General features: G+C 35.7%; 2 protein-coding genes across 5 annotated transcripts; one reads left to right on the forward strand and one right to left on the reverse strand.

Moving 5' to 3' along the window:
- Nucleotides 1-3,950: 3,950 nt before the first annotated feature.
- Nucleotides 3,951-88,291, forward strand: LOC123529723 (uncharacterized). 4 transcript variants are annotated; one of them, XM_045310225.2, is made up of 52 exons: nucleotides 3,951-3,984; nucleotides 8,995-9,234; nucleotides 9,960-10,032; nucleotides 21,778-21,888; nucleotides 22,357-22,481; nucleotides 23,867-24,050; nucleotides 26,360-26,428; nucleotides 26,876-27,089; nucleotides 28,247-28,359; nucleotides 29,012-29,137; nucleotides 32,157-32,183; nucleotides 33,372-33,566; nucleotides 34,928-35,079; nucleotides 37,845-37,987; nucleotides 39,968-40,074; nucleotides 40,622-40,719; nucleotides 41,581-41,682; nucleotides 41,921-42,058; nucleotides 44,281-44,392; nucleotides 44,810-44,932; nucleotides 45,212-45,280; nucleotides 45,900-46,031; nucleotides 46,390-46,496; nucleotides 48,367-48,457; nucleotides 49,147-49,284; nucleotides 49,625-49,774; nucleotides 50,980-51,039; nucleotides 51,444-51,598; nucleotides 51,921-52,014; nucleotides 52,888-53,021; nucleotides 54,252-54,420; nucleotides 54,769-54,866; nucleotides 55,488-55,610; nucleotides 57,413-57,493; nucleotides 58,032-58,312; nucleotides 60,219-60,397; nucleotides 63,986-64,137; nucleotides 64,670-64,759; nucleotides 68,535-68,734; nucleotides 69,344-69,512; nucleotides 71,737-71,887; nucleotides 72,418-72,558; nucleotides 73,022-73,264; nucleotides 73,624-73,723; nucleotides 75,097-75,354; nucleotides 75,840-75,988; nucleotides 77,242-77,412; nucleotides 77,948-78,043; nucleotides 80,535-80,723; nucleotides 82,370-82,427; nucleotides 85,061-85,239; nucleotides 85,512-88,291. In XM_045310225.2, exons 2-52 carry the CDS (start codon nucleotides 9,086-9,088, stop codon nucleotides 85,638-85,640), a joined length of 6,897 nt encoding a protein of 2,298 aa, XP_045166160.2. In that variant the 5' UTR covers nucleotides 3,951-3,984; nucleotides 8,995-9,085; the 3' UTR covers nucleotides 85,641-88,291. The 4 variants fall into 4 exon arrangements, with proteins under 4 accessions (XP_045166160.2, XP_053377208.1, XP_053377210.1 ...); XM_053521233.1 differs by lacking the exon at nucleotides 32,157-32,183; XM_053521234.1 differs by lacking the exons at nucleotides 3,951-3,984; nucleotides 8,995-9,234; nucleotides 9,960-10,032; ... (5 more) ...; nucleotides 28,247-28,359; nucleotides 29,012-29,137 and adding an exon at nucleotides 29,923-29,982.
- A 12,739-nt stretch (nucleotides 88,292-101,030) lies between these two features.
- On the reverse strand, nucleotides 101,031-102,631 carry LOC128547670 (beta-1,4-mannosyltransferase egh-like). Its single transcript, XM_053520741.1, has 2 exons — nucleotides 102,589-102,631; nucleotides 101,031-102,424 (listed from the first exon to the last, which is right to left on the reverse strand). Exons 1-2 carry the CDS (start codon nucleotides 102,629-102,631, stop codon nucleotides 101,031-101,033), a joined length of 1,437 nt encoding a protein of 478 aa, XP_053376716.1.
- Nucleotides 102,632-144,179: the final 41,548 nt, after the last annotated feature.

Genomic DNA, 144,179 nt, shown 5'->3' on the forward strand with positions numbered 1-144,179 from the left:
CAATACTAAGCTATTTTGGTTTAAACATATTTTATTAGCGAAATACATAGTTTACAAATTGTGAACAATGTAACTAATTCAGAAATACGCTTAGGATAGGATCGAAAGCCAATGGCATATATAGACCTTTTCCTGTAGTAAACAATTACACATTCAGGCTGGTATTAAAGATTACTAAAGTAAAGTTTACATAAATATCATGCAATACAATTATTGATTATAAATGTAGAAAAGTGAAAATTAGAAGAGTGATATACAAAGACTTGACGAGAATGGGCAGATTGTTAATATCAAGTATTATTCAAAACGTTTAGAAGACTCAATGAACATATAGACTAATATAAATATTTTTGTGTTCCTTATGATGTGTTAGGTAGGGATTGCTAAAGAGTAATAAATCAGTAGTGATATCAATATCCGAAGCAGCTGAATTTACCCAATCCAGTAGAATATTGCTTTCATTGATGTAAAACGGACATGAGAAAAGGTAATGAAAACTCATAGCAAACAAATGCGCATTCAATACGTTTCATTCAGTACGCAAGCGGGTATGTAGAATATGAAGTTTTCTTGGTCGAGTAAAAAGTAAGAGGGGACTTTTGGTGGCTGATTCATATTGCTTAAAAGGTTCTTGAATATAAATAAGCCGGAACATTTCTTGATTCGCCAGGTAATGAGTTCCAGGCTCTGATGGTAGATGGAAAGAAAGATTTGTAATACAATGAAGTTTTTATTTGTTATGGTGGGGATGCAATCTGGATTACGTAAGTTATATCTGGGTTACTAATTCTCATAGGGATAAGCGAGGTTAGGTAGTCAGGGACCAGAGAATGCTGAATCTTGTAGAACAATGTTAATTTATGAATGTAACGTTTATTTTCGAGAGTTTGCCAGCTTGTTTCGTAATAAAGTTTTTCAAGTGAAAGTAATTTGAATTATTGCAATCATATAAATAACAGTTATCAAATACAACATCACTATATTCCATAAGAGACCTTATGAAAGAAAAGTAAATTGTTTCTAATGATTTTCTATCAAATTTGAATCTGAGTGACCTCATAACATTTACTCTACCCCATGCTTTGTCCAAGATATAACTAAAATGTGAGCGCCATGTACAATCATTAGAAAGAATAGTTACTTCAGCAATTTGCTGATCTTTCATGACTATCGGTGGATGAAATGGTTTGTTATTTTTCCTAGATATAATCATAGAATTTGTCTTTTGAGCATTAAAAGTAACAAGCCACGTTTCAGCCCACAATTCAATTTAATGTAAATCACTATTAAGAATATTTGCTACTTGAATAGGATTGTTCACCAGTATCGAGAGGCTTGCATCATCAGCAAAAAGTCATATTTGCTTGAATAACGCGTACATTAATTGTCATTAATATAGATTAAAAATAGCAAAGGACCTAAAATAGAACCCTGATCGAGGAACTCCTGCTTCAATTTTCGCCGACCTTGATGATTTACTATTAAATTGCACTTGCTGATATCTATTCGGAAAATGATTTTCAAACCAGGAAAGAACTTTATTTGACAGTGACTCCAATAGCCGTAAGTTTTAGAAGTAGTCCCTTGTGCCATACTTTATCAAAGGCTTTGCTGATATCACAGAATACAACGCGTAGTTCAGCTTCACAAAATTTATGATATAAGTATGTCAACTCGTTTTTGTCAAATCGCGAGGTAAGAATCCAGACAAGTACTCTGTAAGGATACTATTGTCTACTAGATGGTTAAAAACATGTATATATATAACTCACTCAAAAACTTTACTCACGGTACAAAAAAGGGAAAATGGCCTATAATTTGAAAAGAGAGATGGGTCATCCTTTTTATAAACAGGACATACATTGGCTAATTTCCACTGAGTAAGAAATATCTGAAGCGGTAGTCTAGTGGATAAGTTGTCGGCCGCTCAATCCAGGGGTCGTGGGTTCGAACCCCAATGGAATCGTGACGTACTATGACTTCTCATACGATACCAGTACTGTTTCTTTCCAGGAAGCGGACTCGAGAGTGGTCCCAATTAGCTTGAAGCTTTCATCACAATCGAGCTAAAACAAATAAGTATAAATTAAACTGTAAACTAAGAAAAATATACCTTCCTCGAGTGACATATTAAAAATGCAGCTTAAAGGAACACTTAACTTCAGCTCCTAGCTTCTCTTAAAATACGATTATTTATAAGGTCAGAGCCAATAGCTTTTCCAAGTGGTAGCGACTGTAAAATTGGAACAATTTCATCAGGTTCGAAGTGTATATTAGATAAAAGCATTGGAGACTGATACTAGATATGGCCATGGAATAGATACTGGGCTTTGATGATAGTTTTGCTAGCATGTACCTTTGTCGCAAGGTGAGCGCCGGATATATCGCTCTCGGTGCATCGTCACCCGCAAACCCGGCTTTAGAAAGGCTTGAACCGTTGTCGTTATACTCCATGCCATTGTTAAGATCTTCTTGGGGGATTTTGCAGTCGTCGAATGAATAGAAGCAGACTACAGTATTGTTGGCGAAGCGCCCGACTTTGATTTGATTGAGGATGGCATATTATTTATATAAATCATAAAGTACAGAGGACCAAGGACAGATCTCCAGCCTTGCGAAGCACCAGATACTATACAGGTGCTACATTTGAATCGTCATCCTCAAAAGACCACTGATTGACTTTTGTTGAGTAGAAATATAACTTCAGTTTACTTTGTTAAAATAGTCGATTAAAATGTGAACATAGTACCATGTCTTAGGCTATCTATTTAAATTTAAACTTAACTTGTCTTATCCGAGGATATATCTTAAATTTATACACTGTCTAAAACTCACCTTGTGCGTATTAAGGTATTAGGCCCCTAATAGTCATTTTTAAAAAAAGGCATTTGCTTGGTATATTCTTTCAACTGACCGTGCTTCGCACTTTGTTGCAAATTTTTAAAAAAATTTACCGTGCCGTTGTTTTTAAATTTGAATGGAACACACCATCTAATAGCAACCACTTACAACACCAACTGGTGTGAACAAAAACAAAATTGGTAATATTCTGTATAAATAAATGACTTACATTTATCTGTATAATGAAATATTTTTCTAAAACTACTGGGGAAGAGGGTGTTTTTACGCATGCTCACTGTCAACACATAAAGGCCTGACATTGGGTCATTTTTGAATGACTGTTGCACACTATGGGGAAAATTTTGTAAATGACAAAGTGGTCGAATTTATCAACGTTCGTAATTTCCCCATTTTACATACCACTTTCCGGCCCTCACTTCGTGTGAGTTAAAATTTGCTTACTAAAAATAAATTTGAATTACGTAAAGTTTTCAGCAAATGTTAAGCATTATTTTGATACCAATAAATGATAACAATTTGCAGAAATAAAAACAGTGACAGGTAAAAAATCCCTCGTTATCTGTCCGGGTTTATGCAACAGTTTCGATTATGTCGTGTTGAGCGACCTGTGAAATTTCCACTTTTCTCTATTTTATCATCAGTACCAGTATGGGTGCATTTTGGGACTAGATTATGTGCACCCAAATATCACTATTATCTTTAACTCATGAACACTATTTTCCATTGTCTGTCTAGTCTTGACAAATTTGAAAAAATGATTAGATCTATGTTCATTTAAACAAAACTTTTTTAAAACATTTTCCTTTGTTATTTTTTATAACAATAGCAAAACCATCAGGCTTACTGTCAAAACTGAAAGCCAAACAGAAAATATCAGAAAGAAAGATTTATGCAGAAAAAGAGAAAGAATCCGTATCACTATGACTAGGTTTTCCCGTCAGATAGGCAGCGCCTAATTTCATATTAAAAGATATGTTATTGGCAGAAATAGGCAACCATAACCCTGTCAAACTCAGTATCTGGTAAAATCCCGCATACCGGGTACCGACTTTTAGAGAATATTTCGGTTTTAATTACCTCCCTTGCTCAGTTGCTAGCGACTCATCGCACTTGTTTGTGCAGGTAAATATCCTAAATTTTACCATTTTTTCATTCATGCTTATTTTCTATTCTTTTTCATTGTTCTGTCAGTATTTATTGATTACTGAAAAAATATAAAAAATGTCGATTTAAACTCTATAATTAATGAAATCCTTAGAATTTTAGTGCGTATTGAGTGGTATATTTCGGATATAATTATTTTGGATGATATATATATATATATATATAACCTAATATGCATGCGCCTTCGTACAAGGAAATTGTGCAAAACTAATCATGTTACCAATTTGAACACCTTCGACACTTACTGAAGTAAAGAATCATATACCCATACAATTTGGCAGTGGCTACGATTACGGTACCGTAATCCTAGCCTCCGGTTCTAGGATTACGGAAGTTCCGTATTCCTAGACAACCCTATGAGGATAGGCTAGGATTACGGAAGTATTTAAGAGACATCAAAAATATGTTAGGAAATGCATAAATGATGTTATAAACTTTTTATTTCACTTTATTAAAATAGCGATTTTTGATGCCTGCCTTATATTGTTATCTATCCGCCATTTTGGGTTAGTATAATCTTAAACGCTATATTAATGGCGGCCCGCGGAAATATTATAGAAATATGAGGGAAAAAGTTAGGTTTAAAAAAATATTCTATACTTTGATTTTTTTGTTTATAACCATATTGTATGTTATTAAAGACCATTTGTGTTGATTTGATGACAAAAATTGCAGGTATATATGAAACATAGATAATTATATATAATATTTCCCCGAGCCACCATTAAGATTATACTAACCCAAAACAGCGGGTTGATAGCACGAAATAATAGTGAAATTAGTAATTTTACAACGTCATTTATGCATGTCCTAACATATATTTGATGCCTCTTAAATACTTCCGTAATCCTAGCCTATCCTCATAGGGTTGTCTAGGACTACGGAACTTCCGTAATCCTAGAACCAGAGGCTAGTATTACGGTACCGTAATCGTAGCCACTGCCATACAATTTACTGAGCCTTCCTCAATTCCCAGATTATTAGCCTGTTTGATGCTATTTTGGCAGTACTAAGGGATAAAGAAATAGAAGAAAGAAAATGAAATAACTTCACTTTTATTTCCTACTTACTTGATAATCTTTTCTTTGCAAATATTATTTCAGACATAAAAGACATTACTTATTGTATCCAAAGAGCTATAAAAATAAATAGATCGGCAACTTGAAAGGCATATAGAGCAAATCTCGCCAACATCCCGTGATAACTGAATGAGATCTTGTTTACCGGAAGTGACGCTTTCTCAACACGCCATTTTGTATTCGAAAGCAATTATTCATCGGTAAATTTATTATCACCGTATGACCATGCTTCTTTTGATGGTAAGAAACATGTACTTTGTGTCTTAAGACTATTTCACATTAAACTAATGTTGTTTTAGAAGGTAACATGTATTTCAAATGTAGTTTTAAAGGTACAAATTGTAACTCCATGCTCGCCGATGTTTGTTTTTACTAAGATAACGCTGATTCACGCTATGACACGAGATCACACGAGATTACAGCCAGTTGCCATTCTGTGTATTTTATACTTCTTTGTTGTATCACACCATTGTTCTCACAAGAATCAAATTCAGCAAGACCAAACTGGAATGTGACAGTTACAACATGTACAAAAATGTAGTATTTTAGCAGCAGTGTGTCAGTGGGAGAAAAAGTTAATAAATTATTGACAAAAGTCATCAAAAGTGAAAGAAATTAAAAGATGATAGCACATCATCAGATGAGCTAAAAGGCTAAGCACAATTAGGGTTGATGCAGTTAACCACAGTGCTGGCTGTTGGCAGGGTACACTTTTTGCTTCCTAGCACTACCCCAGTCAGTCCAGCTTACCCTGACTTGAGCCAGCCTTGCAAGACGGGCTTTATAGCGCAGGTCATGTATGCACGGAGGGGCACCTGGGGTCTTCCTCCATCATCAAAGCTGAAAAGTGGCTGTATGACCTATAATTGTGTTGGTGCGATGTTAAACCCAATAACAACAACAACAACAAAAATTCGGAATTTCGATAAATATTTGGAAATTAGTAGTTTTGTAGTGCTCACTTTCTACATGTAAAAATTCATGTACTTGTTGGTAACAGACCACAAAAGAAATTTGTAACAAATTATAATTTTTAGCTCGACTATACGAAATTAAGTATATGGAGAGCTATCCTACTCAAACCGGCATCTGCATCCTTCCGTGTCCCCACCTTGGTTCAAGTTTTTTTACACTTTATCTTTTTTCTACTTATCTTTGTAATTACTTGATGGATTTGTTCAAACTTAAAATAGTTATTCCTCATCATCACCTACATCAAATGGCACAAGGGCCATAACTCCCACACCAATATTTATATTTGTTTGGATGGAAACAACAAGGAACTATCATGTGTGATTAATAACAGTTAAATGTAAATTTTATTCCTTGTAAACAGTTCTGTAACTAAAACTTTAATAAATTATATTGAAAAATTGATTTGTAGAATTTCAAAAATTTATGATTAAGTGCATTAACTATATTTATGCCCCCAGCATCTACTGATGAGGGAGGCATATAATGATTGTCCTGTTTGTCCATCCGTCTGTTCATCCGTTCGTACGAGGTTAACCAAATGGGACCGTTTCGTCTCTAACTAGAATTATTTGATACTAATACAGATGTTACATTGTAACCTGTGACCATTCCTCATCTTCAGACGTCACCTGACCTCAGTTAGACCTTGACCTTGAACTTGACCTCGTTTTGGACTTAGGTTGCTTTGTATCGACAAGGGTGCCACCGGGGGCATCAAGCGTTTATTGAACGCAGCTACTTGTTTTATTTTTTCTTGCAGGTATGATCTGTATAAAAATGTATCAGATTTGTCTGTGTTGAGAAGATAGCAACCTGGTTAAATCCTTCCGTGTCCCCACCTTGGTTAAAGTTTTTTTACACTTTATCTTTTTTCTACTTATCTCTGTAATTACTTGATGGATTTGTTCAAACTTAAAATAGTTATTCCTCATCATCACCTACATCATATGGCACAAGAGCCATAACTCCCACACCAATATTTCATGAATTATCCCCCCTTTTTACATAGAATTTCAGGTTAAAGTTTTGATGCACTTTCACTCTTAATTATTACTAAATGGATTTGATTCAAACTGAAAGTAGTTGTTCCACATCATCTCCCATATCATATGACACAAGGTCCATAACTCTGGTATCAATATTTAATGAATTATCTCCCCTTTCCTAGAATTTCAGGTTAAAGTTTTGATGCACTTTCACTCTATCTCAGTTGTTACTAAATGGATTTGATTCAGACTTAAGATAGTTGTTCAACATCATCACTCACATCATATGACACAAGAGCCATAACTCTTGCACCAATATTTGATGAATTATCTCCCCTTTTTACTTAGAATTTTAGGTTAAAGTTTTGGTGCACTTTCACTCTATCTCAGTTATTACTAAATGGATTTGATTCAAACTTAAAATAGTTGTTCCACCTTATCACCCATGTCATATGACACAAGGTGCATAACTCTGGCACCAATTTTTCATGAATTATGCCACCTTTTACTTAGAATTTAAAATTAATTTTGATGTATTTTCACTTTATCTTAGTAATTACTAAATGGATTTGATTCAAACTTGAAAGTAGTTGTTCCACATCATCACCCACATCATATGACACAAGATGTATAACTCTTGCAGCAATATTTTATGAATTATGCCCCCTTTTTGCTTAGAATTGTACTTATTTAGTGTTTTGATTTGATACACTTTATCTTTATCTCTCTTATAACTTAATATTTCTGACACAGGCTCAAGCTATTGTGCAATATCTTCATCCACCATTGGAGTCATTAAACACTCCAGTGACAGCTCCAGCTTCGAAGCTGCTCATTAAAAAAAAAAACATTGATATTTTTTTCTTGCTGCTTACATAAGGCGTATCCCAGGTTGGATGAAAAAAAAAAGACCCATGATTTTTGTTTATGTTGTATGTTATTATTTCTGTTGAAGAATATATATATATAGTGAGCGATTTGTCTTGACTATTTTTGTCTAGATACAGACTGGAGTAACACTGATCTGTCTTCAGTGATTTGCAGTATCCTTTCATTGATTTAGTGAATGATCTGTTTTAGTTTAATTCCTATGCTATTGTTTTGTAAATGTGTGTTTTAACATGAAAAAAACAACATATATCTATCTTTCTTCTAAGGCTAAAATATTTCAGAACAATATAATTATATCCAATGTTGCCTAGATATTTGTCCCTTAAACTTATGTCAGACATGTTCTCCATGACGATTTGATAAAAGACATTGCCTCTGATTTCATTCTTCTTCCACCTCTTTTCTGATTCATGCGGGGAAGTTGGCAGTTACTTGTGGAGAACAGGTTTGTACTGGTACAGAATCCAGGAACACAGGTTAGGTTAATTGCCCGCTGTTACTTAATAACCTAAATCCAACTTCATTTCAGCATCACTTTAATTTATATTTGTTTGGATGGAAACAACAAGGAACTATCATGTGTGATTAATAACAGTTAAATGTAAATTTCATTCCTTGTAAACAGTTCTATAACTAAAACTTTAATAAATTATATTGAAAAATTGATTTGTAGAATTTCAAAAATTTATGATTAAGTGCATTAACTATATTTATGCCCCCAGCATCTACTGATGAGGGAGGCATATAGTGATTGTCCTGTTCGTCCATCAGTCTGTTCATCCGTTCGTACGAGGTTAACCAAATGGGACCGTTTCGTCTAGCATCACTACCTCTAACTAGAATTATTTGATACTAATACAGATGTTACATTGTAACCTGTGACCATTCCTCATCTTCAGACGTCACCTGACCTCAGTTAGACCTTGACCTTGAACTTGACCTCGTTTTGGACTAAGGTTGCTTTGTAGCGACAAGGCTGCCACCGGGGGCATCAAGCGTTTATTGAACGCAGCTACTTGTTTTATTTTTTCTTGCAGGTATGATCTGTATAAAAATGTATCAGATTTGTCTGTGTTGAGAAGATAGCAACCTGGTTAAATCAAGAGGGGAAAATTAGAAATTTGTACAATGGCTCTCCATCTCTCTGATCTGTACCATGCCTCGAGCACTGAGAAAGTGCTTGACATGGAGAAAGACCTGAAACAAGAACTTGAGGAACTTAAACAGGAAATAGATGAAAATGACACTGTCCTTGAAATGCCATCAAAAGCTGTCAGGTAATAGAAAATATAGTTCTTTGGGTTTTTTTTTCTTATTCCAGTTCAGTGAATTGGTATTTTTTGGGAGGCAAAATTCAGCTAATTCTCTCCACCCATTTTTGACAAAAAAAAATTTTTTTTAAATTATAGAAGGAAACAAAAGTTTACACATATCAAAACTATTAGTAGATCTGTGCGCTTTTATAGTCATTATCTTTCCAAAAGAAATGTTTTTAAGACATTGTTTTTATAGATATGCAATTTTTCCCTGTTTAAGTTTTTACACCACTGTTTTCTCCTCCTAATGGACCCTGCAACCATTACTACAAAACTGGGGAAAACAGTCTGCAGTTTATAGATTATTTTAGCTGTTCTGATAGTGGTCCTGTATTGTATTGATTTTGAAGGTTTAAAATATGTGTACTAGTCATATGCTTGATGTTACTAAAGTTTGACATTGGTAACTACAGAATTTGATGCTTATATCAGCTTTCAGTCAAACAGAGAAAAAATAAGAAATTGATGTAGTCAGTGTACAGTGTTGTCATTTAACAGACATGCTCCACTTATCTGTAATACCCACATGACTTCACAAAGAAAAAATCGCAGATTTTGTAGCTTTCAATTTCATCTGCTTTGAGAAGTTACTATTAAACAAAAGGAAAATTGTCTCGAAAACTTGAATACAGATGTAAGCGGTTATGGTTCCATATGTGATGATGAAATTTTTGTCCTTTTTTCAGTTCTGTACCTTTACCAAAAGATGTGTCCCACTACAGGGCAGAAAGAAAAATCATTGTTGACCGAGCAATGGAAGTAAGTTTAAAAGACTTACATTTTCTGTGTATGTCAGTAATATAAGATAAGATTTATTCCATATTACTCGACATAAAATAAGAACATGTACCATTCTTTGTCTTTTATTTATCTCATTGTTATACTGTTAAATGTTTTAAGATCAGATAACACATTATGACGAACAAATGACTTAAAATACTTGATTTCTAAATTAATATATTCTACATCTGCTAAGGTAAATGCATCAATAGATCTGAGAAAAACATTGAAAAGTTAAGTTGGCATGTTTTTGGCCGCTCTATCTTCAAGCGAGAGGAGACCAGGCGCAAGCATGAGACAACACGCGATGCGATGACCCCTAAAAACCGCAGACGGCACCCAGCACACGGACCACACCCGAATGTATGACAGCAGACCTCAGCTCACCACGGCTCCGCACCAAAACGATGCCACGAAGCAAGTCAAGAGCTGCTACCAAACACTCAGTGCTAGAAAGCTGTCTGATATATGTCTGTGCTAAAACAAGAACGACAATATTGACATTATTGTCCACGAAAACGGCACGCGTTAAATATTCATGAGACAGCCCATTTCTTCAGCTAGTAAAACTAAAATACGGACTGACCGGGCCTACCACACAAAACATCAACTGATGCACCCAGACACACTTCACCTTGCAAGAAGCAACGCAACATAAGCACCACACAACATTATAGTGAAGCATTACAGACAACGGAATGCAAACAGGGCCTCACCAGTACCATTGTGATGCATTACAGACACTTCATATCGCAAGAAACAACGCAACATAGGCATTACCAACACTATAGTGAAGCACTACGGACAACGGAATGCAACTTGGGCCTCACCAGTACCATAGTGATACATTACAGACACAACCTAGGTTTCGCCAATACTGTAATTATTCACTATAGAAGCTTCACTACGCAAAAAAGCAAGCAACCTAAGCATCACCAGAACCTATAGTGGTGCACTACAACCACTTCACAAGCAAGCAACGCAACGAAAACGCAATGCAATCTAGGACTCGCCAGTACTATAAGGACGAAATCCTAGTGACCCGAAGCAACTTCAGGTCAACCAACCTTAAATAGCAAGGTGCATCTTTTGCAATGAACAAACCTTTGGTGCACTGTTTAAGACAATAATGCCCTTGTGATAGGCCCGGTAAAGGCAAACATAGCTTCACCAAACTGAGCGGACCGTGTCCATAACTGACAGACGACAACGCAAATTACACTGAACTGTTCCGAATAAAATTCATCACACCAAACGCATAGATATATCTCTAGTTCGGCGTCTACCGTATAAATCGCCACAAAACAAACACCCAACCGGTTATTTTTTTAGCAATCTAATTAACTTGATATCTCGCCTGATCCCCTCCATTCAACATTATTTGAGCGACAGTCCTAACATTTAAGGTATAATTACCGATTCATTAAAATTACAAAACACATAAATAACTGCCAGTGAGCCTTATCTTTTATCTAGAAGCTAAGATATAAATGAAAATACCTAAGCCAAAGTAATACACAAGTTCATGTAATTTCTTTCCTATATATTCTTTTACAGAAATGTCTTAAACATTAATTTAATTTCCGATATCCTAAAAAAGCAGACAGTTCCAGTTAAAAACATTCTAACGAATGCTGTTATTTATCAACACCAATACACCTGAATTCCATAAATCGGGAACTATCCAAAAGTTAATTCCCAGGAAGTATCTACGGTACTTTGAAGTTCCTTCAACTTGGCTTCTATCACAGAACATTCATTCGTAACTTCTTTGAGTATGATTATAATTGGGATATCGGAGACTTGACAGTGTACGTTGCACTAACAGCTCACTGACATCTTCAATAAACGCCATATAAGAAATCTGTACCCTGAAAGTATAATACAAAACGCAGCAAATCTGACACAAATTTCTCCAGAATGTCAGGTCTTTCACAAAAAAAAAAAAAAAACTAAGTTAACCATAAAAAACTACTGCATTAGCAACTTTAGGGGTTTGTGGCGGGAGGTAAGTTTATCTTTACTGAACGACATGTAGAAGACCTGTAGATTCTGTCAGTCAGTGTATAATAAACGGTTTTATTCGCCCTTTCAGACGCAATGTGAGAAATCCGCACGGGCTTTTTGCTTTTATATCGAACAACTGGCTGTGTTCTCGGCTCGCTGAACATGCACATCAGTACTGTATTGATAAAACGAGAACCAGTTCAACTGAATAATAAAGGCCGATTAATCCTGAATCCTTACCAACTAACAAACATTTTAAGTCTCGAGGAATAAATGAAATTATTTTAAAGAAATAATTTATATTATTCCATATTACTCGACATAAAATAAGAACATGTACCATTCTTTGTCTTTTATTTATCTCATTGTTATACTGTTAAATGTTTTAAAGATCAGATAAACACATTATGACGAACAAATGACTTAAAATACTTGATTCTAAATTAATATATTCTACATCTGCTAAGGTAAATGCATCAATAGATCTGAGAAAAACATTGAAAAGTTAAGTTGGCATGTTTTTGGCCGCTCTATCTTCAAGCGAGAGGAGACCAGGCGCAAGCATGAGACAACACGCGATGCGATGACCCCTAAAAACCGCAGACGGCACCCAGCACACGGACCACACCCGAATGTATGACAGCAGACCTCAGCTCACCACGGCTCCGCACCAAAACGATGCCACGAAGCAAGTCAAGAGCTGCTACCAAACACTCAGTGCTAGAAAGCTGTTTAACAAACACCATGCGTCCCGTCTCCTCTCGATTTATTGATTTTTTCCGCCACAATAAATTTTGCAAAAATTTATCCCCCAAAAAATCAACAAAAAGAAAAATTAGACATTTACAATTTTCTATTAAAGCATCTCTGTGACCGCGGCAAATCTCAAGTAAAATGCAATGAATCCGCGCGAAAGAAATTATAGCGAACGCATAAAATATAGGTAAACATTCAATCCACACGGCCAGCCAACTGCTGGAGTCGAAAATATCATGCGGTGTTACCGAAAGATACTGTAATATTTCTAATACGAATGATCAGTACGTACAGGGCAAACTAATTAAGCGTATTGATGCACTTATCCCTAATAGCATAATCTGAACAACATTTTACCGGGAAAAAAGTTGCTGTGGCATAACACATTATAGTGTGATTTGGTTTAACCGTAAAAATCTTGGGCAAACTAATCTTAACAAAATAATTCGATGTTAGGTTATTTGTGACGTCAGAACTTCTGAATCACAGTAAGTAGTCATGAAAAGTTATTTGTTTTATTTGCGTGTATACATGGTAAAAGTACATACATAGTTTCAAATCACCAAAAATTTGTAATTACGGATATTGTTTAATAGTTTACCTAAATCAATGAAGAATTGTATCAACTTTTGGCACACACAAGTTTTATTTGAATTTGTGTCCAAAATTGTGAAAAATTGTCATAAATTTAAACCTCTAGCATGTAAAGCGTCGGTAGCGATGAACATTTTCTCAGAAATTGCTTGAACTATTTGGTCTTTTGAATGTTTGACTCGGGGGATATTGCCCATAAGAAAATAGTATCTTAATATTTCATAGAATCGCGTTAAATTAATTGAATTATGGGCAAGCTACACTGGTTTCGTTTTGTATTTTCAACAAAATAAAATCCCCTTTCTGATTTGTCTTAGAATTTATTAAACGTATAACCAAATACTGTTCGTAAAAGACAGGTCAGCCTCTTCTCTAAATACCGGATCCCACCGACGCTTGAATCTACCAGTACACTTAATTAATCTGAATAGGTGGCCTGCCAAAATAGGCTAATATGAAAACAACTGTAAACATCCTTTATTCGTAGTTATAATAAATCTGCAATAAAACAGGTTTATATCTACCGCCGCAAAAAATGAATTTGATTCCGTATGACAACCCTGTAATAGATTACTTAAAACACTCTCATATAAAAACTAATGAAAAATAATGCTCGTAAGGTATGATAAACTTTGATGAGAACCTTACACTAAACCATACGTCATGAATAAACATGATGACGTATTCACTAAGTATAGGCTATACTTTTACCGGTTATAATTGTCGAAATATTTCAAATGCTTTTAAAAGCAGTGCTACACATTATCAGAGAATCGGTAGAGATTTCCGACCAATAAAATAAAATGTGTATTTATACTTCTTTGTTCTAAATAAAGAATGTCTTGAATTTTTCAATTCGAAGGCGAAGCAGGCCATTTCAAATGCCATTAAAACGACCAGGCACGTGATTGGTTTTGAATAAAATATTATATGAAGGCACCCAAACATAATCGCCACTGAATTTGATTTCTTTATTCGACAAGTCGGTACCCCAGATAAATGGGGAATAATATAATAGTTCTAGAACAATTCTATCGGAAGTTATGCCACATTTATGCCACGTGTCAGGCAACAGTTTGCGTGACACCAATGACATTTAATCCAAACCTTCACCCCAAGCATTTGCAGAAAAAACAACTGTTTACCCTGATTGGTAATCCAAAAATAGTCCTAAAAAAAAAAACAAACGGATATACCGACTGTAATATCGCAAGAATCCTAGTATTGTTAAATCTAAACAAATCTCAACCCTTATGTGGTGATAGGCTTGCTAAATCAACAGAATGAGCCGGATGAAGCAGAGACGAAACAATCCACATACATCTGCAGTCCTGAATAAAAATTATTCTGTGAAACAATCGTTTTTTTTTTGTTTTTTTTTTAATTTACTTTCTGAAGTGTAGTGGTCAGAATTCGGATCACCATCTGTAGGTCTACAAATCAAGCTCTGAACCCCAAAATTTCAATCATTATTGCTTTGTTTTTTCGTTTGCCAACTGCTATCAAATCCTAAAATACATTTAAAGCCGCAAAACCACCTCCAGTAAAATCGTCTAGATAGTTCTGCTGTTTGCCTGATTTCATGTTTGATTTCAACACAAAATTCTTAAATGCCCACCACGACCTAGTAACCTTTTCTTTTTAACCACGGAAACTTCATGAAAATCATTCTTAAATTACAAGTAATATACAGCCATGATGGATAATCAAGGCCTTTCCTAAAATAAATGAGTTTTACAGCTTCATATGCAAAAACTTATTCAATCAATCTCTTATCATCATAGTTTTAAGAGCATAGCATAGAATGACTACTTTACATTGAAGAAACCAAATGTGTTCGAAATTTAACTTAATACACTAATTTCTGTACATATTGTTACATTGATTAAATATAGTATTAAGTCATTAAACACCTTGTTTTGGCCTAATCTATGTCACCGTCAACTTGTTACTAAATACTTGTATATTTCAATCTTTTCATGCAAATTATGTAAAACTACCGTCATGGAAATACAAAAGAATACAGGTATTTTGTGGCGTATCTTTAAATCCTAGCAAATTTTTGCAATGATATCCATTCCTCAAAAGGAAGTGTTGTATCAAAATAAAAACTTTCTGTGTCAGTCCAGTGTTTGTGTTAGCAGAGAAGACTATTAAACGTACTAGACGGTATGTGTTTTGCGTTTTTTGATGACAAGTCCCTTGACCTAGATCTTGACCTATTTTAGAAATTTAACAGCTGTTATTTTGGGTCGATATAGTCTACTTTGACCGGTGAATTTGCTAAGTTAACTATATCGATATTTTTTTTTTTTTTTTTTTTTTTTTTTGAGCTCTGAGACGAAATTTCATTTGAACTTCATCTCCGGGCGTGACCCCAATCTTGACCCCTAAAATGTCTCTGAAATGTTCTACTTGCAAATTATCCCGGGATGTGGGTTTTGATACTTCACTGAAAAGTTATACTGACTGCAGGACACTCCCGAATGTGGAGCGGAGTATGTGCTTTTTTATGGAAAATTTGAATATTAATGAAGTAATTGCACATGCAGTGACGTGTACTCGCCCGAACCGTTTCCGCTGCGTCATTAACCTGCACACATCGCCACCACAAGTCTGTTATGTTTTAAGACCAGAAACGGGCGATATCACCCGACGCAGCTGAAACTGCCCACCGTGCACACGCCATGCTAAAACTTGTACATGTAACAAAGCATTTTCTGAACTTTATCACTGATTGGTTAGATATGTCGCCACATAAATAATGAACGCTTTCGACCACTGCATATAGAATTAATCTTGCCCGAGTGTTTTCAGCCTGACCGTCAGTAGACAGTCTAAAATGTCTTTCTTACAAAAAACGTTTTGATAACTAAATGCCCCCTTTGACCGGCAATAATGCCAAATTGATATATTCGTCTCTGAAAATCTGTTCAAGGGAGGAAAGCAGATGTGCTGCCAATAAGACACTGGTAAGACTAACAGAAGGTATGATTTAATTTGCGCATCTTCCCACAGACTGTAACTTTTTGTTCAATATTGGACATGCTGACCATACAGACGAGCCTAGTATAGATGACCTATACACTTACACCGCCACACCCTCCTTGAAATTTTACCTCTAACCATGACATAGTCTTGTGAAATACACGAACCATGTAAAAATACTTAAAAATCAATAATATTATAAATACACCCACCAGCATTATCTTGTAACTGTCTGTTTCTTCCTTCTCGATATCGTTTGTACAATTACCGGTCCCTCGTGCTCCAAGGTCATGTGGAGGTATCTGATTCCGCACCTCGTTCCTGGCCGGCCTTTTGTTTCTCTCCTCTCGTCCTATGGTGATATTCCTGTTGTTGACGATTTTGCTCTTACATTTTGCCTGTGACCTTCGTCCTTCCTTTCCCGGCCTTGTCGTTTAGGTCTAACACGTTCATGCGGCATCTCAATTTAAGATTACTTTAAGTTTATCTTTACTGAACGACATGTAGAAGAACAGTAGATTCTGTCAGTCAGTGTATAATAACGGTCTATTCGCCCTTTCAGACGCAATGTGAGAAATCTGCACGGGCTTTTTGCTTTTATATCGAACAACTGGCTGTGTTCTCGGCTCGCTGAACATGCACATCAGTACTGTATTGATAAAACGAGAACCAGTTCAACTGAATAATAAAGGCCGATTAATCCCGAATCCTTACCAACTAACAAACATTTTAAGTCTCGAGGAATAAATGAAATTATTTTAAAGAAATAATTTATATTATTTTGAGTCGGCAGTGATAAACAAATCCCTTACAGAAGAAAAAGGCCTGCTGCGTACTCTTGCTGTGTACATACAGCGTATATGATGCGTACATGATGTGTACTGAAATCAAGGGCTTTAAATAGTACGCAGGATATACACCGCACATACACCGATAGTACGTTTGTAGTACACTTTTGACATGCAGATGAGCTCTGCCGCATACTACTTGCTGCGTACATGCTGTGGACTACATAGTACACAGGATGTACGCTGGAGGAATTTAGTATGCGGGAAATAGTACACAGCATGTACGCGGCACATACACTTTTCACATGCAAATGAGCCTGCGGTGTACTACCCCTGCGGCGTACATGCTGTGTACTCTTGTGGCATACATGCTGTGTACTCCTGCGGCGTAATGTGGTTGTACTCCTGGCCCGAGTCCTGCGGCGTACATGCTGTGTACTCCTGCTGCATACATGCTGTGTACTCTTGTGGCGAAACTGTGATAATGTAAATTCCTTACCCCCACCAACTTTCGTATGCAAATGCTGATCATTTGGACAGAAAAAAACAGAAAAAAGATAAGTGACATGCATCAATAAGTATTTACCCTTACCAAAATAATGTAGATTGATGTTATCAAATAAATTAGTATGCTTTTCTTCATCTACTTTTCAATGAAATAAATCAATTTTTGTAGCATGAAATTTGGTAAACATTTGAAGAAAATGGCGTAACTGCATCAAGGGGAAACAACTTTAATGCAACTAAATATAAGTGTTTTTGATTTATTATAGACGATGTGTGCGTAGTATGTATTTATTTGATTAAAATCCATCTGAGAACAATCTAGGACTGGAATTATATATAAGCATTTATACACTTTTACGTCCGTAAAAAGTAGCGCACCAAAAAAATTTGGATTGATTTTTTCCAATGGGGCGAGCGCAATTAGCCAAAAACGTTCTGAAAATATACGAGCGGCAAAATCCGATGAACAACTTTTTAATTTGGTGAGGCCTTAATGAGTTAACATAATGAGCATTAAAGCCTTTATAAAACATGATAGAATGGTGTTTTGCTTAAGAGTATTCAAATAACAGTGAGAGCTATTAATTCTTCTCATTCGGGCGCTGTTGAGGCATTATCTTGGTAATTATTTCATGTATTACAAAATGTAATGCAACGAAGTTCAAATAAGGCTTTTCAATTATCCAAGTTAGAAAGCTCCAGGATTAATTCAAATGAAAAAGAAAATATATTTTTTACACTGCATGCAAGGTGCAGCTCAGAAATCACCAAGATGTAAGCTTCACAAATGAACATTGCAAATAGTTTGGCAAATTTTCATTGTTCAGAATACCAGTAATCTGAACTATTCTATGCTATTAAGATAAAAGTTACTCGGAAATCAAGTTCTTGCTTCCAAAAAAAAAAAAAATGTACAAGTCCTTCCTGCATGAAGTGTACTTCAGACTTTTACCTAAAAAAATTCAAAGTATAAACACCAAAAAAAAATTAACAAGTCCCTCCCGCGTATATGAAGTTTACTTCAGACTTTAACTTATAAAAAAACTAAGTATAAATGCCAAAGGAAATTGTACAAGTCTTTCACGTGTATATGAAGTGTACTGCACAAATTTCAAAGTATCTGCGGTGTACATGCAGTGTACTATTTTCTTATACAAGTCCCTCCTGCGTACATGCAGTGTACTCCTTAAATTTTCAGAGTCTTTGCTGCGTACTTGAAGTGTACTAGTGACCTCCTGCGTACATGCTGTGTACTCGTCGAAATAGTACGCGGCATGTACGCGGCATGCGGTGTATGTAAAATGTACTCCTCTAGCGTACTACTGTGTTCGCGGCATATACACAGCAAATACGCACCATGTACGCCACAGAGGCTTGCTTCTGTAAGGGATATCATAAACTCTGAAGAGCTTCTTAACAGAATATGTATCAAGTGTATGTTAAAAAAATGTAAAGTGGTGTTAATTTTCAGCATAAAGTCAATAAGAAACATGATAATCCTTCTAGTTGTGGTTTAAAACTGATTAAAAGAAGAGATAGTTACAAGATGACCTGGAGTATGTTGCGATCGTGCCATAGTTAAAAAAATACCTTAAAAATCACTATATCACTCAAATTAGATTTAAAATGACCTGAGAAGAATTTTTTCTCTCATCAGAAATACGTTAAAGGTCATCTAACCATTGTTTACAACAAAAATGTTACTGGACCCAGTAGAAAGAAAAACAGGTTGTTGTTTCAGAGCCAGTTATATTTTAGGTTTCTATGCTTCCAGTCATTTACACAGTACTATTCCAGTGTCTTTTCCATGTATTCAAATGTTTTGCATGTAAACAGGTTTCTCAAAAACTACTGGGCCAAATGCTTTAAAACTCCTCACATGCCTTCAGCACCAAGAAATTGACTTGTCAGGACAAGGAACATATTTGCTAAAACTATGCTCCCTTTTAACTCAGATTTTTGTACCCTGCGACAACAAAGTTGTAAGTGGGGGTATACTGGTTTCAGGTTGTCTGTCTGTCTGTCTGTCTGTCTGTCTGTCCGTAGACACAATTTTGTGTGCACCAACTCTCCTCATCCCCTTGACACAATTTAATGAAACTTCACAAAAGTGATCAGTAACAACAGTAGTTGTGCATGATGCATGTTAGGTTCTTTCAGAATTTTTTTTGCAGAGTTATGGGACTTTGTTTTTTGTTAGTATACTATATACATAGACACAATCTTGTGCGCACCAACTCTCCTCATCCCCTTGACACAATTTAATGAAACTTCACACAAGTGATCAGTAACAACTGTAGTTGTGCATGGTGCATGTTAGGTACTTTCAGGAAAAAAATTCTGCACAGTTATGGGACTTTGTGTTTTTTTGTTAATATACTATATACATAGAGTCTGCATATGCAATCTTGTGCGCGCCTAATCTTCCGAACCCTTGCACACAATTTAATGAAACTTCACACAAGTGATCAGTACCAACCCTACTTGTGCATGGTGCATGTAACATTCTTTTAGATAAATTTTCTGCAGAGTTACGGGACTTTGTTTTTTGTTACTATACTATATACATAGAGTCTTTATACTTGCAGTCTTGAGTGCGTCAAATTGCAATGTACTGTGTCAGTGCATGAGGGGTACATTCATCACCTTCAGTGATAGCTGTAGTTTATTAGAGTTTTACATTTAAGCCATTTTCTCAGAAACTAATGGGCCAAATGCTTTTCAAACTCCGCACTAGTCTTTGGCATCGTAAGAGCAAATCAGATATCTCAGGATTTTAGTTTGTGGAAATTAGGCCCATTTTAACATAAAAAAATTGTTAACATTTTGCATACAGGCCTGTTTCTCAGAAATTACTGGACCGAATGTTTTACACTCATCTTTGGCTTCAGGAAATTACCTCAGACAACAAGTTCCATGATGCTGACTTGCTTTTTATCATTTTTTTGCCCCTTTTAACTAAGATATTTCAGTGAAAGTTTTTCATGTAAGCTGGAACTATTAAACTATTAAATTGAATGCTTTTATTGTCTTCATAAATATTCAGTGTCATGAAGTGCCCACTCTGAGCCAGGTTCTATAACTAAGAGTTATGCACCTTTATATGCCCCCGAAGGTGATCATATTAAAATCACACTGTCCGTGTGTGCGTCCACCCGTGCATGCGTCCGGTAAATTCTTGTCCCGGCTGTAACTCTTCCATCTATAAAGGGATTTTGAAATAACTTGGCATAAATGTTCACTATAATGAGATGAAGTGTCTGCGCAAGACCCAGACCCCTAGCTCAAAGGTCAAGATCACACTTGGAGGTCAAAGGTTAACATGGTCTGTTTCGTGTCTGGTCCATAACTCAGCCATCCATGAAGGAATTTTGAAAGAACTTGGCATAAATGTTCACCATAATGAGACGACGTGTCATGCACAAGACCCAGACCCCTAGCTCCAATGTCAAGGTCACACTTACAAGTCAAAGGTTAACAGTGTATGTTTCGTGTCCGGTCCATAACTCTGCCATTCATTAAGGGATTTTGAAATTACCTGGCATAAATGTTCACCATAATGAGACGACGTGTCATGAGCAAGACCCAAGGTCAAGGTCACATTTAGAGGTCAAAGGTTAACATGGTCTGTTTCTTGTCCGGTCCATAACTCTGCCATTGATGAAGGGATTTTGAAATTACTTGGCATAAATGTTCCCTATACTGAAATGAGGTGTCATGTGCAAGACCCAGACCCCTAGCTCCAAGGTCAAGGTCACACTTAAAAGTCAAAGGTGTTTCTTGTCTGGTCCATAACTCTGCCATTTATCGAGGGATTTGAAAATAATTTGACACAAATGTTAACCATATTGAGAAGATGTGTCACTGAGGCCTCATAGGTCAAGGTCAGAAAATGATATGTGATTTTTTGTGAATGCAACTGTGGCATTCTTGGGCCTACTTTGGGGGCACCAATAGTGACAGCTCTTGTTCAACTTAGAAAGTTTTTGTAAAGCATTTGTATGTTAGTTATATTTTGTCAAACGGTTTCAAATAGTTGAGCACTATTAGAAAACAGGTCTTGTTTAATTGTTATGATTGACAGGTGAGTCAAGCACAGCCACTGGTTGTACAAGCTGATGTCATGAAAGAGGAAATGCTGAATGCTGAAAGTTTGGAGTACACTTCCGTTAGTTTGCCAATGTTGATTCACCAGGTAATATAGATTTCATTGTTCAGAGTTTATCTACACTCAAGTAAAATATCTTTCAGTGTAAGATGCCAAATAAACAGAATTATTTCATGGCTTAGCCTTAGAATGTCATATTTTAGTTCCACATGAACCTTGAGAAAATCTGGAATTGGACTTTGCATTTTTCAAAATCTGTATTTTTTAATTTCATAATAATAATACATTTGCTGTAATACCTTATTGTATATTTTTGCTTTTTGTGTACAAGGCAGAATTGCTGATATATGTATTTACAGTAAAGTTAGTGGCCAAAAGATATGCTTTTTTAGATTTAAAATTTGTTTGAAAAGAATGATTTATATAATATTGTTTAGTCTGTTGTAAAAGAATACTGCAAAAACAAGTGGGAAGGACAGAAGTGTGAAAGTTAGAAATTAATGTTAAACTTTAAAAATTATATTAGAAATAGCATGTAACTTTTTGACTTTTTAGCATTTTGTGGACAGAATTCACCACATCATACAATGCAAATATCTTCATTTACTACGATGGAAAAGATTTTGTCAGAACACAGCTGCCATGGAAACATTACATCCTCTGTATCAGAAGAGAATGAGGTATGGCTGAAATATACATAAATCTGGATTGATTAATATTGTTTTCAAATTTGCTTTGTTATTATGTAAGATGATTTGGGTACATTATTTGTGTCATTTTAAAATTACTTATTTTATTCTTATTAACCTATATGCATTGATGATTTTTTTTTTAGATTGTGAATGGGATTGGTTCCAGAAAAATTGTGAAAATAAGTGTAGTTTTTCTCAAAATTGTGAAGTTTCCCCCCTTAATTGTGAATTTTTTTAATACTTCATGAATCAAAATTATGAAGTAACGTTTCGTACCCAAACACATTATGTATTAACTAGGGCTGTCATTGATTGGGTCTTAGGCGTATCGACGATACCGATATATCAGAAGACAAATATCGACGGTACATTGATATATTGATTATTAAGTTAGATTAACGACCTATTTGTTCATATAATACTATGTACCTTCCTGTAAATGCTATTTTAAGTTTTATTGCCTACTTTCCATATTTCTGTTTGATTGTGTTGTATTTGTATTTATGAAATAAAAGAAATACATAAAAATTAATAACATCTTTCATTTTTATTTTGCCTTCACTCCTTTTTTGCATTCATCCAAATTTACAACTTTGTGAACTTCAGTTGTTTTTTAGGGTCTGAGTGTTTATTTGGGTAGTTTTTTCTCCCTGTAAAATATCGATTTTTGAAAATGGGAATCGATAATTGATCGACAAAAAAAAATCGTTGATACATCGATATTGTTTCTATCGATGACAGCCCTAGTATTAACATTCAAGGGTCACTAATATAGGGTGATGAACGTAACAAATCTTGATCAGTCAGATGCGTTTCCCCGCTAAAGTTTGATAACAAACTTCTTTAAAGTTTTTCAGTGTTTCTTTTTTTACATTTTTCTTCTATTTATAGCGATTTTCACACCAACTGTTAATGGGTCCAGTGGACCCAGTTTGAAAATTGTGAAAGACTGTTTGCAGTTATGAACGGGTCCAATATTCAGTACCACATATATAAGGGAAAAAATGACTGATATATGATGATAAATTGTGATAAGTAAATAGGAAAAGTTAAGGAGGACTTTCCAACCAAATACATTGTAGAATACTAAAAGGTTATTTGTGTGATTATCAAATTTTTGTGCTAAGAAATTTACCCAATTTATAAGATGATGTCTAGACTTAAATTATTAGCTCTGTTTAAGAAAACACCAATTTTATATATACTTTGTGATTTTTTGAAAATGGGCATAGTATTAAAATAAACAGAATTTTGCCTTTGCATGATCTGATATTTGAGAAAATTTCCTTAGCAGTTTATGTTAAATAATCAAACTTTACAATCATAATGAAAAAGATATGTTTGTGTAACTTAAGAAATTTGTTTGATTACAGTCATATTCTGTCTGAATACAATGATTGTGTACAGAGGGCGCAGAGGTTGTCTATATCCCGGGAAGCGTACTTGTGTAAGGCAGACTATGCTCTATCAGCTATAGAACTGGAGGACCTGCTCATCTACCTACGCTGGCTTGTCTGTCACCTTCACTCAACCAAAAGGTTTAACCAGTATCTCAGGGTGAGTAATGTTGATTTCATCATAGACAAAACATGATACCTTCCTCAGATGACGCTCACCCGTTTAGCTCAATAGGGAGAGTGCAGATTAATGAATCACGGGGTTGTGAGTTCAAGCCCTGGCAGGGACTACCTTAGCCTGGAAATTTAGGGAGAAGTGACTTCTCCCTCCTGGGGAAACAGGGAGAAGTTTTGAAATTTTGGGAGAAGTTCGGCAAACGTAAGACAGGACATTGCTTACATGCATTAAATAACAATAATAACGTTTATTCAGTTCCATTTGTAGTATTATCTTGCTATGACTTAAAAAAAAATGGTGCAATGTTTCAACAATACAGTACATATTTGTACTGTTTTACTGCAAAATGTTTAAAGGTGGTCAATCACATTTAAACAACATTTAATGACATTTTTTACTTTTTGTATATTCTGGTAGAGAATTATTTAAGGAACAAAAAGACCTATTACATAGAGTTAGACTCCTATTTGAAATGTATATTTTATTATTTTTATAAAATTTTGTAATTACTCCCCTTTAATATGAAAGTATATAAAAAGCTGGGTATTTCTTTTTATTTCGATACAATGTCTAGTTTTACATTTGCATTTGATAGACATATCAACTATTGAACAATCTGAACCAAAATGCAAGTTTAAAAGCTGTGTGTAGCTTCTGAATTCAATTATTTCCAATCTATCTTGGTTGTGCAACCAAGATAGGCAAAGGGAGGTAATAATAATTTTTCAAACTTGCGTTTCTAATGAATTCCATCTAAATACATGATTTTTAATGCAAATATTTTACAAATATATTACAATATGTCTAATATTTATACATTTCCTTAGGCAAAGTATGTTTATCAAATTTATACTTATGATAAAATAACTCTATCTTGGTTGGGCAACCAGGATAGGAAAATGAAATTTCAAAAATACCTCCAGTGAAAATCTAATTTGTATTAAGTGTTAAGTGAACATAAATGAGTGTAAATGATCAGATGCTAAAGTTTCGAACAAATCCGTTACATGGCCAAAATCTGATTATCCACCTTTAACAACTTTACACAACAAATCTTTCCTCATATAATAATCAGTACTTAATATTTCTTGGATTAAATTTCTTCCTTCCTAGAGCAGCTTTTTCAGGTATGTGAGCATTCTGAATTGTTTATGTGCCTTCAATTTGACAAACTACAGAGTTTAAAAAACTCTCAAACTTACAATGAAATGTTATTTGTATTGATCAGTAGATAAAATACTTAAAAATCAGGGGCAATATTTTTTAAAACTACATATTTTGACATAAAAAATCTAAAAATTGGTTAAATGTATTACCTCCCTTTAACACATTTCAGAATTAACTAAAAGAGTTGTCTGCTATTTTTATCAAACAACAAATTTAATAGTTTGTCAAGGGCCATATGTTTAACTTATATATGTTTTTAATGAAAGAGAAATGCAGATTAAAATGAATAGTAAGCAGATCCCAATTGAAAAATAAACGTCAGGAGTAACGGCTAGTTTACACTGTGATGGCAATAAAAATTTCGAAACGATTTTTATCTGAAAACAAGAATAACTGGATAAGACAAGTACCGAGGGCGTTCGGTTGACCAGAGGTTCCGTGTTTTAACCAGTGAAAATCAAGAATAACTCGTAGTTGACCCGCACAAAAAAGGTGTCCCGTGCGTCCGCTCCATCCGCGAAATGCGTCTCGAGTTCGAAGTTCTGCAATGTGAATCAAAATCTCGGTGAATTTCAATTGTTCGCCGCCACAAACAGGGCCTGGGAGGGGAGTATGTTCTCCATGACAATTTGATAAAAGACATTGTATCTTAAATTGTTCGCCCTCCACATCTGATTCATGTGGGGAAGTTAGCAGTTACTTGCAGAGAACTGGTTTGTAATGGAACAGATTCCAGGACCACTGGTTAGGTTTACTGCAAGCCGTTACATAACTGAACTACTATTGAAATAGGGTATTAAATGGTATGTTACCCAAATCAACAACCAGCCTTCCTCAAATGACCCTATGTTTTGTTTTGATCCCAAAAATTTAACTTAGAGGTCTATTGAAATGATTTGACCAGAAGAACACTATTGATTATACTTTGTCCTAAATTTTATTATAATTATGCAGAAGGTTTTATTCTGTTTACAAGCTCACTTAAGAACTGTAATATCCTGTGTTTCAAGATACTTCAATCTACTCAAAATGAAATTTGATGGAATAATTCTTTTATGTTGAACATTATATGTAACAGTACATAATATATTCTACCGACATAATATTTCTTGTTTTACATATAGGTGTTACAGTGGACCCATATTTTACACAAGAATGAAATAGCTCCTCCAGTGAAAGAGGACCCTGACCAGGTAATCACTTAACACCATGTCTTTGATTGGAGGTTTTTACATATGAGCAGTGCCATAAGAAAACCAGCATAGTGCATTTGGGACCAGCATGAATCCAGACCAGCCTGTGCAGTCTGGTCAGAATTCATGCTGTTCGTTTTCAAAGCCTATTGCAACTAGGAAAGTGACCAGACTGCACAGATACATAGGCTGGTCTGGATCCATGCTGGTCGCAAGTGCACTATGTTGGTTTTCTCATGGCACGGCTCATGTAGTTGCTTGTTTCATCTTTGCTTATATGATATCTGGTTTGATGTAGATGACTTGTAGTTCCATAAATTGAACACAGATAAGCTATTTACACAGTCTTACCATTTTAGTGATAAGATAATTGATTAAAGATTTATTTGAATATATACATAATTTGATATAATGTACAGTTAACACCATGATTTTTGGTACTCTAAGGAGGAAAATACGAGTGTTGCCAAGATGGCCTCCAGATACCAGGACGATGTATCAAGCACTTTCCAGCGCCCTAAATCTGGAGCATCAAGACCTAGCTCAGCAGTGTCACCGAGGTCACAGACTCCACTACCACAGCCTCCAGCCATCAATCCTACACTGCTGTCTACCACGCCACTACCATCAACCTCTCTAGCCTATGCTGCAGCTGCTGCTGGTACTTACATGTTACCATAGTTATCTGATTAATTAGTTTCAAGAAAAAAAAATTCTACCTCTTAAACGTAAATTCTTTATCACATATTATTTACAAGGAATATACAGACATTGAAATAAATAAAGAAATTGTAAGACCATTTTCTGCAAGAATGAAAAGTCAGAATTACATGGTCAGTAGCTGACTATCTAAGGTTAGTGAAAGAGTGTTAGAAAGAGCAAGCTTTAGTTAGGTTTCTTAAATTTTGTCTTAAGACTACTATACATAGCAAGATACTGATCATAATATGTTTTCCTTACACATGTTAGAAGTTAATTTAGACATTTTGGGCCAATTTTTAATAAAAATTCAAACAAGCATGTTAAAATGAAAATAAACAAGGCTTTCCTGTGGTTCATCATCTGACTTTTACACAGTTTATTGTCCACATGGTAGGATATTTTACCACACTGGTTGATACCCAAGTGGTTCAAACTCTGAACCATGGTAAGTCAGACAATACACCTTGTGAAAGCCTTGATTATTTGATAAAAGAAATTTTAAAAAAATATGAAGGTACGTACATTTCATCAACAAGTACTCAGTGGATCTACTAACGTAAAAACTTGTAAATTATAAGTTAAGTTAACCTTTGCCTACTGGCGCAAGTGATTCTACCTTTATGACCAGTGTAGATCATGATCAGCCTGCATATCCATTAACTGTTAATAGGGGTTCATACCAAAAATGTACTGACTGAATGGCCAACAGTGTAGATCATGATCAGCCTGCATATCAATTAACTGTTAATAGGGGTTCATACCAAAAATGTACTGACTGAATGGCCAACAGTGAAGATCATGATCAGACTGCATGGATGTTCAGGCTGATCATGATCTACAGTGGTCGCAAAGGCAGAATTAGTCGTGTCCAGCATGATAAGGGTTAACAATTACTGTCCAAATTGAAAGATGGACAAGTTTATTATAGAAATTCAGCAGGGTAAGTGTTATTTAGGTTAGCAGTCATAAAAAATTGCATAGAATAGGCTTCAACTGTTCCTGAATCTCCTGAAGTATGGAATTATGTTAACATCACTATTACCTAACTGAAATACTAAAGAACATGAATTAATCATCATATTGCAGATAGTTTCATTTTAACAACCTTGTTCACAGGTGGAGGTATAGCTACGGATGAGGAGAGTCTTGGACTGCCACTCAATGTTGTAGATTTCCAATCCCTGAAACCACACCTTGCCTTCCTACTAAATGTATATGGAATACAATTTGTAAGTTGTCAAGCTTTGTTTTTTTTGCCCCTCACCGATGTGGGTTCGAGCCTCACTCAGGGCGTTGAATTCTTCATGTGAGGAAGCCATCCAGCTAGCTTATAGAGGACGGTGGTTCTACCCAGGTGCCCGCTCGTGATGAAATAATGAAAGGAGGGGCACCTGGGGTCTTACTCCACCGTCAAAGCTGGAAAGTCACCATATAACCTATAATTGTGTCGATGCGACGTTAAACCCAACTAAAAAAGAAAAACAAGCTTTGTTTTGTTTTAATGGGAGCAGCTTTTGATCGACAGGCAAAAGAATTGAGCTGAAAGGATATTAAATATCTGGAGACATTGATATGTCATAAATTGGATTGTATTTACATACTATATACTGCTACATTGATGTTATTGACAGATTTAAATTTCACTAAAAAGAAAATAAATCAAAATGTCTGACAGGGGGTGTAGATAAATTATATCTGAGGTCCTTTGCAGCAAAAATATCTTTGTTTTGATTAGTAGCGTCATTAGCAGTGATAGGTTTTCTGCTTTAAATTTTGCTGCTGAACTAGGTGAAAATGTTTACTACAAAAACATTTTCAGCATTATTTAGCAAAAAAGCTTTTCTGTTTTATAAAATGGATGGTTTGTATGTTCTGCTGCAGAACTTAGACGGTATCAAGAACAGTGCAGATGAGATGGAAATGTTTGCTGCTATCAACAGAAAGTTTAAGCAGATTTTTCAGAGGCAGGAGCATATGAAAACATTCAAAACCTATGACAGAATTGAGGTAGGGGTAATACTGTATTATATCCTCGGTACAACTTTTGCAATCTGTGGAGGTGGGGGTGCAAATTCAGGTGATAATTTCATCCTATGACACATGATTACTTAATGGTAAGCAGATTTTCCAGAGGCAGGAGCATATGAAAACATTCAAAACCTATGACAGAATTGAGGTAGGGGTAATACTGTATTATATCCTCGGTACAACTTTTGCAATCTGTGGAGGTGGGGGTGCAAATTCAGGTGATAATTTCATCCTATGACACATGATTACTTAATGGTAAGCAGATTTTCCAGAGGCAGGAGCATATTAAAACATTCAAAACCTATGACAGAATTGAGGTAGGGGTAATACTGTATTATATCCTCGGTACAACTTTTGCAATCTGTGGAGGTGGGGGTGCAAATTCAGGTGATAATTTCATCCTATGACACATGATTACTTAATGGTAAGCAGATTTTCCAGAGGCAGGAGCATATGAAAACATTCAAAACCTATGACAGAATTGAGGTAGGGGTAATACTGTATTATATCCTCGGTACAACTTTTGCAATCTGTGGAGGTGGGGGTGCAAATTCAGGTGATAATTTCATCCTATGACACATGATTACTTAATGGTAAGCAGATTTTCCAGAGGCAGGAGCATATGAAAACATTCAAAACCTATGGCAGAATTGAGGTAGGGGTAATACTGTATTATATTCTCGGTACAACTTTTGCAATCTGTGGAGGTGGGGGTGCAAATTCAGGTGATAGTTTCATCCTATGACACATGATTACTTAATGGTAAGCAGATTTTCCAGAGGCAGGAGCATATGAAAACATTCAAAACCTATGACAGAATTGAGGTAGGGGTAATACTGTATTATATCCTCGGTACAACTTTTGCAATCTGTGGAGGTGGGGGTGCAAAGTCAGGTGATAATTTCATCCTATGACACATGATTACTTAATGGTAAGCCTTTCTTTTGCCTAATTAAGGTTGTCAGTTCAAACTTCGAATACGGTCTGATAGGACATTCTGGGAAAAAGTCTTATTCTGATAGCTTTTGGTGTAACCAAAAAAGCAAGAACAAATAACATTTTCTTTGTTATATTGAGAGCAGAATTAATATGAATGGAGCATACATCAAAAATTTTTACAGGGTTTATATTTCATGGATGTATAAAATGTCCTCAGTATTTCAGTTTATATATGATTTTAAGACCTTGAAGTTGTCATTAGTGTGTAACCTTTTCTGGATTTTTGTGCCCCCCTATGAGTGGTGGGGGCATATAGATTTGCTCTTGTCCGTGCGTCCATCAGTCCGAAGTTCGTGACACGCCTAGCTCAAAAAGTATTTGATATAAATTGATGAAACCTTGCATGAGTCTTTATCATGATATGAACTTGCGCGCTTCTTATTTTTCGTCTGGCTCCGCCCCCTAGTTTTAGAGTTATGGCCCCTGAAATAGTCAAAAATGCACATTTTCACCTTGTGACACGCCTAGCTCAAAAAGTATTTGATATAGATTCATGAAACTTTGCATGAGTCTTAATCATGATATGAACTTGCGCACCTTTTATTTTTTGTCTGGCTCCGTCCCCTAGTTTTAGAGTTATGGCTACTGAAATAGTCAAAAATGCACATTTTCACCTTGTGACACGCCTAGATCAAAAAGTATTTGATATAGATTCATGAAACCTTGCATGAGTCTTTATCATGATATGAACTTGCGCACCTCCTATTTTTCATCTGGGTCCGCCCCCTATTTTCAGAGTTATGGCCCCTGAAATAGTCAAAAATGCACATTTTCACCTTGTGACACGCCCAGATCAAAACGTATTTGATATAGATTCATGAAACCTTGCATGAGTCTTTATCATGATATGAACTTGTGCACCTCCTATTTTTCATCTGGGTCCACCCCCTATTTTCAGAGTTATAGCCCCTGAAATAGTCAAAAATGCACATTTTCACCTTGTGATGCTCCTAAATCAAAAAGTAATTGATATAAATTGATTAAACCTTGCATGAGTCTTAATCATGATATGAACTTGCGCATCTCCTATTTTTTATCTGCCTCTGACCCCTATTTTCATAGTTATGGCCCCTGAAATAGTCAAAAATGCATATTTTCACCTTGTGACGCACCTAGCTCAAAAAGTATATGATATAAATGGATGAAAACTAACATGAGTCTTTATCATGATATTAACTTGCATACCTCTTATTTATTTGCTGGCTTCTCCCCCCATGTTTCAAGTTATGGCCCCTGAAATAGTAAAAAAAATGCACATTTTCACTTAATTTTGTGCCTAACTCAAAAAAAAGTATTTAATGTAAATTAATGAAACCTTGCTTGAGTCTTTATCATAATGTGAATTTGCACACTCGGCATTCTTCTTGAGACTCTTAGCATTTATTACAGAGTTATGGCCCTTGAAATAGCCAAAATAGTGCATTTTTTGTTTGTGATGCTCAGCTCAAAAAGTATGTGGTATAGAATAATGAATCCTTTTCATAAATATTTTTTGAGGCTATACCCCATTAAGACTGCAAACATTTGAATTATATCCCCTTATTTGTGACAAATGTACCAGTGGTGGGCACACCCTGTGTCCTACAGACACATTCTAGTTCCTATAAGGAAATCTCTTAATCCTTACCATGCTGGACATGACTGATTCTGCCTTTGCGACCAGTGTAGATCATGATCAGCCTGCACACCTGTGCAGTCTGATCATGATCTGCTCTGTTCGCTATTCAGCCAGTTATTTTTTGGTAAGCGCTCCTTTTATCAGTTAATGGTACTGTCCAGATTGAAAGATGGACAAGTTCATTATAGAAATTTAGCAGGATAAGGGTTAAAACTGGTATTGAATCAATGTTATTTTGATGATACTAAGGAGATATTTTACACAGAATAAAGAGTTGTAGGTTTATGCAGATACGCTTGTGTTAAGGTAAACCACATGGGATAAAGAGATGAAATTGTTGTTGTTGTTTTTGTTGTTGTTACTACACCCATTTCTTTACAGTCAGGTCAGAAGTCCCGGGTACCTGATGTAAGCGCCAATTGTTTTGTTAATTTTGCTGATTTTCTTTTATTTTGATTAACATGCGTTTACAAACGTGTTTTGTTTATTTTCCAGCCATAAGCATAATATCTTGTTTGTTTATTTCTCAAATATTAGATGGTACATCAAATCAATTGTGTAGTGTAGTTCCAAATATTTTAAAATAGCAGAATTTTTTATAGTTCTATACATATGGCGTAAAATGTTATCTCTTTAATTTATATGCATGTCTATACAGTACTATGATAATTTTTTTTAAATATAACCAAATTGAAACATTTCTGACATAAATTGATACAGTAGACTTACTGATTTTGTATCACAGACTTATTTGCATTGTTAAGAATTTGCACAAATTAATTTTTCTATACTTTGAGATATAATGCTTCTTAATTAATATTCATGAGAGATTTGAATATGCATGTCACTCTGATCGCAAATATTAGTGAAAATAAAACCTTTGTGAAATTATCTAGTATACAATATCCAAATTTTGTAATACTTTTATTATGTTTATGCTTCAGTAAGGACCATTAAACTGAGGTGAATTTAACACAAAATTCTGTTAACAAATTTCTAAGTCACTACAAACAGCTTGGCTATACATGGAATGTTTAATTTGTATGCGTTAATTGATTGTAACCACTTAAAACGCTTGCTGTACAATGGTATTGTATTGTCATAGTGATGTTGTGGTTTTGTGAGAGTGCGGACCTCAGTTTTGCATATTTGCATATATCTGTAAATAGTAGGCATTGATTTATGTTCATGAATGTTAAATATGTTCTATGAATAAAAATCTTAAGATAATTTTGAAAGTTTAAAATTTTGTTTTTTGATGAAAGAATTTTTTTAAAGTATTTATATATTCGAATTACTGTTAAACATAAATTGTACAATGTTGTAATAAAAGATGAAATCATGTTTCCAAAATAATACCTTTTAAATTTGTTGATGGTTTTGTTTATTTAAACTTGTTAGTAGGTGATTCAACTCTACATAATTATTTCAGATCACAATAATAATGTGTAGCCTGTTTCACTCTGAGTGATCTGAAGAATTACAAATGATCAACATTTTTTTTTTAACGGATTAACACCAGTATCCCTCTTTTTTATGACATTAGTTGTGTTAATGAACTTCATTGTACATCAGATGATTTATTATATCAAACAGCTTGGCCAGGAGAACTGGGGTATAGATTCTCCCACCCATGCACTGAAGCAGGAGTCAAACTGGCTCCCGTATGTCAAACTGAAGCCAGAACACAACGCTACCCAGGAGAAAGTGTGGACCCAGCTGAGACAGGTCAACAATACAGATGAGATCTTACGAATGCAGGCACACTTCATACATGTGTCTGATGCTGAGGTAAGCATTAAGGTGCTTACGTATGTAAACAAACTTTATACATTTGTCAGATGCTGAGGTGTCTTAATGTCCTTACAAATGCAGGTATACTGTATACATGTGTCAGATGCTGAGATAAGGGGCCTTAGTGGCCAGATGGTTAAGGTTGCTGACTTCCAGTCACTTACCCCTCACCAATGTGGGTTTGAGCCTTGCTTGTGGCATATAATTCTTCATTTGAGGAAGACATCCAGCTGGCTTACAGAAGGTCAGTGGTGCTACCCAGCCAGGTGTCCACCCATAAAAAAATAATGCTGGAAGAGCACCTGACATCTTCCTCCTCTTAAAGCTGGAAAGTCACTGTTTGGTCTATGATTGTGTCATGGTGACTTTCAACCCAATAAAAAGAAACATGCTGAAGTAGGTAACCCATAATGTTTTCACCTATCTTATCGTGGTCCGAATGAAAGATTCTGACTATATAAAATTCTGTTAACTTTTTATTGTCATTTTTCGGCCAAAGTGCTTTGTTTACTTTGGATAAAGAAAAGAAAAAAAGCAAGAAAAAAGTCAGCTTTTTTAAAGGTATACAGCTCTGTCAAAAGATGCAGTGGCCAAACTGCACCGCTTCACATACATTAAGAGCACTTGAATGTCTTCTTGATATAAGCTATATGGACATGAAGCAATTTCTTACATTGGATAAGAATGACATGATATGATTGGTCAGTATTTATATCCCCATTATGTTTTTGATCTAAGAGACTTCTAGTAACCAAGTTTACATCATTTACATGTGTTTACAGGTATGCAAGCTGTCCCTTTCTTATTGAACCTCTTGGCAGACATACAGAATTTTTGCAAGTTTTAAAAACTGTAAAAAATCATAAACATATTGCCAACAAACAAAACAATCATACTCTAAAGGCGTACGCTAGAATTCCCTGTATATGAGATGGGTGAAAATTTTCCCAATAACAGAATTTCTTTAAACTTTGGATATTGAAGAACAATCATCTAAGAAACAAAAAAATGCAATAAAAATCATAGGTCACCGGATTCGAAAAAGAGTTATCTGCCCTTGAAAACGTCATTTTTGGGGGAAATGCCGTTTTCAAGGGCAGATAACTCTTTTTGGATACCGGTGACCTATGATTTTTATTGCATTTTTTGTTTCTTAGATGATTGTCCTTCATTATCCAAAATTTGAAGAAATTCTGTTATTGGGAAAAATTTTGCACCAAATTCTAGCATACGTCCTTAAACACCTCTAATACAGAGCTACCCATGACATTTATTTAAAAAATGTATACTGGTTACCGTAGTTTAACACAAGAAAGTTGGCTGTGATCTGTTTAATTCCTAACTTGTTTGTGTTTCAGCATGTACAAGAGATTCTGCAGGAACATGCTAGCACAGTAAGGAACCCAAAGACAGGCAAGGCTGCCAGAGTTACAACCAATCATGATGCCAATAATATGAATACTCTTCAAGTATGGAGGAAGATTTACTGTAACACTGATCTCTATACTGAGTGAGTTTTCAGCGTTAGTTTTTTTTTAGTTTTTATGACAGAGCCAACAGTACACAACTGGGGCTAGATATTCTGTAGTGCTGATTTAAGTTTTTAATTTTATTGCATGATAGTATATTAAAGTTTCATGGCACACTTCTCAATTTCACCATTTCTTCTGAACTACTGCCCCTGTCATCATCAAACCTCACCTTAGGGTTGGTCCTGGTAATAATATTACTTCACGGTATTTCTTATTAAACCTTTTACGCCTGACTAATGTTTTCCTCCATTGAGATTACAGCCCCTTACCCTCACCCCTTCCCCAACAAATTTTTTTTTACATTTCTAACCAGAATGTACTATTTCATACTAACTTTATCTTGTATCTCATATTGTTTCTTAGTATTACTCACTTTCCACTAACTTCCATCTCCCCCCACCCACCCACAAAAAAAATACAGATTATTATTTAAATAATTTTTTGTATGTTTCTCACACTAAAATCTCTTATATATCTCATATTGCTTCCCTTCATATTCCATTCCCAGACTTCTTCACACACACATTACACCCCAATTTATTTTTACATTTTTTTCATTAAACATTTGTATACCCATCCCTTCTCCCACCCTGGCAAAATGTTTGTTTCCATGTTCCTTTCTCTTTCAAGATTTGAACTCCTCTTTGATTTTTAGTACACTTTAATCCTCACATTACACCCCCACCCCACAAGCTCATTTGTAAGAAAATCTACAAATTTTCTGTTGCATTCACTGTCATTTTTACTCTTTTTTTATTAGCTCACCTGTCACATAGTGACAAGGTGAGCTTTTGCGATCACCCTTCGTCCGTCGTCTGTGTGTCCGTGCGTCAACAATTTCTTGTCTGCACGATAGTGGTTTCATTTATGATTTTATTTTAACCAAACTTGCACACAACTTGTATCACCATAAGATCTCGGTTCCTTTCTTGAACTGGCCAGATCCCATTATGGGTTTTAGAGTTATGGCCCTTGAAAGGGCCAAAATTAGCTATTTTGACCTTGTCTGCACAATAGCAGCTTGATTTATGATTTGATTTTTACCAAACTTGCACACAACTTGTATCACCATAAGATCTTGGTTCCTTTCTTGAACTGGCCAGATTCCATTATGGGTTCCAGAGATATGGCCCCTGAAAGGGCCAGAATTAGATATTTTGACCTTGTCTGCACAATAGCAGCTTCATTTATGATTTTATTTTAACCAAACTTGCACACAACTTGTATCACCATAAGATCTTGGTTCCTTTCTTGAACTGGCAATATTCCTTTATGGGTTCTAGAGTTATGGCCCCCTGAAAGGGCCAAAATTAGCTATTTTGACCTTGTCTGCACAATAGCAGCTTCATTTATGATTTGAATTTTATCAAACTTGCACAAAACTTGTGTCACCATAAGATCTCAGTTCCTTTCTTGAACCGGCTAGATCCCTTAATGCATTCCAGAGTTATGGCCCCTGAAAGGGCCAAAATTAGCTATTTTGACCTTGTCTGCACAATAGCAGCTTCATTTATGATTTGATTTTAACCAAACTTGCACACAACTTGTATCACCACAAGGTCTTGGTTCCTTTCTTAAACTGGCCAAATTCCGTCATGGGTGATAGAGATATGGCCCCTGAAAGGTCCAAAATTGGCTATTTTGGCTTTTGCAGCCATATAGAGACTTCATTTATGGTTTTATTTGATACAAACTTCCAAAATATCTTCAACAACAATAAATCTTAGATTCCATGACAAATCAGATCCAATCGTAGGTTCCAGAGTTATTTTATATCTGATTACCTCCCCTGATTGTAATCAAAATGGATTTATATCAGTAAGTACTTATAGGACTTATTTGAAATTTCATAATTGTCATTAGTTGGACTGAGACAATCAGGGTAGATAACTATGGACTGATTTTATGTCAAATTACCTCCCTTTATTTCAGATTAAAATGGGTATATCTCCATAACTAATGAAGATGCTGATCTGAAATTTCATTTATGTCAACAGATTTATTTGGCAGAGCCTTCTATTGTTCACTTACAATATTTTTTTTTAATTACTTCCCTTTTACATTACTATAAATAGCTTATTTTTAGTAACTTTTTTATTATTGGCCGTAGGGAAAAACCGAGACCACTTTTCTGTGGTACAACATGGATGGAACCTCCAATTTTTAGGTGCATTTTTACATACCTGTACCTTGTAAGAATTGTTTTTTCTTTTTGGTTAAATTTCTTCCCTTTGTTGTTCCTGTCCTTTCGACTTAAATATTTTTACTGAGGACCTTCTTGTCCTCAAGTGCAGTGATAACAGGTGAGCGATATAGGGCCATCATGGCCCTCTTGTTGGCAAACATGTTCAACAGCCAAGCACACTGTACAGCAGTCCATGTGAAGTTAAGAAAACATTTTTCACGGCAGTACGTTGATGCAATGTTCTGTTTACCAGGATGTATATAACACAGGGCAGTTCGTTTATATTTTGTAGACTTTGATTATCTGAACGTAAAATATGATGGAAATAAATTTGATAGCAAGGTGTTAGTCAGTAAAAACATGTATTTTAGGATTAGAAATGATAAACTAAATTTTCATTGGAGTCAGTATATTTCTCAAATAACAAAAATGATACACAGTAATTGTCTGGCTTAAAAAGACAAGCTTGGTTCCCAATAAATACTCTAAATATTACAGTTTAGGTGTAAATCCCTGCCTCCATAAGGTGAATTTTATCTCTGTCCATCATTATTTCAGTGCGGATGATGATGATTCAGTAAAGGTTGTTGACTTTGATGAGAGAGATATAGAGAATGTGAACCTAAACAACAACAAAAGAGCGGGCAGTGCCAGGAAAAGACGAGACAGTTATGACTACATTAACACTGTACAGATGCTTGGTAAATGCTATACTATGCAACCCTGCTTACTACAGCAAAGATGGCAAGAGAGTCGAGGCTGCTTCAAGCAATTCATTTGATCCAAGGCCCTTTTCCTTATATTTTTTTTTTGTGTTTGAATTGCTGAAAACCTCGGATAAGTCAAGCATTTTGCTTAAACCCTTGCAATTTAGAGCAGGCAGTATCTTACTGTACAATATATTCAGAAAACTTACACATTTTGGCTGGCTGATATGTATGGTGTAGATTGTCAAAACTTGAGTTTGATTGGAGGAGATCAAGCTCTGTATTACACAATGATCATTAACATTGGAATAATGTAAACAGTTCTCTCTAAACTGGCACTGATCTCAAAAATCTTTTCTAGAAATAATAAAAATACAATATGGTATATGTAACAAGGCACTATATAAATGTAAAAGGCTGGGAAAGCAAAAAACATGATTATTACTGTTCCTACATTTTTAGCTCGACTATTCATAGAATAGTGAGCTATTGCACTCGCCCATGCGTCGGCGTCGGCGTCCGCGCGTCCGCGTCCCTATTTTGGTTAAGGTTTTGTATGTAAGCTGGTATCTCAGTAACCACTTGTGAAAATGGATTGAAACTTCACACACTTATTCACTGTGACAAACTGACTTACATTGCACAGGTTCCATAACTCTATTTTGCTTTTTTACAAAATTATGCCCCTTTTTCGACTTAGAAATTTTTGGTTAAGGTTTTGTATGTAAGCTGGTAACTCAGTAACCACTTGTGGGAATGGATTGAAACTTCACACACTTATTCACTGTGATGAACTGATCTACATTGCACAGGTTCCATAACTCTATTTTGCTTTTTTACAAAATTATGCCCCTTTTTCGACTTAGAAATTTTTGGTTAAGGTTTTGTATGTAAGCTGGTATCTCAGTACTTACTAATGGGAATGGATTGAAACTTCACATACTTGTTCACTATCATGATCTGACATGCACTAAGCAAGTCCCATAACTCTACTCTCTTTTTTTTCAAAATTATGCCCCTTTTTTGACTTAGCAGTTTTTGGTTAAATTTTTGTATGTAATCTGATATCTCAGTATCCACTCATTGGAATGGATTGAAACTTCACACACTTGTTCACTGTCATGATCTAACATGCACTGTGAAGGTCCCATAACTCTACTTGGCATTTTTACAAAATTATGCCCCTTTGACTTAGCAGTTTTTTGTTAAGTTTTTGTATGTAAGCTGGTATCTCAGTATCCACAAATTGGAAAGGATTGAAACTTCACACACTTGTTCACTGTCATGATATGACATGCAGTACAGAGGTTCAATACCTCTACTTTGCATTTTACAAAATTATGCCCCTTTTTCAACTTTTGTATTCATTCAATTGACAAGGCTGTTGAATAGTCGAGCGTTGCTGTCCTCCGACAGCTCATTTCATCAAGGGGAAACAATTATTGGATGTCCTAGAGGTTCTTTTCATTATCAGCTTTAGTACCAATATGTAATTTAAAATGGATAGAGACTATATCAGCAATATTTACGAGAAAATAATTTGATATGGAATTACATGCATAAAATAACTAAACATGAATCTGTACCAGTACTTTACAGTTTACTCTTTGATTAATTATAGAAGATTTGAATCATATTTGGGATTGAGCATAAAATATAAATATCATAATCAAATAATAGTCAAAAAGCAGAAAAAATTGTTTTGTGCAAATACTGTGAATTTTTTTTATACTTATGAAGGGACTACTCTTTTTGGATTTCATGTTCTGTTAATGCACCAGATTAAATACGGTCAAAGAAAAGTCTGAATCATATTATCTTCAGAAGTTGAAATCTTTAAATTCATATTCCATCTCCACAATATACTGAAACAATAAAGTTTCATACCCATGAAATTAAAAGGATTTTACAGTATCTAGACAGAAATAGTTCCTGTTATAGGCAAATAACTCTTGATGTTTACTGTGTTTTCAGGTTTAGATGAAGGAGAACAGAATCACAATGATGCAGCTACTGTACAGGGAGCCTATCTGTCCTTCCTTCATCTCCGACATTTACGTCTCCGAGACCTTCAGAGATCTGTAAGTTTCACATGTCAGGGGTCATTTTCTATATGATGTATAGATAATTATAGTGAATCATAGAGATCTGTTTGTTATATGTGTTTAGGTCATTTTTTCCATAATGATGTATAGATTATCACTATAACCCTTAGAGATCTGCATGTAAGTCGTACTTGTTGAGGTCATTTTCAATATATACTACATAGGGTATCTCTGAGATCTACATAGCTCAGCAAGTTACATGTATTGAGGTCATTTTCCATATGTAGTAGCATATAAAGTAAAACATCAACAATCAACAGCTTACATTTGTGATGTAACAAATCAGTGACAAACAGTAATCAGTAGTGCCCTCAGATATAGATATTTTTGCTAGTCAGTACAGAAGGCACCAATATATATATATTTCGTTATATATTAGGAGTGCATACAACACTAAAAAAGCTTGATTTTTTTCCCCTGTTATTTTTGCTTTACTTTTTAAACAATAGCATCTGGATTTTTCCTCACATTCTGTCTTGAGAGTAAGTGTGCTTTGGTTGTTGTCATTTATTTCTATTTTCAGTGCTTGAGTATGTTTAACTACTTTAGATCCCTAGAGAGAACACTAACAATAAATGATGCAGGTCTTACACAAGATGAAGCAGATTTCAAACAGGCTTGGTATCTAGAATTTTAACTGTAATCCTCATTTGAGCCGCGCCATGAGAAAACCAATATAGTGGCTTTGCGACCAGCATGGATCCAGACCAGCCTGCGCATCTGCGCAGTCTGGTCAGGATCCATGCTGTTCGCTGACGGTTTCTCTAATTGCAATAGGCTTTGAAAGCGAACAGCATGGAACCTGGCCAGACTGCGCGGATGCGCAGGCTGGTCTGGATCCATGCTGGTCACAAAGCCACTATGTTGGTTTTCTCATGGCGTGGCTCATTATTGTTTCACTGACTGTAAATATATCGAGAACTTAAGGTAGTGGACCCGTGATTACATTTGGCAATTTCTGTGTGATTTAAATATTTTCAGTAGACAGTTTTACATTCTTCAGATGTAAGTATAGGGCTTTCCATAACTGGAGAGTGCTGTGATTGCATACAGGGGTTAAGTTATTCCAGTTGTCATTACATCTTCACTACCTTCATATAATAAAAAAAAATTACAGCTGTTTTTCCTTTTGACAGCCATTGAGATATCACAGTGTTATTTAACACAAGTATTCTTGTTGAAGACTGTGTTTTTGTTAAACCCACCTGTGTCAGAAATATTGCCCTTAGGGGCACATGGGGTCTGCCTTCACCATTAAAATCTGTAAAAGTTGCCACATGGTATCTGTTATTAGATTTGTTGTTAGATCGTTTGCTTATCAGTTACTAGTGTGATACTCACAAAGTGAAGAGATTCTGAAATGAAGCTTCAAAACGGGATATAGTCAGCCATGGAATATATCAGCTCATCAGAACTTTTTCATCAGCTTTTAAAGCTTATGTCATCCGCAGTGAAAGATATATCTAGTATGTTATATTACAGTCCACAAAATCACAGGACAGCTACTGAGACAGATGGGTCAGTGGGAGGTGGAGGCGGGCTGGCATCACATTCTTACCTACATAATACACCACTAGACTTCAAGTATGTAGTATTCATACTGAAAGTGTTTGTATATCGTTTAGCAATAATACTGTTCTAAATAAGTCTTGCTGGGTCATAGAACTTATGTTAAAATCAGATGTTTGCATAATTCAAGTGTAAAAGATATGCAAAAGTCAGCCATGAGCACTGTCATCATTATATGTAAAATTTTCTTGAGAATTATTTTGTCATTCTTGTGTAGGAATGGTTTTTAGTAAAGTATTGTATTTATATACAGGCTGAATGAGTCTGAGTTTGTTGAGTTTGCTGATGTAGATAATCACGATGATTTCTTCACAATTGACGATGGTAGAATCCATGTACAGGATCAGAGGGGATACTACATTATGTATGATTCTGCTATCAAAGATTTGGAGTAAGTTGCAGCATTATTTTGTTTAATTTGTTGTTATCTTTCATCACTTATCTAATGTCAGTATTAGACAGACTTCTTTATTCACACAAGCCAATTTTTGGCAGTTGCACAACTTTTTCCATAAAGTCATGATAATTGAACAGTGTGGAGTAAATTTACATAGCTCATTAAGTTGTATAAAAAGGAAATCCCATTCTTAGTCTGAAATACATCCGGAAACTCTGTAGAACTTTTGTTTATGAACAAAACTCAACTGTTTACAATTTCATTTCATTTCGAGAATGTGATCAGTGTGCATACAGTCAGATATTTCTCAAGGCAAATTTAGATGGAATTATTTAAACAGTTGATACTTCAGAAGCTTTTTTAGCTCAGCAGGGTGAGCTGTTGTGATTGTGCTGTGTCTGATATCTTGAGTTAGTTTTTGACTTTAAACAACTTCTTCTCATGAAACACATGGCAGATCTTCAAACTTTATCTGTAGCACCCTTGCTTGGACCACCCTTGAGTTTGCTCAGATAGTTCTGTTCCGTTGAGAGGCTGCCAGAGCTAAAAATAGACCAATGATATCTTTAAACAACTTCTTCTAATGAAATACTTGATAGCCCATCACTAAATCTTGTCAACAGTATTTTTGTACAACTCCCTTTCTAGTTTGTTCAGAGACTCCACTTGGCTTTTTTAATGGCTGCCTGTGCTAAAATAGAAAAACATTGAGACATGTAAGGTCCTCTCTGGTTCAGATGGATCTGCTTGGCCCCTCTAAGTGGCCACTAGAGCGAAAAATGGAACTACATGATGTATATTTGCCAAACTTGGTCTGTATTATCCTTGTAAGGTTCGCTTTAAAGTTTGTTCAAATGATTTTGTTCTGCCCCTATAGAGACAGGCTAAGCTAAAAATAGAATAAACTGAAAACAGCTACTTCTTGTTTGATGTCACTTTTAATGATACCATCATTGCCCTGTTGTTTTCAGACATCATTAGCTCGACTATTCGAAGAATAAGGGAGCTATCCTACTTGCCCCAGCATTGGCGTTAGCGTGAGCGTCACACAAATGTTTCAGTTTGCGTACCACCCCAAATATTTTCAAAGTCCATTGAGATATTGCTTTCATATTTTGCATACTTGTTTACCCTCATGACCCCAGTCTGTAAAAAGGAGGAGGCAACTCTATCAAGCAATTTGTCTGAATTATGGGCCCTTTTTGACTTGGAATAAATGTTAAAGTTTGCATACCACCCCAAATATTTTCAAAGTCCATTGAGATATTGCTTTCATATTTTGCATGCCTGTTTACCATCATAGCCCCAGTCTTTTAAAAGGAGGAGGCAACTCTATCAAACATTTTGACTGAATTATGGCCCCTTTTCGACTTAGAATATGCTTATTGTAATGTTAAAGTTTTACTCATAGCTTATATTATACTATCAAGCACTGAGAATAGTCGAGCATGCTGTCCACTGACAGCTCTTGTTTTATTATGATGTTGTGCCCCCACCACTCAGTGGAGGGGGCATATAGATTTGGTCTTGTCCGTCTGTCTGTCCGAAAAATAATTGTGACGCGCCTAGCTCAAAAAGTATTTGATATAAATTGACGAAACCTTGCGTGAGTCTTTATAATGATATGAACTTATGCACCTACTATTTTTGTCTGGCTCTGGCCCCTATTTTCAGAGTTATGGTCCCTGAATTAGTCAAAAATACACATTTTCTTCTTGTGACGGGCCTAGCTCAAAAGTATTTGATATTAATTAATGAAAACTTGCAAGAGTCTTTATGATGATATAACTTGCACACCTCCTATTTTCTGTCTAGCTCGACCCCCTATTTCTAAAGTTATGGCCCCTGAAATAGTCAAAAATGCACATTTTTACCTAATGATGTGCCTAGCTCAAAAAAGTATTTGATGTTAATTCATGAAACCTTACATGAGTCTTTATTATGATGTGACCTTGCACACTTGGCATTCTTCTTGAGATTTTAGCACTAATTACATGTACAGCATTGAAATAGCCAAAATAGTGGATACTTTGTGATGTTCATAGCTTAAAAGGTGTATGGCTTGGATAATGAATCCTTTATATAAAATTTTTGTTGAAGCTATACCCCCATAAGACTGCACACATTTGAATTATTGTCCCTTATTTGTGACAAATGTACCAGCGGGGGCACACCCTCTGCCCTACAGACACATTCTAGTTGAAACTGTTTTCTAGGGAATTAGAGAGGGGTCTGATGTTGCTTGCCACCCACTTTATAGAGAAGGATCGTAATCTCCGAGGTATATCTAGGGTGAACAAGGTGTCAGAGTCAGCTAGACGCAGACAGGTATATACACTTTTCTCGCTTGCAGATGCTCGGTTAAATTTGCCCCAATTGCAAAAATGTTGTAGATATTCATGACAATCTTTTATCCATTAACTATTTGATTCCGTGAACAGATACTGATTTATAATGTATATTAACTACATTGATGTAATATAATTGCTGCCTTTTAGTGGGGCAGTATGAGGATTTACTGACCTGAGGAAAGTTATATTGACCGAAAGCATAGCATATTGACTTAATCTAAAAGGCAACAATTAATATTGCTTTATCAATGAATCCAACAACTGCAACTTTAAAAGAAATCTCAATCCAAACAGAGGTATACCCTGAAATTCTTAATTTGTGTATAACACATTAAAATGACATCTCATTGTTTTGAATTAATGAATATCAATTAAATTTTCTCATTATTTACAGCAATCTACAGCTGGTCCAGGAGACTTTGATATGACAACCTATGCTCATATGGAGGTGGACAGGTTTGGAGTTATGATGGACTTATGGACTAATGAGACAGCTTTCATGGAATGTAAAAGGGAGGTAAGTATTCTGTTAAAAAAAAACTATAGCTTTTTGTTTTTCATATCACTGAACTGCTCAAAACATTCCTGATGTAAAATTTTTAATGGATTCAGCATACCTTTTTTTTTTTTCATTTACGTTGTTTTTTTGTTTGTTTTTTTTTTTCGAGGGGGGGGGGGGGGTGGGGGTGTTGTTTTTGTTTGTTTGGATAGTATTGAAGAAGAGCAACTTTCACACATATTTCATGATATTTTATGATTTGATATATGATTTAAATGTTTTTAACTACTATTCTAGTTAATAGACTGTTACATGGAGGCCTACCACAATGTTTTTGACCGAGATGAGAAGAGAGCCTTAGCACAGGTAACATTGTAATGTCCAAAAACTTTGTGTTTATGTGTCACCAGTTAACCAGGTTTTCAGGCAGTTCAAATTTTCAACAAGTTCGATCGATTAAGACTTTCACTGGTCTGGCAGATATTTTCCTTGATTCTTTGATATTATTTAAAATGATAAATAGATATTAAAACCCATATTATCATTGTGTAGCATACAGTTTAACTATAAAAGAAGAGTTGCTTAGCTCATCATAAATTCTAGAAATGCCCGTTTCAAAGATTGTTTACTGACACTCAAGGCCTGGGTATACCGTTGTTTGAGAAAGTCAGTTAAACCTATCAGCTTCAGCTCTTTACCAACTTGCATTAAAATGATATTTCAAATTCAATTTATAAGAATTTGTTTAAGCTTGATTGTAATGAAAGCTTCAAGCTTATTTGAACCATTCATGAGTCTGCTTCCCAGAAAAAAACCAGTACTGTTGTCATATGAGAAGATGTTTCCATGACCCTAGTGGGCCTCAAACCAATGACCCACAGGTTGATTGGCTGACATCGTAACCTCTAGACCACCTGTCCCACATTTTAAATCTCTTGAATTTAAATTGTTAACTAATTCTTTATATATATACTGGATATTTTAGGTGATACTCAACTTGATGTACCAGAGACCCAGGTTTGACCTGTCTGCGGACTATTTTATCAAGATCTATCGGGCAGAAAGTGTCATCATGAGGCAGCATATCAACCTCATCAAATCTATTCTTGATAAACAGGTTACTATAGTTACCTCACATGTTAGCTTTCCAGATTATAAAATTTTCATCCACTTTTAATAGTGCGTAAAATAAAAAGGGATGTAAGACAAAATACCTATTTTTCAGTTGAAGTACCAAAATAGGTGCAAAACAATCATATTTTTAGGTAAAATATATTTATAGTATATGTTTTATAAGCTGAAGGCCTATTGATGTTATTAACATTTCAAACAGCAAAGTTTGCTGTGCAGTGTTGTTACCAATTCTGATCTTTTTTGGATTTTGAATCTGTTCAGTAGTAGGAGGATCTGAAAGATCTTCTTTTAGATTTGGTTTGTAAAGATATCATGTGGTTTCTTTTTCCTGAAATTTACAGATAGAAGATGAACGAGAATACAACCAGAAAGTGTGTAGAGATGGGGACAAGCATGGACTGCCACATCGTATTATACCTAAACAACCTATAGCTGTAAACCATAGCAAGTATGTATTGTATTAAACAAGCTACAGGGGGCCCCCGTGGCCGAGTGGTTAAGGTCGCTGACTTCAAATCACTTGCCCCTCATCGATGTGTGTTTGAGCCTCACTCGGGGCATTGAATTCATGTGAGGAAGCCATCCAGCTGGCTTACGGAAGGTCGGTGGTTCTACCCAGGTGCCTGCTCGTGATGAAATAATGCACGGAGGGGCACCTTGGGTCTTCCTCCACTATTAAAACTGGAAAGTTGCCATATGACCTATCATGTGTCGGTGCAACGTTATATAAAAAAAAAAAAAAAAAGCTACAACTGAATAGCAAGTAGGTGGTCCAGTGGTCTAGTGATAACAAGCTTGACTGCCAGTCCAGAGGTCTGGGGTTCGAATCCCGGTCCAGACACTGGAAATTTCTGAGATGCTCTTGACTTGAGTTTCTCGCACCTAACTAAGAGGCCAATATGGGTTCTTCTCAGGAAAGACAGCTTCATGTGTATTGATGCTATACACCGGGCAGGTTAAAGAACCAGACCCAACTGGCCTGTATATGAAAGGATTTCTCTTTCTCTATTCTGGAGGCTTTGTCTCATTCTTTCCCTGTGGTCAGATCACTCTGTGTCTGTATTAGTAGAGGATGAATTCGGTGCCCAGAATGGCCACCATTGAGCTATTTAAAGGGCCTTTGAACGTGTTTATCATGAGAAGGGTGCAATATAAATCTGGTATAATACATGTATATAAATCTGGTATATATAAAAATTGAAATGAAAATATGTATTGTTTTATACCTAAACAATCTAATGCTGTAAACAATAGCAGATGTTTACCATATGATACCTAGACAGCTCATAACTTGAACTTAGACAGCTCATAACTTGAACCTAAACAGCTCATAACTTGAACCATAGTCAGTATATATGGTATTATGAAACAGTCTAAAGCTGTATACCATTGCAAGTACAATTTGTATGATACTTAAATAATCTATAGCATTAAACTGTAGCAAGTATTATGATATCGTACCTAAACAATGTAATTATAACAGCAAGTACATTTGTTATTACACCTAAACAAACTAAAGCATTTAACCATAATAAGTATGTATGATATCATACATTAACAGTGTACAGCATAGACTTTTAGTATTATACTTTAGTATTACACGTAAAGAACCTATAACATTAATACATAGCAAGTATATAAATTATACTGGAACAACCTACAGCTATAAAGAATAGCAATGACTTTTAATAGTTTACTTAAACAAGGTCTTAAAAAGCCCCATAGAAAGCATGTATATCATACATGAACAGCCTATAGCAAGTACTTTTGGTATTATACCTTAAAATCCTTTAACTGTTAAGTATGTATGGTATAAATCTATTACCACCTATAAGTGTAAACCATGTCATTTCTGTATGGTGTAAAGTTCTGACAATCTATAGCTGTATAAACCATGGAAGCTATGCTGAAGGTGTGAACTATAGCAAGTATATTTAGTATAAAACCATAACAAAAGCTTTAGCAGAGGACTTTGGCAAGTATGTATACCATATAAGAACTTAATGAAAGTTATAGCTGTAAACCATAGCAAGTATATATGAGCTGCGCCATGAGAAAACCAACATAGTGGGTTTGCGACCAGCATGGATCCAGACCAGCCTGCGCATCCGCGCAGTCTGGTCAGGATCCATGCTGTTCGCTAACAGTTTCTCTAATTCCAATAGGCTTTGAAAGCGACCAGCATGAATGCTGACCAAACTGCGCGGATGCGCAGGCTGGTCTGGATCCAGGCTGGTCGCAAACCCACTATGTTGGTTTTCTCATGGCACGGCTCATATGATGAAGCATCTGAACAACCTCAACCAACTTATTTTCAGGTCAGCTTTACGTAATGTGTTCATCCTTGAGTTCCATCCAACACTCGCCATTGCCAGCAAGGTCCCTCAAGCTGTTACATTTGCTCTTCAGGTAAATACATTTTATAGATCATTCAAATATATATGGTTAGTTTTTTCCCTTTGTTCTATTCACCTATAATTCTTTGTCTGAAGCATAGCTTCAAAGCTATTAAAGAGAAACTATCCACAATGGCAGAAGACATTGAGAGAAAGTGTGTGGAAGAAGATATGAAACTATACTTTGTTCACCTTTTGAATTATCTCACTGTAGTAAATTTACTTGAAACTTCTTGAAGGAATTTATATAAACTTAACATGCGCAATGAAGAAGAGTCAAGGAAATAAACACGCTAGTTCTTGATAACACTGTTTTTTTCTTTAACATATATGCACTTGATTTATTATTTAGAAATATTTCCTTTTCTTGATCACCTTTTACATGAAACCTTTGCTTTTGGGAAGGAAGGACGGCCATGTCCATTGTGGTTTAGGAGTTAGGAAAAGCTAGCATTTGCCTATATGGTATAGGTCTAACTATTTCTCTGTTGTTTCTAAAGTATTTGACTTTCTTGAACAATTTACCATTGTTTTAGTATTGATTTGGTTTTATATTCATAAAAAATATGACCAGGGATTTCAAAAACGTTAATAAAAGGGAATTAGTTTTCATTTACTGTTTCTATAAAAAAGAAAAGGATAGAAAAAGCCTGATCAGTTTGTAAAAAAAAGAATATAATTAAGAAGTGTTGATTGTTTCAGGAATTAGTGCATATCCACAAACCAGAATGTATCCTAGACTCTCTCATCATGGAGAAGAAGTTGTATGAAGTTGCTCTCAGGGAATGGCAAAGCATGGAGCCTATAGGCACTTCATTCTCTCCACAGATGCAAAAAGATGTAAGTACAAATTAAAGAAATAGTTCTACTAAAATATATACCATAAAATCATATCCAATAGTATAGCAAGACAGCCAAACCCAGTGCACAAAAGATATTGAATTTCTTTTTACGTGTTTAATGCACCACTGTTACATCCCTTTCAAAATCTTACATATATGCAAACTTTTTTTTTCCTTGTTCTTTATGGTCTTTAGTTTGTGACTTGAAACTAGTACATTTTATATATCATTACACATTGGTTAACTTCTAATAAACAGATTAAAGTGACATGTTGTTAGATTTTTAGTGTGCCTAAAATGGTTTTATTGAATACTGTAAGTTGTTTTTGTTTCCCCAGCTATTTTCTGGTGTGTTTGCGGAGGATCCATTGTTTATATGTGAGATAGCGGAGAGATTTGCCACAGAGGAAGAGGGGGACCAACAGGCCAGGGGACAGGTGAAACAGAAAAATAAACTCATCATGAACAAAGTGGGCAGAGTAATGGAGGTTAGTTATATCAGAAAGCTATATATATTCTTCATTAAACATATGAAAACAAAATATTTTTCTCAGTCAGATTGCCTAGGATATGAACATGTTTTAATATTTGAGCCGTGCCATGTGAAAACCAACAAAGTGGCTTTGCGACCATCAGGGATCCAGACCAGCCTGCACATCCGTGCAGTCTGGTCAGGATCCATGCTGTTCGCTAACAGTTTCTCTAATTACAATAGGCTTCTAAAGTGAACAGCATGGATCCTGACCAGACTGCGCAGATGCGCAGGCTGGTCTGGATCCATGCTGGTCGCAAAGCCACAATGTTGGTTTTCTCATGGTGTTGCTCATTTTAAGATTAATATTCTGAGCATAAGTACATTTTCCCCATGTCAAAGGTCAAAGTTTTTCTCCAATGATTTTACTTGTTTATTTTTGTCTCCCTGTATGTGGTGAGATATGTTGTTTTTTGGGGAGTTTTTTTGCTGTCTGTCTATCTCTCTGTTGGCCCATCTGTCTGTCTGTCCATCTGTCTGCCAGAAAGTTTGCTCGAACTACTTTTGTGAAACTACTATTGGGATTTCAGCTGAACTTAATGGAAAAGATCATTACCAAGCCTAGTTTTGCATATAAGTGGTTGAATAATGGGACCAAATTATAGTAGTCCAGTGTACCAACCATTATCCTATTTTTACAAAATGTAATACTAATAAGATCTCATTCAAGTTCATTTATGGGCCAGATCAGATTAGTAAGACATTCCATATCCAGTCATCCTAACATTTAAATGTTACAGGGAGAAATGTACCTAGTTGTTTGAAATGTGATGTTTTCAGAATGTTAAGAAAAAACGTTGTAAATTCATGTATCAGGCTGTAAATGTGAGACATATGCTGAAAGAAACTTATCAAACTCATTTAATTTCTATTTGGAGAGTCTGTACATGTAAGACATGTCTGATTACATTGTACTTAAGCTTTTCTGTATGTGCCATGCTGGACACGATTGATTATGCCTTTGCGGCCAGTGTAGACCAAGATCAGCCTGCACATCCGTGCAGTCTGATCATGGTCTACACTGTTCGCTATTCAGTCAGTAAATTTTCAGTAAACACCCCTTTAAATGATAAATGGTACTGCCCAAAATGGAAGATGGACCAGTCCATTATAGAAATTTAGCATGGTAAGGGTTAACTTATTTAATTTTCATTTACGTAGGCTGTACATGTGAGACATAGGTTGATTGATGCTGCCTGGGAGACTGAAATATTAGCCAAGGTATGGACACCACTATTATATATATACTTATGGATATATTTATTTTTATAAAACTATTACAGGGTCAGTTAAAATAGTCCTTTGATTGCATTTCGAAAAGGGTTTAGTTTTACATGATGCATATAGGAAGGTCTTGACACATTATTCAAGCAACAAAAAAGTCAGCAGGGATTTAAGAGGTTAAATATGTTAAACAACAATCCTAGATGATTTGTTTGCACCCTGTTTCACGAGTGGCAAATGTTGAAGTATAGTCTTATGTGAATTACAACAAATGGTTAACGAGTAGTTTAGAAACTCTGGTGGTGTCCTGTATGGTCATGGACTGTAAACAATACATCTACATGTATATACATCTATAAATTTGGCAACATATTTAAACTTTTCTCTACCTTCCTGTACAGATATACAGACTGCAGGCCCATGACATGGGCTTTGATGAGTTTCACATGTATATGAGGTTTGTTCAGATGGAGTTTGCAGGGTTCAAGGAGGATGCTGGAAAACCTCCGCCTACCTTTATAACATCGGTACTTGAGGACGAGTCACTTGTTGATAGGTATAACATTGATCCTTACAGTTTGTACAGACTTTAGAGATACTTGCTTCAGCTATTTTTAGAAACATAGTTTTGATAGGGGCAAAAATTTTTAATGATTATTAAGATGCACACTGAATTGTATTGTCCTTCATTGAAAGGGGATTGACAAAAATCTTTATTATAAATGAAGCAAAATTGTGTATTGAATCATTAGAGCTGGCTTTGTAAAGATTTTGTGATAAATATATAAAAACAGCAAGTTGGTATTTAATCCTGATGAAATTCTAGGGAAGATGAAGTTAGTGGACAACATGTGTGTTTATGTATATATATATTACAGATATACACCAGGATTCCTGTACCTTGCTATCCATGAACTAGACGAGGCCCATGTAGGAAGGTTCAGTTTTAGGAGTAGGGATGGAATCATGGAGGTATGCAGTGTTGTTTAGCACTCTTCAGTTCTAGCTGATGGCATGAAATGTGGCCTCTTAGTTTTGTTTATAATTGAGCCGCACCATGAGAAAACCAACATAATGCATTTGCGACCAGCATGGATCCAGACCAGCCTGCGCATCCACGCAGTCTTGTCAGGATCCATGCTGTTCGCTTTCAAAGCCTATTGCAATTAGAGGAACCATTAGCGAACAGCATGGATCCTGACCAGACTGCGCTGATGCACAAGCTGGTCTGGATCCATGCTGGCCGCAAACACACTATGTTGGTTTCTTCATGGTGCAGCCCAATTATATTTGTAAACTCCAGACATTAGCCAGTATTACATTCAGTATTATGTGATTAGTTATAGATGGAATTTGAACCAGCTTTTGATCAATAAATCTGGTGTAGGTGTTCTAGCAGTATTCAGTTTCATGTATATATGTACACCAAATTTTTAGAAATGTCAGGGCCTTCATATTTTAATTTGACTGCAGATACATGCATAATCATGAAACTTTACGAGATATTTTGAGATTATGTTATAGCTTGACTGTTTAAATTGTATAAAGACCACCCCATAGAGAAAGATACTTGTAGAAGTTCTGTGTGTAATAGAATCAAATAGTGTCAGTTCACAGACAATAGATACGTATTGTTCATATTATTTATATTCTAATTTATATAAAGAATATTACACTTGTAACATGTACATTGAAGTTTAGGGGAGAAAAGGGTTGTCACTCTGTTTTATGGCACTGGACACATTATTCTAGTGTAATATATCATGCAGTCATTTACCCTTTGAAATCTTTAGCTCTTTGTTTGGTATGAGCTGTATGAATGTATTTTATTTAACATTACCATAGTTGATGAGGATGGGCGGTTTGGAGACACTGCAGGTTGTATTGAAGACACAGATTGTACACAAGAATGCTCTCACATGTGCTGTACAACAGGCCCACGCCTGTCAACCTGTGAAAGAACAGGAATACAGCAAGAGGTTGGCTACATACTTTCTTCTTATCTTTACTGTTAATTATGACAATATCAAAGATATATATTGGTTGTATTTCATTTTTATCAAGCACGCTTGCAGTACGCTTGCAGTGAGCTCGATGTAGTCGTCACTTTTGGCGGGTCAGTGTATGTGCGTTCGTGCATGTATGCGTCCGTCTGATTTTGTCCACCCCATAACTTTGACATGCATGGACCAATCTTGTTTATATTTGGCGTGAATGTTAACCTCAATGAGAAGGAGTGTCATGTGCAAACCCTATGTTCTTATCTCAAAGGTCAATGTCACAGTTGGAGGTCAAAGGTCAAGTTGAAGTTTGTGCGGACCGTAATTTTGACATGCATGAACCAATCTTGTTTATATTTGGCATGAATGTTTACCCCAGTGAGAAGGAGTGTCTTACGCAAACCCCATATTCCTCAAAGATCTCAAAGATCAAGGTCTCAGTTGGAGGTCAAGGGTTATGTTGAAGTTTGTTTGGAGGATTTCTTCTTCATGCATAGTGGGATTTTGATATAACTTGACATGAATGTTCACCATTATGAGACGGAGTGTCATGCGCAAGAACAATGTTCCTAGGTCTATGGTCAAGGTCACACTTAGAGGCCAAAGGTGCCGATGGGCTCGACATTCTGCCCGTGGGCATGCAGAATGTATTTTCTAGTTCTTGAAAGGCATAATGTAAATTGCAAACCTGCTTAAGACACCACCTGTATTAAGCAAAAACCTGTGTTATAAGACCATTAGTTTTAGGTCTCTCTATAGTATATTTCATATTGATTGAACCTGTATTAAAAGACCACCTGTCTTACGAGACCACTTTTTTGCTTTCCCTTATTTTAATAAGTAGTCTCTTAAAACAGATTTCACTGTAATAAATAGTAACACCTGTCTGTAAAGATAACATTTTGGAAATGAAAAAGGTGGTCTTTATTGGCAGGAAGTCTCTCAGTACAGGTAGATATACACTATGGTTAAATGGGAAAAGAAAACAATGGCGTAATTCAGAAGATTTTATGGCAGTAACTTTTATAGAGTTAATCTTGACAGTACAGGATTGACTGTAGCTGACACTGTATAGTAATTTCAGTGTTCCTTCTTTTTCTAAATGAGAACACCCGTAACAGTAGATATCATAAGCTTTAAATTCTGAAATAATAGATATTGATGAGGACTTTCCTACTAGTCTTTACAAATTGATTGATTTTGTTACAGTGGTAGAAACAGTCCAACAGAAACCAAGTCGGAGAAGTCTTCTCTCACACAGTTAACTGGGATGTCAGGTAGCACCGCAGGCACAGCACTTGCCGCCAAACTAGCTGCTGAGTCCGGAGGTGGCAAGAAACGCTCTCCTGAAGCATTTATGTCCATCCAGCTAGAAAAGGTGCTTGTGAAAATTTAATCTAAAAGAATCAGAAATTACGATGAAGAAATGTGTATATATACTTGCTCATTTAACATTTATTAAGGAATAAGTTTTTGAAATTCTGTCTAGGTTTGAAGCCTGTGTGTAAACCCTGGCTCAAATTTCAAGCCATTCTTTGACAGAACTTTAACTTCTTAAAGTTAGAGACTGACCCCATTTGTATTAATAGTTCCAAGAAAATTTCCTTGGTTCATCTCACAGCCTGTAACACAGCATTTGATGATAATGGTTATAATTTTTTTTTGAAGCAACCTTTTATATTTTGTTTGTGCATTATCTTATCTTATATTATATTTTGTATTTTAGACCCCAAGCAGAGATATAATGTTGAATGACTTTATAACAAAGAAGAATCAGATGGGTACAATATTGAGAAATGCTGATGAAATGACAAAATTGAAAAGGTTGGTTCATTAATATCTCACTTTTGTTGATATATAGGCTTTTTCGTTATGCCTGCCTTCAAAGAAAAGGTGTGTTTTGCTTTGCACATTTTCTGTCTGTCTGTCTGTCTATCGGTTGGCCAACCAGTAGGTAGATTATTTGGTTTCTGATCAGTAACTACAGAATATTTTAGTCTGCAGTGATCAATTTTTAAAGGATGATTACATATGGTCAGTAGACACCTTTGTGTTTGGGGTCTGTATGTCAAATGTCAAGGTCATCGTGACTGTGAGACTGAAAGTGGTTTCCCCTCAAAAATTAGGGTTTTACGCTATTGTCCAGTTTTATGTGATGAGATCTGTTGAAGGCATTGATACTTTATAATGATACATTATTTAGTGAAAAGCATGAGGTGACTATTGTCTTACATGTTGGACACGATTAATTCTGCCTTTGCGACCAGTGTAGATCATGATCAGCCTGCACTCTGATCATGATCTTTACTGTTCGCCATTCAGTCGGTATCTTTTTTGTAAGCACCCTTTTTAACAGTTAATGGTACTGTCCAAATTGACAGATGGACAAGTTCATTATAGAAATTTAGCAGGGTAAGGACTAATGTCTAACATGTATGTTTACAGGACATTGATTTCTCAGTTCTGCACTAACTTCAACAGAAGATTGGCTCAGTTTTCTCTACGAGGACAGCTATTGACATATTATAACAGTATACTGGGATTACTGGATGAATTCCCTCAAGTCAGGTAATAATATCCCCAAGTTCTATCACATGTCAGTTAAACACTTTTACAAATAACCATTTCTGGTAACAGTTTATAACATCTCCATAAATGTCTTTGATCTTCCATTCTTCTTCTCTTCTTTCTTAAACATTAAAATTGAATTCTAATAAGTGCTAGCAACTTATACTAACTGCACTTGGTGAATCTTTCCTAAACGTCTAAGGGACGATCCAGCTGAAGTAAGGGATTTTGTAAAACTGTAAACAAATGCAACTCCTTACATAGTTAAAACAGATAAGTTATATGTAAAGTGTCTGTACCCCTACACTAATTTGGCCCTATTCCATTGTTATAAAACATCTGTCAGATTAAGTTACATAGATTATTTATTAATGTTGGCTTGTTTTACTTGACAGGGATATAAGTCATACTTCATGTTTTACTTGACAGAGACACATACTTCATATTTTACTTGACAGAGACACATACTTCATGTTTTACTTGACAGGGATATAAGTCATACTTCATGTTTTACTTGACAGAGACACATACTTCATATTTTACTTGACAGAGACACATACTTCATGTTTTACTTGACAGAGACACATACTTCATGTTTTACTTGACAGGGATATAAGTCATACTTCATGTTTTACTTGACAGAGACACATACTTCATATTTTACTTGACAGAGACACATACTTCATGTTTTACTTGACAGGGATACAAGTCATACTTCATGTTTTACTTGACAGAGACACATACTTCATATTTTACTTGACAGAGACACATACTTCATGTTTTACTTGACAGAGATACGTACTTCATGTTTTACTTGACAGAGATACATACATCATGTTTCACTTTTATTATTATTATTATACCAGATTTATATAGCCCCCTTTTCATGATAAACACGTTCAAAGGTGCTTTACATATACCAAATGCAGGCACACAGGGCACGAAATTCATCCTCTACTAGTACAGACACAGAACGATCTGACCAGAGAGGGACAGAGTGAGATTAAGCCCCCAGAACAGATAGAAAGAAATCCTTTTTAGATACAGACATGTCCGGCTAACTTAGCCTAGCTCTCTGCGAATAGACAGTCTTGTTCTTTAATGTGCCCAGTGTATAGCACCGATACACGCGAAGCCGTCTTTTCTGGGAAGAACCAGTACAGGCCTCTAAGTTAGGTGGGAGACACTCAAGAGCATCTCAGAAATTTCCAGTGCCTGGACCGGGATTCAAACCCTGGACCTCTGGATTGACAGTCAAGCGTGTTACCACTAGACCATCGGCCCACCTTGACAGAGATACATACTTCATGTTTTACTTGACAGAGATACATTCATTTCAGTTACTGACGAGATTACATACTCTGATTGACGTTCAAGCTTACCATAAACCATGGTCTTTACTTGACAGAGATACATATTTCATGTTTTACTTGACAGAGATACTTATTTCATGTTTTACTTGACAGAGATACATACTTCATATTTTACTTGACAGAGATACATACTTCATGTTTTACTTGACAGAGATACATATTTCATGTTTTACTTGACAGAGATACTTATTTCATGTTTTACTTGACAGAGATACATACTTCATATTTTACTTGACAGTGATACTTCATATTTTACTTGACAGAGATACATACTTCATGTTTTACGTGACAGAGATACATATTTCATGTTTTACTTGACAGAGATACATACTTCATATTTTACTTGACAGTGATACTTCATATTTTACTTGACAGTGATACTTCATGTTTTACTTGACAGAGATACATACTTCATGTTTTACTTGACAGAGACACATACTTCATGTTGGGACAGGCCAATGAGAAGAAGAGTAATCTGGATGATATGGCAGGCCTGCAGCCCGATGCTAGGTAATGTATGGGATTACATATATATATCAGGGATTTGTCCATTAGTAAGCATTTTCACTAAATTATTCAGATTTTAAAAAGTGAAACTCGAACGCTTACAGAAAAATTGCAAAATCTGTGACAAAATTTACGTTATTCATCAGAATGGAAAATGATAAATGGTAAAGATTTAGATAAATTTGGAATGTCTGCTGTATACAGGTATTCTAGTTCTTTAAGAAAGGAATAGAGAATAGTTGTTTTCCAATCCTATCTGTAAAATGAGACAAAAAAGATTAGTTTGTTAAAATGCTGACTTGAAATGTTATGATAAAAGTTATGCTGGACTTCATTTATAGGAGTAGTAGTGAATGGGATATTATTTGGCAGTTTGACAATTTATTGTTCTCTCTTGAGCATTTTTATATCAGAATATACAACACTTGGCCTCCTTTGTTTAACTGACAAACAAAAGGAGCAATGTTAGAAACAATTTATATTGAAAAGATGGCAATTCTCTTCAAAACTATGTAAAATACATGTGAATTTTATATTGCAGGCAAATGAGGAAGCGTCCTAGGAGAGTACTCTCCCCTGATGGCAAGCATGTATTGAACATCTGGTTTATACCCCACCATACTGAGACCTTGATCATGTTTAAGACCCTAGATGATGAGCAGTGTAAGAGAGCCCTATCATACTGTCTTATGATAGTGTCTGCCCTTCATGATATGTTACAGTATTTGTGCGCTCACTCGAGGCTTGGCAGCTCCCATGCCAGGTTAGGGTCACAGAAAATGGAGTTTGTTACTGCTGATTGGGGAGGAACAGAAGGAGTTGGTATGTTATCATTCAGTCTTTCACTTAAAAGTTTTTTTTTAATATTTTCAAGTTTTATATATAATCTTAGAAGTGTGAAAATGCTTATTAGCTCACCTGTCACAAAGTGACAAGGTGAGCTTTTGTGATCGCGTAGCGTCCATCGTCCGTGCATGCGTGCGTGCGTAAACTTTGCTTGTGACCACTCTAGAGGACACATTTTTAATGGGATCTTTATGAAAGTTGGTCAGAATGTTCACCTTGATGATATCTAGGTCAAATTTGAAACTGGGTCACGTGCCTTCAAAAACTAGGTCAGTAGGTCTAAAAATAGGAAAACCTTGTGACCTCTCTAGAGGCCATATTTTTCACAAGATCTTCATGAAAGTTGGTCCGAATGTTCACCTTGATGATATCTAGGTCAAGTTTGAAACTGGGTCACGTGCCTTCAAAAACTAGGTCAGTAGGTCAAATAATAGAAAATCCTTGTGACCTCTCTGGAGGTCATATTTTTCATGGGATCTGCATGAAAATTGGTTAGAATGTTCATCTTGATGATATCTTGGTCAAGTTTGGAACTGGGTCACGTCCGATCCAAAACTAGTTCAGTAGGTCAAATAATAGAAAAACCTTGTGTCCTCTGTAGAGGCCATATTTTTCATGGGATCTGCATGAAAATTGGTCAGAATGTTCATCTTGATGATATCTAGGTCAAGTTCGAAATTGGGTCAACTGTGGTGCAAAACTAGGTCAGTAGGTCTAAAAATAGAAAATTCTTGTGACCTCCCTAGAGGCCATATTTTTCATGGGATCTTCATGAAAATTGGTCAGAATGTTTACCTTGATGATATCTAAGTCAAGTTTGAAACTGGGTCACGTCCGGTCCAAAACTAGGTCATTGGGTCAAATAATAGAAAAACCTTGTGACCTCTCTGGAGGTCATATCTTTCATGGGATCTGTATGAAAATTGGTCAGAATGTTTATCTTGATAATTTGTAGGTCAAGTTCGAAACTGGGTCACGTGCGGTCAAAAACTAGGTCAGTAAGTTAAATAATAGAAAAACCTTGTGACCTCTGTAGAGGCCATATTTTTCATGGGATCTGCATGAAAATTGGTCAGAATGTTCATCTTGATAATATCTAGGTCAAGTTTGAAACCGGGTCACGTGCGGTCAAAAACTAGGTCAGTAGGTCAAATAATAGAAAAACCTTGTGACCACTCTAGAGGCCATAGTTTTCATGGGATCTGTATGAAAGTTGGTCTGAATGTTCATCTTGATGATATCTAGGTCAAGTTTGAAACCAGGTCAACTCGGTCTAAAACTAGGTCACTAGGTCTCAACATAGAAAGACCTTTTGACCTCTCTAGAGGCCATATTTTTCAATGGATCTTAATGAAAATTGGTCAGAAGATTTTATCTTGATGATATCTAGGTCAAATCAGAAGTAGGTCACATGAGCTCAAAAACTAGGTCACTATGTCAAATAAGAGAAAAAAACGATGTCATACTCAGTTCATGTGGGGGCAGGTGAGTGATTCAGGACCATCATGGTCCTCTTGTTTAACTGTACAGACACTACCTGTCTGCAGACCTGAAGGATAGCCTACTGAGAAGTTTAGATTGTAAGAGTTGTTCCAGTGGAGTGCTATTTGGTTTGCTTGTAAACATGTGCAGTCAACTAATGTCTCCACCTGGAAATGTTGTAACGTCTTATTTCCTGCTAAGCATATGTCTGATGTCTCATTTACTTCCCAAGCATCCATGATACTGCTGGAAACTTTACCAGTTTAAATGATGGCCAAGCACTGAACATTAGTCAGTAGTTGAACCTGGATTGCTTTGTGGTCAATCCTACCAACCATTGTGCTACTGACTCCCTATAAATTCGTCCGAGTCAATGTTGAATTGATTGATTTATTTGTAGGTGCTGAGCTGAGAGATATACAGAAACAGATAGACAACTTAGCATTCCCAACAGACCCTGCTAAAGTGTCCGAGTTCATGAACCTACGTCGTGACGTCATGTTCCTTGAGTTTGATACTGCTGTCAGACATTGTATGGCAGATACGTTCTTGTCGACTGGAAATATACAGGCTTATAAGGTACTGTCAGGTTGATCTTTGTTAAATATTTGATAAACTTGAGAAATTATTCATTTCTGAATATTGTATGTAGATCTACTTTTGCTTCAGGGCCTCCGTGGCCCAGTGGTTAAGGTCGCTGATGTCAAATCACTTGCCCCTCATCACTCATCAATGTGGGTTCAAGCCTCACTCAGGGTGTTGGATTCTTCATGTGACGAAGCCATCCAGCTGGCTTACGAAGGTCGGTGGTTCTACCCAGGTGCCCCCTCATAATGAAATAATGCACAGAGGGGCGCCTTGGGTCTTCCTCCACCATCAAAGTGTGATTTTGCACCTAGAGTCCATCTTCATTTGATCAGACTTGTGGGGTCTGTAGAAATTTGTTCAAGTCAACTAAGTTTACATTTATGCAATTTACAGTTAGGTCAGACTTACCAGAGAACATGTAGATGTTTGACCATTTAAGATGTATTCCATATCCTGTTAAGCATGTTATTTAAAGAATAGATGAAGCAGTATCATATTATCAGTCATATTAAACACCAGTGAAGTAAAATTTTGTAAGAAGTGTAAAAGTGAAATAAATTTAGTTGAATGCTGCATTCTAAAAATGGGTTATTTTATGAGTACAAAGCTAAGAGCCTTCTAAAAATGGGTTGTGTTATGAGTACTAAGACTTAGCATAGTGTAGGTAAAAATTTTACAGCAAGTTGGTCATAAATGATTTTCTTAAATGCATATTACAATTGAGATTTGAATCTCACGTTTTTTTGTTTCAAGTGAAAAGCTGTTACCTACTTTATGATGTAATTATGTCTCCAACCACACAGTGGTGTGGGAAACATATTGATTTACTCCTGTCTGTGTGTCTGTCTGTCTGTCACAAATCTTGTCCGCACTCTTAAGTCGAACATTTCTCATCTGATCTTTACCAAACTTGAACAAAATGTGTTTGCCAATAAGTCCTCGGCCAAGTTCGGTAACTAGCCAAATAGGCCAAGGCTCTTTGGAATTATGGCCCTTCAAACTTGTTTTTGATAATAAAAGCACTGAAAGTCTGATAAGGCAGTTGTGGGAGACATACGCTTTTCTCCAAAGTAGCTCTAGGTTTTGGAAATAGTTTGAGATTTTCAGCCATCTGTGTTCAAGTTATCTGAGATAGAACAACATGTGTAATGTAGGAATTTTGATGAAACTGCAGTTCTGAGTTTGAGCAATCTAAGTTCAAGCAAATGAAGTTGGACTGTATTTTCTCCTTATAAGTTTTAATGTATTGTAAATTTTTCACTGGCATATATGTATCAGGGTTTAACTGCTTTATTACATTTATTATTTAGATGTACAATTACTTCAGATCAGAGATTTACAAAAGGATCCTAAATGTCTAAATAATATATCATGTGAAAATCTTAACGGTAGAGAATATGTGATATTTAGAGCAAATCTGAAGATAAATTCTTTAATGTTTATTTTTAACATAGACATTTGAGGTAAGTAATTTAATCTGGTATAGAAGGATTACTTTTGTTTATGTTCCTTTCAGAAAGTTGTAGTCCAGTATGTGTTGATGTTGCACTGATACTGATATCATATTGAAGTACTTAAACATACATAAAATACAGAAAGTGTCCCAGCAGTCTGTAGACTTTGGACATTTTCATATACATACAGGTTGCAGCGAGAACCATAGCCTTTGTTCACAAATGTTCAATTCCTCAACCTAGTGCCTCATAGTTCTAATATCCAAAACATGCACTACATATACTAAAATACAAATGTTTTCATTATGGATTTAGGCAATATTGAATTGTTGTATGGGTATTTAGATGCTTGCTGCCCCTCCCCCTCTTTACAAGCAGTTTTATAGATGTTGATACCCAGACATACCCTTTGTTTTATTTACATGTATAACTTTATACCTAGTGTGATGGAGGCAGTCTACATTTGTTGCATGAATTATTGTCCAAAGTCAGCTGTATTTTGTCTGTGAATGAAGATATTGAAGCCTGCCCAATTTGCTCAATAGGGAGATTGCAGATCTATGGATCGTGGGGTCGTGGGTTTGATCCCCGGGATGACCTTATGTTCTCCGTGACCATTTGATAAAAGACATTGTGTCTGAAATCATTCGTTCACCATCTCTGATTCATACATATGGGGAAATTGGCAGTTTAAACTTGTGGGGAACAGGTATGTACTGGTACAGAATACAGGAACACTAGTTAGGTTAACTGCCCGCCATTACATAACTGAAATACTGTTGAAAAACGGCGTTAAGCCCAAAACAAACAACAAAGTTATTTACCTTTGAGCTGAGATTCAGGTTAACACAAATTATAGCCCACCTGCTTAGCTCAGTAGGGAATGCGCAGATCTATGGATGGCAGGATGGTAAGTTTGATTCCAGGGCAAGAAATATGTTCTCTGCAACAATAGGATAAAAGACATTGTGTCTGTGAGATTTTTTCCTCCACCTCACAGTCATGTGGAGAAGTTACATGTGGAGAACAGGTTATTACAGGTACAGGATCCAGGAACGCTGATTAGGTTAACTTACATAACTGAAATATTGTTAAAAAATGGTGCTTAACCCAAAACAAATGAATAAGACATATTATAGCGCAGTTTTGTACTTTCCTATGATCTTAGTGGAATTAGGCACGCACTGACAATACACTGTCAGCTCATTTTAAAATAAAAGACACCTCTTGGCTATAGGCTGTTGTATTCACATGGTAAAAGAATGGAAGCTTATTTTAAACATACAGACTTGGAAGTGGATGGTGATGGTTATGTTTATTAGATGGTTACATCTTCTACTTCTTTCTTTCTAAAGTTGCAGTATGACTATAATTGTGTCTGTGCAATGTTAAACCCAACAAAAACAAAAAACAAAATCTTTCTTTCTATTTTTTTCATTGTTAATTTAAATGAGGGTGTTTTGGTTATAAAGGAGCACTTTTTAAAGGCTTTGTAACAATGAAATTGCTATACATAAATTTAAAGAAGCTAAATAACTCAGATTCAGTCATTCTGTCTAAATTAGCTCTGTATTTTGACCATTCATTCCTGTAAATTGTATGATATCTTGGCCTAGACTCACACACCTTTCCATTTAAATATTACAATTATATTTATATTTTGTGATTGTGCCTAAAATAGCATTAAAGGTAAAACATATTATATCAGAAATCTCAGAGAGCAGGAATAGCCTGACTACTGTCTGATTCACCTTAGCCATGACCTTAGCCGTGACCTAATCAATGACCTTAGCCATGACCTTTTCCATGACCTTATCTGTGACCTAATCCATGACCTTATCCATGACCTAATCCATGACCGGGGTTTTCTTTGTTGATATAAGTGAACATTTTCTCTAAGTCTCCTTGGGTGCAAATTGGAACATTTTGAATTTTGAAGATGTCTGTATCAACAAAATTCACTGGCAGATATGTCATTTTCATTTGAAAATGCATGGCAATGAACAATTTGAAATAAACAGGTGAATCAAATGGTAGGATATTTACACGTTTAGTGAATAAAATTGATTTAATTTGATGAAAATATATTGTTTTTACAAAAAAAGGTTATCTGTATTTATTTCAGTCTATAATAAACAACATGCACCACTCCTTGCCTGCACTGAGTAACGTCCAACGCCCATCCTTGTTTTCTATGTACATGAATGTACCAGAGCCTTTAGAATCAAGAGATTTATCTGCCAAGGAGCTTTATCCAATCAGGACTTATCTCGGAAGGTAAGGCTTTTATATATATATCGAGATAGCTTTACATGTATATATCAGATTTAATTCTGACTTCTTGATTTTAAAGCTAAAACCATTTTGTGGAGATTGCTAAAACCTTTTTATAGAGGTGCTAAAACCTTCTTGCGGATGTTTTGACTATGGGAGGCTTGAACGGTCATCAGTGCCTATGATTTCAAAGGTGTTTTGTAGTTCTGTGTTAATAAAAGATGCTGTAAATCACAGTTAAAAAATTATATGTATTCGAAAACTGCTGTGTTTCACTTGGGTTATGAAATCTTAGCTTGAGATTGTCACTGAAAGTCAACCTTAAATCATTATACCTGAAGCTCAGTACACACTTAAATATGTGACAAAAGTATGTTGATATCAAGTCCAACTTTGTTTTTGTTCTCAACTTGGTTATATTCTTTTCCTTTAATTTAGATCATATGTTGAATTTAAACGGTGATCGGAGACCCGAGATTCCCCTCCAGACATTCATTTATGTACAAAATCAGTAGAATACATGTGTATATTTCAGAAATGGACCATTCCCGACTATGTTCTGGCAATGGTCAATGATAGAGTATTATATACAGATGTGTTTGGCTGGTCTGAAGGATGTTGATAGGTAAGTTGAATCACATTATATACCTATAATATACCATTCATAAACCTATCTGAAAGCTTATATTTTCTACTGTTGCCATGTCTTTGCTGTTCTTTGAAAACCTTGTATGTCAGTTCTAGTGCAAAACTCATGTTTCAGCAATGATCTTAAGTTTCATCAAAAATTGCCAAGTGTTGTTACCAGTTCAGCAACTTACCATTGAAATACAGTATATAAGAGAGTCTTCTTTTCAGGACCTGCTGGCCTCATATCCATAATAATTTTATTGTAAATTTTCCTTATGGGTCCCTCTAGCAAACCTGTTCAAATTATTACGAATCATCAAAATAATATGTCTGACAGAGGACTTGGTTACTTTTTACAAAGACGCTTTTGACCCTTACCACGCTAAATTTCTATAATCAACTTGTCAATCTTTCAATTTGGACAGTACCATTAACTGTTAAAAGGCAGTGCATGCCAGTGCAGATCATGATCAGACTGCACAAATGTGCAGGCTGATCTTAATCTGCACTGGTCGCAAAGGCAGAATCATTCGTGTCCAGCATGATACGGGTTAAAATGTTCTCAGTGTAAACTGTTTGCCTGCATTTGAAATAATTTCACAGAAAGGTTTATCGGGTGGAGGTGTACCAAGGTTGTCCAGGTTGTTCAAATCTGTTGAAAAACATGGCTGCAACAGCTAAAATAGAATAATCTTCAAACAGCATCTATTATAACCACTAATCCATCTTTGAAGTAATTATGTCTCCCACCACACAGTGGTGTGGGAGACATATTGATTTACTCCAGTCTGTGTCTGTCTGTCTGTCTGTCAGTCACAAAGCTAATCCGCACTCTAAATCGAACATTTCTGATCCGATCTTCACCAACCTTCAACAAAATGTGTCTGCCAATAAGTGCTGGGCCAAGTTCGATAACTAGCCAAATTGGTCTAGGCACTTTGGAATTATGGCCCTTGATTTACCAAAAACACTCAGATTTCTTGCGCAAACACCTAAAGGGTCTATATCCTCTTGTTATAGTTTACGGTGCAAAGCGCCTTACATATGATCTGGATATGAAATGTACACATATATAAGAATAGACTACATACTTACAACTTAGTCTTTTAAGACATTGCTTATACTCAAAAGGACACTGTAGTTTAATTGTCATAATATTTGAAATTTCAGTCAAACCTTTAAAATATTCCACTCTTGGACATCAAGTCTTCAAATTGTCATATTATTAGAACCATTGACCATTTAAAAGTAATTTTAGCTTTTTTTTTTTTTGTAATGGTCAAACTGAAAATTTTACAAGCAAATTATTAAAACACAAGCTGAAATTCGGGTCAATATTTTCATCTTGACTTAGCTTTGTACTTTTTGGGAAATATTACCTTGGATTTATAAAGCTGGTGGTCGCCGGTTGGCGTCGGGTATTCACTGGCTATTTTGGCATTTCTAAGGGACCAAACGCTTCATTTAAAGGGCATATCAGGTGTTGCAAATTTATGTATCTAAAAAACAAACAGTGAATTACCATAACATGGGAATTATACAGTTAATGTTAGTATTTGAGCAAATTTTGCCCATTTTGACTTAAAAATTGGGTTAATGGCATGGAAGTTTAGTATCTCCTAAAACATAGCAGTCATTGATTGAAATTCCAATTGACTAAGCGGAGTTTATTAAAAATATTGCTAGAAAGGTCAACTATGATTTATTTTAGCAAATTAATGCCTTTATGTCACATTTGAAAGAAATTTGAGTAAAGTTTTGAGATGTACTACAGACATTCCAGGATATTACCTAAATAGGAATAGAGTGTGAAAACTATTTTTGTCTTTTCTAGATCTCTAATAATCACCTAACGGTCAAGCCATAACTCTGCAAGATATTGCAAAACTGCGTTATTTGGAAATTAAAAATTTGGTATAAAGTTTTTAATAACACCTACATTTAAAAGCAGTTATTTTATTTTAATATTATTAATATTTATTTGTCAGACAATTACAACTCGTGGGTCAGTCCCATAACTATGATATGTCATTTTGGCTAATCTGTACTGCCCCCTTTTGGTTTTAGAAATCCTGGTAAATTTTGCCTAGCAATGTAGCATACATGCATTATATTCTAGTAAGGCTATTGATTTTGAAAAAACTTAATTTTTACTTTACTAGCTTAAAATCCTATATTGAGTCAAGTCCCATAAACCAACATAGTGGTTTGCAGCAAATCAACGCCCCCATTTGCGAGTCTGGTCAGGATATGCCTGTTGCTTTCAAGCATAGTTATATTCCAAAACTAATTGCGAACAATGAATTGAACACTGCACCATGTGTCTATCCCGCTGGTTCATAACCCTAGTTGATATGATCAACTAAACACATACTTGATACATTTTGTTTGGGCATAAATGTATGCCCCAGGAACTTAAAATACATGCTAAGTTTTTTGGTTGGAAGTCTAAATATTGAACTATTACCAAGAGGCAAATTTGGCTTAGAAGTATTTAGTTTCTATGGTCGAGTTACCAAACTTCTGGTAGTTTTTTTAACATTAATGTAATTTAAAAATTAGTGCCCCTTTTGACTTAAAAATATTGGTTAAAGTCTTACTCAATAGTTATATTCCAAAACAATGCAGTATGGTAATGTTACTAACGTATGTTTCTTTGGGTTATTAAACTAGTTGATAGCATCAAGTCCCATAACTCTGATATGCATTTTGGTCAAATTATGTCCCGTTTCGAACTTAAAACTCTTTTGATATTAACATTTTGGGTAATAATTTCCTGCTTCTGTGACAATATTTCGAATAGTCGAGCTTGGCTGTCTTACGGACAGCTCTTGTTTTATGTTTACGGTTGCATCAAGCTGTAACCTTACTTATACCTGGATCTGGCATATGGAAATGTACACATCATGCTATGAATGAATAGCAACACATCACTTACAACCTTACTGTCTTTATAAAGATTAAATACTAAAACAAAATATGGACACATGGAATAATTTCAAATAATGTCATAAATTTGTCATGGGCAAATACAGTCAAACCTGTGAACAAAGACCACTCTTTGGAACAAGCAAAAGTGGTCTTTGTTCACAGGTGGTCTTTATTCGGGGGGAAGGGTCACTTCTCAGTTAGCCATTATCATGCTGATAAAAAGTATTTTTACAGCTTCTTGCTTTCTTTATGTTCTATGTATTAATTCGGCCGGTGCAAACTTGCAAATTTTCAATCAAGCAGTAATTATTATGTTTGCTATAAGGTGAAAGTCGTGAAAATTCGGTGGATTTCAAATATTTTCATACTGGAACAGTCCAGCTTGGTCATTATTGGGGGGCAAATATGACCCTTGGGAATGAATAAGGCTGGTCGCGGCCGCCAGGTGGCCGCTATTCACGGCCCTAAAATTTATGAGCATTTTTCTATGGGGGGACCAGAGACCGGTCATTGTCAACAGGTGGTCACTATTCATGGGTGGTCGCTAGCACAAGTTTGACTGTACCAAAAAACAAACAGATGAATAAATAAGCATGTGGAAATATACAGTTTATGTTACCGTATTGTAGAAATTATGTTAAAGTCTCATTAATATCTAATGTAAAAAGGGGGGTTAATGGCATGTGAGTTTGAGACTCTCACTGTTAAAACAGGTTTAGACAGTCATGTTAAAATGCCTTATAATAATGACAAAAGCAGCAGTTTTATTCAAGAATATGTAATTCTAGAAAGGTCAACTAGAAGTGGATTGTTTTTTACTGTTAATGTTTATACGTCAGGCATGTTGCAAATGGAGAGATCCTTGGGGTGACATTGTTAATGGAGGATGTACTACAGACTGGGTTCCAGGATATATCACTGCTCACAGATCATGTGAATGGAGAGGGGGACAAAACCAAGGAACGAAAACCTAGATCTGCTAGCATGAAATCTTCTGAGAAACGTGCATCAGCCACACTCTCAAGCACATCAAAACTGCGTTAGTCTTGAATATTATACTTTTGTATAAAATCTTTTTAGATAACACCTACATTTTAGAAATAGTTCATATTTTAGTCTTTATTATAAATATTTATTTGTCAGACATTCAAAGTGTGTCTCCTATATTGATTATGTCAGTTTTGTCTATCTGTCCAACCTACCTGTCTGACTTGTGCCTAGAGTGTTTCTGAATCCCTAAGTCTATAGATCTGAGCCACACTGTGTCATTTATATGCTCTAGTAGTCTGCATGTGATTCCTTGAAAACTAACAGCATATAACAATTTTGAACATTGTGACATATGGCTTAAAATCATAATTGAGCCGCGCCATGAGAAAACCAACATAGTGGGTTTGCAACCAGCATGGATCCAGACCAGCCTCAGCGCATCCGCGCAGTCTGGTCAGGATCCATGCTGTTCGCTTTCAAAGCCTATAGTAATTAGAGAAACTGTTAGCGAACAGCATGGATCCTGACCAGACTGCGCGGATGCGCAGGCTGGTCTGGATCCATGCTGGTCGCAAAGCCACTATGTTGGTTTTCTCATGGCACGGCTCATATGCTAAAACACATCAGCTGTTATAAATACATTTTTGTTTTGTTTCAGCAATTCAAAATGTGAGTCTGTCAAGAACCCAGGAACCAATCAAAGCTTACAAATTGCTGAAGTTTTTCTTGTTGCTATGGAAATGTCTAGAATATTTGAAATATGACTGGGGCAAGAGGAAATTGGGCATAGAGAGTATTGAGTCTATGTCGATGTACAAGGACTTTTGGTGAGTTTTCTTTACATTTGTAGAATATATAAAAACTATATACATGTGTTTCCGCTTTTGCAGCCTTAAACCTACATCAACTATTGTGTAACAGTTTCTAATGACCTCACATAGTTATGATGTCACATAAATACAGAGCTTTCCAGAGGTTACAGTTCTCAACTAGTTTCTGCTATTGTTTACAAACCTCATGTCATCATATGAGATACATGCATTTTACTGGATATTACCCATGAAAATTGTGTATTAAGATGCAAAGTTCTAATGTCTGTTTTTCGACAGCTACATGTATCTTTAATAGCTGACGGGTATTGTCGTAACTTTAAAAGTATGCATTATAGTAGGATCAGTTAACCCATATCATGCTGGATACAATTGATTCTGCCTTTGCGACCAGTGTAGATCATGATCAGCCTGCACATCTGTGCAGTCTGATCTGTGCAGTCTGATCATGATCTGCACTGTTCACTATTCAGCCAGTATCTTTTTGGTAAGCACCCCTTTTAACAGTTAACAGTAACAGTTAATGGTACTGTCCAAATTGGAAGATGGACAAGTTTATTATAGAAATTTAGCAGGGTAAGGGTTAAAACAGTATGAAAGAAGGAGAAAAGAAAGACTGATGTAAATTTCAATTTGGGTATGAAAAAGGTGGTTGTGCTTAAGGTAGAGGCTGAACTGTAGAGGCAGGTGTCCACACCCTTCAAACATGCACGTATATTTCGTAATCTAATTTAAACTACTAAAATAGTCTTTGCATTTTACTGAGTTTAAATGATTGGAGAAGGTATAATTTTAACTTGACAATATTCAGAAATTGTGAAATAACTAAAAGCAAATAGTGACATTGTAAGCTGCTTTAATTTCTGTTAGGACCATTCTCATTTGTCCTTTTTTGTGAGCATTGTCTTTATTAACAACAAAGATGTTGCTTAGAACTTCTTGTAAATATTTAGTCATATACCGGTAAGTTTCCAATTTTTACCTTTACCCTACTAAATTTCTAAAATGAACTGGTCCATCGTTCAGTTTGGGCAATACCATTTATTATTGTACCCCCCGACAACAAAGTTGTAAGGGGGGGTATACTGGTTTCAGGTTGTCTGTCTGTCCGTCGGTCTGTCTGTCCGTAGACACAATCTTGTGCGCTCCATCTCTCCTCATCCCCTTGACACAATTTAATGAAACTTCACACAAGTGATCAGTAACAACAGTAGTTGTGCATGGGGCATGTTAGGTTCTTTCAGAAAAAAAAATTGCAGAGTTACGGGACTTTGTTTTTTTTGTTACTATACTATATACATAGACACAATCTTGTGCGCTCCATCTCTCCTCATCCCCTTGACATAATTTTATGAAACTTCACACAAGTGATCAGTAACAACAGTAGTTTGCATGGGGCATGTTAAGTTCTTTCAGAAAAAAAAATTGCAGAGTTACGGGACTTTGTTTTTTGTTACTATACATAGACACAATCTTGTGCGCTCCATCTCTCCTCATCCCCTTGACACAATTTAATGAAACTTCACACAAGTGATCAGTAACAACAGTAGTTGTGCATGGGACATGTAAGGTTCTTTCAGAAAAAAATTTGCAGAGTTACGGGACTTTGTTTTTGTTACTATACTATATACATAGACACAATCTTGTGCGCACCATCTCTTCTTATCCCCTGGACACAATTTAATGAAACTTCACACAAGTGATCAGTAACAACAGTAGTTGTGGACAGGGCATGTTAGGTTCTTTCAACAACAAAAATTGCAGAGTTACGGGACTTTGTTTCTTGTTAAAATACTACGTACATACAGTCTGCATATGCAATCTTGTGCGCGCCTAATCTTCCGAACCCTTGCACATAATTTAATGAAACTTCACACAAGTGATCAGTACCAACCCTAGTTATGCATGGTGCATGTTACGTTCTTTTAGATAAATATTCTGCATAGTTATGGGACTTTGTTTTTTGTTACTATACTGTATACATACAATCTGTATACATACAGTCCTCATAATTATGCAATCTTGTGTGTGTCAAATTGCAGTGTACTGTGTCAGTGCATGATGGGGGTACATTCATCACCTTTAGTGATAGCTCTAGTTTAAAGGGTGTTCAGTGAAAATTTACTGAATGAATAGTGAACAGTGCAGACCATGATCAGCCTGCATGGATGCGCTGGTCACAAAGGCAGAAAGGTTAAATGAACTTATCTGTCTGTTACAGTAAAGCGTACAAAACTGAAGTATTACTGCCAGTGTTACAGAGTGTTGCTAGGCGGCTGGGTCAAGGTGAAATGTATGAGGGCATTGCCTTGGATACTGACCCTCTTGTCATGCCTCGGGGAGCATCAGAGATTGAAGTCAGAGCTAAACAGGTCTGTTAATTTCTCGTTATAATCTTCACATTGAAAGATATTTTGTTTGAAATGAAAAAAGCATTGAAGATATAATTATTAGTTATCAATTTGATGTGTTTTTTGAACTATAAAAGATATGATTTTGTTATATTTAAATAAGATCATTGAAGTAATTGTTTTAGATTATACAGGTTGAATTGTCCATTTTATCATCTTTCCATGTCAAAACAGTATTTCAAGCAATGAAATATGATTGAAACATGCAACAACAAATATTGTTTTCATAGAAGCAATTGTGACTGTGATGTTTCTCTTTTTCCCCACAGCCACAATCCCCTAGATATTCTCAAAATGTTTCACAAATAAACAGGTAAAATGTAAGATCAGTTTTTGGGGGAGGAGATATTTATCATAGAAATGTTGTTAATCTAATACATGAGAGTGTTATTTTGAAGTCAGAAGGTGTTTTCATCTTGTAAACTCAGGGGTGCCCCTGCAGTTTCTATATAACTTTTACTTGATAATTCATATTACATTTATCATTACAGCTTGTGAAACTGTTTGAGAATTTGGAATGCCACATGATCATGGAACTGAGAAAGAAGATGGCAAGAGAGTTGACCCTGGTGTTAGCAGAGAGGGGTAGGATAGAGGAAACAGCATTACCAACAGATCTCTGGAAGAGACCTGTAAGTTACCAATTTTATGTCTTATTGCTGACATATTTATGTCTCTTCAGAAACAAACAGGATTTAATGATTTCACAAAGGACCTGCATTGTTTTCCATTCTGTTACATTTCACACTGACTTGTATAGGAAGTTCATTCGATAAGCAGTTTCACTTTCTCCTTCATAGGCAAATGCTTGATTTTTACTATAGTCTTTATCAAAGCATTATTTCACTTATCTGGTAAAATAGAGCAAAGAACTTATGTTGATCTCTTGCCTTTTGTCAAACAATTTTTCTAAGGAAAACTGTTTCATGCATTTGTATTACATACCATTTGCCCGCATAGAATTTGATGTCTATATCTCTCATTATAGAATATCCAGAAACCTTTATTGGCCATCAGCTGTTGAGTAACTGAAATGGATCGTAATAGTGTTTGAACTTAGATATCCATGTAAGCAAGTAAAACTTTATCTGACAGGTGATGAAGGAGAGCTTCACTATTGCCAAGCCACATGTAACTGAAGCATTCTATGAGAAGTTGATGTCTCAGTGTGAGGAGAAGGATGATCAGGTTGTCTTCTCGAGGAAACACCTCAACTCGTGCGTGGCTGATCTTACACGTGCAGTGATGGGCAGAGAGAAGAGTAACTTTGAGAGTTACACTATGTACTATGAAAACCTTCTGAGAGCCTTACATCAGAACATCTATCAGAAAGAACAGGTCATTATAGTGCATTTAATGGTGGTTAAAATCTACTCACATACTGCATTTTAGCCAATTTAATTATTATAGAGTTTGATATATTTGTTGTTTTAGATACCTTGCAATTGTTGAATATAAGATAAGACCCTTGGCATTTGCTTAAGTTAATTTTTTTTTAAAGATTAGAGGAGTTTTGCAAGATCTTCCAGTCATAAGAAGAATTAGAATATGTCTTTTGATTTTAATGATGGTAAACTTGAAGGAAGTTGATTGCTTACAAAATGTGTTACTTTTCACAGGTTTAAAAAATAGAATTGTGAATTTCAGTTATTTTATGGGATTTACCTTATGATTTTTTTTCCATTTCTTTCATTTAGGAGGTAAAGCAAATGAAAGAGCAAATAAAAACTAGCCAGCAGAATGTGATGGTTGAAGTTCAGTGTCAGTTGGCAAACCAAGGTCACGACCTTATCATGGGTGAGTTTATATCTTCAATTCTTCATTAGGCTGTGACATGTCATTCTGACCTACAACAAAACTTGACAGTTTCTTTGGTAATAGTTTCTTTGTAAAAAGAAGATATTTGTGGTTTTAGTGAGATTTTATAGCAGAAACGCAAACACACTTTGTGAAAAGTCTGTAAGAAAACAGATATTTGAAGTCATTCGAAGAAAAAGTAGAGCTATTGTACTCGCCCCGGCGTTGGCGTTGGTTAAAGTTTTTGATAAAGTCAAATATCTCTGTTACTATCAAAGCTATTGACTTGAAACTTAAAATAGTTATTTACTATCAAAGTCTATGTCAGGAGAAACAATCCCCATAACTCTGTTTGAATTTTGACAGAATTATGCCCCTTTTTAACTTAGAATTTTTGGTTAAAGTTTTTGATAAAGTCAAATATCTCTGTTACTATCAAAGCTATTGACTTGAAACTTAAAATAGTTATTTACTATTAAAGTCTACACCAGGAGAAAAAATCCCCATAACTCTGGTTTGAATTTTGACAGAATTATGCCCCTTTTTAACTTACAATTTTTTGTTAAAATTTTTGATGAAGTCAAATATCTCTGTTACTATTAAAGCTTTTGACTTGAAACTCAAACTAGTTATTTACTAACAAAATCTACACCAGGAGACACAATTCCCATAACTCTGATTTGAATTTTGACAGAATTATGCCCCTTTTTATCTTAGAATTTTTGGTAAAGTTTTTGATAAATTCTAATATCTCTGTTACTATCAAAGCTTTTAACTTGAAACTTAAAATACTTATTTACCATCAAAGTCTACACCAGGAGAAATAATCCCCATAACTCTGATTTGAATTTTGACAGAATTATGTCCCTTTTTAACTTAGATTTTTTTGTTAATTTTTTTTATAAAGTCAAATATCTCTGTTACTATTAAAGCTTTTGACTTGAAACTCAAAATAGTTATTTACTATCAAAGTCTGCACTAGGAGACACAATTCCCATAACTCTGATTTGAATTTTGACAGGGTTATGTCCCTTTTTAACTTGGATTATTTTTTACTGGCAAAGCTCTAATTCAGAGTCAAGCACTGAGAAAAGTCGAGCGCGCTGTCTTACTGACAGCTCTTGTTTTGCTATTAAAATTAGTTGTCAGGATGTGTTAATGAGACTGATGTCCCTTCAAGTTATCTGCCTTCAAGGTGCCAATGTAGAATTTGGCTGTAATGTCTAGTAGAATAATTTATGAATTTAAAATAAGAATTTATTTGAACTTTTTCTATCTTTATTAACTCTACATTTTCTTATTTTTCTTGTAGTTGTTTCTGTTTTTTAAATAGAATTCTTACTGGACATTAATATTTGTTTTGTTCAAAACAGAAATCACTGCCCTACGTGCCAAGGTAGCAGAAATGCGGGAAATGAGTTTCAAACAGCAGACAGAGATTCGAGAACGTGTGCGACAGGAGTATGATGAACTGATACAGAACCTGTTCAACTCTACATTCTCTTTGAAAAACAAGTTTGATGAGTTCAGAAATGAGCTTCACGATGATGTGTTTGAAAAAATCGGAGAGTCTAGAAGAGAAGCATTTAAAAATATGAGCACAGTTAGAGAGAAGTTTGGAAGTACCCAGGGTAAGTTATAAGCACAGTTAAGAGAGAAATTTGAAATACTATTGCAAGTTATAAACACAAGTTGAAGGCAGAAATTTGAAATACTCATTGCAAGTTTATAACACAGAAGGAGAAATTTGAAAGACTAGATTAAGTTATAGCACAGTAAGGAGAAATTTTAAAATACAGGTTGCAAGTTATAAGCACAGGTGTGGAGAAATTTTGAAATACTGGTTGCAAGTTATAAGCACAGGAAGGGAGAAATTTTGAAATACTGGTTGCAAGTTATAAGCACAGTTAAGGGAGAAATTTTGAAATACTGGTTGCAAGTTATAAGCACAGGAAGGGAAGAGAGATGTTGGAAATTCTCAGGGTAGGTTATGAGCAAAGAAGGAAGTTTGGAAGTACTGAGGGTAAGTTATTTATTTTTGAATGGTTTATCCTATTCATTATAAGTAATTTTGATGTTTATTCTTTTTTGATGTTGAATCCTACTATTATTTCAGAAGAATCAGCAGCTGATCGCACTCTGGCAAAATCTGAGACATTACGGGAACTGAAGCACGAGAATCACGTGCTGAATACTCTCATACTGAAAATGAAAGCCATGAAGACCTGGAGACAGAATCATGATAGTGTCAACTTTGTAAAGAGTGTAAGTTTTAACCCTTACCCTTCTAAATTTCTATAAAATTAACTTGTCCATCTTTCAGTTTGGATAGTACCATTAACTGTTAAAAGGGGTGCTTACCAAATGGTACTGACTGATTTGGTGTTTTGTGTCTGGTCCATAACTCTGGCATTTATCAAGAGATTTGAAAATAATTTGACACAAAAGTTAACCATACTGAGAAGGTTTGGTAAAACTTGTACTTGGCACTGAAACCAACAGAATAAACAGAATGTAGTTGTTTAAATATTTGAAAACAAATAGGTTATTCAAAGCCAGGTTTATTATGCTTTTTATACGCTTTATACCACATCAAGACAACATGCAGAGTGCATGTTTCGGTTGGCTCACTTCAAGGTCAAGGTCACATATAGGGGTAAAAGCAATTTCGTGTCTGCTCTGTAACTCTTGAACCCCTTGAAGGATTTCGAAGAAACTTGACATAAATGTTCACCACATCAAGAAAACATGCATAGTGCATGTTTTGGATGGCTCGCTTCTAGGTCTAGGTCACACTTGGGGGTTAACCCAGCAGGCACAACAACGTTGAAACAACGTCAGACATCAGCGTTGAAATTAAGTTGGATTTGAAAGGTGAAATGACGTTGAAATTTCAACGTTGAAACGTCAGGACTTCAACCATATTTCAATGTTGAAACATGGTTGAAATGTGGTCGAAATCCTGATGGTTTTTCAAATTTGAAATATGACGTCTCTTAAAAGACATTTTTGTAGTGCATTATAATGATGTCTCTATGACAAGAAAAAATCAGACATTGATATCCATTTGAAATGTGAATTCCAACCTTAATCCAGCGGATAAAGAACTGGTATTTTAGGCATTGATTTTTTCCTTAACTAGCTCTTGTAATCAGCATGTATATTTCCTGATCTTTATTTTATAGATGTGTGATTGTATTTTATTTAATTAAAGGTCATATGACTTTTTTTCGTGTACGCTTTGTCACTCTTGAACTGATTGAAGGATTTTAAAAAGACTTGGCACAAATGTTAACCACATCGAGATGATGTGCAGAGCGCATGTTTCATATGGCTCACTTCAAGGTCACACTTAGGGGTCATACCTTTTGGCGTATATATTGCTCTGCATTGCAGTGCTCTTGTTTGAATAATATATTATCTAAATTCTATAAGTAAGCAGTAATATTTATCACATGTGGATGTGGCATGCATCTGAAATGATTGAAGTTGATTTTGTGTATGTTTTGTTGTTACAGATTCGGGAGCTGAAGAATGAGTCTGAGAACAACAAGAAGATATGTGAGGGGATGAGAATGGAGGCGGAGGAACAGATTATCTTGTTACGACAGCAGATTGTTGCACTGAGGAAAGCCCTCACTGATGCTCAGAAAGAGGCTAATGATGTTAAGAAACACCTTGATAAAGAAGTTAGTAAAATAGGAAATTGTTAATTTGAAAAGGCGTTATTCATACAGATACAGTAGAGTTATGTAATTATAAGTCTTCCTAGATAATAAATATTAAGCACTGAATGGCTGCATATGTTTTGATGAAAGATTTTCTGCACTTTAGAGATTCAATTGAATCCTTTTTTTTTAATTTGAGTTTGGGAAATAAAAATAGATGGTCTCACACATAAATATTTGCTTGACTAATTTGAAAAATTTGGAGCTCAAGCAGTTTTTCCTTCTGGAAGTCTATGAGAAAAGTCATTGATTTTTGTTTTATGTGTCAGGTGCAAGCTTTATTCTACATTTTCCAAATAAGTGCTAAAAACCATTACTTCAGGTCTATCAGATGTGCAGAACTACCTTAACTAAATTGCATACTAAGTAATTCCTTGAGTTAGTATAGGTTTGAAATCCAAGAGTCTATCGGGAAAAATTAAAAAAAGTTATGATAACAGGTTAAACTTTCTGTGTAAAGTACATTCTATGGTAACCATGTAGTTGTATATTTTAGCTGAAGGAGAAACTGGAAAAGACGCATGAAGCGATGCAGAAAGCCAGGAGTCAAAGACAGTTAGAACAGGCTAAACAGGCCAATATAGAAAAGCTGGTAAACCTTTATCATTTTAATATTATGCATTCTCTTTCCTGAGAAATTTATATTAAGATTTCTCAGAACCATTTTGTTAGCTCATCTGATTTTTTTTTAAAAAGAAGATGAGATATTGTCATCACTTGATTGGTGTCGACATTTTGGACTTAAAAATATCAGATTTCTTGGTTAAGTTTTGCATTTAGGTAAACTTTTCTCCTTTACGGTCAAAGCTATTGCTTTAAAACTTGGAGCATTAAAAGCTGACTCTGCACAGCAAGCACTGTAACTCTACATTGCTTTTTGCAAGAATTATGGCCCCTTTTGGACTTCAGATTACTTGGTTAAGTTTTGTGTTTAGGTCAGCTTTTCTCCTAAACTATCAAAGCTATTGCTTTAAAACTTGCAACAGTTGTTCACCATTAACAGCCGACTCTGTACAGCAAGAAACATTAGTCCATCCTGCTTTTTTGCAAGAAATATGGCCCCTTTTGGATTTAGAAAATATCATAAAAATACATGGGTAGGACAATATTTCTATTATACAGAGACAAAAAAATCAGATGAGCATCTGCACCCACAAGGTGGTGCTCTTGTTTTAAATTGAACCAAAAATATTTAAGCAATGTTTCTTTTGGATGAATATATACATATAAATACATATTGGTATTTGATAAATATTGAGAGCTTTTCTACCTGCCTAAGGCTGGTGGCATCATACATTTGAGTTTTGTATGCTATATCATATCTCAGTAACCATTGCATGTACTGGATTGAAACTCCACACAAGTCTTCCTTGTCATGAAACCTACCAAATTAAGCAGGTTAGATAATTATGTCTCCCATCGCTCAGTGGTGTGGGAGACATATTGATTTACTCCTGTCTGTGTGTGTGTCTGTTGATGTGTCTGTCACAAATATTGTCCGCACTCTATCTCGAACATTTCTCATCCGATCTTTACCAGACTTGAACAAAATGTGTTTGCCAATAAGTCCTCAGCCAAGTTCGATAACTAGCCAACTTTTCTCAAAAGCAGTTTTAATTTTTTAGCTCACCTGAGTTATTGTGATCGCTCGATGTCCGGCATCTGTCTGTCTGTCTGTCTGTCATCTGTCAGTCAACATTTAGCTTGTGTATGCGATAGAGGCTGTATTTTTCCATTGATCTTCATGAAATTTGGTCAGAATGATTGCCTTGATGAAATCTAGGCCAAGTTCATATATGGGTCATCGAGGGTCAAAAACTAGGTCACTAGGTCAAATCAAAGAAAAACATTGTGTATGTGATAGAGGTTGTATTTTTCAATTGATCTTCATGAAATTCGGTCAGAATGATTGCCTTGATGAAATCTAGTTCAATTTTGAATATGGGCCATCTGGGGTCAAAAACTAGGTCACTAGATCAAATCAAAGAAAAACCTTGTGTATGCAATAGAGGCTGTATTTTTCAATTGATCTTCGTGAAATTTGGTCAGAATGATTGCCTTGATGAAATCTAGTTCAATTTTGAATATGGGTCATCTGGGGTCAAAAACTAGGTCACTAGATCAAATCAAAGAAAAACCTTGTGTATGCAATAGAGGCTGTATTTTTCAATTGATCTTCATGAAATTTGGTCAGAATGATTGCCTTGATGGAATCTAGGTCCAGTTCGAATATGGGTCATCTGGGGTCAAAAACTAGGTCACTAGATCAAATCAAAGAAAAGAATTGTGTGTGCAATAGAAGCTGTATTTATCAGTTGATCTTCATAAAATTTGGTCAGAATGATTGCCTTGATCTAATCTAGGTCGAGTTCGAATATGGGTCATCTGGGATCATAAAGTAGGTCACTAGGTCAAATCAAAGAAAAACCTTGTGTATGCAAGAGGCTTTATTTTTCAATTGATCTTCATGAAATTTGGTCAGAATGATTGCCTTGATGAAATCTAGGTCAAGTTAGAATATGGGTCATCTGGGGTCAAAAAACTAGGTCACTAGATCATAGCAAAGAAAATACTTGTTTAAAACTCAAGAGACCACATTTTTTGGTCCAATCTTAATAAAAATTGGCCAGGATATTTGTTTCCTTGAAATCACTAGGTCAAACATGTTTACATTGTTATGGTGTGTTTCTCAGGTGAGCGACCTAGGGCCATCTTGGCCCTCTTGTTTATTGAATTTAATGTAAATTATGGCCCTTTTTTACCTAGAAAATTACAGTTAATGTTTTGCATGCCACTACCTGTCAAAATGTATCTCAGTAACAGGTACATGACTGTATCAATTAGAAAATTCACCAAATGCTTCTCTGTCATCAGATCTACTTATATAACTAAATTAAATAAATCAAAAATTGAATTGGTTCCAAGCCACAGAAGAAAGTAACACTTCCGATGAATTACATTTAGTCTATGTGTGAAGTGACAAGATTTGGAATGATTTTACTTACATATTAGTAACTTACTAACAGCTACAATGGTTATCTTATTGGCAGTAAGTTAGAGATATGTTTTTGTGTATTTTCCAGCTTGAAGAGTTACAGGACAAGGAGAACCAGTTACAGTACCTGTCCGAGGAGAAAGATCGCAACTTGAAGCAGCACAGCGCTTATCATGATAAAATAAAGAAAGATATTGAAATGACTCGCAAACAGTTGTTGCATGAACGCAACATGAAACTTGATGCATTCCAGAGAGTAGACAGTCTGCAAGCTGCGGTAAGTAATGACTAAATGTAAGGGAGATAAATTGTTGATTTTAGATTTATGGTTCTAGTATACTGAAGTATACTTATTGAATAGCCCTCTAGTCAGTAGTCAGAGATCCAAAGGACATACGGCTATTAAATAGTTTTATCTAGTGTTTTACAACATGATATTAGAAATCCCTTTTCCAAGTTTTATTTTTGATTTTTATATGCCCATCTCTGAAAGAGCGGGGCGTATTATGTGAACACCTGCGTCGGGCGGGCGGTCGGCATCCAAAAGCATGTCCACTCTCTAAGTCAAACAGTTTTCATCTGATCTTCACTAAACTTGGCGACAATGTTTGTGGGCATAATATCTCGGCCAAGTTCAATAACACGCAAAATCGCCCTAGGCACTCTTGGATTATGGCCCTTGAATTACTTGAAAAACTGCGAATTTAGCCTTGTCTGCTCTCTTAAGGTAGTTCTGCACTTTTGATAAACCGGAAGTGATGGCGGAACGTCATTTATCCGGAAAACGTAGAATAATGCCTGGATCTGGCGTACGGAAACGTAAATCAGTTTGTGAATTAAGGACAGCCTGTGAGTAAATGTATTAAAATGTCACTGTTACTATCTTTCTAAAGTTAAAATATGATATTAAAACATCTTACACGCTAAATAATTCAAAATAATGTCTTAAAATTAGCTTGAAATATGTGGTTCCCTTTAATCATAGCCAAATATCTCAAAAATAAGCACACGGATCTATACATTTTATTTAACCATATTATAGGCCATATGTTAATTTACGACTGTGAGAAGTTTCATAAAAATCTACATTGTAGAAAACTTTCTATTCGCGAATATGTTATGAAAACTGCGTTTTTCCCGTAGACTCCCATTATGAAAAAACGCGTGAGGTCGAAATTTTTCAAATCAATCTAGCAAAAAATCAAGCACACGACCCTATCTTTTTTATTTGCTGTATTTTCTTAGTATATTTCGAAGTTTTGAAAAATCAGAGTTTAATCAAATTCTACATTGTAGAAAAAAATCCGATCCTAACGTGCAGAACTACCTTAAGTCAAACAAACTTGCAGATAATGTTTCTGGGCTTAATATCTCAGCCAAGTTCAATAACCAGCCAAATTGCCCCAGGCACTCTTGGATTATGGCCCTTGAATTACTCGAAATCTGCGAATTTAGCCTTGTCCGCTCTCTAAGTCAAACAGTTTTCATCCGATCTTCACCAAACTTGCTGACAATATTTATGGGCAAAATATCTTGGCCAAGTTCGATAACCAGCCAAATCGCCCCAGGCACTCTTGGATTATGGCCCTTGAATTAGGCCATATTTGATGATGGGTGTATTTTGTGACTGTCTGCCACTCTTGTTTGACTTATTAACCCAGTAAACATGTGGCAAATAAAGAATGGTCTTACAGGACATACAATGTATGGGTGATTTAGATATGGCATCACGTCATCATCTAAATTTAGCTTAGTATGGTACCAGTTGAGGTTTAGAAGCGCCAGTGACCACTTGGAACATGCCATTGCCATTCAGTATATTGTTTATTACATAGATCTATACATAGAGCTCCTAATTCTGGTACCCCTTTTTTGGCCTCAGAAGGCAAAATGTCAGTACATCATTATGACTTTTCGTTACAGGTATATGATTATGAGTCATGTGTCAGTAGAACCCAGTCTGCATTTACTCCAGCAACACGTAAGTACTGATTTCTTGTAGTCTCCTCTCACCTTGCTTTAACCTTTACCCTGCTACATTTCTAAAATGGACTGGTCCATCTTTCAATTTGGGCTGTACCACTTATTTATCAAAGGGGTGTTCACTGAAAATTAACTGACTGAAAAGCAAACAGTGCAACCGGCACAGTTGTGCAGGCTGATCTTGGTCTGCACTGGTCAAAAAGGCTTAATTAATTGCCACCAGCAAATTAAAGGTTAACTAATATTAAAAATCATTTTTTCTTTAACTCAAATTTTGTGGCCTTCTTTGCCATGTAGTTAAGATTGCTGACTTCAAATCTTTTGCCCTGTATTGCTTAAGAATTAAACTTTTTTGAGATATAAAATTCCCTGTAAATAGAAGCCGTCCAGCTGGCTTCTATTTTCCTCCACCATCAAAAGCTGGAAAAAGTAGCCATATAATCTGCACTGTGTTTGTATGACTCTAGATCCAACAAAACAAAACAGTAACTACATTTTCTCAAAACCGATTGCCCTATTGGCTTATAGTGTGGAAATTCAGTTACTTGAACAGATTAGACAGTATTTGTCAAAGTAACAGTATGATTTCAAAACCAAACCTCTGTGAGAACATCTGTGATGAAGAACATGCTGAATCTGTGTAAATGGCTTCAGAAAAAGAAGGGACTATTTATTCTAAGAAGTCATGAGACAATCCATGTCTGTTTTCAACTCTAATATTTATGATTTTTTGTCTCAAGTTTTACTCTGGCAGGTATACATTTTTGTCGAGCCCGCTTGTGGTGAGCTCGATATAGTCGCCACTTCCGGTGTATGTGCGTCCATGCGTACATCCCATTTTGTCCGGACCATAACTTTGACATGCATGGACCAATCTTGTTTATTTTTGGCTTGAATGTTAACCTGAATGAGGAGGTGTGTCGTGCGCAAACCCAATGTTCCTATCTCAAAGGTCAAGGTCACAGTTCGAGGTCAAAGGTCAAATTAAAGTTTGTTTGGAGCATTTTTTCTTCATGCTTGGTGGGGTTTTGATGTAACTTGGCATGAATGTTCACCATTATAAGACGGAGTGACATGCGCAAGAACCAGGTCCCTAGGTCCAAGGTCAAGGTCACGCTTGACAGCCAGTGGGCTCGACATTCTACTTGTGGGCATACTTGTTTGAAATAGATATTAAGTTTAAACTTACTAATTACCAGTGTTTTCAGTTTTCCATTTCCATAAAGTATCAGAACAAATAAAGTTTCAACGAAGGCTGGAGTGCAATTTAGAGAAATTGTCAGTTCACTTTTTCAAACATGATTGTGTCTGTAAAATAAATAACAAGTTGTTGAAATATACTATTTGAAATGATTTGTTGCATTGTGAAAATATTTCTTTAAATTGGTTGTGTAGAAGATATTTGTTCCAGTGTAAGAGTGAAATACATCTCACCTTGTGAACGCCATAATTGAGTCACGCCATGAGAAAACCAACATTGTGGCTTTGCGACCAGCATGGATCCAGACCAGCCTGTGCATCTGCACAGTCTGGTCTGGATCCATGCTGTTTGCTAACAGTTTCTGTAATTGCAGTAGGCTTTGAAATCGAACAGCATGGATCCTGACCAGACTGCGCGGATGGGCAGGCTGGTCTGGATCCATGCTGGTCGCAAAGCCACTTTGTTGGTTTTCTCATGGCGTGTTTTTCTCATGGCGCGGATCAATTATGTAATATTTTCACAAGTGGCAAAATTGTAAGTTATGTTGTTCATAAGTAAAATATATTTCGGTCTTGCACCGAAACAAACAAATTTTCTTTTTAACCAAATTGTACTTATTTTATCTGTGTGACGTCACATGCATTGCCAAATAGTTCTATGAAGTTTCCTGATTTCTTTTACATTTTATTACGGTGGAAAGTATACACTTATGTATGTGTAGGTATTATATACATAGAAATCTTTGTTGAAGTACATTTTGCGAAAATTTTCCAGTTATTGTATCCCCCGCACAATGAAATTGAAAGACCCCCAGCACAACGAAGTTGTAAGAGGGGGTGTATACTGGTTTCAGGTTGTCTGTCCGTCTGTCTGTAGACACAGTCTTGTGCTTATCAAATCTCCTCAACCCCTTGACACAATTTAATGAAACTTCACACATGTGATCATTAGTAACCCTAGTTGTGCTTGGTACATGTTAGGTTCTTTCAGAAAAATATTCTGCAGAGTTATGGGACTTTGTTTTTTGTTGCTATACTATATACATAGAGTCTGCATATGCAATCTTGTGGGCACCTAATCGCCTGAACCCATAGACACAATTTAATGAAACTTCACACAAGTGATCAGTACCAGCCTAAGTTGTGAATTGTGGATGTTATGTTCTTTCAGAAAAAAATCTTCAGTTATTGACTTTGTGTGTGTCAAATTGCAATGTACTGTGTCAGTGCCTGCGGGGGTGGGGGGTACATTCACCACCTTCAGTGATAGCTCTAGTTTATAATTCATGTTATTTTGCAATCAAGTATAGTTCTGTACAAGTGAAAATTGTAAATGATATTTTCACAGCTTGAAACAGTTTTTTTTTTCACTGATATATTGCAGAATTTCACAGAAAAGCATTAATTAAATATATTTGACTTTTTTGTCAGCTTCAACTGGAAAGAGGTCACGAGCCCAGTCAGCTCACAAGAGTCACCCAAACAGTCGTGGTACCCCATCATCTGGTCTATTCCCACCAGCAATTATATGGCCTAACAATAGAACCCTCACACCAGATATGGGAGGCCTTAATAATGAGCCAACCAAGAAAATACAGAGACCAAAAACCGTAAGTCTTTTTATTCCTTTCTCATATGTGATCTTACTGTTTTTCTGGTAACTGCTACAAAGAAGCTACGAAAACTAATTTTGATTGTTTGGACTTTTAATTGTGGAGCCTCATTACCACGTAAACAATTAGCCTCGAGGCCCGATATTCCCATCTGCACCAACAGCCTGTGAAAGAATCACATAATCTTTTTGTAAAAAGTGATTTCTAGTTTTTTTGTTATCTGAGATTTACCTTGTGACAGTTAGATACATTTGTTGTTGTGTGTTTAGGTTGGTGGCCGGTTAAGGAGTCGTATAGCAGAGCAATTAATGAATGAGCTGGAATTTGATCATCATCAAACAGTGGAGCAGCTTGAAGTTCTTGCTATAGAAGGGGGGAAACCAAACATGAACTACTGAATTTTGAGGAGGGAAACCAGACATGAACTATTGAATTAAGAGGTGGTGGGGTATTGGAGGGAAAACCACGTTAACTATTGAATTAAGAGGGGATGGGGTGGGAGGGAAAACCATATATGAACTGCTGAGTGGAGAGAGATGGGAGGGCTTCTAAATGAAAAAAGCAGAGGAATGTACTGCAGTTCTTATTTATGAAGGGGAAAACCAAATGCAGAGTTTTTTTTTGTTTTGTTTTTTTGTTGTTTTTTTTTTAAATTGGTGCAAATAAGAATTGACATGCTGTGAGCCTCCTTCATTGTTCATTCTGTTTACAGTGTTTGTGCCAGCCTTAGATCTTCAATATAATTATTTTTATGGTGTTTTTTACCATATAGTCAATAGTCAGTAAAATAAAAACGACCAGGGAAGCTGACCTAAGTGGGACAAGTTGCATAGTTTATGCCCATTCTGTTTTTTGTTTTTTCACTTTTAAATTAGGTTCATTTTTATGTTAAGTCTGCTAAATTTTAGACATTCATAATTAATTGATAGCATTATGTTACTTTTAAAGAAACCCATCATGAATTCTTGTGATAGATAGATTATATATATCAGCATTATATGCTAATAATGTGATAAACCACATGATTGTGATACACCACAATATACTGATGTGTTACCATCAAACGATAAGTATGTGATACACAACATGACAATGTGATATGCCTCTGGATATGATATAAAACACAGCATAATGATGTGATACCACCACACAAAAATGGAATACACCGCAGGGGTGTGATAAACCATGGGATAACAATGTGATACATCACTGGATACTGATGAAGCAGATGATAACGATAAACTACAAATTAATGTGATACTCCACAGGAAAATGATAAACCACAGGATAATAATGTGATAAACCACACAATATACTGATAAACCAGTTGATAATGATATACTATAAAATAAGATGATACTCCACAGGAAAATGATAAACTACAAAAAAATAATGTGATACACCACAGGATACTGATAAACTAGATGGTAATAATGTGTTCAACCCAGGAAAGTGATAAACCATTGGATAATGATATGAAACACCTCAGGATAATGATAAACCATAGGCTAATCATGTGTACACCTCGGTATAATGATAAACAATAGGATAGTAAAGTGTACATCACAGGATAAATGATAAACCATGGGATAATAATCTACACCATAGGATAATGATAAACTTTGTGATAATAATGTGAGAAACCAGAGGGTAATGATAAACCACAGGATAATAATGTGATACACCACAAGATATTGTGATAAACCTCAGAACAGTGATAACCCTAAAAAATTGTATTTTTACTGCTTGCCTGCTTGTATGGTTTATTCTTTAATCAGCATTTAGACATATGTTTACCTTTAGTAGTTGCTTTTTATCAGGTTATTAACTGTTTGATAGTCTGAGCATCCTGTAACAACCAAGTGCTGTTGTGTAATAGTTTCTACATATACTGCTCTTAGATATAACATAAAATATTCGAGTTTTAAGGAAAATTTACAAATTTATGGAAAAGCATTTATTGGACTGTGATATCTATATACGTGTTGTTTTTATTTGTACATATTTCCCTTCCAACAAGTTCAGTTGTCTGCATTAAATGCTTATTGGTGTATTTTTAGGTTGTAAGTGTACAATATATATATATATATATATGTGAGAATCTCCCCGCACCTTTCACAATGATGTTAAAAGTGCATTTAATCAACAATATAAACCCACAGAACATCAAGTATATAGTTTCTTTTGTTATTTTAAAGTGTATTTGTGTTATTTTAGTGTAGATATTTTATGTTTATCTGATATTGGACTGGTAAATGATCTTGTTTTGTTGGTTTTTTTGTAAATTATTTATATATCTGTATCCATAGTGTGCCAATAACTTCAGAATGGAACCATATTTAATTTATCAGAAAATGATTTTCATCACTTTTTGTATCGTTTTTTTTTACCATCAAATAATTTCTGATTTATACATGTACATATACATAAACTATATCTGCTTTATGAGTAAGGACTGAACTAATGCTTAAAAATGCTGAATGGGTGTATGTGTCATTGCATACATAAGTTTATCAGTTTTGATGTGGAAATATCCCTTACACTCTGTTAAAATTAAACAGTGTCTGAAACTTACAGTGTCTAAAACTTACAGTGTCAAAAACGTACAGTGTCTAAAACTTATTATGTTTGTAGTTGTCTCAAGCAACCACATGCCTTATGCAGTCAGATTGTGTTGTTCCCTTTGCTAGCTTTTTAGTACATGTTTGTCTGCATATACTTTCAATGCTCTCCTATAAAGAGGAGGAGGCCTGAGGAAGGGTATGATTTTTAAACACCTTTATCCTGCTGGCAGCAAGTGATTTTGCTTTTGAGACCAGTGCTGACCAAGATCAGCACTGCACGTCTGTGCACATGTCCAGCATGATAAGGGTTAAGATACATGTATATTATTCCGTCCTTCACTGAAATTTTTAATGCCTGTGTTTGTTCATTGTTTTGTTTATAGAACATTTACCATGTTTATTTGACTGCTGAATTATATTGAAATAGTTTTCTGTAGAATTTTATTTCTATTTGAAAGGATATTTAATAAACAGTGCAAAAGAAAGTGTTAAATCCTTAATACACGTGGTAAATATAAGCTTGAACATGAGACAAGAGCTGCAAAGCTCTTCTGAGACAAACTTGGTATCCAGTAACAGATACTTACTTTCAGGTATAATCCATTAAATACTTAGTGCCAAGAAAGTGAGCTGCAAGTACCATTTTTAGCTCATCTGATTTTTGGAAAAAAAAAGATGAGTTATTGTCATCACTTGATTGGTGTCGGCGTCTGCGTCTGCGTCGGCGTCGCCTGGTTAAGTTTTATGTTTAGGTCAGCTTTTCTCCTAAACTATTAAAGCTATTGCTTTGAAACTTGGAACACTTGTTCACCATCATAAGCTGACCCTGTACAACAAGAAACAACTCCATCCTGCTTTTTGCAGATTTATGGCCCCTTTTAGGCTTAGAAAATATCAGATTTCTTGGTTAAGTTTTATGTTTAGGTCAACTTTTCTCCTAAACTATCAAAGCTATTGCTTTGAAACTTGCAACACTTGTTCACCATCATAAGCTGACCCTGTACATCAAGAAACATGACTCCATCTTGCTTTTTGCAAGAATTATTGCCCCTTTTGGACTTAGAAAATCAGTTTTCTTGGTTAAGTTTTATGTTTAGGTCAGCTTTTCTCCTAAACTATCAAAGCTATTACTTTAAAACTTGCAACACTTGTTCACCATCATAAGCTGACCCTGTACAGCAAGAAACATAACTCCATCCTGCTTTTTGCAAGATTTATGGCCCCTTTTGGACTTAGAAAATATCAGATTTCTTGGTTAAGTTTTATGTTTAGGTCAACTTTTTCTCTTAAACTATCAAAGCTATTGCTTTGAAACTTGCAACATTTGTTCACCATCATAAGCTGACCCTGTACATCAAGAAACAGAACTCCATCCTGCTTTTTGCAATAATTATTGCCCCTTTTGGACTTAGAAAATCAGTTTTCTTGGTTGAGTATTATGTTTAAGTCAGCTTTTCTCCTAAACTATCAAAGCTATTGCTTTAAAACTTGCAACAGTTTTTCACCACCATAAGTGGACGCTGTACATCAAGAAACATAACTCTATCCTGCTTTTTGCAAGAATGATGGCCCTTTTTAGACTTAAAAAATCATGGGTAGGACAATATTTCTATTATACAAAAAAATCAGATGAACGTCAGCACCAGCAAGGCTCTTGTTATACACCCATTTGAAAAGAGGGATGTTTTACCTTTTTACCCATTATGGGCACCTGAGCAGTGTGGCAGTTGGAAACGAGCTCATAGAACACAAAATGCCCCCTCGATGAATTTCAGTAATTGCAAAAGGAACAGAAATTACTTGGTTGCTGTGCACAAAAGTTCTACAGTTATTGGTCAAAGTGACCTTGACCTTTGACCTATTTACCTCAAAATCAATAGGGGTCATCTGCTGATCATGATAAACTTCCCAATTAATATTTCGATGTAAATGAGATGTGGAACCAAAATTTGTAGTCCTGTTTGGCGCCATATAACCTATACTGTGTTGGTGCGCTGTAAAACCCAAATAAAAAAAGTTTATTGATCCTAGGCCCAAGCATTCTCAAGTTATCGTCCAGAAACATTTTAACTGTTCCAGGTCACTGTGACCTTGACCTTTGACCCACTGACCTCAAAATCAGTAGTGGTTATCTGCTGGTCAAGCTCAACTCTATTAAGTTTTGTGATCCTATGCCCATTAAGCGTTCTCAAATTATTGTCTGGAAACAGTTTTACTGTTCTGGATCACTGTGACCTTGACCTTTGGTTTACTGACCTCAAAATCAATATTGGTAATCTGCTGGTGATGACCAACCTCCCTATCGACTTTCATGATCCTAGGCCCAAGCATGCTTGAGTTGTCATCTGGAAACCGTTTAACTGTTCTGGGTCACTGTCACCTTGACCTTTGACCTACTGATCTCGAAAGCAATAGGGGTCATCTGTTGGTTATGACCAACCTCCCTATCAACTTTCATGATTCTAGGCCAAAGCGTTCTTGAGTTATCATCCAGAAACCGTTAACTGTTCTGGGTTACTGTGACCTTTGACCTACTGCAAGGGGGCAGGGGCGGCACCAGCCGCCCCAATATTACGAGGAGCTGCGAAATGCCGAACACGTAAATTTTTGCAAAGGCTAGAAAATATGATTTTGTGGGAATAAAGACGGCGGTCTTCCCTTGCCAATATTGTCAATTTATCATGAATTAAGTGCATCGGCGACAGATGTGTACACAGAATCAAGTCATATTGCTGACACCTACCTAGATCACCTTGGTGATAGAGTATTGTACAAATTCCAAGGTCGCTGTATTTTCACGCCCCGCAGACTCGGATTATTGGCGACACATTAATTAATGAAAGTTAATTGTGTTTAATTGCTTACTGCCGAACAGATTATAGACACTTGCAATTTATGTTGTGTCTCAAATTTTACAGACAAAGGTATTTATCTTGAGTAAAACAGAAACGCAAATCAACATCTTTAGGTGTCTTTTCATAAAGTATATTAAATTAAATATTTTGACACTTAAACATATTGTTTGAAATATCAAAGAAAGTATAGTAACATACGAATATATAATTAGTGCTTATTTCAGAAAGAAAACAGTGAATTGTGTTTTACCTTTATAAATGCCATGTAATGACTAAAATGCCATAAGGACTGGATTACCCCCGTAAGTCAGAGTCTTGTGCTCGATCCCCTACTTAAACACTATTGGTTCTACCCTGGCAAGACATTGTCCGTATCTAACATAGTACCTCCATTACAGTGTTTAGTTTATACTAATTTGTTTTAGCTCGATTGTGATGAAAGCTTCTAGCTTATTATAACCACTCTAGTCTGCTTCCTGGAAACGCCAGTACTGGTCATGGTCGTGACCGCAGTGGGGCTCGTACCCATGAATTCTGGATTAAGCGGCCGACACCTTATCCACTAGATCACCGCTCCCCATTACAGTGTTTTAACACAGTAAACTGTAAATAGTGGTGAAAACTCGCAAAAAAAAAACCGAGTATGTTCAGCAGCTACTGATCAGACCAATAAGTCACCAGATTGCACCATTTACCATATACTATACAAAGTTTTCCCCCGGCCCACCCTGGACGCCGTTGAAGGGATGGGGCTACCTCCTCCCAAACCCACTCCGCCGCCGCCCCAATGCTCAAATTGTCCCTACGCCCCTGTACTGATCTCATAATCAATAGGGATCATCTGCTGGTTATGACCAACCACCCTATAAACTTTCATGATCATAGACCCAAACATTCTTGAGTTATCATCCGAAAACGGATTGGTCTACATACCGACCGACATCTGCAAAACATTATAACCCCCCTTCGAAGAGGGGGGTGGGGGGGGATAAAAATCAGTGTCCACTAAATTACTAGAGTATTTTTTATCAGAACTACACTAAACTTTCGAATTGTGTATCTCCCTAAAATCTCATTCTACTCCATCAGAGGTTCGTCGAAATCCCGAGACGAACCATGGTAGACCCCTGGTATGTGAGGATGTAAAATCTAGGCCCAGTTAGGTAACCAGCCAGTTAGGACCAGTATCTCCAGAATTATTGCCCTTGAATTGGTTAAAACTGACAGTGTCCGCTTGATAACTAAATTAAGTTTTCGTTGATGTCAACCCTACTTATTCAGAAGATGTATTGCTATAAAATCTAGGTAAGTTCGATAACCGACTAGTTCAGTCAAGTATCTCCAGAGATGGCCTGTGAATTGGTCAGTTTCTAGAACTGACAGTGTCCGCTCAATAACTAGAGTTTTTAGCTCCACTACTCTGAGAATAGAGTGCTATTCTACTCGCTCCGGCGTTGGCGTGCCCTTTCTTGGTCAAACTTTTTCGGAAACCTTTGTTTTTTCTGTAATATCTTTGTTACTATTGCCTATATCTTTCTGTAACTTCACATAAACATTGTCCAGCATACAAACAAAGTATGTGCAGGGGCTGGGTCCATTATACCCAAGGTCAAGGTCACCAAGGTGTTATACTTAGGTTATTTTTAAGATTAAAGTTTTTCGGCAACCTTTGTTTTTCTGACATATCTTTGTTACTATTGCTTATATCTTACTGTAAGTTCACATAAACATTGTCCAGCATACAAACAAAGTATGTGCAGGGGCTGGGCCCATTGTACCCAAGGTCAAGGTCACCGAGTTGTTATACTTGGAATTATTTTCATGTTAATTTCTTTCGAAAGCTTCGTTTATAGACATATCTTTGGTACTTTGAAAGATAATGACTTGAAATTTAAAATGTTTCTTTATAATCATCATCTGCATGTGTGGTTACAATCCCCATAACTCTAATTGTATTTTTGACAAAATTATGCCCCTTTCATACGTAAAATTTTTTTGGCAATCTTCGCTGTTTTTTGGCAATCTTCATTTTCTTGATATAACTTTAGTACAAGATAAGATAATGACATGAAACTTAAAATGTATCTTCATCATCTACATGTGTGGTAACAATCCCCATTACTCTGATTTGTATTTTTGACCAAATTATGCCCCTTTCATACTTAATTTTTTGACAAACTTAGTTTTCTAGACATAGCTTTGGTACTATATAATTAAGATGATATGACTTGAAACTCAAAATATATCTTTACCATCACCATCTTGGTGTATCTTCCTTTTAAAGTAGAGGTCTCTTATTGAGACATAAAGTCATTTTACAGTCAAATCGCCAAATAGTGGAGCTCGCTGTCTTACGGACAGCTCTTGTTTTTCTTTGGTGTCAACCATACTTTTGGGCAAAGTTCGATAACTAGGTAGTTTGTGCCTGTATTTCTAAAGTTATGGCCCTTGAATTTGTCAAAATTGACATTGACTGCCAGATTCATTCATTCATTATACCAGATTTATTCTTGTAGATTACTTGAGTATTTTTTCTCAGAACTAAACATAACTTGTATAGAGTCTGTATCTTTATAAAATCTAGGTAAATTCGATAATTAGTCACTTCACAATAGTATCCCTACTAGAGTTTCGGCCCTTGAATTACTCAAAATCATAAAAAATTGACATTGTTCACTCTCTAGATTAAGTAGTTCATATCAGGTATTTACTAAACTTGGTCAGAATGTTCATGGGTATAATATCTCTGACAAGCTCAATATCCCATATTCCCATTCAGTATTTAGTTATGGCCCCTGAATTAAAGAAAATGGCAAAAAATTGACATTGTCCGATTAATAACTTACGTGCTTGTTATCCAATGTTCAGCAAACTTAGTCAGAATGCTTATTTGTAAATTACCTTGGCCAAGTTCGATAACCAGCAGGACAGTCTTAGTCGTTCTAAAGTTGTGGCCCTTGAATTAGTCGAAATACAGAAAATTGACAACTCTTCAGCTCATTGAGTAGAGTATTTTAAAAGTCAAAAGTATTTTGTACTTTTTTTCTCGTCATTGGTATGACATGGCCAGAGATCGATCTCTCGACCTACTACACTCAAAGTGGGCACTCTACCCGTGAACTGTCGGGGCAGTAAATATTGTGTCAACAGATTGAAGTGTTGTCCATGTGACACTATATGTGCCAGTGCGTAACTTAAACCATTCGGAAAATCCAGAAGTTACTGTGAGGATAAACCCAGACTGGTGTAGTCATTCTGTCCTCGCGACTCGGCGATTCCTAGGGAACATGCACCTAAGAGAATAACTTTTTTTACTTTATTTTTGCAGGCCAAATGAAAACCAATCGTACATAGAACTTACCAACAGCTATGATCTGAAAGACTGAGCGATTTCAGTTGGAGGAGTCGGGGACCCTGAACTGATGACCCAGTGTTCATAATCTGGTAGCTTTCCACTAGGCCAACTATTTCATTACAGCTTCTCCAGAATCTATATAGCTTTACATGAACGTTGAAAGACGTCAAATACGACAGTAAAGAATAGAATACGTGTACATTTCATGGCATCATGGGAACGTAATATTGTCTGATGGCTTTATATTTACCTTATTACATTGAGGATATTTGTTTGTTTTAGAGTAACGGTTTTTAAAATATCGGCACGTGTTTATGAGTGAAAGATATTTTGATCGATCATGTATAAAACAAACAAAAAATTTTTGTTTCGTATTTCGCCTACTTTATCCAAAGAAATAGTTTATAGCTCTTTGCTTTATCCATTTCATGGTGTTTTTTTTTTTACTAATGATCCTATAATATCGAAAAGGTCAACTTGTTGATTTTAAGATGAACGGAACGGAATCAAATTTCACATAATTTTTCCATATGATCAATGATGTGGTAATCCAAAAAAAAAAAAACAGAACAGGGGATACATAAAACATGCCTTTTTATGTCTGTAAATGAGACATACATTGTTATACATTTTTTTCATGTTTCATCCCTAAATTAATTACGTAACTCTTATTAGTATAAGGTATAAATAAGACTTCGGGTAAAAAAATTTGAATTACGACCGTAAGTTTACACCTAGAAACTGTATAACTACGTTAATTTTCTTATTAGTATATCTAACTTGTGAAATAAACATGTGAAGTAAATCTTTAAAAATCCTACATACTTCTACAAAAATTCAAAAAATGAAATCTGTATTAATATTCAATTTCTCCTTCCCACAGGACAGACTACACTAAAATGCAACCTTCAAAACCTTAAGAAATAATTAATAGCATTTTACTGTGTTTTTACACTATTTATACACGATAGGTGTTGTACGTCGGGCGTGAGAATTTCACGAGGGCGCATCTCCACGTACTTTGATTCAGTGTTATTATATTTTCTGGTACTTTGGGATCATGAAGTCCGTTCGATTGATGTGTAATAGAGTTCCGCGGTGATAGGGGGCGTGAGAGGTGTTGCATTCTTCATTCACTCTCATGAACAGACTCAATCAAATCGAGTCTTCTTTGTTTTGCAATCTTTGCTTCCAAAGGATCTTTTTAAAAGATTTTATTGCTATAAATTATTTCGATTCTAATATATCTTTTATGAAAATTTTTTATATATGATAGAAGTGCTTATTGGCGCATGCGTGGCAACCAAATTGTGTGTCGTCACGCTCCTTTTTTATACACTCAGGACCGGAAATGGTAATATGTCTTGTAGAATAGTTCCATTAGGGTGCAAATGCTGGTGAATTATTCTGCGCAGCTAATAGCAAACTCCGTGCGTGTATAAATTAATTAAGACAATTATGCTACATGACAATTCGTTTTAAACATGTTTTAAAGTAAAATATTTGATCAAATCTGAAAGGGCTATTTCTTGATGGGTACATAGCACTAAATATCACGTGGACGTGACGTCAATATAATATATTTGTGAAGGTTTAAGCATTGTTAGTATCTTAATTCTTTTTTGACATAAATTACAACAAATGAATTCAGTGAAGTACTTAGATTAACGTGGGATCAGTAAAAAAGGAGATACTTTTTAAGGATAATGATGTTATTTCCTTCAAATAAAACCACAGTACTGTGGTTATCACATAAAGGTAATGTTATGTATCAAAGTGAATACGAAATGTAAGATAGAAACGCAACCTAATATCGCGAAAAAAAAAAAAAGACTTTTGGATTACTCCTGAAAATAACCTAAGCTTTATTATCATGCATGCAAATAACATTCACATTGTCAACATAGCGAACAGATTAACTGCCATAAAAGAACGTTTATGTCATCAGGCTTAAAAAAGAATTGTTTGTAATTTTGTATAAGTCTGTAATCTGTTTAATACCGGATAATGGCGGTATTTTGTAATCCAAAAATACGAAAGTCGAACATATCGAACTTTCTGTACTAAGCGGGACAGCTTAAAGGCAAAGAAAATCTCCTATATAAGTGACCCCCCCCCCCCCCCCCCCCACCAATTAACAGACTTTTTAATCCCCAATATACAAGATCCTGTCTGGTCCAGTCTGATAAGGGTCCATAAAAAACCCCTGTAGACTTGACATGTAGCCTAATTATTGTCAGAGAATCATAACATTTATTGCCTACAGGTAAATTGGTTATTTCCTGTGTTTTGCATTTTATTAATTGAAATGCTGTTGTTTTTTTTTAGTCTTTTTTTCAGCATGTACACAAAATTATTTTAATTGATAAGATACTAATTTTGATTGCTCAGTCATGTTGAGTAATGTCCTGGCCAATTAAATTATAACTCTTATAGTAAAGCAATTCTCACTATAAAATAATTATTCAAAACTTAATAAGAGAAATTACAAGTTTGTTTATTCAATGATTATGGTCTTTTTATCAAAAGTAACAAAATAAAAACGAAAAAAAAAAAAAGATAATTGCTGGATTTTATTTGAAATAAAGGAAGTGTTCAGTTGCATTTTTAATATACAAAGAAGGTATATAGACAGAAGGATGTTATATATTAAAAATGCTTAATTCCTCTTGCATTGTCTAAATAATGTTAACTTTCTTTTATGTATAATAAAATCCAGCAATAAAGATATATCATTGTTCAAAATACACAAGTTTTCGCCTGGCGCCCCCGCCATTTTATCTTGTTAATTTTCGTGTTTTCGCTCGGCGGGGTCGCGGGGCGAAAACTCGCTATTTAGCAGCGGCGCGAAGCGAAAACACGATAATTAGCGGGGTCGAGGGGCGAGATTTAGAAACTGGAATGACGGGGGCGCGGTGCGAAAACTCTGCGTTTAAGCAGCGCTAATTATCGTGTTTTCGCCACGCGCCCCCGACATACCAGTTACTAACTCTCGCCCCGCGACCCCGCTAATTATCGTGTTTTCGCTCCGCGCTCCCGCTAAATAGCGAGTTTTCGCCCCGCGCTCCCGCCATTTTAACTTGTAAATTCTCGTATTGTCGCTCGGCGGGGTCGCGGGGCGAAAACGCGAAATGGCAGAAATCAGCCACCATAGTATAACGTTAATTTTTTTAAGAAAAAAAAAAGACCCAACATAATTGATAAATTATGATGATAAAATCCAGGTAATTCACAACGTATATTTACTTTGACATAAAACTTACCGTAACTGGAAACTACCTGTATACCGAGTCGTCTGCTCGCATTCGGAAAAATCCGGAAAACACCGAGTCGGCCCGAGTCTTCATTTTAAAGTAATAGTGATTTCATAAAACACCCAAAGGGTAAGTTAAATCAAATATTTTTTAAAATTATTTTTACACAGTTGAGTCGGACAATAATTATTCTGTAAAACATCACCGAAGCAAAAATGATTATTTTCCCCGTTTTTCGTACTTTGTACAATATATAAACAAAACTTACCCTAAATTTTAGCAAAAAATGGACATTTACAATTGGCGTCAATGGAAAACAAGGGTGGTATATTTAAAAGTCCAAAGGGTAAGCGAAAGCGTAAACTTACAACATTTAAAATTATATCATCATTTAGAGGAAAGATTAAATCAACGAATGCCACCGAAGCAAATTCGTTATTTTAAACCATTTAAAAGATATAGCGAATAAATCGAAATTATCCTTCTTTGTTTAATGTGTCAAAAAACCGATAATACCGATTATTGGAAAAATCGAAAGTTCAATATGAGTGAAAACTACTGTAGTGAAAACACACATGTTGAAACCACGATCATGAATTTCGAAAATCCAAGCCATTTCATTGAAAGCCACAACTACGATGATAATGCAAAATTATAATTGCGTTTTCACCAATGCAGAGCTTCGAATGGTGTCATGATTTCACCATTGTAACTATGACTCAGCCTCATAGTTTCGTTTTCCGACTTTCATCATCTTTGTTTCGTGTTAACTAATGCATATTTTCACTGAATTTTAGCCACATCAACATTCCTTAACTAATCTAGATTGCCACTGATGTTATTGTTCGATTCAGTGTAAGATCTAAATATCTTCGTGAAAATATAAATTATGGTATTCACGAGTGGAGTATATTTCGATCTTGCATGTAAAACAAATCATTTGTCTTTTTTTATAATTTCCCAATGTATTTTTTTCTTTTCTTTTCTAAATTATATCAATTTTACCCGCGCAGCGTCAAGTGCATTGCGTCATGACGTCACAGTGTCACGATATCTGTGTTGAAACATTGTCAAACAGTTTCCTGATTTCTTTCACATTTTATTACAGTGGAACGAATATCTTTATTTTCCAACCACGTATAATTCATATACTTTTGCAACCATGTGTGGTTCCGTATTTATGACAGATCCCATAGATTTCCAATACGACATTATGGCGTGTACGGCCTTCCATAAATTGAAACGTATATCTAATCACATCTTGTAAGAACTATCTTAGTTCAATCTCCGTCGAGTTTAGATATATTAAAACATGGTTCTGCCATATTTTAGTCATGATTTGTCGACGTCAGAGAACAATTCGGTTGTAACTTGAAAAATGCATCTTTGAATCATTTTAATGTACAAATGAAAGAAACACAACATTATCAATATAAGATATGAATCTCGGAAAGAGTAATTTTAATTGAGCGTGGAAATTCATTCAAGGATAATAGAAGTTCACGTGTTTGCATTGGTCGTAATACCATGTTGATCACAAGTAGAGGTTACCTTATGATTGCATGCACTTTTTAATGATATTTCCTTATGAGAGTACTGTGAACGATTTGATCGTTTTAGAAAATAATAGCTTCCAAAGTACTATCAAGGGATGAATCAACAGGCATGCCTTTACGAAAATATGCAACATGTCCTGTTGTACAGTGGTAAAACAATTGTAAAAGACTAAGACGTGTGAAACACTCACAGACAAAAATAAACTCAACAATATTTATTGAAATGTAACAATCTTTACTCCTTAAGAAATTACAATCACAAAATACAGTATAACATATATTAATTTCACCTCCGAAGAGCACACAGTTTAAAGACAGGCATATATTGTCTATCCCGTAAGATAAAATTCTTAGTAACTAAACATCTTCAGCCAGAGTATCAACCTCTATACAACAAGCACGTTTGCTTTCCTATGGTGTTTTCTCTGGAGATATTACATGTATATTGAGCAATGAGCGTTATCTTTTATTCTAATATGATTGTCTCTGTTAAAACATTATTACGCTAGAATGACATCACGTTAACGTGCGATGACGTCAAAGTTTGTGTTGCGACAAAGAAAGAGCGCTTCTATATTCTATCTACAGTTTAAGATTAAGGGCATATTAGAATCGAACTAATTTATAGCCAAACCGTGTTTTAACACTATTAATATACTCGAGCGGTAATACGTCGTACAAATAATTTCACTCGGGCTGCGCCCGCGTGAAATTATTACGCCCGACGTATACTCCCCCCCCCCCCCCCCCCCCCCCCACACACACCCCATTGTGCATAAATAGTGTTAAAACACTCTTTTGCTATAAATTATTTCTTAAATAAGTGATAGGAACGTTCCTTTTTGACGTTGCTTGATTATGTCGGTAACATAGCAGCGTAATCGTTACGGTACAATTCTACTTGCATAATATACCTCCGGAACTTAAAAAAAGGACCAAAATTAGGAAACTGTGGCAGCATAACAATGGCCTTACTAACAGATTGCAACTAGTCAGTTTATAGATAAGGTCTTCTACCGGTATGTGTATTTGGCATTCACTTTTAATTTTTGATGTATTTATTAATTTAACTGCCTAATTCTAAAAACTTTGAAAATGTCACTGTGTCACTGTGGTCTATGTGGTCCTTAAATCATTTTGAGGATTATATATTCAAAAGTCAAGTTTACAACTTCTCTATTTACATATTTACATTCGGACCTTGATTCATAATCATCAGACAGACAATTATAATCTCTCCGTTTTGACGTTCGGACCTTGATTCATCATCATCAGACAGACAATTATAATCTCTCCGTTTTGACGTTCGGACCTTGATTCATCATCATCAGACAGACAATTATAATCTCTCCGTTTTGACGTTCGGACCTTGATTCATCATCATCAGACAGACAATTATAACTCTCCGTTATGACGTACTGGCAGTGCAATGCAAAGTACTTTAAACTTTACCCTGCTCAATTTCTAATACGAGCTGGTCCATCATTCAATTTGGGCAGTACCACTTACAAAGGGGAATTCACTGAAAATTTACTGACTGAATAGCGAACCGTGAGTGCAAACCATGTTCATCTTGGTCTGTACTGGTCGCAAAGGCGAAATCACTTGCCGCCAGCAGGCTAAAGGTCAACAAAGTGATATAGAAAATCAAAAATTCTCAGCCTAAGCGGGTACAAATGAAGGACCAGTGGTGCTTCCAAAATTATTACGTTGGTATACCTATGGGCAGTAATATGCGTGTGATGGCTTGTCCGAAAATGTAGTTAGACGTACATCTACACATACAGACGTACATCTACACATACACATGTTCACATGGTGATTTTAAATAGTAATTATAGCTACATTTTGAGACAATTGTACTTATTCTCAATTTGGACACCTGAAACGCTTATTGAAATAAATTTTAAATGTACGTGTATCTGTACAAGTGTGAAATAACAACATCGCCAGTATGACAACCATGCTTCCGTATTTAATAGTACATGTTTTTAGACTTTTTTTCTGGTTTTAAATGAAAAGAACTAACCCATGCGTGGCTAATAAAATAATACCCCCAGAAACGTTAAAAACTATATACTTATCGAGAAATCTCCACTTTTTCTCACTGTGGACACAACATAGTGATAGGTTTATAATAAGTATACAGTTCTGTATCATAAATTACAAAAGAGCCAAACTTTAAGAAGATATCATACAACATATTACACAACTTTGACGTGGCCTCTTCGCTCGTTTGCGTTTGGAAAATCTTTCTGTACAATGAAGAATTCTTTAGACTTTATGGTGAATAACCCCCAGTAAATTGCTATACTTTCCATCGCGGCAGCAATAGGTATGATGAAAATACAGCAGATACTGACAATAATTAGCCTAAGGCCAGACCAGTTCCGTTTAGCACACGAAATACACGTGCCAAAACAATAAAGAAAAGCAAATGTTCCACCTATTAGACCATTTAAGTAGCAGTATAGCATAGGTTTTTGCACTGGACAAGCAATGTCAAAGAGAATGTTTGATAAGCTGATAGGCATAAGCACACAGCATAGGAGTGACAATGAGATCCCAAGTTTATTAACGACAGGGATCTCTTTGCTAAGCACACAATAGACTTGGCCTACAAACCACCGCCGGCGTTGAAGGATATAGTCTTTTAAAGTAAACGGGCTCATTTCATTCATTTCCCCCGTGATGAACCCAAATTTATATCCGCTTGACCACGCTTTTAATGCAAAGAAGCAATCTTCGGCAATACTTCCATCTGGTCCATTGTCAAGGCCAACTTCCATTTCTACCTTATTGCGGATAACAATGTATGATCCTTTGAAACCAAATACAGGTCTTTGTAGGAATGCAAACTGAAACCTGAACAACGAGTAATCAATCGCCAATCTCATACTGTCAGCTAATGTAGTTACCCAATTGTGTATGATCTGCCCACTTGCATAATTTATCGGTCCTTGTCCGATATCACCACTTCCTTCTGTTGTGAAGTGCAAAATTCCCGACAACGACGCTTCGGTCAGTAGTGTTTCTTCGTCCAGATGTACAATCCAGTCATTTCCAGCATAAGTATTCACATGTTTCTCTAAACAGTAATTTAGTGCCCTAGCTTTATACAAGCTTCCATTCCCAGTACGGTAGCTCTTTGGAACAACAATTTCACGTATCATGTCTTTTTCTTGACAATTTATCGCCTTGTCTGACACTATTTCAATAACGAATCGCTGAAGTCCAAATTTAAGACACAGATCTCTGTTATATGCGGCATTTTTTATTACAAATCCTGGGATATTACCTCTCGTAACTATCCGGAAACAGATGAACGGAATAGATACGGATGCTGGCTGGGACACTGCGTTTTGGTGGAATGGATTGTACAAAATTAATGCGATGCAGTTAAAAATGGCCACCGGAACAGAAAAGAAGGGTGAAATTCCTACGATCAAAGAAACAAATTCTATGATTTGACCGCATATTCCTGCCTGAGGTATCCATCGGTAAATATTCAGGAGTATGGTGCCGAGGACAAAGGCGACCAGCATCAAAATCACACAGGCGTGCTTCGCTTTAGAGCTTAGTGTTGGTCTTCTGTGTCCTGAAAGTTAATCAATATTTATATATGTTAACCTAGACTATGATAAAACTTTCAGAAAAGTTGGAGTCAAAATATTTGTTTCCATTATCTGATGAAATAGTCGACAATCTAGCGCTTAACAATCGCTTTATCGGAAAATGTAAAAAAAGTAAAACAAAACTAACCTTTTTCAAAAGGAAAACCTGTCTCGAGTCTAAACTCCGCCATTCTTTTAACTTTAGGTGATTACTGAGAATGCTAAAAATCTAAACGAACATTTGTCAGGTTAGTATAGTATAAGTAAGACGGATAATCTAAAACATAACATAACGTTCATTGTTTTTTTCAATCCATATCATGTATTATACATTAGTTTTGGGATAAATTATAATACCGATTACAGATTATAATAGACTTTAAGATTAACGTGGTTGGGGGGTGGGGGACCAGTCTTATTCCTAGAAGAAATCAGATTAAGCTTAGCCTACTTAAATTGTTAAGTAAGACTTTCGCAAACTTTAATAAGTCACAGCTCTGGATATATCAAGACGATCTTTTTTTTAACATAAGTAAATACACATGTCATTCTACACGGCTAAGAGTATAAAACAATACACCCTTTGTTTTTAAAAACGAGAACATAATGCATCACAAGAATATCTGACTCAGGTTTGGCGCTTTAAGAGAAGCACATCTAGAGGTGTAATAAAAATTACTAACATTGAATAACATTTAATCTTTCTCCAGTTTTTGTCAAAACTGGCAACATTCTTTGGTAAATTATCGGCCGAAACAGATATACTACTTAAGACATCCAAACGTATATAAATTAGAGCAACTTTTGAATACCAGTAACAGAAAAGAATATTTGAATTTGTGCAAGTTCGTTAAAATAGTACTGTTACAATTAAGATAGCACATTCTATAATTAGCCTATAAATAATGTTTATTATGACCGATGCCCTTAATGGGTACCAAACGAGTAGCAGATATCAGAATTATACATATACATATATATTGGTTTTGATAACTAGAAATAATAATTTTGTATTTTGTCATGTTAGCTTTGTTAAAACTTTGTTGAAAATATGCTTAGTACGAGTCTCAAACATATTGTTAATATATTACCTCATTGATTCATGTATACATATGAAATGAGTGAAATAAAGGATTTTGACTTGACTTGACTTGGCGTATTAGGGGATACATAAAACACATGTGCGTGAAATTAGCCAGAGCAGCCAGAGTAGCCAGAGTAGCCAGAATCCAGCCAGAGTTCAGCCAGAGTTTAATATCCTGGTGTCTCGGGCTACTGTGGCTACTTTGGCTGACCAGAGTAGCCAGAACATGTTAAAAATCTAGAAACTGCCTACTCTGGAGCCAGAATAACCAGTGTTATGACTTCTCTGGCTGAACTCTGGCTACTCTGGCTGAACTCTGGCTAATCTGACCAGCCAGAGTAACCAGAGTTATGATTCTCTGGCTGAACTCTGGCTACTCTGGCTACTCTGGCTGAACTCTGGCTGAACTCTGGCTGGACTCTGGCTACTCCGGCTGCTCTGGCTAATTTCACGCATATTATAAAAATCTTTATAGTTCAACCATCGTTTTCATCCAATGACAAGCGAGGGATTTTCAAAAAAGTAACCAACTTATTTTCATATTGTTTCATAACTGAAGAATCTGATCCACTTATTCATGAAGTTGTTCAAAATTAATGAGTATTCATTGTTCCGCCTATTATGGATTTCCCACATTCTAGGAGGCGGAGCAATTACCAAAGCAGGGACTGCATACAAGCAATGTGTCTTTGTAGATCTAATAAACGGACCAAGTAGATAAATGAGCTGTGCCATGTGAAAACCAACATAGTGGGTTTGCGACCAGCATGGATCCAGACCAGCCTGCGCATCCGCACAGTGTGGTCAAGATCCATGCTGTTCGCTTATTAACAGTTTCTCTAATTACAATAGGCTTTGAAAGCGAACAGCATAGATCCTGACCAGACGTCTGGCGCGGCTCAAATATTTTAATGCAAGCTGTACTTTCATAGATCAAGTTTGACCTTTCTGTATCTTTCACTACCTCTACTGTTTTAAAAATAAACCAGGGTGCACTTAAATTCTACTTTGTCTTGTTTTATTTATACATGTAGTTGCTTGACTTGTACTGTTACATCATTACGAGTTTAACCTGCATATTATATTTCCATTGAATAAGAATATAAGATCGTGTTCCACAAAGTACTCGATAAGACTGATGTATTTATGATATAAGCTGAATTAAAATCAGCACTGGATCAACCGCTGTTTTGCTAAAGGTTGGCACTAAAATGACCTTGTATAAAGTTGTAGTAAACATGTACTTCTCCACCATGAGTGAAGATAAGACTAGCCAATGAATTAACAGAAGGCGTGGTTAGTTTACTTCAGAGAGAGCTTTTTGCAGTTTTGACCTGAAATGGGGCGTTAAACTATAAGCCGGTTATAGATCACTTATTGAACTTATTAATTTAAGAATCAGCTCTGTTATCACGAAAACTCTGATGGCTCGGGCTGTCAAAAAAGCATGGAATCATGAAAAATGCAAATTTTCTAACTCTTGTGCCTTCTTTCTGGAAATGTGACGCTTCGAATGATCAAACACGTGTAAAACAGTCATGAATATTACATACACTTGAATGAAATGTTGCTTTTGGGAGAAAGATTGGCAAAAAAATAATCGGGAATGGGGTTGCGCCCCGGGAATGGAGTTGCGCGTATACTAGAGACCGTACCATAGCTCTTCGCATACTTCGATTTTTCAAACTAAAGTGAGTTTTACAAGTGCACCGGTTACGATAAAAATGTAAACAACGGACTCTGTCTATGAAACTTTGAAATGAATGAATGACAGTCGATCTCAGTCATAATACTGATTGACAGTGAATGCTAATGACTCCATGTGTTGCAGAAAGGTATTTAGTTTGTAACTGTAATTTCCCATCAATTGAAATCCTCTCAAAACTGGTATAATTACTTATATTTGGACAAATCTCATCGTCTTTGCCGTTCGGCAGCTGCAAAAAGGGCAAATATAAAAGATTCAGTGTAAGTAATATTTCACTGGTACTGCCAGTTAGTAAGTTCATACTCTGAACAACACGTCAGAGAAATTTGGGCAGATTTGACCAATTATGACGTTGGCAGCATTAGATTATATTTTTTCTTTACACAAAAATTGCCGTTAGGTAACAAAGCGAATACGCCGATAATCCGGAGTTCACCGATTATTGTTCCAGTTCACGCAATGTAATCCAGCAATTAAACTGCATAGCTATTAGCTACTGCTGTTATAGGGAAGTGGTAGAGTGTCTGCCTTAGGGGTGAGAGGTCCTGGGTTCGAGTCCCAGTTAGAGCTTAACTCTATTTAGATTCTGCTAAAGCATAGTTTTACTGTTAATAGACTGTTCCAGATGTTCTAAATTTTTAGCACACAGTATCATGGATCAGTATTTAGCAATCCAGATCAAAGTTGAATGTTAAATCAAATGCACCCAATTAGAAAATATTGACTATATTAAGTCCCTTTGATGTTTATGCTCTCCATGTTCAAGAAGAGTTACATTTCCTTGATCACAAAATTTTCGTTATCATGAAAATATTAAATGCTCATAACTCCGCACTTCTGGTTAAAATATTGTCTATATTTCTGTTTTTGAGAAATATATGGACATTTCTCTTCATTTCAAAGCTTTTTAACTTCAAACCTATGATTTGAAAAACTTAGGTACTATCTCTACGTATACATTATACACATTATGATGTATATGAGCAACTCCATTCCCGGTGCGCAACCCCATTCCCGATGATTATTTTGTCAATTATGTCCCCGTAAGCAGGATTTGAAACAAATAATTTTGATATTCGTTACTTTATAACAGTTGAGTTATCATAAAAAGCATCAGATGTCCTCAGATTAGGCATATGAGGTCAAAAACTTCCATTTTTGTTGATTTCATACTTTTTTCACGTTTCGTGTCGCCAGAGTTTTTGTGATAATAGAGCCGAATCATAACTTACAAACCAGATATTTTACACATATGATGTATTATCATATTTGTGTCGAATAGCATTTTGCTTTTTTCGAGAAAATTTATTCTTGTCTCATACTAAGCAAAATCATAACTTCACATACCTCAATTTCGTCTTTTTTTACGCGCAACACCAGCACCGGACGTTGCGCAACCCATTTTAAGCGTATTCCCGGCGGGAATTGGATTGCGCGTTTACCACCCGTGACTTCTAAATGCATTAAGTTTCGCCTTCACTACGCTACGCTCCGTTTCGGCAAACTTAATTGCATTAGAAGTTCAATAAATGATCTATAACCTATACATATTTAACGCGCATTCTAGCATAAATCTGCTGTTCTTGTCACTTTTCGGGGGTGTTTTAACAGGAGAGAAAACGTGTGTTAACAGAGAGATTCTCGCGCTCACGTGCTGTTAGAACACCTTTTTATTTATGCGCGTTCTAAGCGTAAACGTAGTACGGCCTCAGAACAGATAATTCAAATGGAAATGACGTCAACGTGAAAAAACAACTCAGATATTCCGGCGCATTTCATGGAAATCTAATGACGTTGTGCGACAATGTACGTATTCATTTATTAGTTTTCACGCGTTTTATGCTAGAATAGCGTTAGCGCATGTTCATTTCGTGTTATAACATCTTCAGAATCCCTCGGGATTATGCAGACGTTATAACAAGAAACAACATGTCTTATCCCTACAATGAAGATTAAATCCTCCATAGCGTTATTGGTATCGACAGCAGAAAACTGGCGGTCCGGGTTCGATTCCCGACGCGGTCATCTTTTTTTCTTGATTTGGCATTTTAAAAATAGTTCAGAAACAAAAACTCATATTCGAATGTTCAATTTGAAAGAAAGATCATTTTTATCCAAAATCTGGAGGTCAGTGCCTTTAAAGTCATATATTTTGGCCATTTTTTCGTCTTCAACAAAGTTCAAAAGGGTTGAATGCTGTTTTTAGCGTTGTTAAAATCCAACTCGTGACGTCATAATCACTTTCATTTCATTTCAGTCTGATAGTAATAATCAGATTAGTAACGTAAAGCCTTTATAGAAGTAAAAAGGTGGTTTAAATGTGGTTAATCGGATCTTTTGGTCAAATTATGACTTTGATTAACATTGGTTTTTACTGGAGGTACTTTTAAAATGTGATTTTTCTATCACGATAGGGTTATTTCTGCATAAGGCAACGGCCCAGTGTTTAGTACAAAAAAACTACCTTTACTTTTATAAACCTACTTTGCCTAGAACATTACTTCTCTTCAAGATCACCAACGGCGTCGTAGAAGTCCCTGAGAGCCCACTGACACAAAGCGACAATCGAACCAGAGACACCAACCGTTTCATTCAAATAAGGGCATCAACCAACATCTTCCAGATGTCCTACTTTCCACGCACTATAAGCGACTGGAATCGACTACCAGCCAGGGTAACCAACTGCCATACCATCGAGGGGTTGAGGGCAGCACTCGGGTCCCTGCCAGCCAGTTACTAGTCATTCAGAGCCGTGTACATAGTTTTAAAGCCTTTAACCTGCAAATACTACAGCTGTTTTATTGGGCACTGCAGCTTTTTATCACAGGGTACTAGGCATTCCGTCAGGAATATTACCCTCACTCTGGATGATGATGATGATGATGATGATTACATTGATATAAGAACTGCTGTATTATGTTTGTTACAGACTGATAGTATCATTTACATATATAGCCGAAATTCATAAGAAGCACACATTTGTAAAATTCGTATTACATCCCTTTGCCTATATTAGTTGTGCAACCCATGGATATTAAGAATTAATGAATTCGGAAACTGCAAAGACTTAAAACTTATTATATACCTATATAAATTCTGTAAAAAATCGGCTTGTATTTCACAATTAAATATGAACAGTCAGACAAAAATTCCGTATTGTACCTTTTAAATTCCGTATTGTACCTTCCGTATTGTATGCTGCCGGACTATTTTCATTAATATGCATGACCCGACACATTACTATAAAAAGCGCACACAAAAACTTCACTAAGTTCCATTTAATATCGATAAACATTGAAGATTTCGTTCAAGAACAAAACAACAAACAAAAAGGTAAAGGTATATAATAATAGGGTTATTATAACACTAGCTAGATCTGGGACTTTGTATTCGGCTCTCGTGGATTTTGCAAGGTCGGATCACACTCGGCGCTTGCGCGCCTCGTGAGATCCGATCTGGCAAAATCCACTCGAGCCGAATACTGCATCCCAGATCGAGCTACTGTTATAATAACCCTATTATATCTCTTGAAACATCACATTTTCTATCAAATGCAAATGTAAAACTAGAAATTATATTGAAGCTAAAACAAAAAAAATCAGCTTTTTTCAATACTTTCAATTCGGAAGGGTCGTAACTACAAATGTTTAGAAAAAGTAACAAAAATATTGCTAAAAGGGATCTAATTCTATGTAATGTTGTTTGTTGTTGTTGTTCCTTAAATAACTATTTAACAGAATGTGCGAAAAGTGTAAAATGTTGCTTAAATGTGACTGATCGTCTTTAACGATTTTTTTTCTGCTATTTATAGAATTATTGTCAAAGAGTCTGGTCATTATAACGGTGGCGTTTAGGTGTAATGAGAACCGTTCTTCTGAGATGAACAAATTTCGTGAACAGCTATAAATTACAGTAACTTTATGTTGCCTTAAGATTATATTTATGTTTGTTTAGATTACTTTTCAAATAAGACAACTGTACTTATAATGAAAAAAAAAAATAATAATAAATTCAAACACATTAAAGTCACATATTTGTCATGCTTATTTTTTTTTTATTTACCATACCAAATGATTACTCTTGTACGCATACAGACTGGAATATAATTATATTAGCATTTTGACAACGTTAAACCATGGCTTATGCAAAGTGTTGTAACACTAAGCTATTCTTATGTCTTACGTCTTCTCACAGATTGCATATTGAGACTGATCATTAGACTAAGCAAAACAATACACCTTTAAATTAAAGGAAATGTCTTAGAAGACGAATATCATTCTGTATTTGAATGTAAAGTACATTTGGGGAAATATTTCATTCCCATGTATTACAGGAAGAGACCAATTATGCCAAAATTTATTGAATTGTTTAGTTCTGAAAATGTTTGCACAACAGTTATATATAAGTTAGGGTAATTTGTGAACAAAGCTTTTGAACTAAGAAAAGAAAAGTTATACGTTTGTCAATAAAAATAATGTTCTGAAGTCTGTATAAATGAATACATTAATTAAATAACTAACTACTAACTAAATAGATATGTTTACTACAAACGTCTGGACACGGTATACCATACGACTAACCGCTTGTTCTCATTGATATTCATTTTAATTTGTATTTTCTTTTGGCGTATTGCCATAACAATCCTAGTTTTTTTGTCTTTGTTTTTTCAGTATGGTTTGTTTAAACGGAATAGAAACATATAGCAATAGCTTGATATATGACCACTTTTATTCACTTTTTACAAAACAATATTATAACATATTTAATACAAAAAAGGCTTCTACATGTGTCGACTAATCACAAAACAATTTATTGTTTAATCGCTAAAGATTAAACCTGTTTTATCCAGCGCAAAAAAAAAACAACCCAAGCTTCGTCTCACAGACTTCCAGGAAGGGCGTTGACCCACGGTCATGTGACTGAATTCCAGGAATCGCGCAGGTCGTGGGTATTATTATAAACACAGAAATCGATACCTGGCTACTTTCGTTCTTTATATTACATGACCTTCTAAGACGTAACATCTCTGACGGAATTATTTTATTCCTCAAAATTTTAATCAAAATACATGTAAAAAAAGAATAGTATTTACTGATCTTATGTCATCGTAAATATTGTTGTTTATATTATCATGATTTTTTAAAAACAATTTAAGTTGTATTTTGTTAGAAACGTGGCTCCCACGTGGAACAAAAATGGATGAGATCTTCGTTTTGCCACCTGCTATATTTTATAAACTTTGCAAAATAGGCGATGATGGTCAGTTTTACTGCTTGAATGATTTAATTAGTGATCCGGATGCTGTAACTGCTGTCATATTATCGATGATGATGATGGTAATGATGTTGTTGTTGTTGTTGTTGCTGTTAATTACGACGATGATATTGATGAAGATGATGTTGTTGTTGTTGATGATCTTGATTGATGATGATGATAATGATGATGATGATGATTTTATTGTTGCTGTTGATGATGTCGATGATAATTGATGATAATAATAATGACGATGATGTTTATGATAATGATGATGATGTTGTTGTTGTTGTTCTGCTTCTTCTTCTTGTTGATGATGATAACAAAGATGATGATTATAATGTTGATAATGATGTTGATGATGATGTCGATGATGATAAATCGTAAAAGATATATATTGTTTCCAATTACTTATTGTTATTTCCTCTTTTATATCAATAACATTGACAACACCATCACAATGCCAAAGAGGAGACAGTCGCATTTGGCTGAACAAGTGGAAGATGCGAGGAGACGAAAACAAGGCACCAATGTCATGGCAGTGCAGACAGACCCGGAGCAGGCCAGGAGTCAATCTGATGATTGTCAACAAGGATCAAGCCTTCCGCCCGAAGGGCAAATCTCAGGTGATTTGATTCAAAATTGCTCTAGTAATATGCATGCGTCTCGTGTTAACATAAAACTGAAAGAGAACATTTGGAACAACGAATATGTTGAATTATACTATCTCATCCAAAATAAGCCAGAAGAGTCCAAACAAAAATTACAGGTTGTAAACGGTGAATTAGTTGATTCTAAGAAAGATAATTAAGAAAGGGCATTAGCAAGACCGAACCTTGTTCTGACGCTTTCGTCATATTTCATTGCTATATATACAATGAAGCGTCCGGATGAAATACATAATTTACTACAGAACTTAGCTAGTCTAAGGTTTGCAGCTTCACGACACGCGGTTTGGCAATTACAGACTTAAAAAGTCTCTGAACTAAAGCCTTTACTGTTGACCCAGAATTATGGACGTTATCTATGTCCCAATAAGTTTGAAAAATCGGTCTCTTAATGTACCAAAGTAAAGAGATGTTACGCTTTCAACAGTGGGCATTGTAAAAACATTCTTTGCCAATATGTACATGCGTGTTTAAAATATCATGGCCCAAATGCTGTCAGCTTTTGTAAAAATGGTAATGGTAACTTCCAGAGGTTCCAGTCGCCTACTCAAGTAAATACAGTACGCCCGGCTAGACCGCTCAATACCGCTGTATATTGTATCGCGCTCAGACGCAGTCACCAAGAAACCAATCTCAAGGACGGGCTATGGGACATAGGGAATACACCTATTAATGTTAATGAATTAAGATATAAACTCGAAGACTGTATGACGCTGGGTATATCTTAGGTAGTTTTCAGAACGGTTTCAAGTTACATTATAAGGGACCGAGGGTTCCAATGGTTTCAACTAACCTCATATCAGCCAGAAATAATGAATCAGTTCAGCTACATTAAGAGAATAGTAGGCCCCTTTAAGCCTCTACCTATTTCGAACCTTAGAGTAAAGCCAGTAGGTTTAGTTCCAAAACAGACTGGGGGTTGGCGTTTGATAACAAATTTATCCTTCCCAACTGGTAACAGCGCGAATAATTATGCTGACTCCGATTTTAAACATGTGAAATATTCTCGTATCGACAATACTGTTAAATTGTACAACGCATTTGTGGCAAATGTAGATATTTCGTCAGTTTTTATTTTAATTTGTGTCCCATATGGCCGGGAAATTTTGATCTTCTCGGCCTTCGGACAAGCGAAGGCTACTGGATACAAAAGATACAAAGCTCAAGGTGCATCCTGTTCTTGTTTTATATTTGAAAAAAAATAAAAATCAACATTTTTACAATGGCTCGTCATGAAACAAGCACGGTCCGAAAACATAGACCAGTTTTATGGCTTCTCATTCGTTCGACAGTTGTAACCATCTCATGCAAACTTTCGAAAATGTATGTGACCAGCTTAAGGTTCCTTTGAGCGAAGATTAGTGGGTCGGTCCAGTCCAAAGAATTACATACCTAGGTTTAGAAATAGATTCATTAAATCAAATTATCAGAGTTCCTGACGACAAAATAGAAAAAAAGCGAAAACAGCCACATAGTAAAACAAAATGAAATTGAGGCAGTTACAGTCTGTTACAGGTTTACTGACTTTTGTTTCAAAAGCTGTACCGTCCGGTAGAGCTTTTAATCGCCGGTTTTACGAGAGTATGTCGCATGTTAAGTAACCCCAACATATTAGGATAAAAAAGGTATGATTGATGACGCGAAAGTGTGGTTACATTTTCTACAAAATTTCAATGGCACTAAAGTCTTTAGTATGTTTTCTGAAGCTAAGTGGATTGAAGACAGATCAATTGAGTTGTTTACAGATTCAGCCGGTAACAAACAGTAAGGATGTGGCTGCTATTTCAATGGTTCCTGGTCTGTATTCAAATGGCCCCAAAACTGGGGGACACTCTTGTTAACAAAACAAAATATTTTGAGATCGGATAATGAGGCACTAGCTGGGATCTTGAATAAAGTCATATAAACCAAAAATGTAATGACACTTTTACATCATTTAATGCTATTAATTTTAAAAAGAAACATTCAGATTAAAGCAAAACACATTTCCGGCAAAGAAATTATCATGTGACGTTATTAGCCGTTTTCAGTGGGACCATTTAAGCAAACTTCTCCCAGACCACGCTTCCAAGATTCCATGCGAGATCCCAGAATCTTTCAAGCAGATCTTCTACCTGAAATAGACAGACTTATTAAATCGTCCCTCGCGGGGGGTACTCATAAAAGCTACCAGTCTGCTTTTGAAAACTTTTGTAAACAGACTATTATAAGAATCTTTCACTGGTTGCGGGTAAAGATGGGAATATCCAGAACGAGGGTAACTGTTTAGGCGGTATCGAGGCTCCTGCCTAAACATTTACACGAGTGCCGGATATTCCCATCTTTACCCGCTGCCAGTGATTGATTCTTTTTCTTGCAGGCCTTATTCTTGAATTTGTAGAAGATATAAAGAAAAACGAAGGTTTTCTTTCTTTAAGGCGCTATTTTGTTATAGTAGCGTATGAATTTACGCATTCATTCATAAATTATAGCACGTGAGTCTTTTTCTAGCACCGGAAAAGCACGGGAAAATCCTGTCCGGCATGCAAGAATTACTTATCTGGCCCCTAGAAGTTGATATTTTATGCGAATACGTAGCTTACTTGTCATTGAGACATTATTCTCATTTTTTTTTCATTGGCATTCAGCTTTCTGCAATCCGTAAGCTATGTGAATGTGATCAATATAGTTTCAAAGATGAAACTAAGCACGTTATTGTACGAAGCACGATGGAAGGTTTACGTAGATTAAGGAAAAGGCATGACACATGACAACCGATAATGCAAGGTATTTTAAGTCAGTTGATTAAGGTATTTCCCGTCGTTTGTCGTTTGCCGATCTCAGCATGAATCCATGCTTTTCTCTGCTGCATTTTCCCTTGATTACATTAGTCTTTTGAGACTTAGTGAATTTACATGTTCTAACTGCTGATGATGTTAAAGTTTTTGAACATTTCATTCGACTTTTTTATCAGATTATCCAAAACTGATTAAAGCTAAAATGTTTTTTCAGTCGATATCATGATCGATGAGGAAAATAAACCCTGTGTTGAAAGCATAAAGACATTATACGTTATCGCTTCAACACTAATGATCAACTTTTCTGTTATTTTGACCGTTCACCAATGTCAAGTTTTCAGTTCAATGCTGTACTGAAAAAAAGCTCAAAGATTTGCCGGCCTTGAGAATCTCAGCTTGAAGTCACATTCATTCAGAGTAACCGGTACAACCAGTATGTTTTATGCTGGTAGTGCGATCAACGATATTAAGTACGTGGCCGATGGCGCTCAGATGCATACAAAAGTTCTATCCGATAAGTTCAGATTCCGTTGCCGGATCTGTCTTGTGTCTGTTTTAGGAGAATTTCTGAAAGAACGTTATGACAATAGTGTAAAAAGGCCGCATGATACACAAGTCGCTGTATGAAATGATGTTTCAAAGGATCTGCCAAAATTCCTTTATGTGGTGGGCCGGTGTAACATTAAATTAAACGTTGAGAATTGACCCTGCCAACATTTCAACATTAAATTTTGATAAAAAAGTCGTTGAGACCTGATCAGTCGTTAACTTTTGATCAGTAATGGGGTCATTTTTTAACGGTTAGTTTTTAAGTTAAACGTCGATAATCGTCTGTTTGTAGTAGAGAAAACCACTGAAAATAAACTGAAACTGTCGCAGGCTTGCTGGATAGCTTCTTTAAAAAATAATTTCACAAGGCCGAGCCCGGACTCAAACTGACAACTTTGCCGAGGTAGGCGAGATCATCTATGTTTGACAGGGAACTGTTAACGAAAGTTTAAGACAATGATTTTCGACAGGTGGTTGGGTGGGGGCACATCGAGACTTCCACACAGGGAGCACCTTTCCCGATCATAACAAGATATTTATAAGGGGTATGTCTGTGAATTATAGTGATATCTCTGTAACACAAAGAGATATGTTTTTTACGTTGTAAAGATATGTCTTTTTGCGTCCTTATTATGCCAGGTTCGAAATATTTTTATCTCATAATTAGGATTTCATTTTACAAATTTGTATAATCTACTGTTTTAATTCATTTACTATAGAATGTACAAAAATAGCTTTTAGATATATAGCCTCTTATAATTCTGTATAAAACGACCACATGCTTTGAATGGTTTTATATGGTGTGTATAAATTACTAAAAATTTACTTGTACCCGTTAAGAAGATCTTTCCCGTTTGATGCTTTGTCCGCGTTTCAATTTTAACAACTTCAAACAAAAACAGCGATAGTTCGATATTGCCACAATATATACGCCACAGTTACTCTTGTAGGCCAATAGAAAAATGAATTGTGTTTTAATTATTGTGTTGGTTTTAATCATATCAACAGTTCTATTTAAACTAAAATTAACATTATGCAAGGGAATGGACGTGTTTTGCATTTTGCTGCTTATTTAAGCGAGGAAATGCTGTTGCAGTTCAAAATGGCGTATTTGTTTACCATTTGACCTAACAGAGGACACATTTTGCAGTGGTAAGTGTGTTTATTATATACAAAATTTCGAACGATAACGCCCAGTCGGTGGCCATATAATTTATCTTCACTCGGCTTTTAGTCTTACATGTTTATCGTTGTTTGTTAAAAAGTTATTGAAGGTACAGTGCCAGTTTATAGTGATGAAAAATCGTAGCCGTGCATGAAAAAGTAATTTCTGTACAAAACGAACTCTTTACGGGATGTTTATTGATTTGTACATATACATGAATTTATACTGTAATTTAAGTTTTTTATCTGCTACTTCTAAAACCTTCTAGTGCAAAAATATTTTGGTACAAGCAACATTTTGTTGTTTGATGTTGTACACACGAGAATTTTGTTGTTTGATTGTTCTACCGAGATTTCAATCCAATATAAAAATTGGCAACTAAAAATATTTACAAGTGATATATATATATATATATCAGAAATATATATGTGTTTTCCTACAATATATGTACAATTAACAACATAAAAATGTCAGTTTATAAAAGTTTTCAGATGGAACAGCTGTTTAATTTCAGGGGAAGAAATCCTTAATGCAAAAGGCCAAGGTCGGTTAGAGTGACCTCCCCTTAGTTTTGCAAATGGTGTCAGGGCGGTAGGTGAAGTAAATCTTAATGGAAAAAAAACAAAGTCAGTTAGAGTGACATCCCTTTAATTTTGCAAATGGCGTCAAGGCGGGTACGGGAAGTAACTCTTAATGGAAAAAAACCAAAGGTCGGTTAGAGTGACCTCCCCTTAATTTTACAAATGGCGTCAAGGCGAGTACGGGAAGTAACTCTTAATGGAAAAAAACAAAGGTCAGTTAGAGTGACCTCCCATTAATTTTGCAAATGGCGTCAAGGCGGGAAGGGGAAGTAACTCTTATTGGAAAAAAACAAGGTCGATTGGAGTGACCTCCCCTAACTTTTGCAAATGGCGTCAAGGCGGGTAGGGGAAGTAACTCTTAATGGAAAAAAAAAACCAAGGTCTGTTAGAGTGACATCCCCTTAGTACTGCAAATGGCGTCAAGGCGGGTAGGGGAAGTAACCCTTAATGGAAAAAACGAAAGGTCGGTAAGAGTGACCTCCCCTTAATTTTGCAAATGGCGTCAAGGCGGGTAGGGGAAGTAACTCTTAATGGAAAAAAGCCAAAGGTCGGTTAGAGTGACCTCCCCTTAATTTTGCAAATGGCGTCAAGGCGGGTAGGGGAAGTAACTCTTAATGGAAAAAACCAAAGGTCGGTTAGAGTGACCTCCCCTTAATTTTGCAAATGGCGTCAAGGCGGATAGGGGAAGTAACTCTTAATGGAAAAAACCAAAGGTCGGTTAGAGTGACCTCCCCTTAATTTTGCAAATGGCGTCAAGGCGGATAGGGGAAGTAACTCATAATGGAAAAAAAACAAAGGTCGGTTAGAGTGACCTCCCCTTAATTTTACAAATGGCGTCAAGGCGGGAAGGGGAAGTAACTTTTGTTGGAAAAACTAAGGTCGATTGGAGTGACCTCCCCTTAATTTTGCAAATGGCGTCAAAGCGGGTAGGGGAAGTAACTTTTAATGGAAAAAACTAAAGGTCAGTTAGAGTGACCTCCCCTTAATTTTGCAAATGGCGTCAAGGCGGGTAGGGGAAGTTACTATTAATGGAAAAAAAACAAAGGTCGGTCAGAGTGACATCCCCTTAATTTTACAAATGGCGTCAAGGCGGGTACGGGAAGTAAGTCTTAATGGAAAAAACCAATGTCGATTGAAGTGACCTCCCCTTAATTTTGCAAATGGCGTCAAGGCGGGAAGGGGAAGTAACTTTTGTTGGAAAAACTAAGGTCGATTGGAGTGACCTCCCCTTAATTTTGCAAATGGCGTCAAAGCGGGTAGGGGAAGTAACTTTTAATGGAAAAAAGCCAAGGTCTGTTAGAGTGACCTCCCCTTAATTTTGCAAATGGCGTTGAGGCGGGTAGGGAAGTAACTCTTAATGGAAAAAACCAAAGGTCGGTTAGAGTGACCTCCCCTTAATTCTGCAAATGGCGTCAAGGCGGGTAGGGGAAGTAACTCGTAATGGGGAAAAAACCAAGGTCTGTTAGAGTGACATCCCCTTAATTCTGCAAATGGCGTTAAGGCGGGTAGGGGAAGTAACTCTTAATGGAAAAAACGAAAGGTCGGTAAGAGTGACCTCCCCTTAATTTTGCAAATGGCGTCAAGGCGGGTAGGGGAAGTAACTCTTATTGGAAAAAAGCCAAGGTTGATTGGAGTCACCTCCCCTTAATTTTGCAAATGGCGTCAAGGCGGGTACGGGAAGTAACTCTTAATGGAAAAAACGAAAGGTCGGTAAGAGTGACCTCCCCTTAATTTTGCAAATGGCGACAAGGCGGGTAGGGGAAGTAACTTAATGGAAAAAAAGCCAAGGTCTGTTAGAGTGACATCCCCTTAATTTTGCAAATGGCGTTAAGGCGGGTAGGGGAAGTAACTCTTAATGGAAAAAACCAAAGGTCGGTTAGAGTGACCTCCCCTTAATTTTGCAAATGGCGTCAAGGCAGGAAGGGGAAGTAACTCTTATTGGAAAAACTAAGGTCGATTGGAGTGACCTCCCCTTAATTTTGCAAATGGCGTCAAGGCGGGTAGGGGAAGTAACTTTTAATGGGAAAAAAGCAAAGGTCTGTTAGAGTGACCTCCCCTTAATTTTGCAAATGGCGTTAAGGCGGGTAGGGGAAGTAACTCTTAATGGAAAAAACCAAAGTTCGGTTAGAGTGACCTCTCCTTAATTCTGCAAATGGCGTCAAGGCGGGTAGGGGAAGTAACTCTTAATGGAAGAAAAACAAGGTCTGTAAGAGTGACATCCCTTAATTCTGCAAATGGCGTCAAGGCGGGTAGGGGAAGTACCTCTTAATGGAAAAAACGAAAGGTCGGTAAGAGTGACCTCCCCTTAATTTTGCAAATGGCGTCAAGGCAGGTAGGGGAAGTAACTCTTATTGGAAAAAAGCCAAGGTCGATTGGAGTCACCTCCCCTTAATTTTGCAAATGGCGTCAAGGCGGGTAGGGGAAGTAACTCTTAATGGAAAAAAGCCAAGGTTGGTTAGTGACCTCCCCTTCATTTTGCAAATGGCGTAAAGGCGGGTAGGGGAAGTAACTCTTAATGGAAAACACTAAAGGTCAGTTAGAGTGACCTCCCCTTAATTTTGCAAATGGCGTCAAGGCGGGTAGGGGAAGTAACTCTTAATGGAAAAAACCAAAGGTCGGTCAGAGTGACCTCCACTTAATTTTACAAATGGCGTCAAGGCGGGTACGGGAAGTAACTCTTAATGGAAAAAAACCAAAGGTCGGTTAGACTGACCTCCCCTTAATGTTGCAAATGGCGTCAAGGCGGGTAGGGGAAGTAACTCTTAATGGAAAAAAGCCAAGGTGGGTTAGAGTGACCTCCCCTTAATTTTACAAATGGCGTCAAAGCGGGTACGGGAAGTAACTCTTAATGGAAAAAAAACAAAGGTCGGATAGAGTGACCTCCCCTTAATTTTACAAATGGCGTCAAGGCGGGTAGTGGAAGTAACTCTTATTGGAAAAAAGCCAAGGTCGATTGGAGTGACCTCCCCTTAATGTTGCAAATGGCGTCAAGGCGGGTAGGGAAATAACTCTTAATGGAAAAAAGCCAAGGTCGATTAGAGTGACCTCCCCTTAATTTTACTAATGGCGTCAAGGCGGGTAGGGGAAGTAACTCTTAATGGAAAAAAAAGCCAAGGTAGGTTAGAGTGACCTCCCCTTAATTTTGCAAATGTCGTCAAGGCGGGTTCGGGAAGTAACTCTTAATGGAAAAATCCAAATGTCGATTAGAGTGACCTCCCCTTAATTTTGCAAATGGCGTCAAGGCGGGTACGTTAAGTAACTCTTTATGGAAAAAATCAAGGTCGGTTAGGGTGACCTCCCATTTAATTTGCAAATGGCGTCAAGGCTGTTAGGGGCAGAAACCCTTAATACAAAAGGCCAAAGTCGGTTAGGGTTATCTCCCCTTAATTTTGCAAATGGTGTCAGGGCGGTAGGTGAAGTAACTCTTAATGGAAAAAAACAGTCAGTTAGAGTGACATCCCTTTAATTTTGCAAATGGCGTCAAGGCGGGTATGGGAAGTAACTCTTAATGGAAAAAACGAAAGGTCGGTAAGAGTGACCTCCCCTTAATTTTGCAAATGGCGTCAAGGCGGGTAGGGGAAGTAACTCTTATTGGAAAAAAGCCAAGGTTGATTGGAGTCACCTCCCCTTAATTTTGCAAATGGCGTCAAGGCGGGTACGGGAAGTAACTCTTAATGGAAAAAACGAAAGGTCGGTAAGAGTGACCTCCCCTTAATTTTGCAAATGGCGTCAAGGCGGGTAGGGGAAGTAACTTTTAATGGAAAAAAAGCCAAGGTCTGTTAGAGTGACCTCCCCTTAATTTTGCAAATGGCGTTAAGGCGGGTAGGGGAAGTAACTCTTAATGGAAAAAACCAAAGGTCGGTTAGAGTGACCTCCCCTTAATTTTGCAAATGGCTTCAAGGCGGGTAGGAGAAGTAACTGTTAATGGAAAAAACCAAAGGTCGGTTAGTGACATCCCCTTAATTTTGCAAATGGCGTCATGGCTGATAGGAGAAGAACTCTTAATGAAAAAAAGGCAAGTCGTTAGTGACCTCCCTTAGTTTTGCAAATGGCGTCAAGGCGGGTAGGGACGTAACTTTTAATGGAAAACAACAGGCGGTTAGTAACTCCCCTTAATTTTCAAATGGCGTCAAGGCGGTAGGGAAGTAAATCTTGAAAGGAAAGAAAACCAGTCGGTTAGTGACCCCCCCCTTAGTTTTGCAAATGACGTCAAGGCGGGTAGGGGAAGTAATCTTAATGGAAAATAAAACCTGGTCGTTAGTGACCTCCCCTTAATTTTGCAAATGCGGTCAATTTAGGAAGGAAAATCTTAATTGAAAAAACCCGGTGTTAGAGTGACCTCCCCTTAGTTTTGCAAATGACGTCAAGGCGGGAAGGGAAGTAATCTTTAATGGAAAAAACCGAGGGTTTGTACCTCCCCTTAATTTTGCGAATAGCTCAATGGGGTAAGGGAAGTAACCTTTTAATGGAAAAGGTCAAACAGGGAAAGAGTGGTAGGGGAAGTAATCCTAATGAAAAACGGTTTTGCAAATCAAGGGGATAGGGAAAGTAACTTTGCATGGAAAAGTGCTAGGTAACCTCCCATTTAGGAATGGCGTCAATGGGCAAGGGAAGTATTTATTTTTGGATGAAAAGTGTAAGTCAGTTAACCTCCCCTTTTATGGGAATAGATGAAACAGTAACTCCCCCATGATTCTGCAAATGCAGTACAACAAATTCCCTACAAATTACTAGGGGGGTAATTAAAGAAGCTGTGGATAGAAAAGGTCGGTTATATACATATATATATATCTTGATTAAAAAAGAAGTAGATTATATAACCTTTCGTTTATAATGCAAATGGTGTCAAAGGGGTAGGGCAAGTACATATAAATGGAGGTATTTGCAGATGGCGCCAATATGGGAAGGGAAAGTAAATGGATGACAGCGGACGTGTCGGGGTAACCTGACAGTACAAGGTAAAAATTGTAACCTGCATTTTACAAATGGCGTCAATGAAAGGAGGGTAACTATTGATGACAAAGCGCTAGTTGTTAAGTATGACCAATTGAACATACCTGCATTTTGCAAATGGTATGAAGGAAATAAACCTATTAAAGGAAAGGAACATCAATAATCAATGCAACTGTATGTCCTATTTTATTTAAACAAAATAAACAACACAACTGTATGGTATTTTATTCATTTCTCAAGCTGCAATAAATAGCACACATAGTCACAAATGACATGTAAAGTATAATCATAATGGAAATATTCAATCTGAAGAATAGTTCTAAAATTTAATACATGTACAAAGAAATCATTGGTTTGAACTATGCTTTCACTAAAAACGTAAAACTCCGTCAGAAAAAAAAAATGCAATCGAAGGAATATATATAAAGTTTTGACTGTCATTAAGAAACAACCAGCAAGCAGAACTAGAACTGTCACAGGAGTGACGAATACCCTCACAATACGGTCTTGTCACAGAAGAATGGCAATCATAAGAAAGACATGGCCAAAAGAAGGTGCAACTTAAATCGAACTTGACCTGTATTTTTTGATGTTACACCTGTGTACCAAAAACATTTATATCTGCCAAGAATTGTCACTGAAGTGTTTGATTTGACTCCAATGGTGGATGAAAATTGCGCAGTAGCCTGAGTCTGTGTTAAAAAATATCAAATTATAAGAGAGGTACAGATAAAGCGTATAAAAACACTATATAAGTATAATTCTAACCAAAAAGGGGGAATAATTCAGTAAATGTTGGTGCAAGAGTTATGCACCTTGTGTCATAAGATGTGGGTGATGATGTGGAACAACTATTTTAAGTTTGAATCAAATCCATTAAGCAATAAAACCCTTCCAGGCACAGAAGTAATATATATGAGATATAGTGGAAGTGCATCAAAATTAACCTTAAATTCTAAGTAAAAGGGGGCATTATTCATGAAAAATTGGTGTCAGAGTTATGCACCTTGTGTCACAGGATGTGGTTGATAAGGTGGAACATCTATTTTAAGTTTGAATCAAATCCATCTAGTAATAACTGAGAGTGAGTGTTAAAAGCTTTAACCTTAAATTCTATGTAAAAATGGGGGGCATAATTTATGAAATATTGGTGCAAGAGTTATCGACTTTGTGTCATATGATATGGGTGATGATGTTGAACAACTATTTTAAATTTGAATCAAACCCATTAAGTAATAAAACCCTTCTAGGCACAGAAGTTATGGAGCAAAACCATAATATCTGACCTTTGACCTTGAATTGTGACCTTTGGCCTATGACCTTCAGGCATAGATGATGTGTTCAACATGTCATCTGGTCTTGAGGAATAATAATGTGAAGTTAAATTTCTTCACGGGAATATCTTGGGAATACAAAACAAAAAATATCTAACAACAGTTAAAATGATTTCAGTCCTAGGTTGTGTAACCTTATTTTTAAGCCGTATCTTCTCAAAATATGGATGTTTGTTACCTACTATTGCTGTAAAAATATATAGAAATGGGGCATGTGTTGGTTTCCGTATAAGATCGAAATTTCTTTCACCGAATAAACTGAAAACTGGTGTTCTCGAGTGAAAGTTAATTCGGCATTACCTGAAAGTTGATTCATTATTATTATTATTGATGATATTATTATTATTATTATTATACCAGATTTATATATGTATTGCACGTTCATTTTTATTCTTAATGTTTAATTAATTGAAAATCTCATCTATTTTTATTATTATTATTATCATCATAATTATTATTATTATTATTATTATACCAGATGTATATATGTATTGCACGTTCATTTTAATTCTTACTTTTTAACTAATTGAAAAACTCATCGCTTATTTTGTACTGCTTTATTATCTTGCAGAGTTAAAATAAATTTATCTCATGTTATCTTGTTCAACTGCGCTGAGACCTGCGCCACGCGTAACGTCACGCTATATTTCATGACGCCAAAATGCTGTTGGAAAAAGTTATGTTTCTTTTAGATTTTAATAGTTTGGCGTGTATTATTTTAGTGTTTTTGTAAGCAGTATTATACATCTTTTTTCTATTTGAAGCAAATTTCCAGTCCTTACATACAGTTCATATCCTTTTGCGTTCAAGTGTTGTTCCGTACTAGTGAAAAATCATATTTGGATTTCTCTCCGTTTGAAACAATGAGTTTATCATGTTATAATCTAACGTTATATCCCAGTAATTATTTAAACCGATGACTAAAAACCAAAAACTTTGCCAACAATTCTAGTAAATATTTGATCAGCTAATCTTTCTACCCATCGTTCCTAAAGATTTACCAGTTTAACACGTTGTTCCTGATAATAGACAGAATTGCTTTAAAAGTCATTTTAGCCGCAAGAGTTAATGTTAGTGCATAAAGTTGAGTGTCGATTAAGAGTTATACCAAACAGTGTAAAAGTCAGTGAACAAGAAATGAGGCTAAAATTACTTTTAAAAGCTACATTAATACCAACCAGACAAAGTGCAGTAGAAAGTGTGTTTGAATAGATAAAGGAGCCATGATTTTATCGCTACATTTTTATAGTTTTATTGAATTTCTTGCCAAGTTTTCAGATATTGTTGAAATAAAACGATAGATTATACCCTGATAAACCCACTGTTTCAGAAGTAAGAAATCCAAATACAGTTTTCACTTGCACGCAACATCAATTTAACGCGAAAGAATATGAATTATATATAATCTGATTGTTTTTATAGAAAAAAAAAACATTACAAAATAATTATATTAAAATGTAAAAGAAAACAATCTAGTAGAACTATATAACTTTTTCCAACATATATATTGCCATAATTTTAAGCGTAACGTTGCGCGTTGGGTGAGATGTTATACTTGTAAAATGTTACAATTTAGTACACATATATTTAATTGCATAAATAAAAATTTCTTTGATTTATAGTACACATTATATTTAATTGCATAATATAAAATTTCTTTGATTTATAGTACACATACATTTAATTGCATATATAAAATTTTTATTTAATACAAATTACTGCATAATATAATTCTTGATAAAGTAACACATACATTTAATTGCATAATATAAAACTCTTTGATTTATAGTACGCATACATTTAACTGCATAATATAAAATTTCTTTGATTTATAGTAAAATTGATTATTTTTTAACGCTTGAACACTAGAGTTTACATTTTCGCGAGATGTATTTAGAATGATTTGATCGATCTTACACTGAAACAAACAAATATCTCCCGTCCTAAAATCAATTATGACATGGCAGTCTGAAAGACAGCTAAAACCCCCGCCACTGTTATGGATAGTGAAAGGGTAACTTGAACCTTTGACCTTAAGCTGTGACCTTAACAATGAAACTGACATGACTGATTTATAATTCTGCACATCATCTTGATGAGTTGATAATTTGACCCAAGTTTCATGAAAATTCTCAAGGGGTTTAGGAGATAAGGCCTGGACAAATGTTGCGGACGGGCAACGGTGTACAAGACGAGACTAAAACCATCCTACCCCACTTTATAATAAAGCAAATCGTTACACATTTGCCTGAACTACCTAATCAATAAGACTGACACTGTCGATTAATAACCCGCACCTACTTGATAAGGGAAAGTAAAATGTTGTCACATGACTTTGATTTTTAGGCGACTTGACCGTGGGCCTAGTGACTGAGTTAATGTGTCTGCTCGACTAAAGGAAAAGTTTACAAAGGTATTATTATAAGTAAGGTGGGAACGAAAAGGAGTTTTTTTTATCCCCTTTAATGGAGGGGACGAGGGCAAAGGTTTCGTAATGGCGAGGAGGTAGCAACACAGGATATTTAAAAAAAAATTTTTAAAAAAACCCCCTTTTTTTTAAAAGGGAAAATAAATGGTATAGCTTTTAAAATTTTTGGTGGATTACCGTTGGGGGTCGAGTTTTTTGGCCTGAAAAGGAAAGTTTAAAAAATTAAAAAAGGTTACATGTTCATGCTTGCTTAACTTTTTTGAAAAGAAAATAACGCAAGTAAATGTCTGTGAAATAATCATAAAATAGTAATATTTGTACAATTTACGAAAGGGCCAGCAGTTTCTGACAATGATTTTAAAATCTGGTCTGCCATTTCTGACATAAAGACTTTTTGATAAATCAAAATAAATTAATTTGAACAATGTTGGTAGAAAGTCACACAAGGACCATTTGTGTGAAGTTATTTCAAAATCAGACCAGCAGTTTCATACCGCTAATTAGCGTATAGGGAAAAGTGACCACACCCCATGGCAGCCGTGTTTTTAATGAATCGGAAAAAATTGAACAATCTTGGTAGAGAATTACGTAAGCAACCATTTGTGTGAACTTCTTTCAAAATCATACCAGCGGTTTAGGGAATGTCGTTTGAAGATTATTCTATTGTTATCTCTGGTACTACGTGCAACTTAGTGTAACCATTTGAACAACTTTGGAAGAGAACTAAGCAAGGAACATCCAGGTCAAGTTACATCAAAAATCCATTCAGTGGTTTTGGAGAAAATATGCATTATTTCATCATGAGCGGGCACCTTGGTAGAACCACCGACCTTCCGTAAGCCAGCTGGATGGCTACCTCACATAAAGAATTCAACGCCCCGAGTAAACTCGAACCAACATCGATGAGTGGCAAAAATGGGACATATATAATGCATGAAAAAAATCAATACATTAAAATCCCAACCAAATGCACATTCCCACTTGATGTTGATGACGTATACCAAGTTTCGTTTGAATTGATATAGAAGGTACAGATGTAATACATATATTGTGAAATAAAAAAAAAATATAATAATCGGGCATAAAAGTCCAGACTATGATTGATGCGCACGTACACCAGGTTGATGATGAAAAATCAAGCTGTATTGAACTTGGGTGGAATATGGATATATGAATACACATTTCAAAAGTAGTAATACTGTAATGTTAAAACATGTGGCTCGACTGAAAAAAAACATTTATCGGACAATAAAATGCGGAAAAAACGCACATGAACGCTTCATGTTAAATTATGAAGTGTACCAAGTTTTGTTTGAACTGAATGGAAAGTGTACGAAGAGATGAATGCTCAAAGCTTGTAGCTGTATATTGTTAAATTAAAAAAAAAACACAAAAAAAAAAAAAAAAAAAAAAAAAAAGAAAACAAGAGCTGTCACTTTTGGTCACAAATGCCCCGAAGTAAGCCCAAGAATGCCACAGCTGTATTCGCAAAAAAAAATCACATATCATTTTGTGACCTTGTCCTAAGAGGCCTCGGTCGTAAGTGTGACACATCTTCTCAATATGGTTAACATTTGTGTCAAATTATTTTCAAATCCCTTGATATATGGCAGAGTTATGGACCAGACAAGAAAAACCTTTGACTTCTAAGTGTGACCTTGACCTTGGAGCTAGAGGTCTGGGTCTTGCACATGACACCTCATTTCATTATAGGGAACATTTATGACAAATAATTTCAAAATCCCTCCATCAATAGCAAAGTTATTGACCGGACAAGAAACAGACTATGTTATCCTTTGACCTGTGTGACCTTGACCTTGGAGCTAGGGGTCTGGGTCTTGCTCATAACATGTCGTCTCATTATGGTGAACATTTCTGCAAAGTAATATCAAAATCCCTTCATCAATGGCAGAGTTATGGACTGGACACGAAACATACCCTGTTAACCTTTGACTTGTAAATGTGACCTTGACCTTTGGAGCTAGGGGTCTGGATCTTGCGCATGACACATCGTCTCATTATGGTAAATATTTATACCAGTTTCTTTCAAAATCCCTTCATGAATGGAAGAGTTACAGCCCGGACAAGAATTTACCGGACGCATGCACGGACGGACAGACAGTGCGATTTTAATATGCCAACCTTCGTGGACATAAAAAGGAGCATACGTATAGAAAAAAAATTAAGTATGAAAGGGGCATAATTCTGTAAAAAAATACAATTAGAGTTATGGGGATTGTAACACACATTACAAGAAATATTTTTAATTTCAAGTCATTATCTTTTAAAGAACCAAAGATATGTCTATAAACAAAGCTTTCAAAAAATTTAACATGGAAATATTTCCAAGTGTAACAACATTGTGACCTTGACTTTGGGTATAATGGGCCCAGCCCCTGCACATACTTTGTTTGTATGTTGGACAATGTCTGTGTGGACTTACAGCAAGATATAAGTAATAGTAACACAGATATGACATGAAAAACAAAGGTTGCCAAAAAACTTTAACCTTAAAAATAACCTAAGTATAAACCTTTTGACCTTGATTTTTGGGTATTATGGGCCCATCCCTGCACATACTTTGTTTTATGCTGGACAATGTTTATGTGAAGTTACAGTAAGATATAAGCAATAGTAACAAAGATATTACAGAAAAACCAAGGTTTCCGAAAAACTTTAAACCAAAATACAGCTAACCTTGATGACCTTGACCTGGGTATAATGGGCCCACTCCCATATACTTTGATTGTATGCTAGGAAAATGTTTATGTGAAGTTACAGTAAGAATAACAATAGTAACAAAGGATATAGAAAAACAAAGGTTTTCCGAAAAACTTTAACAAAAGGCTCAAGCGACGCTAACGCCGACGCCGGGCGAGTAATAGCCCCCCTCCCGCACCCTCACCTACTCTCCGAATAGGAAGCTAAAAAAAAAAAAAAATCTTTTGCCCAAAAACTAGCAGAATGGCCACGGACACCGAGTAGGATAGCTCTCTACATAATGTGTATATGTGTTTAAAACAAGCTATTTCAGAATAATGGTACAAAATTAATCATAATTTCTTACAGTAGATCTGCATGCACCAGACTACCCCTCACGCCGAAACAACAAACACAGACGCACGTTCTGGATCGATTCTTTTTCTTTGTCTTTCAACAATGTAAGACACTGTCTCCTGTCGTTTAAACTGAAAAAAATATCATACTTATAATACTAACAAGCGAAATTCATGCAATTCAATGAAAATATGCTACATATCGCTTAATAATTGGCACTGTTTATACAAAATAAAATGGCCTATATAGCAGGTCAGAAATTCTAACTGACTAATCAGAAAGATGCATTTTCAAGTTCTGTCATTTTCCAGTTTTTACAATGAACATGTAGTGACTCGCAGTAATTTAGAAATCAAGTTCAGTTTTTAATCTCACATGTCTTACAGGATGCTAAAATGAATACATTTTAAAGTTTAATTTGAATACTATATTGATTGCTTTTATTTAAAATTAGATTTGAGTTTTAAACATATATGGATTCTGTGATAAAGTCCGAGTAAAGTGATAACCCGACTGAAACGAGTACCATTTCGCAATGTTACTGTGAACTACTAGTATTCACGCCAAACTATGCCTTGTGCAAAAAGTGTGCTTTATCTCTAGACACGGAGTAAAGATGCATCATTACAAAATGCAGAATTTCTAAAGACCACCCGCATCAATGTCTTTAAAACTGAGTAAAAAATCAAATAATGAAACAGTATAAAATTAATGTATCGAGATAAAATTTCTGTCGTTAGTTAATGTCTAAAGAGAAAAAAAAAGATGTCCAAATTGTATGACACAGACCACTGAAAATATTCAATAGAATAATGCTAAGAATTTAAAAAGAGGCGAAACTCAAAAATAACATCGGTCACCAAATTCCAGAAACAAGAGCTGTCTGATGACAGCGCGCTCGACTATTCGAAGAATTGATTGAAGAATGGGGTCAAAATATTTCCACGGATATTCAGACAAAAGAAATAGATAGATTAGACAAACAATGTTCCTGTATTACTTTGATTTCGATAAGTCTTGCACTAAATGGCAATATATGAGCCAATTTCAAAGTCCAAAAAGGGCCATAATTCAGCCAAAATAGTTATGTACTCTTGCCTACAGACGGAAATCATAATGATAAACAAGTGTTCAAAGTTTAAAAGCCATATGTCAAATAGTTTTGACAAAACATGGACTTGTATGAAAACAGAACCAATTTCAAAGTCCAAAAAGGGCCATAATTCAGCCAAAATAGATGACAGAGTTATGTTCTCTTTCCTACAGATAGAGACTATTATACTAAACAAGTGATAAAAGTTTAAAAGCCATATGTCAAACACTTTACAAAAAATATGAACTGGTACAAAAAACTTAACCAAGATTTCTAAGTCAAAAAGGGCCATAATTCAGCCAAAATCTTTGACGGAGTTATGAACTCTTGCCTATAACTGGACATGGTGATGGTTAACAGGTGTTGAAAGTTTCAAAGCTTTATCTCAAAGACTTTGTCAAAATATGAACTGGTACGAAATATTAACCCAGATTTCTAAGTCAAAAAGGGCCATAATTCAGCCAAAATCCTCGATGGAGTTTTTGTGCTCTTGCCTATAACTGGACATGGTGATGGTAAACAAGTGTTGAAAGTTTCAAAGCTTTATCTCAAAAGACTGTGTCTAAATATGAACTGGTACGAAAAACTTAACCAAGATTTCTGTCAAAAGGGGCCATAATTCAGCCAAAATCCCTGATGGAGTTACGTACTCTTGCCTATAACTGGCCATGGTGATGGTAAACAAGTGTTGAAAGTTTCAAAGCTTTATCTCAAAAGACTGTGTCTAAATATGAACTGGTACGAAAAACTTAACCAAGATTTCTAAGTCGAAAGGGGCCATAATTCAGCCAAAATCCCTGATGGAGTTATGTACTCTTGCCTATAACTGGCCATGGTGATGATAAACAAGTGTTGAAAGTTTCAAAGCTTTATCTTAAAAGACTTTGTCAAAATATGAACTGGTACGAAAAACTTAACAATGATTTCTAAGTCAAAAGGGGCCATAATTCAGCCAAAATCCTTGATGGAGTTATGTGCTCTTGCCTATAACTGGCCATGATGATGGTAAACAAGTGTTGAAAGTTTCAAAGCTTTATCTCAAAAGACTTTGTCAAAATGTGGACTGGTACGAAAAACTTAACCAAGGGGTGACGCCGACGCCGACGCCGACGCCGTGGTAAGTAGGATAGCTCTACTTATTCTTCGAATAGTCGAGCTAAAAAGCAAATGTCTTCTTCAAGCTAATGTTTACAAAGTTTCATTTGAGCTGTAGGACTTAAGTACATAATGTGTTCTGATGTAGTTGTAAAATTTCGACGTCCGACAACGGGTCATCACTCGAGCAGAAAATCAGACATGGAAGTTTCGATAATACACATGTAGAAACTGTATGAGAATTTGGATACACATTGTTCTTATATAGATGTAACATTTCAAAGTCCGTAAAAGGGCCATTACCCCAAAAGAATAGTACATGAAAATCCCCACAATATGCGCATTTCAATGTAAACGGTGTATACTAAGTATATTTCAGTTACATATAAACTGTAAGAGCAGCTGAGTATACAAGAAATTTGACTAAAGGACTGACGGACGGACAGATATTTTAAACACTATCTTTGACACCGTGGTAATAACATATATCTAATAATTTACGTCGTATCATAGTTTACCTATAATGCAGGCAAAAAAAGATTATTTTCTAAGTCCATCTGAAAGTTCTTAGAGGTGAACAATTTGCAAATAACAATGTGTATATTTCTCGGACATCCGTTGGTGACATATACAAATCAGGTCTGAATTTCAGAGAGACTTGTTCGCTAATTTCAAATACATTTAGTTGAAACAGAATTCATTTAACAGATTCATAGAAAGTAGTTTTTGAAATCATGTTTATTTTCATGATTTTGCTAGCTGGTTTCTAACTAGTATCCGCACCTCATCAAAAACTGCGGTCAAAGTTCTGTCAAATCGGGATTTGAATCAGCGACTCAAAACAAGGAGTCCATGATCTACCATTATAGCCGGGTGAGCACACCATGTCACGAATTTATGTGGCAAAATAATTTATAAAGTACATACATGCCAGAAGAATTGTTTTCCGCGATGCCATGTTTATGGAACCTAAGTTCATCATCTGCATACAAAGCAGATAAAATAACTTTCAAACTAATAGAAAAAAACGTTATGAAGTATCATTTCTCTTTACCGGAATAAATTCGTCGCCTACCTCGCGGATTCTGATCTGTGCACGAGGTGTGGAAGAGCTCTCTACCATCAGCAGGACAGGGCAAATACAGACGATATGTCCATCAAAGGCTGTATTCCACTTAAACCACTCTATCTTGACCATTCGAACAGTGCTGAAATGTTTTTATTACATACTCAATTACATACTCAGTTATAAACTCCGTTAAAAAACGTCAATATTTTCACATTTCACGTCGAATGTGTGGCATCATTTGTGATGTAATTTTTACGTATGTCGTCGCATTTGAAATGTCTTTAACGACGATAAGATTAATTTTGCACATGTTAAAATCTAATTCATATCGTTTATATAACTATTATTACTTTTGATGCGTATGTAATATAGAGATTATTGGATTTGCATCGATAATATGCACTCGTTCTTTCGCGAAATATTGCGCCCTGAAGTGTGCAATAATTCCGCTGAAATAACTCATGATATTTCTCGATACAAATCTAATAACATATAAGTCTACATTTTTAAGTTTTATTGCACTATTAGAAAGGGACGTAAAATCCCAAATAATTATTTTTCAAGTCAGTTAATCTTGTAAAACATCGATCCGTGATTTGCAAAGTTGTACACTCTTCAGTTTAAGGTTTTTTTTTGTTTTCATTTCCGGAACAAACGCATCATAAATACATCAACTTTAGGGTCTGCAAGTTATACAAGCCAGTATCAGTGTACAATAATGACGACAATATAAAAGTTAAATTATTTTATGAAAGTTTTTTATTTGGAAAGTATGACGACAAATTCAAATATTTTACCAAAATTTTATACTGCAAAGTTTTTCCCAGGCATTCGGTCCATTCTTCCGCCACTGGCTTCATCTGGTAGAAAGCAGCAAGTGTCGTCTGCTAGATTAAAATTTGGGCCCATTAACTGTCATGTTATAAATCCTTTATTACATAGGGATAAATAAATCCTTAAGTTTAGTTACCGAAATTTTTATTTTGTAAAATTTAAATAACTACCAGCGAATACAATAATTTGACAAATCTCTCAATATGTTCAGGAAGAAAGGAAAGTTATGTCACAAAACCAGATGTAAAACATAGCTTTTTGCTGTGCCTGTCACTTTTTAACATTGTTTCAGATAAGTCAGAAACCTTAAGATGTAATACAAGCGCGTAAATAGCAATTCTAAAGTGATTTAGTAGCCTACCTTGTCGAGAACAGTTGATTACTATGTTGACATAAGGGACCCAGAACACCTCTGATAAGCGACATTGATTGGTTACCAGTGCCCCTCTGGTTATCGGCATCTTTTTAGTACCAGCAAGGCAATTCCACGACAACCGTAGTTCCCTCAACTAAATTTTTCTTCCTGTTAATACAATAAAATAAACAGCCACACTGTTTTTCAGAAACCAACACTTACAAAAAAGTCACATATGAAAAGATAGTTATATCCTCGTTTTCTTTTTACTGACAGAAAAAGTTTGTTATAAAAGCTTTGATACGTTTTAAAGAAGAAAATGGGTTTCAAACTCACACTAAAAATCATGAATTCGAACCAGGTCTCCGGCTTATGCGGTAGCAAACGCTTGCCTGTTTAGACCGCAGCACAGCAATGAGCCCGACGTACAATTACACCAATCATGAAAACCTATTTGGTGAAATTAAACTGATTTACCGACCTCTTTTCAAAGTGCAATATAAATTATAAGCAAGTCCTTACGTGTATGGTACAGGAAACTGCTTCTTGTTGGACAGTTCGGGTTCCTCGTCTGATAGCCTGAGTTTCTTATCGAATAGTTTTGAGTTTCTTGTCCGATACTTGGGGTTTTTCTTTCACCATAGCCATAAGTTGAATGCACATTCCTACGCTCCAGAATTACGAGATAAATAGTTCTTTGTTTTCTAAATGTTTAAAGTTATGCACTGCTTAACTGAATACTGGTAGTCATTATCTAACAATTAAAAAGTAATGAGTTAAAATTAAAAAAAATTAAACCATGTACGACCATACGATAACCAGAAAATAAACTGCAAAAAAAGCTATCAAACGAAATTATCAAATTGTACCTGTCAGAAAAAATTACATACCTTAGAAAAAAGGATCAAGTTGCAGCACCAAACTTAACCACTGTGAATCACAACATGACATCCACGCACGTGCTTGTAGACAATAGCATGTACCAGAGCTGCACCATCCACTAAACCATTGCTTTGTCTACAACATGATATATTCACACGTGCTTGTAAACACAGACAAAAAATGATAAAATGCATACAAAAAAAGGAAAAACATAAGTAGCAATATACATACCTGTTCATCATAAAGAGAAACGCACATTTTGCTTGGTCTGCATCTCCATGTCCTATCCGTCTGCGTCTTTTTTTCTTCAAGTACACATACCCCAGCATTCTAGTAGAAAAAAAGAAATACAAAACAAAAAGCGTAAAATGAAGAAATAAAACAAAACAATTTCGCGGGGTTCAACCCAGATCTCGTCTGCACCGCATGTCGGGTCGTCTGCATTTTTCATGGCTGTCTTTGCAGCTTTCGCGCGTTAAACCCCAGATCTCGCCTGCACCCAATATCTGTCGTCTGAAAAATTTCATGACAATGTCTTTGCAGCTATCTAAAACTGTTTGGGAAACGTAAAACAAATTAATCAAAAAGCAGTTTTTGTGTACATGAATAAATCTATTTGATAATGTACTGCTAGTGGCAAAAGAAATTCACCTTGTAACGGAACGAACGATGAAGAACTAAATGCGACATACAATTTGCACCAAACGCCCATTTTAACAAAACAACACAAACATGTCGAATACAACCGGAAGACCACATGGAAGACACCAACAACAAAACAAACACCAAAACACCACTAAAAAACCCCAAACAACAAAAACCACAACAAACACCAAAACCCCCCCGTGAAACACCATCAAATAGCCAAACAAACCCCTGACAAAACAGCAAAACACCGAACACCAAGAATTACGCAGCAAAACACATGCAAGGTAGATTGAGTTTTCAACAACCGCACATATTACCCAGATGTTTGTTTATATTCAAGTTTTGCCTGAATTCATTTACGGGTCCTAGCAAAGCTTAGAAAAATTTAAAGCTAAGCGTTTGTCACGTGATCGTTATCGGTTGCAGGATTTCTCTCACTGCTGTTTGTGGGTTTGGACGTCGTCTTCCATTATACCTTTGCCTAGATGTAAAAGTTAGTGCTCTAAAATCTGCTGTATGACTTTGTACATCTGAACGTTGCCCATCCAATATACCATTGCCTAGATATTAAGGTACGTTTTCATGGTAACCCTGTTAAAGTTGAATGTATAAATACAGAAAAGCATGTGTAAAAACAAAAACAAATGTATCAAATCGTCGCCACATAAAAGTAATTGTGGGACATACATTTTACTAACCGTATATGCTCTAAAATCTGCTCATCTGAACGTCAGTCATTGTCTATATGTATTTTGTGGCGGTACGTTCCCATGGTAACCCTGTTGCGTGTATACTAAGAGGGCATGTGTGAAAAGAGAAACAAATATACCAAAGTGTTGCACATGTAAGAAAAGTAAACATACAAACCCTTTTATGCTCCAAAATCGTTGTAAAACTGTCCAGTCATCCATACATACCATTGCCAAGATGTGGTGGTAAGTGTTCACAGAAACCCCTGTTAAATGTTTAGATACGGGGAGGCATGTGTAAAAGAGAAAACAAATATATCAAATTTTTGCCACAGAAAAAAAAAAAAAGGGGCCATGATGGCCCTGTATCTCTCACCTGAGTACCATTGATCAAAATGATATGATTTGTTTTGACTTTAGAGCACATAGGCATACACTTTAAAATTTATCATCAGGATAAACATTTCTTGTAACAGTCCCTTTTGACCTAGTCGGCTCAAATGCTGCATTTTTGAACAAAACTTGACTATTCCTTAGCCTGGAAGACAATTAAAGGGCAATAATCTGAAGTAACAAAAAAATCCATGCGAAATTGTTGTGTGGACAACTACATTATAGTGCTCTAAATTCTGTTTAAGTTTCATAGTTCAAGGCCAAATATATCAAAAGTTATGATGCAGAAATTGCCATATCTATAGTACCCTATAAATATATAGTTAACACTAGAACCTTCTAAGAACCATAACTCTGGTGTTAACTTGGGCAATTGACTGAAACTTGAGGGGCCCCCATAACCCCAAAGTGGTGAACATATATATGAAGTTTGTTTGAAAAAAAATCTAAAATAAGGAATGATTTTTTGTGGGGGGGGGGGGGGGGGGGGAAAGCGGGGAGTGATCAAGGAAAGTGGGTGACCATGTGTGGGTACACAACTTCAGATGTTTACAATAAATGTTCATGGAAAAGAATGAAAGAAATTTAATGAAATTCTGCCAAATGGAAAGTTTGTTATGTCAAATATTTGGAATTTTATAAAATTTAAAAGGGGAAATAACTCTAATTTACAGAATAAATCAGAACGAAATTGTGTTTTACATAACCACATTATGGTGATTTTAAATTCTGTTTAAGTTTCATAGTTCTAGGTCAAATATATCAAAAGTTAAGGTGCAGAAAATTCCCAAATATTTATAGTCCCCTATATAGTTAACACTAGAAACTTTTTAAGGGCCATAACTCTGGTTTTTACTAAGGCAATCTGACTGAAACTTGGGGGGCCGAAAAAAATTTCATAGTGGTAAACATGTTTTATGAATTTTTTATGTAAATATCCCAACCTTTTCCTAGATATGGCTCCGGACGGACGGACGGACAACGCCAAAACTAATCCCTCCGACTTTCGTCGAGGGATAAAAAGTAACATACATGTACACACCTGTATTTTCCAAAATATATAACATTTTACACCCTGAACAGCTGCCATCCATTTATTTCATTGCCTAGACGTATGTTTCCGTGGCTACCACATTTTAGTATTTGGAAAAAAAAATCTAAAACTTATGTGTAAGAACAGAAACCTATATTAATTCTAGGGGTACCTTAGATTTTCCAAAACAAAGAAAATATGAAACATACACACCATTTATACTCCAGATTTGACAATACCTTAGTCCATGACCCTGTATGTACACACGGTCACTAATGATGATAAACAAATGTGCAAGAATGAAAGATTCAAAGCTGTAGCTCGTATAGTTTTAAGAAAAGGTGGACCTAATAAAAGTTTTAACCAAGAAACTCAAATTTTTAAGTACATAAGGGCCAAAATTTCTGAAAAAATCCCATATCAGAGTTATGTTATGATTCTTGGCCTACACACGGTCCCTAATGATGATAAACAAGTGTGCAAAGATTCAAAGCTGTAGTTGATACAGTTTTAAGGGGGACCTAAACAAAAATTTTAACTAAGAAATTACAAAAAGGGCCATCATTTTGACAAAATGCATATCACAGCTGTGGTTCTTGGCCTACACAGTCACCTAATGATGACAAACAAGTGCGCAAAGTTTCAAAGCTGTTGCTCTTTGGTTTCCCAAAGAAAAGGTGGACCTAAACAAAAAATTAACAAACGCTGACGATCAAGTGACGACAATACCGCGTAGACTTTTCTCAAAAATCCGACAAAAAAAGGAAAAAATAACACACCCTTCCTGCTCCAAATCTGAAACCACGTCAGTCGATGTTGTGACTGAATTATGGATGGTCTCTCATCTATGCAATAATGCCACCATAGCAATGGAAAACTGCAAAAAGTAAAAATATGATTTGTTAAACGTAAATGTCTTACTTGCATTTTAAAGCTATGAAGGCAGTTTTAAAATATTTGTTTATATTTGGGTAGATATTTTGTAATCGATAGAAAGACCCGGAATCTGTATTCCAGGATATGACTACCTTTTAAAAGTTGGCCCTAAAATAAATCAATTAACGATATTTGTCTATTTGTTGGGGAAAAAACATATTGAATTTACATCTTCAAAACTAGTAATACCCTCAGATTTATAAAAAGAAAATGTACAATGTAATAACCGTAATATTAAAGAAAACTGCCTACAAAACAACCGGCCACAATTAGAATACGTTTCACCTAATGGCATCCATGGCAGAAAAACGTAACATGTGAGATAAAAAAAGTACAAAGAGCCGCAGCCAGAAAATTTTTATGAATGACTACTCATACCAAAGCAGCGTAACATCAATGCTTGAAACTCTTAAATGGCAGACATTACAAAAAAGGGGGAAATACATGCATCTTTAATTATGTTGTATAAAATATCAGACGACCTCGTCTCTGTAGATCATAACCACCTGACAACCTCTAGAAATTTAAAACTTTATCATTCCATCTTCAAGAACACAATATCATATGAACTCCTTCTTTCCCCGCACAATCAGATACTGGAACCCCTTTACCTTTTTCTTCAAGGACAGTGTAAACCCTTAGTGCTTCACATCTGACCTGGGACTTGTATTGTACTAATGTCATCATCCTGTTTTTATTTTTAACAATCTGTATATATTACTGCTCTTACTCTTTTTAACAACATAAATATCATGTATCATGTAACATTGCAACATGTTTTTAAACAACTCCCCCGCCCTCCAAGTTATGATCAGAAATTGATTGTTCGGAGTATCCCGTAGTATGTAGAAAATGGTTTGACAACTATGGAGTAATAGAACAGTATATAACTTTATTTTAAATCAATATTATCAAATTAATTCTCAATTCAAATGGTAGAGCGGAAGTCTGTTGTAAGCCACGCCAGGGCGTCCCTTTTTGCACAATTTTTCATTGGATCCCAAGTTGTTGTCACAGTCATATAAATAAGACTTATAAAATATGTTCCCAGTAAAAAATACGTGCACAATACATAATTTGATTGTTTCTATAAGCAACCGTTTCACTTCAGGCAATAGCAAAAGTACAGGTGAAAATTCCATCATACCTATATATTTTTTGTGCATAATATGGCATCGGTCCCTATACGGATGAATGCGTGCTCGAAAAATCTCGAGAACGACTGGCTTTTCCCCCCCAGTATTTAAAATACATTAAAGCTAATGATATTCTTTGGAATCAATCTTTTATAATCAGTGTTAAAAAAACAAACTGTTGTATTAGTTATTTCTCTAGAAGTAGTTTCTTACGTTTACAGGAATTTGAATGATAATCACAGGTTAAGAGGGCGAAAAAAACCAAAAAATGAATCATCTACAAGTTTAAGGAAGAAATGAGAAAAAAATACGACAGCAATAGAAAGAAAATAGAAAAGAAAAACACAGATAAAAAATTACGTACCATCTTGTTGACTCGCCTCTCTGAAAACCCGGACTGGCTATAACAATAATAGTATGTTGTCACAAAAAGTCACGTGCTAAGTGAATGAGCATGAACAGTGCCTCGGAATAACGCGTTGATTAATCACAAAGGTTGAGTGAATTGTGTAAGACTGTTTCAAACATGTGTGTACGAGTTCATTTAAATTGCCGGGTCATTGTGCCGCATTTACTGTTCTGTGTAGCAATATATATGATAAACTTTCCCGAAAAAATGATGAGACCAAGTTGAGATTTTTTGCATGTTACATTATTTTTTTAGGAAAGTTCCCCACAAATGCCGATTAAATCCCATGACTGATAGACTTTGGCCATTAGTGCGCTTCGGACTCATTTGCTGTATCTCATAGAACGACCTGTAACATTAAATTTTGACCCGTTGAAAATTGACCCCTGTGTCATTTTTCAACGTTGAGGTGATCCCGTCAACATTTCAACATTAAAAATTTTTATCAAAAAATCGTTTTAGGGCCTGGTAAGTCGTTAAATTTTGATAAGTAATGGGGGCAATTTTTAACGGTTAGCTAAAATTAAGTAAAACGTCGGAGATTTATCTGTTTGTATAGAGAACACACTTACTGGAAAGAACCAGAAACTATGCAGACTGCTGGATAGCTTCTATAAAAATAATTTCACAAGGGCCCAGTCCGGGCCCCAAACTGACAAATTTTGCCCAGGTAGGCGAGATCATCTATTAAAAGGTAAAGGTCTTGTTTATTATAGTGTCACCCTATTGAAAGGGCCGGCCAATTTGGCTTATAAGACACCTTTATAGTGGTACCAATTACCTCCCAACTCCTACCACTATGCCGGCGAAGGCGGATAGAAGCCGGTAACCATTCATTTAACTAGCTCGCGGCTCACGAACCGGCCTTTTCGGAACCCGGTCGCATGACAAACATTCCTCGGACGAACGGTCCCCATGGGGCTCGAACCTTCGACCTTCCGATCCCAAGGCGAACGCCTTAGCCACTGGGCCACGGTGAGCGGTTGGACAGCGAAAGTAAGCACAATGATTTTCGAGAGGTGGGTGGGTGTAGGCGCATCGAGACTTCCACACAGGAGCACCTTTTCCTATCATAACAAGATATTAGTAAGTGATTTTCTGTAAAACATGATATTTATCTTTACATTGAAAAATGTTGTCTTATGGTCCTAATGCCAGGTTGAAATTTAGCCGTGCATGGGAAACAACATAGTGGCTTTGCGACCAGAGGATCCAGACAGCTGGCTCCGCCAGTTGGTCGGATCCATTTTTTCGTAACAGTTTCTTAATAGCAAGGCTTTGAAAGCGAAAAGCATGGATCTGACCAGATGCGCGGATGCGGGTGGTCGGATCCATGTGGTCGCAAAGTCACTTTTGTTTTCTATGCACTCTTTTATTCATAATGGATGTTTTTAATTTTCAAATGTGTAAATTTACTTTAATCATTTTTAGAATGTACAGAAAATGCTTTTAGATAGTTTTCTTATAATTCTGTTCAGAATGCCACATGCATTTTTTAGTTATCTATTTCACATTTTACTTGTCACGACAAAAAAATTATCAGACGAATTCTCCCGCTTTGCCGACGATTTAAACAGAGGGTTACCACATTCACACGAAAATTACTTGAAAAAAAGAAACCCTACGTATGTGACACTAAGTTGCAAGAATCAGTCACTGATGCCTAATCACTGTCTTAACAAATAACATAAATCGAAAACAAATATATGGAATAAGGGTATTTGTTTTCTCGTTTATGGAAGCCTGAATGCACCACCCCTCATTTCTAACGGAATGTTGTTTAAAAAATTTTAACATATATTCCAAGGGTGTTTTTATTCTCAATATCTCTGCTGTATTCTTCAGGAAAAGTGTATCTATTTATGTCCCTGATATTTTCCAACAAAACCACTAACGTCATCTTTTCAAAACTGCGCAAAATGACATGCCTGACTCGAATCACTTACCATACACCGATGTAGGTTCGGGGCCCCACTCAGAGCGTTGAATTATTAATGTTAGTAAGCTTTTTCATCCGAAGTATTGACAACAATAAAAATTTCCCGCTCACTCTATAAAGACAAAATTTTTCTCCAACATTCATGAAACCCCATCAGAATGTCATTTTTCTTATGGTCTACAACAAAGACACAAGTATCCCTTATATCATCTCAAGTTCTGTCAGTATACATACGCTGCTTTGTTTGGTTTCGGAGTTTCCTTTTGCTGCATCTTTGCAGCAACTTTCGTACTTGTCGGTAATATAATCCCCTTATCCGGTTACCGAGATTGCCCCCGTCACAAAACGGCTAAAGTCATAAAGTGTTTCCCACTTTCCCCTGAATGCTGGAATTAAGGTGCCCGATCGGTAATTTCTTCAAAATCTGGGAAAAGGGTTTTTATGTTTCGTTTGATCTAACTAGAGAAATGTTGCGGAAGATTTATTATAACAAAGATCTAAAAATTATAATAAGGATACTGTGGTTTTTTTTTATTATTGATATGTAAGTCCTTACCGTGTTATTCATTTATACAGTACGGGTCGATGAATCTACAAGCCTTAAATATACCGAATTTTTGGTAAAGACCTATTTCAGAATTCAACATTTTGGGATAAACCTATTTAGTTCTTTCATTCCATAACCTATATAGTTTATTCAGATGAAAATAACATTTAAAACTTGGATTGTTGGCTCATCAATAATAAAGGGACCTATAATAAAATAGAGCCTGTTTACGTCCAGACGACACAAACCTAGGGTTTTCCGTGTACTGTCTTATGGGAATCGTTAAGTGGAATGAAACATTTAAACAAACCCCCAAACTTTCTTGTTTTGCACTTTGGAGGAGTGGCTAGCTGTCAGCCAACAGTTGAATTACTGTGGAAATTAAAAATTTGATCTATGAAGGAGAAGAAAGTTTACAAAAAAAATGTTACCAAATACTTTAATTGTATGGTCAGAGATTTTACCAATGACAAGCTGGAGATATATTTCGTTTAATTACATCGCAAATAAGATGAGAAAGCGTGTAAATAGCTGTTTTTGGAGCATACTTTATCAAAAACGGCGGTGCATACATAACTGAAAACAGGAAGTTTTTTTCTGTTAGGACGATGCACATTTGTCTCCATTGAGATACGACATTATGCTCAATACAATTTCCGCAGCTATTTATGTGTTGTTTTTTTGTTGTTTTTTTTCGATAAAACGGCAATATTTTCCTGTTTTGTTGGCCATGACAATTTTCTGAATTCTTTCAGTTCATAATTTTATGCTATATCCCTTTCGTGGAAGGACCTCTCGCACTTTCCTTCATTCTCGCATACCAGAGGTCTACCGTGGTTCCCGGGGTTTTGACGAACAAAGATGGATGAGAAAGACTTTCCTTTTTGCTCGATGCCCCTTTTTGGCAAAATTTGCATAAAAAACCCGCTTTGCTACCGTATTGACGGCCTAAATTTCCCGGTATACCGGTTTTTTACATTTAATTCATAGAAACTATCTGCTTTAAATTAGTCCCAATCCGTGACTCTAGTTACCTCCCCTGACGGTCCGTCCACAGACTGAAATGAAATGAAAGTGATAATTACGCAACGGGTTGGACTACTTTAAAATATACAAACACATTGATCACATCGGCATGACGTCGCATCCGGGCAGTCGATTATGCAAATCACCTTGGAGGTGAAAGCAGGGGCCGGCAATTCGTAGCGAATTAACTAGCGGTGTGGGTTGTGATGTTTCTATTTTCAAAAAAAACAAATCCAGAGTTTTTTTTTTTATTATCTACAGTCCTTTTCGCTGTGGTTTCAATCATCTATTTTTTTAAAAAAAGTAGGGTTTTGTAATAATTGATTTTGTCATTTTAAAACGGTTGGAAAAAGGACACATTATGTATTGTCAGCTCTTTGGCGCTACGGATAAGTTATAATCAAAAAATTTCCAAATTTATTCAACATTTTCTCAGTTTGCAATATAAATATTAAACTAAACTAAAATTTTTGAGAACATAACAATTTTTTTATTCAACTTCTTTGCTTAAAATCGTATCAGTTGTTTCTTTCATCTTTCAGAGAATCTTTTTAAGTGTCTTGAAAAAGAATATTATTTTCTTTTCAAGAAAGAAAGATCAAATTAATAAGTAAATTAATTTTCTATTTTTTTTGTCTTTTTAAAATAAGCTAAAGCGATTTTCTAAATGTTTTAATGCTCTGAAATAATTATATTGTTGCAATTTTTCTGAATGTATTTTGTGCATATATTTATTTGTTTATGTAAAATATATAATGTTGAAGTACATTAATGAAAGTCATTTTTTAAAGTTGAATAACTTATACTTATTCTATGTAAACCCTTAAATTCAGTCATTTTTTTTGAAGAAATGGAAATGTCCCTTCAGTCAAAAATATTTGGTGAATTGATTTTATAAATTTAAATGAATATATCCTATATGCTCGGGCATGTGTATTAATTAAGGTTTTTTATTTTAGCCCTTAACCTTTCAAAATTCACAAAAAACCCAAATTCATCTCCCAAAACATAAACCCGAAGCATACTCAAGCCTACTAAACTAAAAACAGTGGGCCATTTGTCTAGTTCGTAATTCCAATTTACAATAATTTTCCCTTCTTGAACGGGTCTAATAGGCATTTTTTAAATTTCATTTATATTGTTTACATTTTTAGGAAAAATTACATTTTTTTGAAGTCAAATCATATAAATAACCCCCATCACACATATTTAAACCAGTTTTCATAAGTAAATACCAAAAACTCTTAAAAAATACCCCTCTTCCTTAAATCATTTAATCTCTTTAAATAGAGGTAAGATTTGTCTCTTAAATGGGTCTAGCTATGTTTGGTAGCTCTTTAAAAAAGTGTCAGTTTTTTATAGAATAAAAAAGGAAACTATTTAGGCTTTGTGACCTCAACGGTAAACAGGAAATTCCCTAAGACCCCGAAGGGTACACAGAGGATAAACAAACAGGAAATCAATCTATTAATTATGTATCATTAGAATGTCGAAACTGATTTTCATTAATATACCAAAACGATTGGTTTCCATAGGATTATGACTTATTACTGGAATGTATCTTAATTTAGGTATGTGGAAGCATCAATGTGACAGTCAACAATTTAAAAAAAAAATATGATGCAATTACGTTCACGTTTTAAATAATTGACAATAAATACAAAGCAACGTATTTTCGTCAATAGAAGTCATCAATTATTGTACGTCCTGCCTTTTCGAAAAAGACCTAGCTGCAGTTAATTAATATCATTTATCTCACGTGTAACAATAAAAAATCCCCTTTTTGTTATAAATGCAGAAAAATATCTTTATTGTGATCCCGTCGCTTTGAGGGAAAAAAATCCCTTCTCAGTATTTCGCATAATGCCTATTAAACTTTAAATTTGACACCTCTCATTTAAATCTCACACCAATCAGAATTTAGGTAAGAGGTGTTGATTTAATTAAAATTTGCGTGACTGAATCACTTTGAAACCCCAGTTCAAGCTATTGGCTTTCAGAACTATTTTAATGCGGCTACAAAATAGAACGAGAAAAGTGAAACAAATGGATTAACCTAATTAGGCTATTCTCTATTTTATTTATTTTAAAAGATCTC

Source organism: Mercenaria mercenaria, chromosome 13 (assembly GCF_021730395.1).
Source record: "Mercenaria mercenaria strain notata chromosome 13, MADL_Memer_1, whole genome shotgun sequence".
Lineage (NCBI taxonomy): Eukaryota > Metazoa > Mollusca > Bivalvia > Venerida > Veneridae > Mercenaria > Mercenaria mercenaria.

What these genes read in the sequence shown, in the direction of transcription:
- LOC123529723 (XM_045310225.2), top strand. Translation starts at nt 9,086, where the DNA reads ATGGCTCTCCATCTCTCTGATCTGTACCATGCCTCGAGCACTGAGAAA. An exon ending in TGTCCATCCAGCTAGAAAAG is followed by an intron (nt 54,421 to 54,768) that starts GTGCTTGTGAAA and finishes TTTGTATTTTAG; the next exon opens with ACCCCAAGCAGAGATATAAT. An exon ending in GAAATGACAAAATTGAAAAG is followed by an intron (nt 54,867 to 55,487) that starts GTTGGTTCATTA and finishes GTATGTTTACAG; the next exon opens with GACATTGATTTCTCAGTTCT.
- LOC128547670 (XM_053520741.1), bottom strand. Translation starts at nt 102,631, where the DNA reads ATGGCGGAGTTTAGACTCGAGACAGGTTTTCCTTTTGAAAAAG. An exon ending in AGGTTTTCCTTTTGAAAAAG is followed by an intron (nt 102,425 to 102,588) that starts GTTAGTTTTGTT and finishes ATTAACTTTCAG; the next exon opens with GACACAGAAGACCAACACTA.